Genomic DNA, 121,650 nt, shown 5'->3' on the forward strand with positions numbered 1-121,650 from the left:
GAGCCTTAGTTCACGAGTCAATTGTATTATAGCTTTTTAGGAGCTTAAGTAATGAACTCTCTGAATTTAAGCAGAGTGTATGCTTCTGAGAGAAGAATTCGATCCCTTTTTTCCAGTGCACCACTGTTCATATTTATAGGCAGGTGAGTGCACTAGGCTTGGGCTGGTTTAATCCTGGCCCAATAATGGGATAAACGTTATTTGCTCTCTCATGGAGGCTTCATACAAAGGATTTTAATATATAAAATGCACTAACCAAGGCCCACTAGTCCAGCCCAAGCGTAACCACTCTATAAGACTATCGTCAGAATGCTGCTTCAGTCGGGGTCGTGTGGGCTTTGAGGGAGATTTGGGGGACAGGATCTGTCAGAGTAGTGGCAGTAGGGTCCTGAACCGACGGCGTACATTCCCGATGTAACCTCTTCTGCAGGTTAGCTATGGGGACACAACTCCACATTTCTTGGGGTGATGTTAGTATCGGGGACACCTTATCACGCCCAACCCGGTCACCTGGTCCGGGTTCGTTTACCAACATCCCTTTTCATTTACCAGGGTTCCGGTTCATTTACCATGACCCAGGTTCATCCACCGCCGTCCCGGTATAATCTCGTACTTGGGAAACATTACCTCTTCATTGCCTCCTAGGAGGCCTCGGAGGAAGGGTCCGGGAGTATGCAACCTGCCAACGCGATGGTCCTGTCTTCTATTCTGGGATGCCCTTTGAGCTTTACCGAGATTTGGGTCGCCAGAGTTCGTTCCGTCTTCGTCTATTGGGCCTGATTTGGGCTTTAAGTCCCTGTGGGATGGCCCATAGACTCAAAATGTGGATTCGTACACTTGGGGAGAAACAGGGATAATAATTACCCCCCAGGCCTTCATCTGTGCTTGCGCGGTGGCGGCTTGTTGCCTTCCCAAATCAGTTCTATACATCCTGGTTGATTTCCAAGGCGACGGGTCTGCTGTCGTGGGGAATTGCTTGGCAAAAGCTTGTGTAGTGAGCGCATGTATTAGCGTCCCTGATCGAATCCCAGAAGCCCAGTCCATTTACTAGGATCCGAGTTTGTTTACTAGAGCGCTGATTCATTCACTTCAGGGCCATTTAGAAGCCTCATGTTCTTTCAGCTTCATCATGATGTGCATACGTGCCCTCTTGTAATTGGCGCTTCGATGGCACTCGAATTTGACAGTTCAGAAGACAATCTATTGGTTACCGTGTTGGCAGTCATACGTCAGCATGAATTCCGAAGCGTCCCATCCGCACGAATGACATTTTTAATATCTCTGTGTTAAAGAGGATCATTGGATGGGATGACCCTTGAGATGCTCTTCTCGTGGGCCGTTGGATCAGAGCAGCACAAATCGCACCTTTGGATAAGCGTGACCTGGTACTCGAGTAGGCTAATTAATGTCCCTGCACGATCCAGGACCGTCTGATGGGTGGGATCGTGCCAAACCGTTAGATCAAAAACAACCTTTTGGTTCTTATAAATACCTTTACATTTTCATTTAAAAGCTTTACACTCTCATAACGAAATCACACAGGGGACCTTTTATGTCCGAGATCGCCGACGACATTCACCATCAGCTACTTTGCCTTCGCTGTCATTTATTCCCAACGTGTCTGATCTTCGCACCCTTGCCTAAAAGGATGACCTCGACTTGCCCACTAGATGAACTATTGTGCCACCTTCACTTGTTCAAGACTGTGATTTTTCCGTCATTGTCGCCGGAAATACGCCATTCTTCATGACCAGCCCTTTCCAGTAAGCTTTCCTAACTTTTTGCTTTTGTTTCCTCGTGTTTATCATATCTTTATATTGCTTTTATAACTATAAGGTTGCTAGAGCCTGTGCCTCCATTTAGGGTGGCTCTGGGTGCATTAGAGTAGGAGAACAAAAAGTTGTCTGGGCTGTCTCGGATCCCCTCAGGTTCGGGTTGTCCCTGGACAAGCAGTAATAGGTCGGCTTAGGAAAACTTTAGCAAGAACCCTTCCTATTTGTTCCTGATCAGGGTTTTGCGGATCCTTGGTGATCCCAGATTTGATCCGGAGGGGACTCTTCCAAGCAGTTTGTAGGAAAGCTCCCGTGCCTTAACCAACCTTTATGGGTTTTGGTGTTGACTGCTTGGTTGTTTGCTTTGTTTCCTTTTACTCTCAGATCATCAGCTATGAATTATGGCGTCACCCTCCATCCAGAAGAACATGTTCAAGCAGCCCCTTTCACTCTGTTAGGACATAAGGCTCCCAGTGGCAACAGATGGGAGATGGACGAGGTGAAGAACTTATTCCAGAACTATCGGATGTTGTACGCCCTGGACAAACACTTGGGTGTGGAGTCGACTCCCTGACTATTCTATAACTGCCTAGCCAGAAAAAAAGAAAAAGCCCACACCGTCGCGGGCGAATTTGGGGCCTGGAGCGTGGGCCACATTAGCGCGGGAGCCACTCTCTCGCTTCATGACTACTTCGCACGATTCCTCAAGTTCATGGGGATTATGCCATTCCAGCTCTTGCCTCAAGCTTACCGACTGCTTGCGGGATGGCGCATTTTCTGCGTGGTGAATGAAATCCCGAAGCCAACCCCTGCTGAAGTGTTGTACTTCTATAAGTAGTTTCCCGTTTCCTAGTTTAATTCATTTTTCATTTTTTTATTACCCACTTTCAACTTATCGCCCTGGATGACAGGACCCTATGCCCAGACTCCCCTCACCCAGTCGATCCTTGACCGGAGGAAGTTCTATTCCACCCTAAGCGCAGAGGACCTGGACGTAGGGGGCTAAGTCAACATCGACAACCTTCGAGTGGTCGGGATGCTGGCGACCAACCAGACAATCGTGGCCCCTAGCCTCCGAGGGATACAATGCGAGAAAGATCCAGCCTTGAGGGAGGAACTGACCCTTGAACATATCAAGACTGTGGAAGACGCAGCCCCGACAGACGCGGCAAAAAGGGAGAGGGATAAGGCTCAACAAAAGGAGAGGGCTGCCTCAGAGGAGCTAGAAGCCCTTTTTGATGAGGCTCAACCAAACACGGGGGCTCCCGAATCTAGTGTATCAGGGCGAGGTAATTCACCTTTGCTTTTGAATTATGCTCCCCATTTTGGGGACTTAGTAAGGGATAGACTAGTTTATCGAGGCCCCCTGTTCGGGTCTGATGGAGAACTGAGACCTTCATCCCCCATCATTGTAGACCCGGAGACTCTCATGTACTCGTCCAGGTTCCTTCAATATGGCAACTTCTTGGACGCGGATGACATGGGAGACCGAATTCATTCCTTCGCTTTAGAAGAATTTAATCGAGTCCGAGTTCTAGATAAGGGTTCGTCCCGAAGGACTTTTAGGTTTGTTTTTACTTTTGCTTATCCTAACTCGTATATTTTGCTAACTTTCTTTCTATTTATGCATTTTAGAAGATCTGATATGTCTAACCTGGTAGAAAAAATGAAGCAAGCCCTTGAGGCCTGGGCTGCCAAGGCTAGGGCACCGGCTAAGAAAGCTACCAAAGGCATGCCCAAGCAGAAGGTGTTTGACGCAATCCTTGGGGGTTCGGTTCTGGAGCCAAACCCAGTCGAGGAGGCCCCAATCGCGTTCCCCACTACGACATTCCATGCAAAAACTGTCCCACCTCTCCCCGCCTGTCCTCTGGTAATCAATTTGGAGCAGGAACCTCTAACAAGTCGGGGATCTGAAAAGAGAGCTGCGAACTCGACTACTGGTGAGTCCGCGAAGGGGGCGAAGAGGGCCAAGACCAAAGATTCTTCCTTGGCCGAGAATTCTTTCGGAGAAAGTCAATTTGCCACCCGGGAACATCCGAAAGCACCTGTGCTTCCCATCAATCCGACCCTACCTGAAGAGGGAGAGATGATCTTACGGGAGTAACGGTCCAAGATGGTGTCCCAAACATGGGAAAACGGTCAGGGAAAGAGGGAGGAAGTTTACTGGGCCTTGAAGATTCGTCACAAGGTCGAGTTCTCCAAGCATCCAGAAGCCTTTAGTGTTTCCCAGACGATCGTGGATCAGCTTGTTGCTGAGACTGGGTTTCATCCCAAATTGGGGCAGGACACAGCTCCATTTGTCGCGGACTTGTAGAGCAGGTTGGGGCTACTATGTACAACCTCCAGCTGAAACGATATGCCACCATGGCCAACCAGGACGCTTTATTCATCTCCTAGGCTATCCGTCACTAGGCCACCGCTGTAAGTTATCCATTTACATCTCCTTTTGCTTTTCATATTTTTAGTTCCACAGATTCTTTTTAACTTCAATTTACTCTAGGACGCTTTACTGGCCCATCGAAATGCTGACTTAGTGGCCGAGATGGCGATGAAACTGGAGACGGGCCAACTAGAGCTAGAGGCGGCTGTGAACCAGCAAGAAGCTCCTAAAGAAGCCCTGGCCAAGGAGGTGGCTCAAGCTAAAGTGGACTGTGAAAAGGCTACTCGGGCCCGGTTCCAGATTGAAGAGACTTCATCCCGAAAAGAAGCCGAGTATAAGAAACTGGTGGCTAGTCTAGAGGCGGAGCTTCTTCGTGTTCGGGGCTCTGAGGCATCGTCTAAGGCTCTTCTGGAGGCAGCCGAAGCCCAGTCTCGCCAGGACCGGGAGAAGATCACTGCCCTTGAGACTCAGCTCCAGACATTAGATGATCTGCTTCAGTTTGAGGTGAAGATGCATGGGGAGACCCGTCAAGGGAAAGAGCAAGTGGACGCCTTGCTGGAGGCTACCTTCGACGAGGCCATCTATATGGCCTGGCTCCAGGACAAGAACATGAACCTCATGCTTTACCCCGATCCCATCGCGAAAAGATCCGAGTTTGAGGCCAAGGAGAAAGCTGATGCAGAACCCTTGGACGAGGAAGAGGCAGGCGGGGCCAACCCGGAGGCATCAGGACATGGGGAGGCCTAAGCTCGGGTCTTTCACTTTGTGTTGTTCTTGCTCCTTTTTTATTTCTTTTTGTAACACTTTTATGGACGCTTGTGCTTTTAAGACAATATATATATATAATTTTCCTTCGGCAAAAGCTTTCCCGTTGTATAAAAGAGTCGAGTATCCGGTCCTGGTTCCAACGACCGGGACCATTGTAGGACTAGATTTAATTAAAAAAAATTCTTTTAACGTTATTTAATAATGCTGCTCAGGCTCCACTAGCCTAGGTCACTAGGGAGTTATCAATTGCTACCAAGTTTGTTTGTCCTGATTTTGGTGTTCAAGTTCCAACAGCCAAGGCCATCAGGGACTAGTTGACCATTCAAGTCTGGGATGGGACTTGGCCTTTTGCCTTGCGTCCCATTTGGGTATGAACCTTCCGGACCATTTTTTGTCTATGATGGGACTAGTTTTTGTGCCTTGCATCCCATCCAATTGGTACCCCCCGGACTGCGTCGGTCCGAGTTGGGACTAGGCGTTGGCCTGGCGTCCTTTTGGGTTTGTACTTCAAGGACCCTGTTGGTTCGGGTTGGGACTAGGCGTTAGCCTTGCGTCCTTTTGTTAGGAGTTGGGTTTCCATTGCCATCCGTTTGTACGATCCAAACTAAGAGCATTTAGCTTTCTGTTTTGTTTTTGTTCCCGGACAGGTTCGTATGAATGGATAACCCCCCCCCCCCCCCCCAAAAGTGAGCGAAGACTAGTCTTAGGTCACTTGTTTATGAAGACAGATAAGAACTTTAATTGTTTTACAATATTTCTTTATGATGTTTTGTACACATCATTTTTATTATTCAAGAAACCACCCTGGGGCGTACATTGTTTGCAAGGAAAATTAAAAGCCGAAACATGCTCTCCTGATTGCTGATAGTACTTACGGAGATGTTTCGTGTTCCAGGCTCTTGGGACTTTCGTTCCATCGAGTTTCCTTAAGCGGTACATTCCCGGACATACTTCATGTTGGATGTCATATGGTCCTTCCCAGTTTGGGCCCAGAACCTCCACTCCCGGATCTTGGGTTACAAGGAAGACTCTTCTTAGGACTAGATCGCCAGTTTCAAACCTTCGGCTCTTAACTTTTGAGTTAAAATGCCGAGCGATCTTGCCTTGATACATCTTGAACTGAACCTGGGATTCTTCCTGGATCTCTTCAATATGATCTAAGGACTTCTGGAGTAAGGCGTGCTTCTGAGCGGGATCATACATGTCCCTCCTATGGGATGTGATAGCTATTTCCACCGGGATGACAGCTTCGCATCCGTATACCATGGAGTAAGGAGTGTGTTCGATAGACGTTCGTTCGGTGGTCAAGTACGCCCATAGTACGCGGGGCAACTCCTCCAGCCACTTGCTTTTGCAGGCTTGAAGATTTTTCTTCAGCGTTCCCTTCAAGATCTTGTTGACAGCCTATGTTTTCCCGTTTGATTGAGGTCTGGCGACCGCGGAGAAGCTTTTGATGATGACATGCCTTTCACAAAATTTAGTGAAGTGGATGCTGTCAAATTGTTTCCCGTTGTCAGACACGATCTTGTAGGAGAGCCTGTACCGACACACGATGTTGTCGATGATGACGTCCAGGGCCTTTTCTGAGGTGATGGTGTTCATGGGTTCCGCTTCGACCTACTTGGTGTAGTAGTCGACGGCCACGATAGCATACTTCACACCACCTTTTCCGATTGAGAGCGATCCTACTAGGTTGATGACCCATACTGCGAAGGGCCAGGGACTCATCATTAGAGTTATTTCCGTTGGAGGGGCTCGTGGGATCTTCGCGTACCTTTGGCATTGTTCACACTTGCGGACGTAATCAACACATTCTTTCTTCATGGTTGCCTAGAAATATGCTTGTCGCAGGTTTTTCTTGGACAAGCTGAGTTCGGCTGTATGATCTCCGCAGAAACCTTTGTGCACCTCATGCATGATTGCACTCATTTCGGTCTCGGATATGCATCGGAGGTATGGCATGGATATCCCTCTACGGTAAAGTTTTTCTTCCATCATGATGTATCTGGGGGCCTAGTACCGAAGCTTCCTGGCTGCTGCCCTGTCCGTGGGTAGCTCCCAGGTTGTCAGGTATTGGATGATGGGTCCCATCCAGGACATAGAGTGATCTATAGCGCTGATTACGGGTGTTTGAATACTCGATGCAGGGAGATGGTTGATTGGGACCAGCCCGAAGAGTTCCGTCTCCGCATCTGTGGTGAGTTTTGTCAGCGTGTTCGCAAAAACATTTTGTTCCCTGGGAATCTGGCGGATGGAGTGCTTCTTCAAAGATTGAAGTATCTCTCGCGTTCGTGTCATATAAGCTGCCATCTTTACCCCTTTTGTTTGGTATTCTCCCGAGATTTTTCTGACAACCAATTGGGTGTTGCTATAAATCTCTAGGTTTGCGGCCCCAACTTCCAGGGCTAGGCGCAATCCGGCCAACATGGCCTCGTGCTCGACCTCGTTGTTCGAAGCCTTGAACTGGAATCGCAGGGCGCTTTGTAACTAGTGTCCCTGTGGTGACACTAGGATTATTCCAGCTCCTGCTCCATTTTCATTCGAGGTTTCATCTACGAATACCTTCCATAAGGGTACCGTGGGATCAGCGGGATCGGCCTCTTCAGTGATCCCGAAGCATTCCACGATGAAGTCGGCCAGGGCCTGCCCCTTGATTGATATTGTAGGGACATACGCAATGTCGATCTGACTCAGTTCCATGGCCCACTTCAAGATCCTTCCCAATGATTCGGGCTTTTGCAACACTTGTCATAAGGGGTGGTTGGTCAGTACTCGTATGGCATGGGCGTGGAAATAAGGCCTAAGCTTCCGGGACGCGATTAGTAGGCTAAATGTCAACTTTTCGAGTAGTGGGTATCGTAATTCCGCACCTAATAACCTTTTGCTTACATAATAGACCATGAGCTGGATCTTCCCTTCTTCCCATACTAGCGCAACACCGATGGCGTGTTCGCTCACGGCCAAATAGAGGTACAACGGTTCTCCCTCCACCGATTTTTCTAATATTGGCGATCGGCCCAGATGTTCTTTTAGTCTCTGGAAAGCCTCTTTGCATTCAGCCGACCATTCAAACCTTTGGCTTCCTCGAAGGACGTTGATGAACGGGATGGACTTATCCGTGGCCTGTAAGACAAAATGGCTCAAGGCGGCTATCCGCCCTGTCAGGCTCTAAACATCTTTGTGCTTCCATGGCGAGGGCATGTCAATCAGTGCTTTGATTTTTTTCGGGTTGGCCTCTATTCCCCGGTAGCTTACTATGAACCCCAGGAACTTCCCAGATGCCACGCCAAAGGTGCATTTTTTGGATTTCAACTTCATCCCATACCTTCGAATGATCGCGAAGGCTTTGGCCATGTCATGAGCGTGTCCTCCGGAGGTCTTGGACTTGACCAGCATGCCATCGATGTAGACCTCCATGTTCCTTCCTAGCTGGGCTTGGAACATTCTGTTGACGAGCCGCTGATACGTGGCTCCGACGTTTTTAAGTCTGAAAGGCATGACGATGTAGCAGTACACCCCCTTGTCAGTTTGGAAGCGGTATGTTCCTAGTCAGCTACATGCATAGAGATATGGTTGTAGCCTGAGTAGGCATCCATGAAGCTCAAGATTTCATAGCTGGATGTTGCGTCCACCATCTGGTCAATCTGGGGTAGCGGGAAACAATCTTTAGGGCAAGCTTTGTTGAGATCCATGAAATCGATGCACGTTCTCCATGTCCCATTCGTCTTAGGCACCAGCACCGGATTGGATAGCCACACGGGATATAATGCTTCTTAGATGAAGTTGATCGAGTATAACTTTTCAACTTCCAGTTTGAGAGCTTCTGCTCTTTCCGCCCCCAGGGGTCTCTGTTTCTGCCGGACCGGGGTCGCATCCTTGTCGATATTCAAGGCATGGCAGATGATATTGCGGTCGATCCCGGTCATATCCGAATGAGACTAGGCCAGGAAATCCTGGTTCTCTTTCACCCAGACGACGATGGTGGCTCGGACCTCTGCATTCAGGTTCTTCCCAACTCGGATTACCTTGGTCGGATCGGTGCCGCTGATTCACACATCTTCAATTTCTTCCATGGGCTCCAGTGCGCGATCCTCCCCTATCAGCGGGTCCAGCATTTCTTCTTCTAGGACCTCCGTCTCACCGGGGGAGGAGGCGGGACTGGATCGACGTTTTCCTCCTCAAGAGGTTCTTCGTGGACCATATAAATGGGTTGGGCATATACGTGGTAACACTTCCGAGCGCTCTTCTGGTCTCCCCGAAGTGTTCCTACTCCTCTGTTGTCGCAAGGGAACTTCATGCAGAGGTGGCGGATGGAAGTGATAGCTCCGAAGTCGACCAATATGGGCCGACCGAAGATGATGTTGTACATGGTGGGGCAGTCCACCACTACGAATGTACAAAATTTGAACCAGCCTTGGATATTTTTCCCCAGTGTTATGGGCAACTGGATTTTTCCCATCGAGAGTATCGAATCTCCATTGAACCTGTAGATCTGGGTTGGGCATGAGGCCAGATCTGCCTCAGTCAAGCCAATCGCAGTGAAGGCTGGCTTGAACAAAATGTTGACGGAGCTTCCGTCATCCACCAATACTCGGGACACCATCTTGTTAGCTATTTAGGCATCAATGACCAGAGGATCATGATGCGGGAAATGGACGTTGCGGGCGTCGTCTTCCGTGAAGGTGATGGGGAGGTTAATCAACTTTAGGCGTTGAGCCAGTGCTTTGAAAAAGGCGCATACCTCTTGGTCGTGGTCAAGCTCGCTAAGGTAGCGCTTTTGATCATTCAGAGATGGTCCTCCCAGATGTGGCCCGCCTGAGATGGTGGCTACGTGACCATTTACTCGCAAGGGTACGGTTTCGGAAGGGTAGGGCATTCCAGGTCTGGGTGCCTGCACAGTGGGGGCCCCCTGAGAGACCTGTGCTTCCAGGCCCGTGTGTATCCTCTCTGGGGAGGTGGGTACGCTCTAGGTGCACTCGGGATCATGGATTGTTTGGGGACTGCTCGCAGTCCCAGAACCTTCACGGGCATCTTGACCCACTGGTGGAAATGTCCCAGCTTGATCAAAATCTCGGTTTCGTCCATCAGCTGCCGACACTCTTCGGTCATGTGGCCCACCTCCTTATGGTACGCGCACCTTTTACTGGTATCCCTTGGATTCTTTCCCCCTTTGAACATGGAGGCGGGTTTCCGGTAATGAACCGTCCTCTCTGTGGCTAGGTATATATTTTCCCTGGTATCCACTAAATTGGTGTATTCTGAATATTGAGGCTCGTAGCCCCTCTTGCCCTTCTTAGAGGGCTCATACCAGTTTTGTCCTTTCCCTGATCTCTTTCCCCGGGAGGGGCTCACACTTGCCTCAGTCCCCCCCATCTGGGATGGCTAGGCCCCGTTGGGGAGCAGCACTGTATCCGACTGGTGCCATCCCGTACCCGGGCAAGGGGGTAGATTGGGCTGGGGCATATCCGAAAGATGTAGAACCGTAGACCGTGGGTGCGGCAAAAGTCATTCCAGGCGTACCCGTCGATCCTGGCGCTATCGGGAGCATTAGATACTGCGGGGTCGAATATTGCATCCCGTACCCCAGAAAGGTTTGGGCACTTGGCTGGGGAGCCATCTGCCATCCGAATGGCTAGATTCGGGCCTCCTCCCTCCTTATGATAAAGCCTTGTGCTCTCCTTATGAATTCTTCGAGGGTGGATGCCTTACTGTGCTGCATGTCGTCCCAGAGGGGAGACCCAGCCCGGATCCCGGATTGCAGGGCCACCAGGCTCTTCCCATCGTCCACCTTGGTTTTTGAGGCTTCCTCTGTGAAACGCTGGATCTAGGCCCTCAGAGTCTTCGGGGGAGCTGTTTAGTGTTAGGGAGGGCGCTAATTTGTATATCCATCCTCATGGCGGCCACAAATTGTTTGCGAAGCGCCGACTGCAGTCCGGACCAAGACTAGATGGATCATGGTTTGAGCCCCTTCCACCATTCCTCCGCAGGTCCATCTAAAGTAATTGAAAAGCAGAGGCACTTGCCGTTGTCGTAGACATGGGCTACGGTTATTAACCAATTGTAGCGCGATAGATGGTCTCTGGGGTCGGTGTTCCCAGTATAGGCAGGTAGATTTGACATTTTGAACCCCTTTGAGAGCACCACATCCAAGATGTGTTTGGCGCAGGGTTCATTTTTCTCTTTTTCAGAGTCTGAATCTCCTCCCTCCTGCTTTCGGACCAGGCAATCCGTGACCTTTTTTAAGGTGGCCAATTTTTCCATGAACTGTCTGGCAGTACTATCATCTAGGGGAACCCTCTCGTTCCTCCTGTCATTGAGATTATTTCTCATATCGCCCCCTCAGGGGCAGATCTTTTCCTTGCAGGCCCACTCCTTTCGAGCATTCAGCCCGTCGCGCAGGTCTACCCAGGACGTGTCATCCTCTGAGCTAAGGGCATTTAGCTCATCATCATGCTGGCGTCCTCGATGATCTTTATTCATGAAGGCGCTTGGGCAGAAAAGTCGTTCCCGTCCAGTTTGCCTAGGGGCAGCCCGGGGCCTGGTACCCTGCGGGTGCATCCCTTGCGGATTGATCGGGTGATCCCATCCTGGGACGGAACGCACCTTCTCTCTCCTAGGGAGCTGCCAGGGGTTGGCCCCTTTTTTTTTAACGGGAGGATTTTTCCTCTGGGGGTTTGCTTTTCCCTCGAGGTCGGCCGCTTTGGCCTTCCCTTTCTCTTGAGTCGAGGTTCGCTTTGGCCCCTGTTCGGGATCTTGTCCCGGATGAGGAATCAGCCTCGTATTTTCGGGTACATTACTCCTAGCCTGAGGGGCAGGCAGGCGTGTTCCTAGAGGTGGAACAATTGGAGGACTGGTCTCCAAGCCTTGGGCGACAATGAAAGCTTGCAGGGCTAGAAGGGATTCTTGCATCTGTCGAGTGGCTTCCTTTTGTTCAGTTATCCTAGCCTCTTGGTCTAGGACTTGTTGTCTTAGTTTTGTAACCTCAAGGTCCTCCTGGTCGGGGTCTACTTCTTCTGGGATCGCTGGGTCCTCAGCTTCGAGATCATGGTATTCCCCCTCATTTCCCTCCTCTTCCTTGTAGTAATCTTCCTCATAATCTGCCCCACCTTCATCGTTCTGTGACTCGTCAGGCTGGGGTATCTGATAAGGTGCGTCCTCAGGTTGATTCTGAGGAAGAGGTTGACTGGGCAGTGGCTCTCCATTGCCTTGCTCTTGGTTAGTAGGGTCGAAAGTGGTGTGTCTTGTTTTAACCATTGTTGCAGATGTTCAAGATCAACTTAAGCGTTCTTCATCTCACAATGAAAGCACAAAAATGTTTACCGAGTTTTTCGAAAACTAGAATTAAGAAAGATAAAAGAGCTTAGAAAGTAATAAATAAAGATTATCACACAAGGAATTTTACGTGGTTGGGGCGTTAAAGAGCCTTAGTCCACGAATCAATTGTATTATAGCTTTTCAGGAGTTTAAGTAATGAACTCTCTGAATTTGAGCAGAGTGTATACTTCTGAGAGAATAATCCAATCCCTTTTTTCTAGTGCACCACTGTTCATATTTATAGGCAGGTGAGTGCACTAGGCTTGGGTCGGACTAATCTGAGCCTAATAAGGGGATACACGTTATTTGCTCTCTGATGGAGGCTTAATACAAAGGATTTTAATATATAAAATGCACTAACCAAGGCCCACTGGGCCAGCCCAAGCGTAACCACACTATAAGACTATCGACAGAATGCTGCTTCAGTCTAGGTCGCGTAGGCTTCGAGGGAGATTCGGGGGACAGGATCTGTCAAAGTAGTGGCAGCAGGGTCCTAAACCGACGACATACATTCCCGATGTAACCTCTTCTGCAAGTTAGCTATGGGGACACAACTCCACATTTCTTGGGGCGATGTCAGTATCGAGGACACCTTATCATGCCCAACCCAGTCACCTGGTCCGAGTTCGTTTACGAACATCCCTCTTCATTTACCAGGACCCAAGTTCATCCACTATCGTCCCAGTCTAATCTCGGACTTGGGAAACATGACCTCTTCATTGCATCCTAGAAGGCATCGGAGGAAGGGTCCGGGAGTATGCAACACACAACGTGATGGTCCTGGCTTCTATTTCGGGATGCCCTTTGGGCTTTACCGAGATTTGGGCCACCAGAGTTCGTTCTGTCTTCGTCTACTGGGCCTGATCTGGGCTTTAAGTCCCTGTAGAGCGACCCACAGACTTTGAATATGGATCCGTACAATTGGGGAGAAACAGGGATAACAGTTGATATTTGAATGATTCTTCCTCTAATTCCCACGAAACTAGGGATTTTTCATTTATTTTAAAAAATTAAACAATTAAAATAAATAATATATTGTTATATCACGAATTTTAATCAGATATGTGAGATATTGTTTATCATAAATGTCCTCAAAATATCCCTTAACAAATCCCAAAAAATAGTGATATTATAGTGATTTCATAATTGCTTATAATTACTATTGTTTAATCTATTTAAATAATAATAATATAATAACTCATAAAAATAATTAAAAAAAAAACTCATACCATATTATTATTATTATACTCATAATAATAATATTCATAAAATAAATAATAACTTTAACCCGAGTCATTATTTATTTATTTGGCATTATGCACATGCCGGGATTTTACAATCATTTCCAAGATATTTAAACATAAGAAGCCATGAATTTTATTGCCATTGGAAATCATACATATCAAATATTCCATCAAAATAAAAAAAAAAATGAAGAATATGCACACAGTGGAAAAATTACGAAATTGTCCTTCCGGAAAAACGAATATTACAAATTATCCCCCCCTAGGATACTGTTGTAGCATATTTGATTCTAGTTCCCAGGTTGCTTCCTCAACAACACTGTTCCTCCACATCACTTTCACTAAGGAAATAGTCTTATTCCTTAGTACCTTGTCCTTCCGATCAAGAATCTTCACCAAACGCTCATTGAATGAAAAATCTTTCTGCAAACCCAAAGTCTCGTAGCTTTGCACATGTGACGGATCTAACACATATTTACGAAGTTGTGACACATGAAACACATTGTGCACCTCGGCTAACGATGGCGGTAAGGCTACCCTATAAGCCACATTATCAACTCTGTCCAATATCTCAAAAGGACCGACGTACCTGGGACTCAACTTCCCTTTCTTGCGAAACCTTTTCACTGTTATTCCTTTTCGTGGTGTCACACGAAGAAACACATGATCACCAACCTTAAATTCAACATGTCTTTGCCTCAGGTCTGCATAATATTTCTGACTGCTTTGAGCTGTGACCATTCTAGCCCTGATCTTTTGAATAGCCTCATTTATACGCTGAACAGCATCTGGCCCAAGAAGTTTACTTTCTCCTAACTCATCCCAATGAAGTGGGGACCTGCACTTTCTTCCGTGCAACATTTCATAAGGAACTACCCCAATGGTAGACTGATAACTGTTGTTATATGAGAACTCAATTAGAGGCAGATATCTATTCCATGATCCCTGAAAATCTATGACACATGCTCTCAGCATATCCTTTAGAATATGATTTGTTCTCTCGGCCTGGCCATCTATCTCAGGATGATATGCGGTACTGAAATTTAACCGAGTCCCCATCTCTTTTTGTAAACTTTCCCAAAATGATGATGCAAACCGGGCATCTCGATCATAGACAATGGAGTATGGCGTCCCATGTAACCTTACTATTTCATTTAAATAAAATTCAACAAACTGGTCCATGGGAAAAGTCATGCGTACTGGTAGGAAATGGGCCGACTTGGTATACCTATCCACTATTATCCAGATTGCATCATGTTGTTTTGTGGTATTAGGTAACCCTGTCACAAAGTCCATAGATATCTCCTCCCATTTCCACTCCAGAAGATTCAGTGGTTGTAACAGTCCTGTTGGTCTTTGATGTTCTGCCTTGATTTACTGACAAGTTAAGAATTTCGACACATAATCCATAACATCCCTTTTCATACCAGGCCACCAATAAAATGCCTTTAGGTCATGATACATTTTAGTGGTCCCGGGGTGAAGTGAGTAAGGTGTAGTATGAGCTTCTGTCAAAATCTCCTTTTTAAGTTCATCACTATCAGGCACACAAATACGTCCCTTGAACTTTAATAACCTAGTGTCTGACACAGCGAAGTCTTTGGCAGTTCCATTCTGTATATCTCACTTTACGTCACTAAACCTATTTTCAATAATTTGTCCTTCCCTCATCCTCTCCAGTAAGGTAGACTAAAGTGTAACCTTAGCAAGTTGCCCTGTTATTAGCTCTATACCAGCTCGTTCCATATCTTCTAGAATCTTCCTAGATATTCCTTGCATAGTAGAAACCATTCCCGGACCTCTACGACTAAGGGCGTCTTCTACAACGTTGGCCTTACCGAGGTGATACATTATTTCACAGTCATAATCTTTGACTAACTCCAACCACCTCCTTTGTCTCATGTTCAATTCCCTCTGCGTGAAGAAATACTTGAGACTCTTGTGATTGGTGTAAATTTCACATTTCACCGCATACAGGTAATGACGCCAAATTTTCATTGCAAACACCACTGCAACCAACTCTAAATTATGTGTCAGATACCTTTGTTCATAATCTTTCAATTGCCTTGAAGCATAGGCAATCACTTTACCAGATTGCATCAACACACCACCTAACCCTTGCTTTGATGCATCACAATACACTAAGAACTGCCCTTCTTTAGTCGGCAAGCTAAGTACTGGCGCCGATATGAGTCTATTCTTCAGCTCTTGAAAGCTTTGTTCACACTTGTCTGACCAGACAAACTTTAGATTCTTCCTTGTCAGCTCTGTCAACGGTGTGGCTATTTTTGAGAACCCTTCTACAAACCTCCTGTAATAGCTTGCTAAACCCAGAAAACTTCTAACCTCCAAGGCATTCTTTGGTCTAGGCCATTCTTTCACTATAGCAATCATAGCAGGATCTTCCTTAATTCCCCCATCAGTAACAATGTGACCCAAAAATGCAACCTCAGATAACCAGAACTCACACTTTTTATATTTAGCATACAACTGATGTTCTCTCAATCGCTGCAAATTCAAACACAGATGTTCCTCATGCTCCTCCCTTGTCTTAGAATATACCAGTATATCATCTATGAACACGATGACAAACCGGTCCAGATACTCTTTGAAAACTCGGTTCATTAGGTCCATAAATGCTGCTGGGGAATTTGTGAGTCCAAATGACATCACCATGAACTCATAATGCCCATATCTAGTTCTGAAAGCTGTCTTGGGAATATCCTCATTCCTTATTCTTAGCTGGTGGTACCCTGACCGAAGATCAATTTTAGAAAACACCCTTGTCCCCTGAAGCTGGTCAAATAAAACATCAATTCTTGGCAATGGATATATGTTCTTTACTGTCACCTTATTCAGTTCCCGATAGTCAATACACATCCTCATAGATCCATCCTTCTTCTTGACAAAAAGGACTGGTGCGCCCCAAGGAAAGTAGCTCGGTCTAATAAACCCAGCTTGAGTAATTCTTCCAATGGTGTCTTGAGCTCCTTTAGTTCTGTTGGCGCTATCCTATAAGGTGCTCGAGACATCGGTGTTGCCCCTAGCATAAGGTCTTTCACAAATTCAATCTCCCTATGCGGTGGTAACCCCGGCAATTCTTCAGGAAAGACGTCGAGGTACTTAGCGACTACTCTTGTTTCTTCAGGCTTCCTTTATGCTTCTTTAGTGTCATTGACCATGTTTACTAGGTACCCTAGACACCCGTGTTGCAACAACTTTCTGGCTTTCATCGCTGATATGATAGGAGTTCGAGGTTTCTTGCTTGTTCCCTAGTATTCAAATGTCTTTCCGCTTTCTGGTGTAAATACTACTTTCTTCCGCTTGCAGTCAATAGATGCTCCATATTTTGTCAGAAAATCCATCCCCAGTATTACATTGAAATCACATAAGTCTAATACAATCAGGTCTACAAACAGTTCCCTACCATCTATCCATAATGGTACAACTCTAAACCAATTTTCAGATATTGCAACCTCCCCGGATGGTAGCATAGTCCCAAAACCCACATTGAACAATTCTATAGGTACATTTACATGATTTACAAGGCTACTAGAAATAAATGAATGAGATGCACCTGAATCAAATAAAACTCTACATGTGGTATTGTCCAAAGGAATCTGACCTAATACGACTGAAGGGCTAGCCTCAGCTTCTACCTGAGTGATCGCAAAGACTCTGGCTGGAACATATTTATCATCCTTCTTTGGCTCTTCTTTGTTTCTAGCCTGATTCCATGATGGATAGTTGCGCTTGATATGACCTTATTTTCCACATTTATAGGATGCCTTGGCCCGACATTCCCCAAAGTGGCGCTTAGTGCATTTAGGGCATTCTGGAATGTTTCTACCCCCATTTGAACGGCTTTCATTATTAGGCTTGGGTCGTTTGTCTTGTCCCAACTGTCCCGACTGTTCTTGCTCTCTCTTTTTGTGATCATTCGAAGCGGTTGCCCCACCCTTCTTTGCATCTCTTCTGGCGGCATTCTCTTTCTAGATTCTTTCCTTGCTCCTCTCAGCAGTAAGAGCCATTTCTATAACTTGGGCGTATGTGAATGTGCCCCTCGAAACAATCTCCACATCCCGAGCGATCATCGACTTCAATCCTCTCACAAAACGATCTACCCATACCCTATTAGTAGGTACCAAATATGGTGCAAATTTTTCCAATCGATCAAATTTCTGTGTGTAATCTGTCACCGAGAGATTTCCTTGCACCAATCTCCTGAACTCATCAGTCTTTGTTGCCAGGACCGCAGAGTTATAATATTTTTCGTTGAAAACTTGCTTGAACCCAGCCCAATCCATGGTATTAACATTATGTGCCTGCTGCACCACCTCCCACCAAAGACGGGCATCCATTCTTAGCATATAAGATGCACACAACACTCACTCATTACCCTGGACCCTCATCATATTCAGTATGTTTTCAATGCGGCTAATCCATTCTTCTGCTACAAATGGATCCGTGCTCCCATCAAACTCAGGCAGATGCTACTTGCGGAATCTTTCAAATAATGGCTCTAGTCCATCCACTGCAACAGGAGCTACCATAAAAGTCGATAGCTGCCTGTTATTCTGCACCTGTGGCTCTGCTTGTACTGGCCGCCCAGGCTGGTGCCTTAGCTGATGGATCACCTCCTCTTGCCTATGAATGGTTGCTTCCATTGCAGCAAAACGTTCCTCCCATCCCTGTGGTGCCAGCGGTGGTTCAGCGTTTTCTCCTTCACCTCAACCTCTACCATGGCCTCGGCCTCTACCTCGACCTCGGCCTCGACCTCCATTAAGTCTAATGGATCTTCTAGGATGCATTTTCTAACTCCTGAACCACGCAGACCAGCAAACATAAGGAAGAAATATTTAATGCAATCATGAAATCATATTTACGAAGATGAAGCTTAAGTACAATTATGTGCAAAACATTAAAGCAACTTTCACACAAGTAAGAATTATCACTTAGAATACAGTGAGTCGAGCTCATCCTTGGCAGTGTATTTTACATGTTAAGGCTTACCACAAACTATTTAGGACCGTACATCTCTGATACCAATTGTAACACTCCGATTTCTTGAGACGTCACTTATGAAAGTCCATTTAAATCAATAAATAAAATAACCATTTAAAATATTATTTTATTGAAATAAACAAGGCATGATATCTCACTATTTCTTTAAAATAAAACATTTTCAAGTCTTAAAACTTAATCTAACAAAAAAAAACAAAGTCCAAAAGTGATAAAAGTCCATTAAGTCTTTAAAACATTAAAACGTTGTGAACCCTCCGCTGACATGTAACATCCACGCCTCGAGCCCGCTTCACTCACTGCGTTGCTTTGCCTTTACCTGCACACAGAGTACCCGTGAGCTAACGCCCAGTAAGAAGAGCTATGTAGGACATAACCCCCCTAACCAAATAATACAACATAGCTTAATCAAAACCTTAAGCAATAACAATTCATATACTACAGATACAATGCATGATATACTCACACACATAACAAACAAAGTCTCATACCACACATTATGCTCACATACGATAATCAACCATACATTCATGTTGATCAGACATCAAATGTAATATGCCATGCCTCGTGTTATTCTCACACTTGGCATCCAACTAGGCATTCGCTTACCACAAGTTGTACTCACCAATGATAAGCTCTTAGTGTACCTGCAAGTGTTATGCTCACACAAGCAGCGAAAACCCTAGCATTATTCTCATGCTAACAATACTAAGTGTGTACAGTAATCAATCACAATACATAACGTAAATTAATACAAACCAAGAAATAAGGTTGTATGCTTAAACATACACCATATGTGCAGATGTCCACTCTTCTTACCTCAATTGCAAAAAATATTCCTTTATTCTACCTCGAACCCCTCGCTGAGTGTCCTTGTTGAGAACTAGATCCTAAACACCCAGTAATACAACGGACACACTCAAAACACAATTATGAAACACATCAAGGTTTCACCACAAAATTACAACCTATAATACTAATCATCACATTTCTTATCATCTTTATGCACAAAGAAAAAAAAAATAGATCATAATCAAATAATCAAATAAATGACCAAAATTTACTAAAGCAAATTCTAAGTTTATTTTTACGCCTATAAAGTCAGATTAAACTAATTATTTCCTTATAATTATTTATTTTCAATAATTATCATTTTAATTACACATAATTCCCAAAATAATTGGATACTCAATACAATTACCTAAACCATAACCTAACATGCTTACTAACTATTTATATAGATTATGAAACATGATTAAACAACTTAGAAACTTATACAAATTATTTTAATTATTTATGCATAAATTATCCTTTTTTTTACATGCATAAAATACCAAATAATTAACCAAAAATAACAAAACAACCTAACATAGTTCTAAATCAGTCCCAGACACTAAGATACTATTTTAACTATATAAGAACAGTGCCCAAATAGTCAACAATAATTTTTGCAACACCAAGTTATTTTCTATAATTTATCTACGTAGGTAACCCATTTTAATTCAAATAATTCAAAATAAATAATAAAACAGTAAATAATTGTCCCAAATTTCACATAATAGCTCCTACCCCTTAAATATGCTTACAATAATTATTCTGAGCCATTTATGTTAGTCTAGTATTTTCTATAATTTACTTAAGAGATAACTAAATAAATTCAAGAAAAATACAAAAACGTTTAAATCGTTAATCTAAGCATACAGAACAGTTTGGTATCAATCACAGATCATATAAAAATTATCCCAGAATTTTCTGAACAGTTTATGTATTTTTCATAATTATTTCCTATGAAAATTTATATAATTCATAATAAATCAAGGAATCATCAAAAAAATATCAAACTTCACCAAACACTCTAATTATCTTGTAGAATCAAAAACAAGAAAAAAAAATTAAAAAAAACCTCTAGAAATGTCCAGATCGGGTTCGTCAGAGCTATCGCCAGAGTTATAAATGGAAACACCCAGATCCATTTAAATAATAATAATATAATCACTCATAAAAATAATAATAAAAAACTCATACCATATTATTATTATTGTTGTTATTATTATTATTATACTCATAATAATAATATTCATAAAATAAATAATAACTTTAACCCGAGTCATTATTTATTTATTTGGCATTATGCAGATGCCGGGATTTTACAATCATTTCCAAGATATTTAAACATAAGAAACCATGAATTTTATCATCATTGGAAATCATACGTATCCAATATTCCATCAAAGGAAAAAAATGACAAAGATGCACACAGTGAAAAAATTACGAAATTGTCTTTCCGGGAAAACGGATATTACACGATGCACTAGGGAATTTGTTGAAAATAAACCCTTGGTGTTAGAATATGTTGAGAATGTCAAACAAATTGCAGATATTTTTACAAAATCCCTATATGCGGTCAAGTTTGATTCCCTCAAGAAATCCTTAGGGGTTTGTACTAATTAATTTTTTTTTTTGTCATATCCTTGACATTGTGTTACTCAAAAGTTGTCGTGATCTTGTCCAAATTGAAAATTTCGCAAACATCATATTTTAACATTATTTTACTACCTAGTTAGTTTTTCTAGTTAATATATCATGCTTACTGGTCTCGAAAAATAGATAGGTCTTTCCATTTAATATATTTGTTAATCAATATGTGTATGTGGTGTGTGAGTATATAACATTTTTGATCTTGTCTCAGGCTCCATCTTAAGAATAGAGCTACATGCATTGGTGTGTGAAAGTCATCCATGAGTAAGTTGGAACTATTGATAACTACGAAATAGAGTTATGTTACCACTTTTTTATGCTAATTGTTGCTTAGTCTTTGAGTTTTTAAGTAATTTTGAATTTATTGGATTTATTTTGATTTTATTTATTTTTGTGTGTTTTTATAATTATTTTGTTGTAAAATGTTGTAGTTAATTATTAGAATTATTGTTGTTTAATTTGAGGTAAAAAAATGTTGTATTATTGAACTTAAATGTTAAATATAAATTAAGTTATAATTAATATTTTCAAAGAATTAACTTGATTTATTTTATAGTTGAAAATATTTTTTTATGATTTATTTTATGTTTATTTTGTAGGGAATTTATTGCATTTTTGGGCTTTCAAAAGTGAGGAGAAGAAAGAAAAAAAATGGCAAAACTAAAAAAGAGAAGCCTCCAAGTGGCCTAAGCCTCCAGGCCTGCCTGGCCCAATTCAGCCCCCCCAGCCACCTGGGCCTGCGCCTCCTATGCACACATGGGCCCACCCGCATGATGCATCCATCCAGCAGCCTTAGCCGAAGCCAGCCCTGCCCGTGCTTCCCCAGGCCCACACCACCACTTGGCCTAGCCAAGCTCCCTGGCCTGCATGGGCCCGTCTACCTCAGCCTCTCAACCCAGCTCACCTCCACACCTCCAAGCAGCCAGACCCATATTTGCCAGCCACGCCTGCCCCTTCACCAGCCAGGCCCAAGCCCGATCAGCAGCCCCTAAGCCTGCCACAAAGCTGCCTCAACAATTTTTTTTTAGCCCAACATCCCTTTGTCCCCTTGTCCCCTTAATGTCCAAAAATACCACATTTTTACCCAAACTTTTCTACACATTTTACCCAAAAATCATCATTACACCTAAAATTTACCCCTATTTTCCATATTATTATTAATTTAATTAATTTAATCAATTTAATTAATTTAAATTGATTATTTTAATACTTTCATTTTGGCTATAAATAGGGAATTTTCAAGACCATTTTGGAGTGCTCATTTCAGGAGGAGGTTACACTACAATTTCTACACTTTCAAGACCACTCCATTCTCTTCATCTTTTTCTACTTTTTGGTCATTTTTTCTATGAGTTTTTAGAGGAAAATTTTGGGGGTTCCTCCTCCAAATTTTCCTATTTATGTTTGTAATTTCTATTCTAGTTATGAGTTTCTAATATTTTTAAGATTATTAAGGTGATGATGAAACAATGTAACTAGATAATATTTATGTTGTATGTTGATTTCCCATTTTGTGCAATAAAGTTTATGGATTTTCTTCTTCAAATTTTTTCTTTCATCTTAAATATCTTGTATTTTTTATTGTTAGAACATATTTACACTTTGTTCTTCATTAGTGCAAAATCATAATATTCTTTTATTAAGGTGTGTCATTAAATTGTGCACATCAAATGCTTAGAACAAAAATATTATGTTTTGCCTCATAAATAATATTCATTGATTTATTTGTTATTTCATTAGATTGATTTACATTAAATACTTTGAAAGTATAATTTTAAAAGTGAAGATAAATCCTACAATTCCATGATAATTTGTGCTTAAATAGAATATCTAATTTGAATAAGTGATAGTTGATTAATTTCTACTATTAATGAAACTTAGGAATCAATATACTTGTAAATATTATTGAACTTATATTTTGTGGATTCTAATACTTTAATAATCTTCTTTTACCATCTTGATTTCTACTATTAATTTATTTTTATATATTGTCTTTAATTTCTTTATTATTGTCTTTTGTTTTATTTTCATTATACAAAAATCTCATCAATCTTTGGAGCTAGATTAGAATTTATTAATTTTGATTTAACATAATTTTCTTTTTTATTTTAGACAACTCCTTTGGGTTCGACATCCTTGCTTACACGATCACTATTCTATATGAACGATTCATGCGCTTGCGGGTTATAAATTTTTAAAACATACCTGTTTTGGGTCCATCAACTATGTAACTAAAATTATGTAGAAGATACTCTACCATGTGAAAAGGGCTACCATCGGTGTAGTGTGAAAGCGTCTGAGTTGGGTACATCATGCAACTTGCGAAAAAGGCTAAAATTTTCCACCAAAGGTAAATGTCTCATGCTTTCACATGCACACACAAATGCTTGAGACTGATTTTAGTGGTAAAACAAATATCTTAAAACTCATATACACCATTTAATTCACTTTAAATATTCCATGGGATAGGACTAACTATTTTTCTTCAGACAAATAAAATCATCGTATGTTAAATAGATTTACTAAACATTATAGTAAAATTTTGTTAAAATGTACTAATGTTTGGTTCTTTCTCAATGGACAGGTCATGAACATTTTGGGCACAAAAGGATATTTTGTCATTATTATATTTATATATATAGTCCTTTGTGTTATTATAAAAAATTTTAAAAAATGAAAACAAAAAATTGTTGATCGTTTGTGGGAATAGTGGAAATATTGACAATTTATTTTGTGCATTAAAGATCATATTCTTAGACAAGGAAAAGTTTTCATTTTCCTTTTTTTGTTGTTTTGGTTGTTATCCATTGTTTTTTCTTCCACTTCTTTTTCTTGTTTCTTTGTTTCATTTTTCATCTAACATGTGTGCAAGAAACCATGGTGATGAACTATGACGGAAGTGTGTTTGGCCATTGATGGTGTTCCTTTGGCCTTTTTGATAGACAAAAAAGAGGAGAAAAGTTATTTAGGGGGAGTACAAAAAGTTTCATGTTCTTGTGCTAATTGATTGAGTTTGGAACATGTTTTTTATTATGTGCCCTATTTGTTTGTTATATCTTGTGCAGGGGAAGCTTTGAGTAAAATCTATGCTTCAACTAATGTGTGATTTGCACATACTTTTGAGTGAGGATAAATAAGATTTTTTTCTTTTCTAAAAATATGTTAAAAGGGAAGATTGTAAAACCCTAAATTGGCAATCTTAAATAGACAATATATTTTATAACTCAAAAGTGTTTTTTGACAAGTTTGAAGCAGTTGTCCTGACAGGTTTATGATCTGACGTGACAACTTGTTTTTTCAAAATTTGTTTTCTTAATTCTTAATTCTCTAGAAATCTTCATATCTATTTATGGAAATTTTTTACTTGAAATTTCGTCCATATATGTTGATATTCACTGAGAAAAGAGTATTTTATTTATAAGAAAATTTTTCTTTAAATAAAATATAATTTTCCTCTTTTATAGTTTGAGACTTTTTTTAAATTGATTAAAAAATATTATGTCATAGTTTTTATTGACAAATTTCATCGTAATGGCTGACTGTGAAAAGAAAGATTAAAAAAATGTAGTTTCCTTTTTTGAAAAATGAAACTTTGTATAATAAAGGAAAAAAATTCAACTTTTATTTTTGAATAAAATTTTCAACTTTCTTTTGTTAAATAAATTATATGATTTTCTAATCCTTTACTGCAGATCATGGGCTAAACTAAGAAAGGATTAGAAATTCAATTGATCAAAAAAATTGTTGGAATGAATCTGGACTGTCAATCTGTCCAGATAAGTTATCTGTTGAGTTAGTTTCCCAATCTGTATCAACAGAATCTGATAGACTAGTAGAATTTTCTAAATAAATAATTTGTGTAATTCTCTCTTTGATTTTTCTAGATTTCATGGACTCCTTCGAAAGACCATTTCAGCTATAAATAAAGGACCAAACAGCCACAAATCCTTAGCTCTTTCACTTCTCTTTTTTTAATATCATTTGTATTTTTGAGAGAGTTCTTTTTGTGAGACTAAGAGTGGATACCTTAGTCTAGTATCTATGTAACATCCCAGAATTTGCTAATAAGACTTAGAGCCTTGATTAGGAGGCCAGGATGGCAATATATGTAATTATGTGTTTAATGGTTATATTAATTGTTATTATGTGATATATGTGAGAGACCACATTATTATGTGGGTTTATTTAGGTTACTCGGCACGAGGCAATCCTAGTGAGCAATTAGCGAAAAAGGTCACAACGAGAATAAATACCCGGCTCAGGGTGAGCCTAGGGGTATTTTGGTAAATTAGTACATTACTGGGGATTATTGGGTAGTGGATATTTATTTGGTGTTTATTTAAGATAGCTGAGATTTATTTAAGGAAATGTTGAGAAATGGTGGCAAATGACTATTCTGCCCCTATGGGCATTAGAGGGCAAGTTTTAGACTTAAGGGCATTTAAGTCTTTTGTAGGATTTGTCTATACTTAGCCAAAATAGGAAACTGAAGAAACAAATGAAAACAGAGCAAACATTTCCCCTTTCCCTCTCTTACCCGTATCTCTCTCTACTACCTTGGGATTTTGCCATTTCGAAAGAGGAAAGCTTGGAGTTTGGAAGCTTGGGACTAGGAATTGGTGTAGCAACATCCTAAGGTCGTTCATAACTATAGAGGTAACAATTTAAACATTTGAATCTTTGAGTTTTATGTGTTCTTGGTGTGTTCTTAAGTGTGAGGGTTTGATTAAGGATTTTGGGGATATGTTCGAGTTTTTGGGATAAACTTGGGTAGGTTTTGTTGCCTTTGATGAGTAGAGTGGGTTTCTATGGTTAATTATGGGTTTTGAGTTGGGGGACAGAATTTTGGAGCTTTGGTTCGGGGAAATTCGAAGAGAGAAACCCAGAAAATCGCATTTATGGTATCAGCGCTGTAGCGCTAGGTTGGGAGCACTACAGTGCTAGGCTGCGATTTTGGGGGATGGAGTCTCTAACTCTAGTGCTGCAGCGCCCAACAGGTAGCGTTGTAGCGCTACTCCGCCTTCAAAACTTTATTTTTGGGTATTTTTTAGGGTTTTTGCTCAGGGGCTCGGGGGACGATTTCACCACCTGTTTGGTGGAATTAGAGGTCCCGAGGGCGCGGGATTGGTCCCAGGATTAGGCATTGGATTTTAAAACTCATCGAAGTACCATTTATGGTTTGTGACTAGGTGTTTTCTAGGGCTCAGAACGGGATCGTGCTCGAGGGTTGTTCTTGTGTATGCTTACTTGGACCTGAGGTAAGAAAACTGCACCCAATACATGTTATATGTGATTAGGGCTTGGGCCGACTGTTATATGTTGTTTTAAATAGGGTTTGGGCCCCCAAGATGTGTATGCTAGGCTATTAGTTCACATGTTTACTGATAAATGCTTACGTGTTTCATAATCATTGCATGAACTCTATGGTTAGGGCATGTGGCCCCATTAAATGGATATGTTTAGTGTTGTGGAAAATGGTTATTCAATGGTATTAGATGATTAACGTGCATGTGCTTGGTTTTTGGGATGTGCCTATCCACATCTATTTTCTGTATTGAGGTATGTAATCCTGGGTCAAGGCTTGTCTTATGAGTCAAGGACGGAAATAGCGCGCTACGTGCTGGTCGAAAGGCTTAGGCCTAAACAAGTAACATGCTATTACGTTGGTTGCCTCTAAGGTCAATATTGAACCAATGGGGTTGGGCTAGCTCTTGGCTAGTGAGACATAGCTAAGGGCGAGAGCCCCAAGTGACTCTATGGTCATGTAATTAGGGCATAGGCCCCGGGATTGGCTCTAAGGCAATCTATTTAGGGCAACGACCCTGTAATTGGTCCAATGACCACTTGTTTATATTGAATAATTTTATTTATGGATTAATGTTGTAGAATTTGTAAAAGGGATGTCTGGAAGTTTATATTCTTTGTTTATGCATATGTTGAGTTTTCTTGCTGAGCCTCGGCTCACGGGTGTTTTGTGGTGCAAGTAAGGGCAAGGGAAAGCTTGACCAGCCATGAGTTGGAGAGCTTCGATGGCGGCGTGTACATATGTGGCTGCTTGACCACCACGGCCGGAATTATCTCAGAGGAACTAGGGTTATAGCCTTGTTTTGCTGCTTATACCGGCTGATGTAACTTTTGATGTGTATAATTACCTTTTTAAAAGTTTAGTTATAATATTTTGGGATCCCATGTTTATATAAAACTTTTGAAATAAAAGTCAACGGTTCTTTGACCAAAATTTTTAACCCTAACCTTTGTCACTAACCTTAGTTGCACATTTTAAACCAAATGACCTGATTAGCATGTCTGACACAATTTTAAGTACACAGTGTAACGGTCCTGGATTTGGAGGGCATTACAATCTAGGAGCTGTGTAGCTTCCTTTTGTATTCATCTATTTTGTGTAAAAACATGTTCATCAATTGATAACGAGTTCAACAATCACCGGGAGAAGATTTCGCTAAGACTTTCTTCTGGTGGAAGAAAGCATTCATCAACCTTTGAAGGGAGTTCAAGAGTGTTGGTGTCTTATCAAGAAACTGGATTTTTGAAGGGTGTGCAAAAGCTTGAAGCATAAGTATAGAGAGAGTCTATCTATGTATAAGTAAATTGTTATTTTGTACTTTGTGATACCTTACTTCATCTCTGGGTGTGGCCCCGTGGACTAGGTTTATCGAACCACATAAAAAATCTCTGGTGTTAATTTTTTTTATACTCATTTTTTTTATTTCTGTAATAATATGCTTAGACAACAAGTTTAGTCGTTAGATCAGATTCAGATTCTGTCAAAACTTAATCACCATTCTATAATCTATTAAGTTGTTTAATTTAATCACTTTGTAAACATTAAAATACATAATTTCAGACTCTAAGGAGTACGTACAGAAGTGCGAGAAATGCCAAAGGTTCGCCAAAAGTCTGAGAGCCCTTCAGAATGAATTTAAACTGATGTAGAGCCCATGGTCTTTCACAATTTGGGGGATTTATTTGATAGGCCAACTCCCTAGAGGATGGGGCGGAGTGAAGTATGGAGTAGTTGTTGTGAACTACTTCACCAAATGGTGCAAGGCGGAACCATTAGCGACCATCACTCATCGCTTCCAAAAAAAATGTTGGATTTTGTCATGAAGAATATCAAAAGTCACTACGGGATGTGGTATAATATTGTGTCTGATAACAGGACTCAATTTGATAGCAAACACTTGACAAGCTTTTGTGTTCGCAATGGAATTGTGAAGAGCTTCTTGGCAATGGCACACCCGCAGGCGAATGGACAAGTGGAGGCCGTCAACAAGACCCTCAAAGACACTTTGAAAAAATGCCTAGAAGAAGTGAATGGGAGTGGCCGGACAAAAGCCTAGAGGTACTATGGTCTTACATGACCACGACCAGAACTTCCACTAGACACACACCCTTTGCGCTCGCCTATGGCTATGAGGCAATGCTACTTGTTGAGATAGATGTCACGTTGCACAAAAGACTGAACTATGATCAAGAGCATAAGGCACTAGTTACCGAGTCCCTTGATCTTATTGAAGAAAAACGGGAGCAAGCTAACTTGCAAGTGGTAGCCTACCAGGTGGCTCACTATTTCAATGCTTGGGTAAAGGATAGAAAGTTCTCCATTGACTACCTTGTCCTTTGTCATGTGTTCCTCAATACACTGGACCCATCTGTCGGGGTCTTAGGTCCAATCTAGGAAGAGTCTTACTTGGTAGGAGTCATTTTCCCCAGAACATACAAATTGGCAAGGCTCAACAACGAGGTAGTCCTGAGGCATTGGAATGGAGAGCACCTTAAAAAATATTACCAGTAACAGGGTCTGTTCCTACCTTTTGTAACCAAGGACCAGTTTTTAGGTGGTTACTTCTAATGTAGTTATTTTGAGTTTGGTGTCACTTTTAAGTGACCATTATGTAATGGCATTTAGGTCGTAGTCAATAAGAATCAAAATAGACATCCTCGAGGTAGTCTTGATTTCTCCAATTCCCTGTAAGGTCTAATATCGAATGGCGAAACTCGTTGAGTTAGGCCAACCAATCAAGAGAAAGTGACAATTACAAAGGACCGAAGGGGTTGTGACCAGATCTCAGGTACGGTCGCAGAAACACGAGAGCCTTTGCAAGTGATCAGAAGAACACAACAACTTTCCCTCCGTGCAAGCCATTATAGGAAACCATGAAAAATAAACAATTCGCTCGAGATTCACGAGAGCCATCACAAGCATGGGAGGGATCCTTCGCGGGTCCCCTCGTCAATAAGAGGGCTAGTTGCATTACAAGTGACAAGGCGCCCTCACTATCCTAGTCACTTGGGGGCATAAGGGATATCACGCACATGGATCAAAGCAACGAAAATGAAAATTTCATGTAACATGTGTATGGAATGAAGTAGAGTTCATGTAAAGTTCGTGCAAGGCGCATACAGAATGAAGCGTCCAAGCAGACAATCGCAAAAAAAGAAAAATTCAGAAACTGTTGCAAAACAACATCAAGCGTGGCTACAAAAAGTAAGCAGAGTCATCATCAATATATACATCAAAAAGCAGCCTAGGTAAGGCTAGTGTTCATACAAATAGGAGCATCGCTCAATGTAAGCATATAAGCAAAAGAAAAATTAAGTAAAAATATCATTAAAAGCCTATACGAGGTCGGTGGGATGGTCGTCATCGCTGGGACCCCCCTCGCCTGTGGCACCCTCAACAGAGGCCATCTCACCAATGACACCCTCTCCAGGGCCACCTCGTGAGCATGACCCTTGCTAGAGGCCAACCCCTCAACATTTTCTTGCCCCACGCCATCCTTGCCAACAACGTCCTCATCAACAACCTCAATGGCGGTGTTCTCCGAACCCTCGGAATTGCCATCCTCGACTTTTTTCGTCTCTGTGGCAAGGAAAGTCATGCAGTAAGCCAAGATGTTCGTAGCAGCTAGCTCGCCCATGAAGCTAAATTCAAGGCCACGATTGAACCGCCAAAGGGAAAACAACATAAAGTTGGTATTTTCGCTACCATCCCAATGGGCTGCCTCGACTTCGCGACGGAGCTTACCGCACTCATCCATGCGAATTATGTTAATAGCATTATGCTAGGTCTTCCAAGCAATGGAATTCTAGTAGGCATGATCCACAACTCTAGTGGCATCCTCACAGGCAGAACGAGCCTTCATAAGTTCTTGCTCTGTGGCAACAAGAGTGGAGCGTGCACTCTCAAGATCTGTAAGGGCACTCTCCATCCCCCAGTCGCCACTCAAGATGGGCTTGTCGTCAACGGTCGCTCTGCCACCTATGTCATGATTGGCCAGGGCCCTATGCTCCCCAGCGCTAGCATCCCCAATGTGAATGAAATGGAAGCCTCTTGGAGCGATATGTAGGACATGTAGGGAGTGCCTAGCCAAGTTCAAGGACTTGTTCGCACCCAGAAATTCACAGGCTCGTAGGTTTTCATTAGTAAGGAAGAAGTGTGCAGTCTTTTATTTCTTCTCGACCTTGGTCTGAAGAAATTCCAGGTGCTCCTTGTAGTCAGGCCACGCCGTCAGACCAATAAGGGCACTTGTAAAAAGAAACAAATGCATTAGAGATAGGCAAGGGGAAGCTATAAGCAACAAACACATTAGAATAGGATGTTGAGCTCGATAATGACTAGGTAGACATTGGGAGCCAGTTGGAATGGAACCACCTGGAAATAGTTAGCAGCACTAATCAAATAGTCGTACAATGGAAGAATATCCCCAAGGTTGCAATGCCCAAGGCTCAAGGTCTGCCAGCCCTCTGGAGGAAGATCAGTTTGCTCGTCAAGCCAATGGAGCATGTACTAGATCGTGCTTGACATACTATGACAAGAGATCATTTGACCCAACTAAACTTCAGTCATGTTGGATGGAATGATGTAGAAATTACCCTCCACTGATGAAGGAGGCCTGTCGTGAACTTGCCTAATGAACTTGGTAGAATCCCCACTAGAGGATGATCCTGACTCTACAATGGCTGGACGAACTTCATCCTGTCTCGGTCGAGCCTGGCTCTGAGGAGGCTGTCGAGGGGTCATGAAAATGTGACTAGTGTCTACCTATGAAATTCATTGTCTCAAAAGGATACCTGAAAAAAGAACGTGCAAAGAGTAAGCATCAACAATTCAAAAATAATCGAACAAGACAAGCCCTCTCTCCATTAATGAAAGTGTGATAACCCATAAACACAAATTCACAAATAAAATGCAAAGTACCTTGCCTATCATCTCAAAAGTTGGCGAGGAGGCTCGAGATCCTGATGACTCATCAAAGAAGTGGTGCCCCTAGATGGTGGGCCCTTGGGGCCGGGGGTTATCCGCACACCCCCGCATGGAGAAGTAGTGGGTCAAATGGCCAGGCCTTGAATGGTCAGGCCCCCATAATCTAGCAAGACGAACCCTCTCCCACAATCAAGGGCTCACTTCTTCCATGCATCAAGATATTTGGACCATAGAGTCACCCAATTGGTGAGGCAAGTCACCAGGCACGCACCCATTTCAGGTGATCGTTCCCTGTTGTAGCCCAGTGTGCCCCTCGGCGCCAGGCTCTCTTTTCATCATAAATCACATCCCGTCACTAGCAAGGCACACCCCATCTCCAACCCAGCGCTCTCCTCACCAGCCAGGCGGGTCCCTCGCCAACCAGGTGTACCCCATCACCAAGCAAGCCCCAGGCAGCCCAGTGTGCCCCTCGGTAGCCCAGCACACCCCTCGTAGGCCCGCCCCTTGTCGCTAGTCGCTTCCTACCCAATCGATGAGTACTCCTCGTGGACCCGAGTGGCGTGGGCTCAATGTCATTGCTATATGTCCGGGCGGTGGGGAGGTGTTGTGAAAATTTAATTGATTTAAATATGCAAGTGCACGTAATAACACAAGTAATACAATGATAAGTAAATTGTCTCCACAGGGATTGCAAAATAGAAAAATAGGCAAAACATTTACTGAAAAACTTAAATGTATTAACAATTAAATCAGTTGTTTGTAAGCTAAACTAAGTATTAAAAAGATAAAAATGTTGAAAATAAAACTGAACTAAACAAATTAATTAGAAATAAAAAATTGGATTGTAAAATGGACTTGAATTATTAAATCCCCCTATGTCAATTATATTGAACTGATTGCGGCAGCAATATTTTAGCAAAACTCTTAGGTTAACAAGATTTCAAAAAAAGCTCATAGAACTTCCCCAAATTCTATGATATTAATTCTTTCACCTAATTAAACATATTTCTATGCCAAATCAAATTTAAGAAAACAATTTCAAGGTTCAATTCTCAAAAGTTACACAAGGAAAATAACACATCCCTGTGTTATTCACTAACATAACCTAACTAAGATTATGAACTTGTGTCATCCAAGTTCTTTCCATTATATTTACTCTTTCCAGCATCAAAAATAACTAATCATCTTGTCATTGATGGCCAAACAACAAAAAGAAATCAACATAGAGCATACTTGAATGAATAAGAGAGATTTTACTAAAATAAAGTGCAAGAAATTACTACACTTTGACATATGATTCATCAATAATTCAAGCCACAAAAGAATAGTTCATGGCTAATTTCAATAGCATAAATCCTATTTCAATTCTTCCCATGAGTATCAAAGTAGAGATTAAAATAGAAAATACAAGATAAAATTTAGAAACAATATAAGAGAACAAATAAAATTGATGATGAATGTCCTTCTCTTCTTTCCTCTTTTTCCTTCGTGTATCTCTGGTTTTCTCTCTTGTCCTCTGTATATTTTTCTCAAAAATGGCAGGTCCCCTTTTTCTGCAGCTAGTCCTCCTTCCTTTGTACCTCTAGGTTACTTAATTTAGTAGTCTAAGTACAAAATTGCCTCTTTCCTTTCACACGTGAGCTTCCTTTCCTTTTCTTCTTTGTAAGATTCTTCCAAATTGACAAATACCCCATGTAGTTGCCACCTCAGCCACTAATCCAACTCACTTAATGAATTTCCAAGCAAACTTCCATGTCATGCATAAAATTCCAAATGAAACCTGATCAAAATGCTTTAGCAAAACCTGGTTTGCTACCACAAACCTGATATTTTAGCATCAAAATTTAGATTAGATAACTTCACAATTCTAGTTTCATTCTTCATACAAATATCTATCCATGAAAATATTGTTTTCAACCCATTAGCTCTTAAAAACTACACTAACAAATTAAACTAACTAAAATTATAAAAACACAAAAGTTAGCTACAATAGTTAATAATAAACTAACATCACTCTCAATTTTTCCACATTTATAAGCTCAAAAGCACAAGGAATAACACTTTATTCAAGAGTTATCACACCCCCAAAATTAAGACATTACTCATCCTTGAGTGATGAAACTCAAAAGATAACAAAAGACACACAAATTGAACAGCAAAAGAAAAAGGAAAACCAACAAAGACAAGACACAACAAGAGAGGATAAACTTTGTTTTTCCAATGCTTAAAAAAAAGGAAAAGGCTCTTGAGAATTTTATTTTGAATAAGAGACGCTGAATTTCAAACTTACACAAGCCTTAAACCAAAATCTTCAAGTGTTAATGTTGTTGTCAATATATGAGTCAAGTGTTTCTCCCTTTAGTGCATGCATAGCTTTTCCTAAACATTTTCAATCACCCAAAATCAAACTAGGTCTTGGTCCTAAAGCTTAAATAATGCCTCCATAAGTTACTTAGTGATTCCCTCTTTACTAATGTAGACAAACACCACACCAAAGATCAATAAGACTTTATCAAGCTTCTAATGATAGGCTAGGGTGAAGGTAGGATAAGGGAGATTGATTTTGGCTCAAATCACCCTAAGCACCTCAATCTTTCTAGGACCTAAATCAATGCACACATTAATTTTCCCAAAGAATACCCCACAACCAAATATAACTATTGCCACTAGCCTTTATTACTAACATACAAAAATAAAAACTAAAATAAACTTTTCTTTTATTTTAAGAGTTACACCCCCAAACTTATTTACAAGCATACTTGATTACTTTTTTTTTCTTTTCTAATTTTTTTTTTCAAAACTTTCCTTTGATGCAAAGGGGTGCACTCTTTAATCCTCTTTATGTTTTTCTTTTTCTTATGTATATATATATATATATATTGCTAGTTTTTTCAAATAATGATAGACAAACTAAATAGAAAGAGCTCAAGAAAAATGAGAATACACTCTACCCCAAACTTAAAATACAACATTGTCCCCAATGGTGAAAATAAGAAAAAGAAGAAAAGGAAAATTCTCACCCAAATGCCTTTATTACACTCAACTCCTCTCAACCCCCCAAAATGCAACAACAAATCGATCCTAGAAAGACAAGGTGCGAAGGGGTAAGGTGGAAGGAGGTTATTATAGCGAGCTAGGCTAAAGAGTGGCTAAGAAAGAAAAGTTTTTATTAAGCTCAACTGGGTGACTAGGGATAAAAAATGCATACAGGTAGGCTTAAAAGGCTCAAACGGTCCAAGAATGGCCTAAATCATGTCATAGGTGTGGTGACGTCTAGGATTTCGCCTCAAGGAAAACCACTGAGTAATTCTAGAAACTTAAGCTCTCACAAGAATCTAGCTCTTGCTAGGGTTTCAAAAATGTTTAATCAATCCATGCACACACTAAATAGAAAAACACTATCATCAATTAATTGCTAGCAACATTCACACACAAAGACTTGTAGTTTAAAACTTAAGTAAGAGAGACATTCAGCTTCAACTTAATTTTATTATGTTGTTTAAGATTTTTCAAGATCATCATCGAGTCCCCTAATTAACACTAAGAAAGACAAAGAATTTTTCTCTCAACAAAATGATGAAAAAATATAACTACAACAAACTAGACAACTACATTAACAAAGTTCCTGACTAGCAACAAAACACAAGGAAAATGACTCAAACGTCGGTGCTCACTGCACAAAATCACCAAATAAACACAACTAACTAAATACAACACAGAGCACCCAGAACACAAAACACAAAACACAAAACTTACTATCAACAGTTGAGACCAAAGTATAACACAAAACGAAATCTGCCAGTAAGAAAGAAATGCACCTAAAACAAAGAATACAAAGAAGCAGACATAAAAAAAATCAAAATGGAGAGTAGAGTTCAAAAATGCTCATTCAATGTTGTGTGAATATGCAAGATCTGCTCAAGGGATGCGTGGTTGGGGTCACGCAGATGTCGCGGCTAGGCACTGCTGGAATTGCGCAGTGGGCTCTCAGAGTTTGTTCATTCAGTGTTTGGATGAGGTGCAACAGATGTCTGGGTACTCATGGAGTTATGGGTCTGGAATTTGGAGGCATGGAGTGTTCGATATGGGCTCATGGCGAAGGCACCTGGGGTTCTTAGGGATGGATGAATCGTGGATTTGGTGCTATGAAATCTTACAGGGAAGGCAGAGCTGGGTTTCTGGTTATTTTTGCAAGGGACGGAGATAGTGTAGCCGGGTTTTGGGTTCGCTCGACTAGGTTTCTCGGAGATGGAGTCTGGTGTTGAGGCTGGGTTCGATGATGAAAGGCTCGCGGGGTCGCAGACGAAGCAGGGGCGAAATTGGTGGGGGCAGCTCCAGGGTTTGGGTGGTCGCAGGGGCTCTCTTGCATTTCTATTTGCAGAAGGGAACAGAGAGTGGTGGTGGTGATGGGAGTGGATATGGCGGCTAGGGTGAGGGAAGAGTGACGAGAAGGAGAGAGAGAGATAGAGAAAGAAGAGGGATATCAAACTGGGGCTATTAATTGTCCTCCTTTTTTTTTATTATTTTTAAATCCTTAAAATAACTCATGATTCCACACTCCAATTACACGATAAATCACCAAGCCCTCTTACTTGCTCTTGTCCCCAGTAAAAAATTTTGCTCTAGCAGGCGGACGTCTGTATTTTTCGAAAATTGCAAACATTTTGCTTCCTATTTTGCTTCAGAAAAATTTCCTCAAAATCATCAGACCCCCAAATTACTTCCAAAACACTATTTTCTTGTTTTTTTTAACACCTGAAACACAAAAACACATAAAACCACTCCAAAAAAAAATTTCACAACAAAATGAAATTAAAAGAACAAAAATTCAAATGAAAATAACTAAAAAACTAATATATTTTTTTCTTTTCATTTTTCAATTTTTTGTTTTTTTCTCTTTCTTTTTTTTTTATTTTATTTTGTATATTATTTTTTTTCATTCTTTTTTCAATGTATTTTAATTCTTTCTAATGATCTTTCAAGCAAACCGAGGTATTGTATCGCTCAACCTCGCTTCCCCAAACTTTGTTCGTTTCCTTGTCACCTTAAATGTTCTCCCTAAATGTTCATCATATAATTCCACCACACCATTGGGATACACTTTGTTCACTAAGAACCCACCATCACACCTTGATTTCATTATAGATTTTAAGAAAAACACTCTATGCCCAACTTCAACTATTTTTTACTGAGGCTTTCTACCATGTTTCTTTTTCTTCAGTAGCTTTTGAGGATGGGATGGTTCTTCTTCCTTACTTTTCCATGGCTCACCACCTTTCTCAATTTCTTCAAAAGGGACCTTTTTCCCCACTCCCTTGCTATGTTTTTCATGCATCTTTTCAATCATCTTGGAGTGGGAAGCACTTATGGCTAAACAAGCTTCAACTTCATTAGGCGAGCGTATAGGATTAAAAACCTTGAATGTTACTTTTTCTTCTTGAGCTCGAATGGTTAGCTCTCCTTTTTCAACATCTATCAAAGTCCTCCCGGTAGCAATAAATGGTCTCTTCAAAATGATTGGAATCTCCCTATCTTCCTCATAGTCAAGAATAATAAAATATGTCGGAAAAATGAACCTATCAACTTGTACTAGGGCGTCTTCAATCTTTCCCTCCGGATGCACCATAGAACGGTCAGCAAATTGCAAAGTCAGTGTAGTTGGCCTTGCTTCTCCAATTCCCAACTTCTTGAAAATGGGCATGGTCATCAAATTAATGCTAGCTCCCAAATCACAAAGAGCTTTACCAACTTCTCGTCCCCCAATAGAAATTGAAATTGTGAAACTGCCTAGATCCTTTATGTTTGGAGGAATTTTATTCTTCAAAATAGCACTACAACCCTCAGTCAAAGCCACCATTTCAAATTCACCAAGCCTCCTCTTCTTTGTCAAAATATCCTTCAAGAACTTCACATAGTTGGGCATCTGTTCCAAAGCTTCCACCAGAGGTATGTTGATGTGGAGTTGCTTCAAAACATCTATATATCTCTGGAATTGGCTATCTTCCTGCTGCTTTTGAAATTGTTGAGGAATGGTGGAGGTGGCTTGCTAATTAGCTTGTCTGATGTATTTTGCTGAGGAATTACTGCAGCATTTTCTTCAGGATCAGCTTTTGACAAATTTGAAATTCCAACACTTTCTGCCTTTTCCACACTACTTTGGATTGAAGTGGGCTCATTTTCGCTCTTAGATTTTTCCTTATTCAACTCCAGATTTTTACCAAAACTCAAAGTGATCACCTTGCAATGCTCCTTGCAATCTCTCCTTACATTTTCAGTATCACTATGCAAGGTGTCTTGTTGTCTATTCCTCAACTCATTGGCTAGCTGCCCCATTTGAATCTCTAGGTTCCTTAAAGATTTTGCTTGACTTTGAATCACTGCATCATTCTTCTCCATATACTCTTTCATCAAATTCTCCAAAAGAGATTGTTTCAGAAACTTGTGGATGAGGAGGTTGAGCTCTTGGTTGTTGTTGAGAAAAACCCAGTGGATAAGTAGGCTTGTTTAGAATGGCCGCACCACTTGAATTAGCCCATTGACCTCCCCAAGAAATGTTTGGATGATTCCTCGAACCCATATTGTAAGAGTTGGAATATGGATTTTTGTGATTGTCATTTTGATTCCCCAAGTAACAAACCAAAGCGGGATTAGAAAGACAACTATCAAATGTGTGCCCTCCTCCACAATAAACACAAGAAACATTCGCTACTTGGCCCATAGGATCTGGTTGTAAGTTACTCCCCATACTCATGGTCTTTAAAAGGTTGGTCATAGATGAAACTTGAGTGGTCAAAGCTGTCAAAGCATCTACTTCATGAATACCCGCTACTATCCTTCTCGTTGAGGCTCTAACATTAGACCATTGGTAATTATTGTTGGAAATTTGCTCCAAAATCTCATATGCTTCATTGTAAGACTTAGAAAGAATATCCCCATTTTTCGAAGCATCCAAAACCATGCTTGTGGAGGCATTGAGACCATTATAAAAAATCTCCATTTGAATACAATGTGGAATACCATGGCACTTCCTCAATAACTCTATCAACCTCTCCCAAGCATCACACACCGACTCATCCTGCAACTGTTGAAAATAAATAATCTCATTATGAAACTTAGCATTTTTCGTTGGAGGAAAGTACTTCATCAAAAATTTCTCAGCTAGCTCATGCCACGTAGTCACTGAATTAGAAGGAAGTGTATTAAGCCAAGCTCTAGCTCTATTCCTTAGAGAAAAAGGAAATAATTTCAACCTCAAGGCCTCTTCAGTAACGTCTTGCAACTTAAAGGAACTCCTTACCTCCAAAAATGAACGAAGATGAAGATGAGGATCATCTGTAGGCAACCCACTAAATTGACCCACAGTCTGCAACATTCGGAACATCACGGGCTTCAACTCGAATTGGGGTGCTTGAATGTCAGGCCTAACGGAAGTAGCAAACTCCTTTATGGATCTTTCTCTATCATTTTCTGTAGCAATCGCATTAGCAATATTCTTAGCACCCTCAACTCCTTCAACCTCTTCAACCATATTAAGGCAATTTTGAGCCCGTTGTTCCCTTGGTCTTCTTCTAAATGTACGTTCAATCTCGAGGTCAATAGGAGCTAGTTCAATGTCTTCTTGCTCATTCATACAATAGATAACCTGAGAAAATACAAGAACAAGCAAACAAGGTTAGAACAAATAATGAAAAATAAATTTCAAAGTAATTGATATTACACAAAATTCTAATTTCAATCCCCGACAACGGCACCAAAAACTTGTTGTAAAAATTTAATTGATTTAAATACGCAAGTGCACGTAATCACACAAGTTATACAATGATAAGTAAATCATCTCCACATGGATTGCAAAATAGAAAAATAGGCAAAACAATTACTAAACAACTTAAAGGTATTAAAAAATTAAACTAGTTGTTTGTAAGCAAAAATAAATATTAAAAAGATAAAAATAATGAAAATAAAACTGAACTAAAAAAATTAATTAGAAAGAAAAAATTGGATTGTAAAATGAAATTGAACTATTAAATCCCCTATGTCAATTATACTGAACAGATTGGGGCAGTAATATCTTAGCAAAACTCCCAGGTTAACAAGATTTCAATAAAAGCTCATAGAACTTTCCCAAATTCTATGATATTAATTCATTCACATAATTAAACATATTATTATGCCAAATCAAATTTAAGAACACAATTTCAAGGTTCAATTCCCAAAAGTTACACATGGCAAATAACACATCCCTATGTTATTCACTAACATAACCTAACTAAGATTATGAACTTGTGTCTTCCAAGTTCTTTCCATTATATTTAACATTTCCAGCATCAAATATAACTAATCATCTTGCCATTGATGACCAAACAACAACAAGAAATCAACTTTGGGCATACTTGAATCAACAAGAGAGATTTTACTAAAATAAAGTGCAAGAAATTACTACACTATGACATAGGGTTCATCAATAATTCAAGCCACAAAAGATTAGTTCATGGCTAATTTAAATAGCATAAATCCAATTTCAATTCTACCCATATGTATCAAAGTAGAGATTAAAATAGAAAATACAAGATAAAATTTAGAAACAAGAAAAGATAGCAAATCAAATTGATGATGAATGTCCTTCTCTTCTTTCTCCTCTTCTTTCCTCTTTTTCCTTCTTGTATCTCTGATTTTCTCTCTTGTCCTCTATATATTTTTCTCAAAAATTGCAGGTCCCTTTTTTTTGCGGTTGGTCCTTCTTCCTTTGTACCTCTAGGTTACCCAATTTATTAGTCTAAGTACAAAATTACCCTATTTCCTTTCACATGTGAGCTTCCTTTCCTTTTCTTCTTTGAAAATTGCTTCCAAATTGACTAATGCCGCATTTACTTGCCACCTTAGCCACTAATCCGAATTTCCCTACAGAGGGCATAATTAGATATATGTGTGATTTATTGATTAAATGCGTGACTATGTGGCATGCATGATACATATGATGGTTTGAATATGTTTATATGCATGTGGACCCGTTCTTGTTTATAAGGGCATATCTGTAATTTTTTCCCGTTAAAGGCGTAAATGTGATTATATGTGTTAAATGATTGAGACAACATTATTATGTGGATACATTTGCGGTATACGGAACGAGGCGATACTAGTGAGTAGATTAGTGGAATAGTCATAGCGGGGTTTAATACCCGACTCGAGGTGAGCCTAGGGGTATTTTGGGAAGCTTAACATATATTTGAGACATATCAGGTAATGGGTAAGTATTTGGTAATTAGTTGGACATGATGGGTTAATTGGGAATTTGTAGGATGATTCGAGGAATTAGCGGGAATTGGGGTTAATGACCATTTTTCCCTTAAGGGCAATTAGGAGGCTGGGTTGTACAAATGGGCATTTTGGTCATTCCAATTAATGAGATATAGTTAGGAGGTGATCAGAACTAGGTAGAATATATCTAAACCTCTCAGCACATTCTCCCCCTCTCATTCACGTACTCTCTCTCTTCCTCTCTTGTGTCTTGAAGCTAAGGGAAATTTGACCAGGAAATTAAGCTTGGATTTGAGCTGGGAGAACCTGGGGGATTAAAGCTAGGATCAGTCAAAGAATTTCTGAGGAGATTAGGCCATCAACTAGGGTAAGATTCTAACTTATAATTGCTGAATTTTTTTGGGTTGGTTTTGTTCAAGGGTGCATGGACTGGTTTCTGAATTTGAGATTTTAGGGAGGATTAAATTAATATATAGTCTATATGTGTTGTTTTTTAAATGATAATAAGAATTCTGGACTTGGTATGAGTTTGGATGTATAATTGGGTTGGATTTTGAGGTTGTAGCTAGGAAAATCCTGAGTAAACCCAAGGATTTCTGGGTTCACGGGGGTGCGCTGCGGCCCGCCTACCCTAGAAGACCCTGGGAGGGCTGCTGACTTATAGACGCGCCGCAACCCTAGGGGGAAAGTCACAACCCACCTCCCCCTAGAAGCATGTGGTTGCACCTCTGACTTGAGGCGAGCCACAACCCTTAGGGCCAGGTTGCGATCCACTTAGGCAGCCAAAGCCTAGGTTGGTTTTTAGGCTCGAGGAGATTTAGGGATTTAAACCTAAGCACTCGGGATGAATTCTACTACTCGGTTTAGTAGAATTCGAGGTCCCGGAGGCTAGTATTTGTTTCCAACACATTTAATTGAATTAGAATTTGATAGTTATCCATTGTTGCTTGTGACTAGAATTACCATTAAGGCTTAGGGCTGAGGATCGTGCTAGGGACCGTTCTTTATCCTACATTCGGTATTTGAGGTAAGAAAACTGCACCCAAGTGGTTGTGAATGGGACTGAGATTCCCTGTAATTGAACTTATGTATTCTGTGAATTATATATCTGATATGTGTGATGTGAAAGTATGGCCTAAGGGTGCCAGGGCTGATGGTAAGCTTACTGAATGCAGCTCGACCTAAGCGAGCTAGAATCAACTAAATAACCAGAGGGCTTGGCCTAAGGGCGCCGACACCTAAATATTTGAAAGTATATGTTTAGCATTGCCTAGATTAATACTTGTATTCTCCTTACTAATTGAACTAATTGGATTGAAGTTTGTTATATGCTCTTGTTGCTGTCCATACTTGTTGATTATGGTTTTCTTGCTGAGCCTTGGCTCACAGGTGCTACGTGGTGTAGGTAAAGGCAAAGGAAAGTTGGACCAACTATGAGTTGGAGAGCTTTGGGGGCGGAGTGTACATCGACAACTACTTGACCGCCATGGCCGAGGGAATTAGAGGAACTAGAGCTCTAAACTGTATTTTTCCATTAGACTGGCTTCTGTTGTATTAACTTTTGAGAGTTATTCCGCCATGTAAACCTTATTTTTGGGATCCCATGTATCAAACCTTTATTTTAATGAAAATCAATCATTTTATGATCAAAATATTTTAACCTTAACTTGTTAGATGACTTTACAAACACATTTATATTCAAACAACCTGAATAGCAGGTCTTGCACTATTTTAAACACACAGTGTAACGGTCTTGGTTACCCTAGGCATTACATAAAGCTTGGCTAGTCCCTTAGCCTTTTATAGTAGAAATGGTATGAGCCTACAGTAAATAAGGAATCAACTACCTGTAAATTCGGGGTACCCATGCAACACCAGAGCAAGCCATTTCTTAACAAATTAAGTACATCCCCCCCCCCCCCCCCCCACTTCCAACACCGCGCCTCGCATACAATTTTTCTCAAAGAAAATGACCGAAGTCCGGATACGGGTTAAAAAATGAAGGTGGAGGAGAAGACAACTCTCTTCATGAAGAGCAATCAGTGTCAAGCAAATCTGGGGCAACAACATGCCTGCCGGTGCGAAGAATAATCAGGTCCGAGGATGCGGCGAGTACAGGTTGTTCCTTGAGTGGTTTTCTGATTGTGGGAATGTTCCGGGGTAGTCTCAGTATAGTCGCCAAGCAGAGGTAGCAATGAGAAGGGGAGGCTACCACTACCCCCGAAGTTCGTCAGAGCCTCTGATCACTCCCAAGGCGCCCCGCTTACTTTCCCCATAGAATGGGGAAGGTAAAGCAGAGAAGGTGAAGACGGTCCACGGGAGTTGGTCTTGACGTGATGACAAGAAACCCGCTGAGAGGGCTTCCTAATGGCTACGGCCGATGCAGATAATTTAGCATAGAATTTCAAATTCCACCTCGTCCCGCTCAATGACTTCCCCAACAAAAGGTGTCAAAGCTGGCAAGAACCCAGAGACAGAAAAGTAACAAACTATGGCAAGCGGACTGCTCCTCACCCATGCCTTGCTCATATATACAAATAAGAGGAAAGGAAAAAGGAAACTTCCTATTCTAAATTAATTTCTAAACTTACACCTAAACATATATATGGTACAACAATATATTCTAAACATAAATATATTCTAAAAATACATGATCTCAAAATATATATCATAAATAGGATATCTCAATACCCCCCCCCCCCCCCTTTCAAGTTGGAGCATGAGGATCATAAATGCCCAACTTGGAAAGCAGAAAATGAAATTGGTGTGTCCCCAAAGGCTTGGTAAAAATGTCCGCGAGCTGAACCATTGTAGGAACATAAGCAGGATGAATAGTATCATCCTAGATAGCATCGCGAACAAAGTGACAATCTTCTTCAACATGCTTTGTTCATTCATGAAAGACTGGATTCTATGCAATATGTAAAGTCGACTGACTATCATAATATAGACCAATAGCAGCATGATGTTGAATCCCCAAGCTTAGAAGAAGACCCTTTAACCATTTCAATTCACAAGTAAGAGAAGCCATAGAGCGATATTCAGCCTTTGCCGAAGACCGTGCCACAGTGGGTTGTTTCTTGGTTTTCCAAGAAATCGGGGAAAGACCAAGAAACACAAGCCAACTCGTGAGAGAGCGACAAGTAAGAGGACAAGCTGCCCAATTGAAATCACACCAACATGTCAAAGAGAGAGAGATATCAGCTCGAAGTAAGATCCTTTGTCCAGGAGAGCCCTTCAAATAACAAACAGCACGCAAGGCGGCTTCCCAATGTTCTTGTCTTGGTTCCTGTAGGAACTGTAATAAAACATTGACAGAGGATGCCAAATCTAGAGGAGTGACCATTAAGTAAATCAAGCGACCAACCAAACGCCGATAAGGTTTCGTATTAGACAAAGGTTCTCCTGAAGCATGAGCAATATGATGGTTTTGCTCAATGGGAAAAGATGCGGGCTTGGCACCCAGAAGACCGGTCTCAAAAATGATATCAAGAGAATACTTTCGTTGATAGAGAAAGATACCATTAGGACTACGTGCCACCTCAATCCCGAGGAAATATTTAAGAACCCCAAGATCTTTCATATGATAGGTTTTAAATACTCACAAAGCAGTAGAATCATTCCTAGAAATAATCAAATCATCAACATACACCAAAACATTGATTTGAAGAGCACCCTTTGTGTAATGTCCAAATTACCTAATAAGGCTTAGAGCCTTGATTAGGGGGCCATGATGGTAAATTATGACAATTTGTGTTTATGTGATATATATGTGTATCATTATATGATTATGTGAATTATATTATAATATGACTTGATATGCATGTTTAGGTGTATTAAATATTTATGTGGGCCCGTTTCTGATTTAAAGGCCAATTTTCGTAATTTGGCCCCTTATGGGTATATTTGGCATATATGTGATATATGTGTGAGACCACATCATTGTGTGGATATATTTGGGTTACTCGGCACGAGGCGATCCTAGGGAGCAAGTTAGTGGGAAAGTCACAACGGGACCAATACTTGACTCAGAGTGAGTCAATGGATATTTTGGGTATTTAGTACATTACCGGGATATTGGGTAATGTGAATGAATATTTGAGTATATATTTGGAGTTAGTAAGAATAGGATGGAGTTCTTGGAATTTTGACTCTCTTACCCTCGAGGACGTTTTTAGGGTACCCCGAGTCTTGGCTTTACTTAAGGTTACTTAAGCTCGAAGTAACCTAAAAGAAACAGAAGCACGTTCAAACTCTCTCTCTCTCTCTCTTTCTCTCTCTCTCTTTCTCTCTCTCTCTCTTCTATTCTTCTTTTTGACGCTCGATAGCACTTTCGAAGGAAACACAAGTTTTAGGGCTCAGATTCAAGCAATGTTATAGTCATAACAATTCTAAGAAAGATTAGAAGCTTGATAGCCAGAGGATTTAGCAAGAAAACAACTTAATCAGAGGTAATTTAAGCTTTGAATTTCTGAGTTTTCGTTTCCTTGAGTTTCTTGAGTTTTCATTTGGATTTTATAATTCAATGAGATTTTGATCAATCAAAAATGCAGGTTTTGTTGCCTGGGAGATTCTAGAGATGTTGTGTGATTGACTTGGGAGTTTGGTGCGGATTTGGGGTGAGTTTTGAGAGGATTTGGATCTGAGAAAGCTGAGTTTGCAAGGTCGCGCCGCATCCTTGTTCGTGGGCGCCGTGGCTCTCATGAACTCAGAAGTTAGAGCGGTTTCCTGAAGCGGGGTTGCGCCACGGCGCCTATTGGGCTACACCGTAGTCTGTGTCCAGAGAATTTTGGCTAAACTCTCTATTTGTGGGGGTGCCACGACCCTAATTAGGGGTGTCGCATCGCAAATAGAGGATTTTGTCCATAAAGTGTTTTGAGTGCAGGAACTCAAACCTCAGGGCTTGGGATCGATCCTACTACCTGGTTTAGTAGGATTCGATGTCTCAGAGGCTAGGACTCAGTCTCAAAGCCTTTGTTTGCTTGTTATTGATGAGATTCTATACTGGGTTATAACTAGGTTATCGCTAGGGGCTCCAGATCAAGATTGTGCTCGAGGGTCGTTCATTCGTAACTCGTGCAGGGACCAAAGGTAAGAAAACTACACCCAGTATGTGATACATGTGATTATGGCTTGGCTCGAATTGTTAAACATGAATATGAATAGGGCATGAACGTCTAAGAATGTGCATGGTTATGCTTGTGTTTGTGATTGTTGATTAAGCATGTTGAATGATTTGTATTTGGATATTTGATATAGCTTGTCTACATTATCTTATTGAAAAATGCTTGACTTATGAGTTAAGGATGGCAGTAGCGCGCTGAGCGCTAGTTAAAAATCATTGACTTATAAGTCAAGGGTGGCAATAGCGCGCTGAGCGCTGGTCATTTTGCTTAGACTAACAAGGAGCGCATCATACGCTTTTCTGAACCAATGGTCGTGGAAAGCTCAGCGCCAGGTATGCTAGGCCAGCTCCAAGGCAGGTTATATAAAGGATAGGGAAATGGGCCCTGGGGTGACTTATTAGTCCCATATCCTAAGGTTGGGCCCCAGACTTGACTTATGAGTCAAGAACAGCATTAGCACGCTGAGTGCTAGTCAAAAAGCATTGACTTATAAGTCAAGGAGGGCAATAGCATTGAGCGCTGGTCAAAAAGCGTTGACTTATAAGTCAAGAACGTTAATAATGTTGAGCGCTAGTCGAAAAGCATTGACTTATAAGTCAAGGGCGGTGCACTAGTTGATATGGTTATGCCTAATCATGAGTGTGACATACGTTTGACTGACCTATTGGTCGTAGAAAACTTAGTGTCAGGTACACTAGGCTATCTCTAAGGCTGGTTATATAAAAAATTGGGCAAAGGGCCTCGGGGTGACTCATTAGTGCCATATCCTAGGGTGCTGAGCCCCTGTATGATTCATTGATCATTTATCTTTGGTTATTGGCCCCATATAACACTGTAGCCATTTATATGAACGGTATGCATGCATGAGTAGGGTTATTACAGTTGGGCATGTTTATTATGATTTGGTAACATGTTATTAACTGCGTATGAGCATGTTTAAGTTTTCTTGCTGAGCATTGGCTCACGGGTGCTATATGGTGCAAGTAAGGGGAAAAGAAAGTTACACCATCCTTGAGTTGGAGAGCTTCGATGACAATGTGTACATATGCGGCTGCTCGACCACCACGGCTGGGGTTTCTCAGAGGAACTAGGGTCAAACCCTATTTTGTCGCTTAGGTCGGCTGATTGTAACTTTTCGATTGTAATTAACCTTTTTAAGTAAAGTTTGGGATCCCATGTATGGAAGTAAATGTTTTTTTTTTTGTGAAACGGATATACCTTTTGACCAAAAAATTTAACCCTAAACCATTAATCATGTTTAGTTACACAGTTATGGCCAAATGACTCATTTAGCGAGTCTAGCACTATTTAAAATATACAATGTAATGGTCCCTGAGTTGTATAGCGTTTCAACTTTGTATCAGAGCATGCCAAGGTTAAGGGTTCCTGAAGACAAGTCGGGCATGTACACTCATCACTAAAGACAAGCTCCACTCAGGGTTTGGTAACTATTTATATGGTTATGTGTTTAACTGCTTAAATAGGATATAAATGTTTTACTTGCATGCCTTATTAGGAAGCATGAGATATTCCGATAGGGCCTGGCCCTTGACTATTGATATGATCATGTGCTTGCCTGCTCGGTTGATATATGAGTGCTTTATCTGCATGCTAGAGTTGAGAGCATGATATTTATGTTGGTAAGAGCATGGCTTATTGATTGATGCATGAATTTTATGGGCATGTAATTTAGCACCATAGTGGTATGTGAATGTGGTGTTGTTTGGTTTTCCTGTGAGAAGGCTTTTGGATGTGCTCATTATGCTTAATGGGTCAAGTTATTGACTGCAGAAAAACTCGGAGGTTATGCACCCAAGGCAGTTGATGGAACCCGTGGTGTTTATATTGAGGCTGGAAATTATAGCTAGGGCCAGAGCCCTTCGCCTGCCCCTCAGAATTGGCAGCGGGTATTTACAGATATGCAAGCAAGATTGCAGAGGAAAGAGGAAGATATCAGGTGTTTAAATAGCAGGTTCTGTCAGGGAACACCTTTTCCTTTGTTATGCCAAGAGAGGCACCAGTTTTGGCTCAGCCTAGGGTTGAGAACAGGTGGGAATTACTATATGAGAGATTTCAGGAATATTACCCTCCAGATTTTGAGGGAGGCCTAGATTCATTCAGAGCTGAACAATGGATAGGCATGATCAGTTTCATCCTCGATAGTATGGGGTGGTAGGTCACGATAGGGTGATTTGTGCTACATATGTGTTACGGGAAGATGCACGGACTTGGTGGGAAGTGGTATCCAGGTACAAGATACAGCTGCGATGAATTGGAAGGAATTTAGGCAGTTGTTTAATGAAAGATATTATTGTGATGTAGTTAAGACTGCAAAGAAAAATGAATTTCTGAACCTGGTTCAAGGAAACACAACAGTAACAGGTTATGTTAACAAATTCGATGGGTTGGCCAAGTTTGCTTCTGGTATGGCACTCACGGATGTGGCTCAGAAAGAGCAATTTCTCTAGGGATTGAATTACAGGATAGCTCAGGGCGTTAGAATCGCCCCAGTTCATGAGATCTCTACCTATGCTCAGGTGGTAGGGAGAGCTCTTGTTGTTGAGAGCACATGAAATGAGATATGGAGGGAGAGTGTCGGAGAGCACGAAGCTCAAGCAGTGATACCTCCGTTTATTGGATCAAGTAGGGGCAGAGGCTCTAGTGATCAGAAAAGAAAAGTTATCAATGTATTCATTACCCCTGGACTAGAAAAGGGATTCTGAAGTGCTCAGATGGGCCATCAGGGCAAGGACGAGGATTGGAAACTCTACCCGGAATGTACTCGGTGCAGGAGGCACAATCGAGGAGAATGTCGAGCAAAGGCATGTTTCATATGTAGGATGGTTGGGCATCTCAAGAGGGATTGATCAGTGTTAAGGAAGGATGAACCAAAGGGGGCGGACAGCTTGACTCCATCTCGAGTGTTCGCTCTGACGCAGTTAGAGGCTGAGGCTGAGGCTGGTCCCTCATTAGTGAAAGGTCAACTTCCTAGCTTTGATTCTTATATTGTGTTGATTGGTTCTGGAGCCATGTTTTCTTTATTTTTTTGCATCTAGTAGAAGTACCGAATTAGTATGTGGATTACAAGGTTATGTTGGGATGAGAATTTGGAACCCTACTAGTAACTTTTAAGAGATGGGTTAGGTTATTGTGGGAAAAGATTCATCAATTGAATTAATTGAGTTGGCTATGATTGACTTTGATATGATCTTGGATATGGATAGGTTAGCCAAGTATGGGGCAATGTTAGATTGTAAGAAAAAGATGGTAACCGTTGAGCCTGAGGGTGAGAAACCCTTTGTATTTGTTGGCACAATGCATGGACCCGTATACTTATGATATCTATACTTAGAGCTAGAGACCTATTGTAAGAGGGATGCATAGGATTCTCAGCTAGTGTGGTGGATACCACTCAGGTCATGCTAGTAGGACCAGGACAGATGTACTGACCCAACTATTTCAAAGACCTTGGATCATTAAATCTACTAGACATAGCTACTATTTTGGGAAACATACATAAGAAAGAACATAACTTTATTTAAAACCCAAAATATTGTATCAAATACAAGATAATATAAAAATATAAAATGCGATAGATATGGTATGGGATCCCATTGTTTATAAAACATAAAACATAAACTTTAATTTAATTTAATTGTTCAAAAACTAAGTGCGGAATTACAAAAGAAACATAATTCAAAAGACTAAATAACGTCATCCTCGATCGACACGCAGTCCATTCATCCTTAACACACAAGCCAAGCTACTAAGAATCCTTCCGCCTTCCATAATCATTTTCCTAAATCAAGCTAAAAATAAAGGAGTGAGCCTAATGCCCAGGAAGGAAAATCTACTAACACATAAATCATAATTCATAAGACTAAATCATAAACATATACTATAAAATATATGACTATAAAAACATATACCATATAGGACTACAATATTAATGGCCATTAACTCATTAACATGGCATGTGATAAACCATCTAGGTCCTCTGTCTACTAATCGAGGTAGGTTAGATCACATGGTAGTATATGATAACACATCTAGGTCCTCTACTAGTCAAGGTATGGTAAATCATAACTCTAAACCATGAAAATGATAAATAATCTTGGGGTTTGCTATCTAAGCAACTATAAGCCCCAAGCGACATAAAAACATTGCGGTTTGCTAGCTAAGCAACGATAAGCCCCAAACACTACAAGACATATTCATACATAAATATACATATCATAACGTAAAACATATAATAACATAAACATAAAAGCACATATAATCTATCCTATTTTCCTTACCAAAAGCCGGGATATTTGGGAACAAGAACAGGATTAGAACACTCCTATATACCAACCATAAGTATCTCTAAAGAATAAAGATGGAAATAAAAATAAACCATCAAGAAGAAACTTACAAAGAAGAAAAGAACCTTAAGTTTTAAGAAACTTAAATACCTAATCAAGAATCATAAACAAGAGTTAGGATCTGAATAAAAGAAAACTAAAGAAAACTATAGAATCATAAAGAACTGAACTTAGGGATAAGAATATCTCGAATGATCTTATGAATTGATCCAAGCCTAAATACCTAAATCACACTATATCTCACTTCTCAAGTGTATAGAAAAGCTTAGAATGATAAAGCTTTAACCCAAAACCCAAGTGTTTCTCTCTATAGTAACACTAGCAACTTGGAGGCTCTGAAGACTACTTGAAGAATGAAGAAAATGACTGAGTACTAGGTCCTATTTATAAATTTCAAGGAGTGAAACTAACCCCTTTTAATTTGAATAAATAAATGAATATAAAATGAAAAAGATTTGAATTTTTGTTCAACAGACACCCAAAACTCGGTCAAAATCGTTCAAAGGCAGGTCCAAGTGGTTAAGGATATTTTTAAATTTAAAAATCCTCAAGATTCAAAAATATACTACCAGGGGCGATATATCGCCTACCCTGGGCGATATATCGGCTCCACCATAATCTCGAGCCCCATTCGTACGTTCGTGCGAAGTCGACGTGTTTTCCGTAGGCCATATATCGACCCCTATAGCTGCGATATATCGGCATACGTTGATATATCAAACACGTATTTGCACTTTTTAAGCACATTTTGAATTGGATAAATAGCTTTGACTGAGTCATAATACGATCCTAACAGTTTTTGGAAGGTTCTAGAGCTTCTAGATCTTCCTTTTATTAAAACTATCCATCAAAAATATTTAATTCCTTAATAATCATGATTATGACAAGTGCCATGCTCTTAATGATTCTATCTAAATCTTAGCTTATAATAAATATATTTCTATGACCAGCAATATTAATCAAACCTTATGTTATGATTAATATTATAAACTATAGGTTAAACTTATAAAATCCATAACTGTTACTATGAGTTTCCAACTAATTCCTAACTTGAACCAAAATCCACAGGATCTATCATACTACAAACTACTGCTATCTACTATTACTATCTAGCTAGCTAAGTAAATATTATGGGACACTACAACAGACTAGATTAGTATGTGAGTTTCTGGATGTGTTTCCAGAGGATCTGCCAATGTTACCTTTGCACAAGGAGATAGAGTTGTGATTAACTTGGTACCAGGGATGGAACCAGTGTCTAGGGCATCGTATTGAACAGCTCCAGTAAAGCTGAAGGAACTAAGGGTTCAGTTACAAGATAAGATGGTATTCTCCAAGATAGATCTTCGATCCAGTTATCACCAGCTAGGGATTAGGGAGGAGGATATATCGAAGACTGCTTTTGTACCAGATATGCGTATTATGAGTTTTTAATTATGTCATTGGGATTGACTAATGCCCCGATGGCACTTATGGATTTGATGAACAAAGTGTTCAAAGATTATCTAAATCGGTTTATGATCATCTTTATCGACGATATTTTGGTATACTCTCAGTCAAAGATTGGCCAAGGCCAAGGAATGCCTCGGAGGTCAGGAGTTTCCTTGGATTGGCAGGGTATTACATGTGTTTTGTGGAATAGTTCTCAAGGATTGCTACCTCGTTGACAGTGTTGACACGCAAAATCAGAAGTTTGCATGGTCACATAAGTGTGAGAACAACTTCCAAGAACAGAAGCAATGATTGAGTACAGCTCTAGTTCTGAATCGTTCTATAGATCAGAACGATTTTATGGTTTATTGTGACATCTCGATATAGGATTTGGGTTGTGTTCTTATGCAAACAGGAAAGGTGATTTCCTATGCATCACGTCATTTAAAGGATATGACCAGAGCTGGAATAGATTTATTGGTGGGCCAGTTGGCCAACATTATGCTTCAGTTTATTCTTTTAGAGAGGATCAAAAGGGAAATAGATGAGTGACCCACATATGAGAAAGATTAGAGGGGATGTCCTAGCTGGAATAGCTAATGACTATACAGTGTTAGGCATGGGTTTATTGAGGTATAAAGATCGGATTTGTCTTCCGATGGACATTGGGATTAGACAGGAGATTCTGAAAGAATCTTATACTACCTCTTATTCTCTACATCCAGGCACTATGAAGATGTACCAGGATCTAAAAGCTTTATATTTGTGGCCTGGGATGAAGAGGGACAAAACTGAGTACGTGACAAAGTGCCTAATTTGTTAGCAGGTCAAGGCATAGTATCAGAAACCAGTGAGGCTATAACAACCTTTCAGTATTCCAGAGTGGAAGTAGGAGGACATCACGATGGATTTCATGGTGGGATTTCCCAGGGTAGTGGACCAACATGATCCATTCTAGGTCATTATGGACCGGTATATGAAGTTAGCTCACTTTTTATCAGTGAAGATGAACAATACAGTTGACCAGTATGTAGATCTCGATGTGAGAAAGATAGTACGCCTCCATGTGACTTCAAGGTCTATCCTATCGGATAGGAACCCTGTCTTTACTTCCAAGTTTTGGGGAACTTTATAGAAGGTGATGAGTACATAGCTGAAGTTCAGTACAGCTTACCATCCTCAGACTGATGGTAAATTAGAGAGGATTATTCAGAAACTATAGGACATGCTGAGAGCATGTGTATTAGACTTTGAAGGGTCTTGGAATGAATATTTGCCTCTAATAGAATTTTCCTATAACGATACCTACCAGTTGACTATTGGAGTGGCACCTTATGAGATGTTGTATGGTAGGAAGTTTAGATCATCCATTCACTGAGATGATATGGGTGATATGGGTTAGGCTAACCAGTAGCATCATATGCTTGTCCAACCCAATGGTGATGGAAAACTCGGCGGCAGGTACGCTAGGCTAGCTCTAAGGCAGGTTGTATAGAGGATAGGGAAATGGGCCTTGGGGTGACTTATTAGTCCCATATCCTAAGGCTGGGCCCTGGAGTTGACTTATAAGTCAAGAACGGCATTAGCACGCTGAGTGTTGGTCAAAAAGCATTGACTTATAAGTCAAGGACGGCAATAGCGTTGAGTGCTGGTTGAAAAGCATTGAATTATAAGTCAAGGATGGAAATATCATTGAGCACTGGTCGAAAAGCATTGACTTATAAGTCAAGGACGACAATAACGTTGAACGTCGGTCGAAAATCATTCACTTATAAGTCAAGGGCGGCGATAGCGCGCTGGGCGCTGGTCGATATGGTTATGCCTAATCATGAGCGTGACATATGCTTGACTAGCCTATTGTTTGTGGAAAACTTAGCGCCAGGTACACTAAGCCAACTCCAAGGCTAATTATATAGAGGATTGGGCAAAAGGCCTCGGGGTGACTCATTAGTGCCATATCCTAGGGTGCTGAGCCCCGGTATGATTCATTGATCATTTATCTTTGGTTATTGGCCCCATATAACACTGTAGCCATTTATATGAATGGTATGCATGCATGAGTAGGGTTATTACAGTTGGGCATGTTTATTATGATTTGGTAACATGTTATTAACTGCTTATGAGCATGTTTAAGTTTTCTTGTTGAGCCTTGGCTCACGGGTTCTATATGGTGCAGGTAAGAGGAAAAGAAAATTGGACCATCCTTAAGTTGGAGAGCTTCAGTGATAATGTGTACATATGCGGCTGCTCGACCACCATGGTCAGGGTTTCTCAGAGGAACTAGGGTCAAACCCTATTTTTCCACTTAGGTCGGGTAATTGTAACTTTTCAATTGTAATTAACATTTTAAATGAAGTTTTGGATCCCATGCATGGACATAAACGTTTTTTATATTTTTTTATTTCTTTTGTGAAACGGTTGTACCTTTTTGACCAAAAAATTTAACCCTAAACCATTAATCACATTTAGTTACGTAGTTATGGCCAAATGACTCGTTTAGCAAGTCTAACACTATTTAAAATACACAGTGTAATGATCCCTGAGTAGTAGGATGTTACACTTTATAAAAGTAAAAAGGGAATAATCAGCATAGGATTGGAGAAAACCATACTCTTTTAAAGCAGTAACAAGTTTGGCAAACCAACACCACACTGCCTGTTTCAAGCCATAGGGTGTCCAAGACATTGATGCCAAAGTTCAAACGAAGATGAAGAGCCATCCACCAAAATTGCCTGCACTGTAGATGGTTGCCGGAAGTAGTGAAGTGTATCTCTTCGTTAACCCGTTCCAATCAGCTTCCTCGTATGACGGTCCTGTATAACACACATATAAGACGTAAGTTGAACAAAATAGTACATGTCATCAATGAGTTGTGTAACCGAAATCAAGTTGAAGTGCAATTTAGGAACATAAAGAACATTTTTAAGAGATAATCCTTCCAAGAGCCTCACACTTCCCTCTTTAGTAGCAATTATTTTTTGGCCATCAAGGAGTCCAACAGGACATACTGCAATATCATGAACATCAAACAAATATGATTCATTCCTTGTCACATGATTAGAAGCACCAATATCGATAATCCAACAATTTTTAGAGAATTCACCATGTAGTCAATCGATAGAGGATTGAATATTACCAAACATTTAAGTTATAGTCTGTCATTGTTCTGCACTTAGATTAGGAAGAGAAACTATAGTGCTTGACGTGCTAGCTATGGCATTAGAAGAATTCTTCTACCCATTAACCAAGGTTCCAACCATAGCGTTACCACCATTTACCACCACCGCACGCACAGTGGCTCCTCTGCCACGACTAGCGACGGGTGAGTCTGTATCACAACCACCACTGCCCTTTCCACGAGTAAAAATGGCTCCTGGAGTGCGAGGTCTATCTCTCCACCATTCTGGAAACCCAAGAAGCTAAAAACAAGTCATAATGTCATGTCTGGATCTATGATAGTGTGAACACATTAGTCCAGACTTGTCAATCTTCTATAGTTTCACTCCGCCACGCCTTTCCGAACAAATAGCCAAACCCACAACTTCCAGTGGAGATTCTCGAGCACTAGTAATTCCATGAACACATTCTTCTTGAGTAATTTGTTGATAGGTACGATCAAGAGAAGGTAAAGGTTCTTGAGACAATAAAGTAGTACATAATTAGGCTTAATAATCAGAATTTAAACCCATAAAAAATTGATGAAAACACTCATTATTTCGTCAGTTTTCTTGTGTCTTGCCCAAATTACATTCACATTTTCCACACTTACATGTAATAATGGGTTCATTATTAGCCAATTCATCCCATAAAACCTTAAGCCTCCCAAAATATGTAGAAACAGGCATGATCTTGGATTGCTCACACTTAGCTAAATCAGTTTTTAGCTGTTGAATTGGGGGCCCATTGACGACATAGAAGTGAGCCTGCAGTTCATCCCACAAAAGTTTAGCATCATCATAAAAAGAGATAGTAGATTTAACCTCATGATCAATAGTATTCATTAGCCATGAACACAAGCATCGAGTGAATGGTAAGACAATCCTTTGTTGTGAAAGGTGCTTTAGGTTCCATAATCGTGCCATCGGCGAAACTGCATTTCCGACGAGATAGTAGAGTAAGACGCATAGACCTTGCCCATCCATCATAATTGTTGTGTCGAAGACGAACCAGAGTGATGAGATCTCCAGGTCTGTCTTGTGAGCCAAGAAAAAAAGGAGATTTATGATCATTTCGAGAAGAAGGTCGAGATGGATTCTTAGTCTTATAGGTGTCGTTAGCCATGCCGGTTGTGTATCTCTGGTACCATGAAGTAATTGTGAATCTCATAATGTTTTAAAATTAATTCCTAAACTTACGCCTAAACATATATATGATACAACAATATATTCTAAAAATACATGATCTCACAATATATGTCATATCTCAATAGTAATGTGTATACTATAAATGAATAAACAAAAATGTTTATATATGACTAATATTAATGAAACAATATTTACCGAAATATTTTTCATTTGTGATGTTTTCTCTTCCACACCAATTGCAGAACTATGAATTACATCAACCGCTGGAACATTATCTTTGATCGCAGTAAGTTGGATCATTGTATCCGACAATATTATTTTTTTAAAACAAAGGGATAAATAGTATATTGTAATACCATTAGTCGTATTCTATTAAGGGTGTAAAATGAACATTTATGTTTACAACAATGTATGGTTATAAGTTGTGGAACTAAAAGTCACACAACATAAGGGTAAGAAATAAACTAAATAATTACACAAAATAAATAATCAGTTTGTAATAAATGATTACACAAAACATGTATATTATAAGCATTACACATAAATAAACATCAAGGTTTATATAGACTAAATACTCCTGAAATAACATAAGCTACAACAATATAGTGAAAACTTTGAAACTAATTAAACCAAAAAATAAGTTATCATTACGAAAACCACCATCATGCTGTGGTGGCATCAAATACATAAATAACATAAAATAACTTACAAAACAGTTAAAGTATCCCTTACTTGTCTAGTTATATTGAATTACATCTCAAAATAAATAACAAATTCCAAGTGTTCAGTTATGTAAGAAAAATAAACATAACAGTTGAATGGGGTTTCGGTTTTTGGTGAGAGAAATTGAAAGTTTTTTTTAATGAGAGAGAGGAGTATAGAGTTAATGAGTGAGCCAAAAAACAGGGGTCGAATTCTTTTCATTTATTACCAATGTTTCATTTATTAAAAAAAATATATTAAAATAAAATAAATTATAAGAAAATATCCCCACATTCAATTAAGTTACCATAAATATTAAAATGATCATAAAAATTGAAAGACCTTAATATTTATCAAAACCTGGTATAATATATTTGCATTAGTGTAATTGAAAATCATAGTATTATTATAGTATATCTTAATAATTCGTAACCCCAAATGTAATTTTCCCCTCTAAGAATTGATGTCTATGAAGTGCCAAGAACCTCCTATTTACAGAGTTTAGTGAGCCCATGCATGACCAAAAATTTATGCAAATAATGAAGAGTAGCCGACAAAATTAAATGGAGATATGAAGATAATGGATTTGTGATCCTGGCTGTTTGTGACTTGGACTTGATAAAAACTGGGCCGCAAGAAATTGAACTGCTGAAATGAAGAGGTTCGGTATATGTGTGTGTATGTTGGAGTGGCGGGCATTGAAATATAATAACAAAAAAACAAACTAGAATCTTGGATTGTTAGTTGTAGGCATAAATTTGTTATAGCCATTTCTCAAAATAAATAAAAAAATAAAAAGAAATCTTAGAATGTCACTTTCTTTTTTAAAGATAATAAACACTGATTTTAGAAAAGCATATGCATGTTATAACCTAGCTTTAAGATTATCAGTTGAAACTTTCACATAGATCATACCAAGCAACATCAACGGATTCATAATCAAATAATACCATGGCCTGTTTAAGCCATACACAACTGTTCTACAGACCATCGTGATTGATATGTATACACACATTGGACATATATAAGTGTGCTTATTTATACATCTTCTATTAAACATCATAACTTTAATTTATACTCAATAAGTTCTCTGCGAATTCAATAACTTGCTGCCGATCAAGTTTACTTTTACCTTTGAGAAACTGAGAGTACCAATGAGCTGAATACTTGAAGTATCTTTTCAATTTTGTGTCGTCCATATCTACATAAACTAAACCAGCTGTTGTTGTGGAGCCACCCAACAATTCAAATACGTCCAAGAAGGACCACACGAAATACCCTCTTGTGTTTGATCCATTCCTTGAAAGAAAATGAAGGAAGAACCATATCAACGAGAAACTAACAATACAATAGCTTAAACAACAGTACTATAAATATCCAAACGTATGTGTGCCTAGAAAAGAAATACTAAATAACACTTATCAAAAGATGAGTTTGTGTTGTTAGAAGTTAATTTAGATTTTCATACAGATACCAATATTCACTTAGTTTAGTGCTTAAGATGTGGTTAGAACTCTGTTACATATGAGTAATTAATTCATGATCCTGTACAAATTCAATTCATTTAACTTTCTTACTTTTCTATGTAGTTAACACGTTGGTCACAGGTAACAATTCAACTGAAGTTAGTTGTCTCATTGTGCAGCTAAATGCTGAGTTGGTACCACTAGGCCCGAAATAGTTGATTCTGTTAACAGAATAAGTCAACCATGGAAAATCCCTTGATGTCACACTGAAAAACAGTCAAGCAGATCTTAAGGTATCTCAATCGCCAGGGCACTATGAACTATGGTTTGCATCTCAGGAGATCTAAGCAGAATGTGACAGTTTCTGTGATGCAGATTGAGCATCTAATCTAGATGACAGAAAGTCTACCACGAGTTCTTGCGTGTTTAATCACTAAAAAAAAAGTCATATCGTGTGTAAGTCGGGGTTACCCAGATTCTTCAAATCATGTGTCCTATGGTTGTTTAAGAAGCAAAGACCATATCCAGAAGTAGCAAAGAAGCAGAATATAGGAGTTTGGCTGCCTTAACTACTAGTCACCAAGATTTAGTCCTTACTGACTGAGTTGCAAATCATACAAAACCATGTCCCTATATTATGGTGTGATAATCTTAGCATGTGATGAAGAGTGTTAATCGAGTGCTTCATGCTAGGATTAAGCACATATAGTTAATATTGTACTTTGTTGGTGAAAAGGTAATGAAAAACAGGTGGAGATCAACAATGTAGAGAAGTTTTGGATATTTAGGGAGAAAACTTTGGATGCTTAGGGATGAATAATACTCAGCTCAATTGGAGACTGAGAGTGAATTTCATTATATAGACAAGTTACAAACAAATATGAGCAAATGGGCTCAATACACGTGTATATGAGAAAAGCAAAAAATCCTAACAAAAATGTTCTCTATGACAACTGTGATGGTACTACAGAATATTCAGGAACAATCAATTGGTGATTATACTCTACAGTGCAGGTGCAGGTGAGCTCTCGGTAGTGCTGGTGTTGTTTGGTCTGCTGCACTCTTGAGTCTTGACATCCCCTCTCAAACTTAGGGGTGAAGGTTTTACACCAAGTTTGGATATCATCGATCTGAAAACTGAATGTGATAGTCCTTTTGTTAAGCAATCAGCTAACTGGTCTACTGATGGTATATACCGAATTTCTTAAGACTTTATCTCGCACGAAATGTGCATCAATTTCGATGTATTTGGTTCGAGCATAATACACGGGATTAGAGGCTAGTGCTCCAGCACTAATATTGCCACACCAGGTGATGGACGTTGCAGCCAGAGGAAACTTCAGCTCCTTGAGTAATGATTCTATCTAAGTTATTTCTGCAGCTACATGAGCCAAAGCTCTGTATTCAGATTCAGTACTGGATCTTGACACCACGAGCTATTTCTTTGATGACCACAACACGAGTGAATCGCCAAAATAGACACAATAGCCAGCAATTGATTTGCAGTCATCGGGACAACATGCCCAATTCGCATCTGAGTAGCCTGTAAGAGACAACCTATCACTTGGAATAATATGCAAGCCATAGTTCATAGACCCCTTTAAATATCTCAGGACCTGTTTGGCTCCATTCCAATGTGTTGTTGGAGGTGCTTGAAGAAATTGACTGAGCTTGTTGACTGTGTAAGCAATGTCAAGTCGTGTATAGCAAATATATTGCAAGGCTCTCAGTACGCTTCTATAAACAATTGGATTCACCATCTTCTCACCATCATTAATAGATATAGGTTTCCCTGAAACCATTGGAGTTGGGCAAGGTTTCACATTCTTCATATCATACTTGTGCAGCAACTCTTCAATATACTTGGACTGTGTCAAGTAAATGCCCATCTCATCTCCAAACACTTCTATTAGCTATATATATTAGTTGTTCATATTAACTGTAAATTAGTTATAAATTAGGACTAATTAATTTCCTATTCTCTCATAGTTTCCTAAAATAGCTTCCCTAGTTTGTATATAAATATATGTTTATTTCTCATTGAAATACAAGTGAATACAATTCTCTTCACCTCTTATTACATGGTATCAGAGCCAGGTTCCGATCCTGGGACCTGTGGGTTATGGGCTCACCACGCTTCCACTTCAAGTTATTGTATTTTTGTTGGAGGGAATTTGATCTCTTGGAAGAGTAAGAAGCAAAATGTTGTGTCACGATCAAGCACAGAATCAGAATATAGGGCTATGGCATAGTCTATGTGTAAGGTAATGTGGATCTATCAGCTATTGACTGAAGAAGGACTTAAGACTTCAATACCAGCAAAATTATGGTGTGATAACCAAGTTGCTCTTCATATTGCATCTAATCCTGTGTTCCATGAGCGGACTAAGCACATCGAAATTGATTGTCATTTTATTCGTGTGAAAATTCAGCAAGGCTTGATCTCCACAGGATATGTGAAGACCAGCGAACAACTAGGGGATATCTTTACAAAAGCATTAAATGGGGTGCGGGTTGATTATTTTTGTAACAAGCAAGGCATGATTAACATATATGCTCCAGCTTGAGGGGGAGTGTTAGCTATATATATTAGTTGTTCATATTAACTGTAAATTAGCTATAAATTAAGACTAATTAGTTTCCTATGTTAGAATTAATATGAAAGTAGACATATGAACAATTCTATATACATGTAGGCGGAATTAATATATGAATGAACATATGCAAAAAAGAATCGAATATTGTATACCTCCAGCCATTGCTATTGATAACCTCGATCTAGCTTTAGATCTACAAAAGAAAAGAACAGAAATTAGAACGAGTACACGGGCTTCCAAGCTCTCACTAACTCTTTTAGATGGAGTTACTGAAAGTCAGAATGAGTAGCGAGCTTGGGGACCGGTACTCTATATTTATAGAGTGAGACCTACCATCAAAGTCTCTGCCACAGATTGAGATATTTCCTCAATCAGTTGAGATATGAAAAATCGGGTAACAACAAATCAGGTAACAAACAATGTTGACCATTAATTAGAATATTTTGTCAATAAATTAAATATTGACTTTAATATATTAAATCAATTAGTTGATTTTATATACCAAATAAATAATATTCTAACATTCTCCCACTTGGTCAGCATTTAAATTAATGTATTACTTAAGCCCGACGATCATCCCTGTTAGATAATAAACACATGAATCATGGCGATAGGTCCTCTTTTTATGACGAGTATTATCTTCCATGTATTACAATATATTTATTACATAACAATGTAATTTATGTGGCTATGTACTTAAACGAATAAACCTTATGTTTATTCAGGTCCTATGAAAGTAAAATTTTCTCAAATAAAATTAAGATGCGCATAAATATGAGAAAATATCAAAAATGAGAGTTTCATTGATAATAACTTCAGTTTGTACAATAAATTTACATAAGGGAACCAAGTCCCATGTTCACTACATGATCCTTGAATTTATGAGGTGGCAAGCCTTTCGTCATAGGATCAGCAATCATCAATTCAGTGCTAATGTGTTGAATGACCACTTTATTTTCTTTAACACGTTCTCTCACGGCTAAGTACTTGATGTCGATGTGCTTGCTTCGACTACCACTCTTGTTGTTCTTAGCCATGAATACAGCAGCTGAATTGTCGCAAAACATTCTCAATGGCCTAGATATAGAATCTACAACTCTAAGGCCTGAAATGAAACTCTTTAGCCATACACTATGCGATGTAGCCTCAAAACACGAAACGAACTCGGCTTCCATAGTAGAAGTAGCAGTCAAGGTCTGTTTGTTACTCCTCCATGATATAGCTCCACCGGCAAACATAAACACGTAACCAGAAGTTGATTTACGTGAATCAGTACAACCAGCAAAGTCTGAATCTGAGTAGCCAACTACTTCTAGGTTGTCGGTTCGTCTGAACATGAGTTTGTAATCCTTAGTACCCTGAAGATACCTCATAACTTTCTTTGCAGCTTTCCAGTGGTCTAATCCCGGGTTACTCTGAAATCTTCCTAGCATTCCGACAGCAAAGGCAATGTCGGGTCGTGTGCACACCTGAGCATACATCAAGCTTCCAACAGCAGAAGCATATGGGATGTTCTTCATTTCTTCCTTTTCAAAATCATTCTTTGGACACTGGCTCAAATTTAATTTATCACCCTTAACGATAGGAGCAACACTTGGTGAACAATCTTTCATCCGAAATCTCTCTAAAACTTTGTTAATGTAGGTTTCTTGAGATAGACCTAAGATACATTTGAATCTATCTCAATGGATCTTAATGCCAATGACATAAGACGCATCACCCATATCCTTCATCTCAAAGTTCTTTGAGAGAAATTGCTTCACCTCATGTAGCATGCCCTTATCATTGGTTGCAAGAAGAATATCATCCACATATAAAACAAGAAAACAAATCTTACTCCCACTGATCTTCTGGTATATACATTGATCCATGACATTCTCTTCAAATCCAAAAGAAGAGATGACATCATGGAATTTTAAATACCATTGGCGGGACGCTTGTTTTAAACCATAGATGGACTTCTTAAGCTTGCACACCAAATGCTCACCATCACTAGAGGAGAATCCTTCTGGTTGTTTCATGTATACCTTTTCCTCTAGGTCACCATTTAGGAAGGCAGTTTTCACATCCATCTGCTGTAGCTCTAAATCGAAATGAGCAACTAATGCCAGGATAACTCTGAGGGAATCTTTCTTAGATACCGGAGAAAAGGTCTCCGTGTAGTCAGTTCCTTCTTTTTGAGTGAATCCCTTAGCAACGAGTCTCGCTTTGTGTCTCTCAATGTTGCCTAATGAGTCTTTCTTTGTTTTGAAGACCCATTTACACCCAATAGCCCTCGCCCCATTAGGCAACTCAACAAGATCCCAGACTCCGTTGCTTTTCATAGAATTCATTTCTTCATTCATGGCATTGTACCACAGTTCCGATTCTTTGCTATTCATAGCTTGTGAAAACGTTTCTGGATCATTTTCGGCTCCAATATTGTAGTCAGATTCTTGTAAATACACAATGTAGTCACTAGGTATCGCCGATTTTATTGTCCTAGTGGATCTTCTTAAGGCTACACCAGCAGGCTCTTGAGGAGCGGGTGGTTCAGCTTGTTGTTCAACAATTATAGGCAACTCTTGAACAACTTGATCCATTTGAACTTCATCATTGACTTGTGGATCTTCAACAATTGGCTGTGGTGGTTCAACATCCATTTGGACTGCAGGGGTGTTATCGACCACAATCAATCTTGCTCTTGAGGTGGAGGGTTCTAAAGGATCTTTCTCAGAACCTAAGTCCTTGGATTGATCACTCCCACTAATCAAGGCATTTTCAAGAAATTTTGCATTCCTTGATTCCACAATCCTAGTGCTATGAGATGGACAATAAAACTTGTAACCTTTAGACCTTTCAGCCTAACCAATAAAGTATCCACTTATGGTCCTTGGGTCCAGTTTCTTTTCTTGTGGATTGTATACCCTAACTTCAGATGGGCATCCCCAAATGCGTACATGTTGCAAACTCGGTTTCCAACCTTTCCATAATTCAAAAGGAGTTTTGGAGACTGCCTTGGTTGGAACTCGATTTAATATGTACACGGATGTCTTTAGAGTTTCAGTCCACAAGGATTTAGGAAGTTTAGGGTTGCTGCTAAGCATACTTCGCACCATGTCCATCAATGTTCGGTTTCTCCTTTCTGCAACACCATTTTGCTCGGGTGTACCGGGCATGGTATATTGGGCAACAATCCCATTTTCTTGAAGAAACTTTGCAAAAGGACCAGGTGCTTGTCCATCTTCAGTGTATCTACCATAATATTCTCCACCTCTATCTGATCTCACTATCTTAATTTGCTTGTTGCATTGTTTCTCTACTTCAGCTTTAAATATCTTAAAGACATCTAACGCTTCGCTTTTGTTATGAAGTAAATAGATATACATGTAGCGTGAGTAATCATCTATGAAAGAGATGAAGTATTTCTGACCATATGAGTCCATGTCTGGACTACATATATCAGTATGTATGATTTCTAATAGGTCAGAACTCCTATGGACACCACTTTTCTTAGACTTGGAGGTATGCTTTCCCTTAATGCAATCCACACAAGTATCAAAATCAGTAAAATCTAAGGTATTGAGTACCCCATCATTTACTAACCTTCTAATTCTATCAATAGAGATATGTCCCAATCTCCGGTGCCATAATGTAGAGGAATTCTCATTCATAACACATCTTTTATTGCCAGCGTGAACGTGCACAGTATTATAAGCGGTATTGTTTTGTAAATTAAGGCAGTAAAGACCATCAGACAAATTACCATTTCCAACACATTCAGATTTATTATATAAATTAAAAGATTTGTCTGAAAATGTAAAGGAAAAACCAAAAGGTACAAGTCTTGAAACGGAAATCAAGTTTCTAGAGAAACTTGGTACATAAAATGTCTTTTCTAACTTTAAAACAAAACCGCTACTTAAAACTAAATGGCACGTTCCTATAGCCTCCACATGTGAGCCCATCTTGTTTCCAGATAAGATGCTTTGCTCACTTCCCACTGGCTTCCTTAGGTTTTGTAAACCCTGCAAGGAATTTGAAATGTGAATTGTCGATCCAGAATCAATCCACCATGTGTTAATATTAACATTAGCCATATTAGATTCATAACATACGAATGAAATTGGATTACCTTTGTCGTCCATCCATTTCTTGAACTTGGCGCATTCCTTTTTCGCATGTCCTTTCTTTTTGCAGAAGAAACATTTGATGGAATCCTTCTTTATATCGCCTTAGGGAGGCACTTTATTTTCCCCCTTGTCCTTCTTGGATGGTTTGCGTTTCTTGCCTTGGGTGGCCATGTGAGCACTTTCACCTTGTTCCTGCAAGAGCCTTGCTTCTTCTTGAGCACACATGGTTATCAGTTCATTGATAGTCCATTTGTCCTTATGTGTGTTGTAGGAAATTTTGAAAGGCCCATATTGAGGTGGAAGATGGTTAAGGATGTAGTGGACCAGGAAGGTTTCAGGAATGACTACATCGAGTTTCTTCAGTTGAGCAGAAATGTCCCTCATCTTTGAAATATGTTCTCTAACTCCTTTGACACCGGTGAGTTTTGTGGATGAGAACTGGTGGATGAGGTTGTTGTAAAGTGGTTTGTCCGAAGTGTCGAACTGCTCATCGATCAGTTTGATCAAGTCTTTGACTTTCTCAGGTTGCTCCACCGATCCACGCATTCCCAGAGGGATCTTGGACATGATGAACATGATGCTGAGGCGATTGGACCGCTCCCATTTCTCATATAGTGCGATCTGAGCAGCAGTGCTAGTCGCAGTGATTGCAGCAGGTTCGTCCTTCCTTATTGCGTAGTCCATGTCGGCGCAGCCTAAATGAAGAAGAACTCGTTCCTTCCAGATTTTGAAATTATCACCCCTAAGCTCAGGAATTTCGGTAAGGATTTCAGCAAAACTAGAGGATGATGAAGAAGCTGCATGAATAGGATTACAAACTTAGATTTAGAAGATTGAGGCTTAATGAAGTCATGTTTTACCAATGTATAACATGCTGAATAATGAAATTTTATTATACAAAAATTGCCTGTGGGCTAAATTTTTAATTTAATAAAATTGGATGTAAAGGATGATAGATTATTCAAACGAATTATTTGGGATAAAGTAAAGTTTGATACTTCTATCTTTATTAAACTTTATGATAAAACTATTAAATTAATTATCATAACTCCTGTGGGTAAATTAAGAAAATTAATTTAATATATTATCCTAATTAATTATATAAATATAATAAAATCCCTGTGGGGTAAAATTGTTATATTTATATAATCAATCACAATTTTGTCCATTATGTGATCCTTTCAAATTAATATATAATTTTATATAATTAAAGATGTTGTGGCTACTCCCTAATTATGTAAAATTATATGGTTCACTAGACATTATGTTTTAGGCTCTAGGAAGACCTAAGAACAATTTCGTTATAACATAATAGGCAATCACAGAGAGTAGTGCTCCTAGTGTGGTCGTCCGAAGATCATTAAAAACCGTTCTAGATTGAGCATTTGTCTCAGTTTCATGCGTTCTTATGTCAACCACAAAATTGTTTATGAATTATTCATAATTTTATTCACCCTAAATGTTTTATGAATATTTTATGAATAAATTATGGAGATTAATGTGCTAAATATTATTCAACCTATCTTAATGTTTTGAATATAATCTAAATATATCTAGCACAATAATGGAATATATACATAATGTATTTAAAATTATAAAGGCATACATATAAAATTAAAGATAATTATACTAAAAATAAATTTTGCATGAATAAGAACAAAATAATCATACAAATTAGTATAATTAATTATATGTACGAAAATACAATAATTCCATATATATATATATATACTTAATGGCAGAGAAATTCATGCTAAATAAAACAATAAAATCATTTATTAATCCGGTGAATTAATAAAACAATTGCACAAACTTAATTGTAAAAATTAATTACATTCTTAAAATAGCACAATTATTTAATATTTCATGAATAAAAGAAATATACCATACACCAAAATCAAGTAATTGCACATTTTAATTAATTTCCAAATATATAATTTACCAAAATTATATGTTTTAATTAAATTGGCAAAATAAAATTTATTGTCCAAATAAGCATTAAAATGAATAAAATAACAAAATTCCAAAATAAATCAAAAAATTAATTTTCTTCATTTTCTTCATTTTAAAAAAAAAAAAAAAAAAAAAAAAAAAAAAAAATCTGCCATGGGGAAAACGACATGTCGTTTTCCCCTTAGAATCGTCAAATAACCCGTCAAACGACGGGTCGTTTGTGGTGCTGTAGGTGGGAAACGACATGTCGTTTTCCCCTTTAGTGTGCCGGAAGGCTTGTCAAAACGACAAGTCGTTTTCTTCATAAAATCAAGAAACGACATGTCGTTCATGTCGTCTTCTTCAGCCACCCGGGTCTTTTTGACCCGTTTTTCTGAAAGCGGGTCACGCGACCCGATCTCCAAACCCGACTATAAAACCCCATTTTGACGTCGATTTTCAAGATTTTAAAGCCCAGAATTCATGTAAATACATAGATATGAAGATTCATAGCCTTATTTTTCATAAACAACAACTTAAAATCAAGCATTAATATCAAAGAAAAAGTTTGACTATAACCGGGTTCTTAAGGTTTCAAAAGTTGTTTTGAGTTTCAAAACATGTTTTTGATACATCAAAACATTAAAAAAAAAAAAAAAAATCTTAAGATGTCCTAATACTCAAATAGATCGAAAATACATATTTGAATTAAAAATAAATAAATAAATAAAAAATTTCAACTTAAGGCCATGAACGTGTATGTATATGGTCATTGTTTTGTTTTTAAACTAGTTTCTCAAATAACAAATTATTAGAAACACTTACCAAAGATTTCTAATGCAACTAAATTGAGAAACAAATTTGAATTAACAATTCCAATTTTCAACAATATATGAAACTATATACACGAATATATAATATATGTGAATAGATGAAGACATAGGCACATCTATAAATCATGAAAAAAAATATATGTGTATATATGCATACAAAAATAACAAGGCAGAGATTAACCTAGCGACTGATACCAAATGTTAGAATTAATATGAAAGTAGACATATGAACAATTCTATATACATGTAGGCGGAATTAATATATGAATGAACATATGCAAAAAAGAATCGAATATTGTATACCTCCAGCCATTGCTATTGATAACCTCGATCTAGCTTTAGATCTACAAAAGAAAAGAACAGAAATTAGAACGAGTACACGGGCTTCCAAGCTCTCACTAACTCTTTTAGATGGAGTTACTGAAAGTCAGAATGAGTAGCGAGCTTGGGGACCGGTACTCTATATTTATAGAGTGAGACCTACCATCAAAGTCTCTGCCACAGATTGAGATATTTCCTCAATCAGTTGAGATATGAAAAATCGGGTAACAACAAATCAGGTAACAAACAATGTTGACCATTAATTAGAATATTTTGTCAATAAATTAAATATTGACTTTAATATATTAAATCAATTAGTTGATTTTATATACCAAATAAATAATATTCTAACATCCTATTCTCTCATAGTTCCCTAGAATAGCTTCCCTAGTTTGCATATAAATATATGTTTATTTCTCATTGAAATACAAGTGAATACAATTCTCTTCACCTCTTATTACAACTTCAATCCCGAGAAAGTAATGAAGAGGGCCAAGATCCTTAAGTGAGAAAGTCTTGTTTAGGGCTGAAACAAAACCATTTAACTGGCTGGTATTGTTCTCAGTCACTATGATGTCGTCAACGTATATGAGAACAAGAAAGACCATGCTGCCTTTGCGAAGATAGAAGAGGGAATTATCGGCTTTTGAGTTGATGAAGTTCATACTCAACAAAGTGTCTCTCAAGCGTTCAAACCAATCCCTTGGTGCTTGCTTTAGTCCATACAAGGACTCGTGAAGTTTACAAACATGATGAGGCTTGCTCTTCTCTTCAAAACCTTGAGGTTGTACCATGTACACATCTTCCTCAAGGTAACCATTAAGGAACGCATTGTTGATGTCAAGCTATCGGATTGGCCAATTTCAAGACACAGCAATAGTAAGAACAACTTTGACAATGTAGGCTTTGACAACAGGACTGAAAGTCTCACCAAAATATATGTCTGCCCGCTGATGGAACCCCTTTGCAACAAGACGCGCTTTGAAGTGTTGAAAAGAGCCATTCGAGTTTTTCTTCACTTTAAACACCCATTTATTGCCCATAAGGTTATACTGAGAAGAATAGGGAACAAGTGACCATGTTCCATTAGCTTGGAGAGCTTGTAGTTCCTCTTGCATTGCATTCTTCCAGCCCTCAATTTTAAGAGCATCTTCAACTGAGGAGGGTGCTGGAACAACTCTATGTGAGGGAGCGAGTGGAGGGGACGAAGAGCTGCTGGAAACAGCAGTGGTAGCTGAGTCTGTAGAAGAATGAGAGGGACTAGAAACAAGGTTATGATCAAGAGTCTCAACATGTGAAAGGGAGTGTTCTGATTGACTTACCTCATCATTGTGATGTGAAGAACAAACCGGTGAGGCGAGTGCTGCTGCAAGAGACCCGTGAGGTGAAGGATGACCTGGAGTAGGAGATGAGGAGTGCGGCAGAGTAGTGTTTTGGATTGAAGGAAATTGGAACCGAGCTGTAGGAGTGTGAGTGACTTCTTGGGCAGGTTTGAAAGTGTTGAGAAAACCTGCTTTAAAGGGAAAATCACTTTCATTGAAAGTGACATTGCGAGATATGAACACACGGCCAGTAGAGCTGAGGCATTTATAGCCTTTGAAGAAGTCGCTGTAGCCGAGGTTAACACATTTGAGTGTACGAAAGATGAACTTGTGTTCTTGGTAGGGTCGCAAACACGGAAAACATGCAGTACCAAAGACACGCAAGAGTGAGTAAGTTGGTTTTTGGTGAAAAAGGACCTGAAATGGAGACTTGTGCTTAAGCACGGGAGTTGGTAAACGATTGATTAGATAGACTGGAGTTTGAAAAGTATCTACCCAATATTTTAGTGGCATACCAGCTTGTGCTAAGAGAGTGAGTCCCATCTCCACAATGTGACGATGTTTTCGCTCGGCTCGCCCATTTTGAGCAAATGTGTGAGGAAAAGAGTGTTGGAGAAGTATTCCGTGCTCTTTGACAAAGTATGCCGCACACTATTCTTGAAATTTAAAGACTCGTCAGTCACGGACTGATTTACATTTTCTTTGGAATTAGACAACAACGAAGCAACAGTAAAAGGACTCAAAGAAGCAGTAGATGTTGAAGAAGCACGGGTAGAGGCCATCCTTAAGAGTCCCTTGAAGTAGCACCCTCCTTGTGGTTTTGTCCTTCACAAAACAATATTTAGAGTCAAATTCAATCAAAACATTATTATCAGCTGTAAGTTTTGACACACTAATCAATTTTTTTTGTAATTTTAGGGACATGGAGTAAGTCTTTTAGGATAAGAGAAGCATCAGATTTTGTGTGTAATTGACTTGTACCAATATGGGAAAAAGATATAGTGTTACCATCTCCCACAGTTAGCCTCCACTTACAACAATAAAGAGCTTGCTGACTCAAGTTGTTCACATCAGAAGTGAGATGGTTAGAGGCTCCACTATCCGCATACCAGGCATCGGAATCGACAACTTCTGGTGAGGCAGTATAGACAGAAGGTTTCTGAGTTTGATTTGGATCGGTTCCCACATATGCTTCATCATATCGATTGTAACAATAAGCAGCTGAGTGCCCATATCTCTTACACACATGACAAGTGGAATGAGAGTTGTTGTTACCTCTTCCTCCACGGCCTCTAGAACGATTAGAACTTCCTCTGTCAGAATTGTAACCTCCACGGGTGTGGGCCTGAGAATGACTACGACCGTCGTGTTAGTTTCTTTGTGTGGAGGTTGAGAGGTTGTCTTGTTGGAAAAATTAGCTGAGGGAGGATTGAGATCCTTGGACCCCTTGCTGGTTGTTGACAAAACACTTGGTCGTTCAAGGCGACTATCAAACCTGAGCAGAGTGTCCTGAAGCTCTTGCCAGGAAATATTTTTGTGTGCTTCAATCTGAACCACAATGGATAGATACTCTGCATCTAACCCATTCAAAACAATAGTTACTAACTTAGTTAAGGTAAGGACTACCTGCAATTGCAAGGATATCGGCCCAAGTCCGCATCTGGCGAAGATAGTCAGGCATACTCACAGTACCCTTCCTGGTGGTCTGCAACTTGGTTCGGGTCTCGTCCATTTTTTCTTTGGAGTGTGCTCCATACAGAACCTCCAGAGAACGCAAAAGGTCAACCGTGGTTTGGCACCCCATTACTTCAGTGGCTATGGTCTCCCTCATCGAACCATAGAGTCATCCCATGAGTAGTTGATTGTTTATGATCCATTGCTCATACTCAGGGTTTCGCACCATTTCAGAGGTTGCAACTAGCTCGGAGCTCCCAGAACTTGCACCTGCAACAAGAAACTCAGATTGTGGTGTTTTACTACCATTCAGAAAACCGTCTAAACGGTGACCACGAATAATGGTCGACACCATGGTTCGCCATAGTGAAAAATTCGTTTCGGTCCAGCTTCATCACAAAAGGTTAACTCAGGGTGCTTCCAAAGGGGTTGGTGGGAATGGGATGGATAAGAGTGACGGTAGGGGGGTCTGTATTTCACTAGTGGGAGTGACGGTTGGTGTTGTGTTTGAGCGGCTAGCCAGAGGAGTAGAATCATTGTTACTACCGGTGGACATGACGACAGTGGTCGAGAGCTGGCTCTGATACCAAGAGAAGTTTTGGATATTTAGGGAGAAAACTTTGGATGCTTAGGGATGAATAATACTCGGCTCAATTGGAGACTGAGACTGAATTTCATTATATAGACAAGTTACAAAAAAATGTGAGCAAATGGACTCAATACACGTGTATATGAGAAAAGCAAAAAATCCTAATAGAAATGTTCTCTATGACAACTGTGATGGTACTACAAAATATTCAGGAACAATCAATTGGTGATTATACTCTACAGTGCAGGTGTAGGTGAGCTCTCAGTAGTGTTGGTGTTGTTTGGTCTGCTGCACTCTTGAGTCTTGACAAATGTTCCTTCTTTTGATCAAACTTCTGATATTCTGACCAATGCAGTAACAACTTTCAGTTTCTATTTTTAAGAAACAAACTCATTATACACTTCTATATTGAGGGAAGATGTCAAGAGATGAGCTTGTTTTTGCTATTAGAAGTTAGTTTAGATTCTCTTACACATTTCACCATACAATGTTAAGATGAAATTAGAATTATGTTACATAGATTATAGTATTTAAGTCTTGGTCTTATACAGATTCTATTCATTCAATACAATTAAGAGCTTCCTTCATTCTTCTTGGTTTTCTCTTTTTCTCATCACCAATTATTGTCTTGTAGTTTGAGCAACAAAAAATGTCCCATTTGAATCAAGGGGATAAATCAGGTAATGGTTTCCAGTTGTTAGGCAATTATAACACAATACATACGTCATGCAAAACACATAATTAGAATCATTAAAAATTTACCTCAAGGCATTGAGCACTCCTCCTATGTACGCTTGTATATATTCCACTCTAGAATTGTCTTCTAATGATGAAGTCCGCTGTGTTTGCAGACCTAATAAACATGTATGCAAAGCAAAGTTTGTATAAGAAGGATAAAAAATGAAAACCAAAACTAAACATGCAAAAATTGAGAGAGAGAAAGACCATTCTCATAAACAAATACAGGTGGATTTCCATAAGATTGCTTCAAGTACTCTAAAACTCCTTCTAAACCCCAAGGACGAATAGGAAGCTGAGATCATGTAATTAGACTAGTTCAGTTAGGAATATAGACTGATGTAGTGCTGGTATGAGGGAATGCAAACTCTTACCCCGTCGCTTAAATCATAATCCCCTGCAGTCACAACCTGGAGTGAGCTATAATTAGGACATAGTTTCAATTCAGTCTTCTGCAAGTTAATAAATATGAAGGACTTGGCCAATTGTGAACCTTTTGTATATTTATATTTAGCAACATGGGATTAATCACTGTAGATAATAAATGATACACTTCAACTACATGTGGGAACTTTTAAAATGAAGAGCACAAATTGGGGGAGCTTCAGTACAAACTCTTAAGGCCAAAGTAATAATGGTTAGTGTGTAATGTGTTTCGGTTGTTAAAACTTACTTATCACCTTCACTGCTTTGTCCATAGTAAAGTCTCTTACTTCGGTCATCAGGTTAGTAGGATCGTCCTTGATCATGAAAGTGCAGTAATGTATTACTCCTATGAAATCAAACGCACCCTTTACCATTTCGGACTCGAGTTTCGTAAATGTTCGAATTCTAGAGGCTGCATTTTTCTTCATACTCTTGGGGTAGTCCCCAAACACCAAGGGATCAAGAACCCTGCAAATATAAGCTAAAGAGATTAAACTAAATTATTCACTTTACACAAAACCGAGGCCTAAGTTATTTTTATTCTATTTAGTTTACTTGAGTTCTAATGACTAGAACTTAAAACAAAGTATGGAAGAAAAATATCATTACAAGTACAAAAAAGTACTACATTACCAGCCAAAAAGGAAATCGTTGGCTCGTTGAGTAGCAATAATATCTTCTTTTGTGTCCGTGTATGGAACACTAAAATAAGTATAGATGGTGAGACCTACAAACCCATGTTGCTTGGTCTGCATAACAGCCAGTATTTGGTTCGAATTTTAAATGCTTTGTCATGTATGCTCTTACATATAATAAGATTTGACAAAATTTTAAGCCCATTGTCATACAGGAATTTTGACTCAGCATTTATACACAATCTATATGTTTACATAAATATCATGTTATAACTGAAAAGGACCAAGTTTCACCTGATAGTTTTCCCTGTATAATCTTACAACTGATGCATGAGCTAACAAGATATGATGAACAACCAAGTAGGACTCGGTTGAGGAATTTCCCCTTGTGCAGTTGGTGATACCAAACGGTGGAGAACATCGTTGAGGGGGTGCAATTCCAGCATCATAACTTCCATCTCCAAATATATTGGGCTCATTCACTGTAGTCCAATACTGAACCCTGTCTCCAAACTCTTTAAAGCACACATCTGCATACTGAATGAAGTCCTTTCTGCAACAATTCACATTCATAGCTAAGAATTTTACACCAATTACATACATTAACCATAAATTTAGTCCAAATTAGAAGAGTTCAAAACTTTTAGAGCCATACACCATCTTTCGACTAACCCATCCGCCGTACTCATCTTCAAGTGCCTGTGGATGATCATAGTTGACTAATGTAACATGTGGTTGGATTCCTGTTTAGTCAAGACACATATCTAATGTCAATAAAAATTCTGACTAATTAATTCCATATGACTCTTATCACTATCATAAAATTATCATAATTATGCTCTAACCATGTTTAAGTAGTCCATTGATGAGATTGTTATAGTATTCTAAGCCCTTTGGATTCACAGGTCCTCTCCCATCTGAAAATTAACAAAAATAGAGATTTTGGCTAATATTGTTTATTGTTACTGATAATCTGAACAAACAAAGCCTGCAACTTTGGGTTGTAACATATACTTGGGATGAGTCTTGACCACGATATAGAAAATCTATAGGCATCAAGGCCCATGTTTGCCATCAGTTGTACATCTTCCTGAGAATGATACAATATAATATATCTTTATATATATATATATATATAAAAATATATTTTAAATAAATAGCACAAATCTAAAGCCTAATAAGTTGAGGCTCTCAGAAAGAAATACCTGGTACTTGTGATACCCGTCAGATGCTACGTCACCATTGTCCCCTTGTGGATACACTGAAACGTTATCACAAGTAAAAATTACACCTCTTTATCATAACCAGTCATTATATCAATCACACGTGTTTTTACAATATGTGAGTAATATTGATACTATAATATCTAGCTGAATTAGTACACTACGATCATGTTTGAAAAGTATAACTGAATTAGGTAGGAATAAATCATTTTTATTTTGTTATTTCGTTATAAAGTTAGACAAAATATATTATAAAAAAGAGAATCTCACATTGAATATGTGAGATATTATTACACTTATATAATTATGGGTTTGAACACCCACTGTTAATTGGTTTTTAGTAAAAATCTTAAACATAATTGAATAACTTTTGAAAAACTTGAGATCTATCATATATTTATATTTTCTCATAATTTATCATTAACTCATTTATTATTATTATTATTAATACAACATGGCCTACTAGAAACTATAAACAAATAAATCGGTGCTTTCGACTTCAAATAGAGTAAGCTCTGTAAAACCCCTGTAAATAATTTCTCATAAATTGGTGCTTATCACTAAGCTACAACAAAATAAAAATAGAAGAAGAAGAAGAAGAGGAGAAATATGACCATTGTGAGCGAAGGTGTCCCAAATGCTAGGTGTTCTACCATCTTCATTTGCAGCTCCCTCCACCTTTATGATATCCAAAAACCACAACCACAACCTCATTATCCTTTTTTTTAATATAATAATTATATAAATGAGTAAAAGGGTAGAGAGCTTAGAGCAGTGACCTGGTAAGCAGAGGTGCCAGCTCCAAACACGAAGTTTGCAGGAAAGTCATTTCTGGTGTATGTAGCAGTACCATGGCAAACTACTACTCCTCCTCCTCCTACTAATGCTATTGTTAGACTTAGCGCAAATATTTGCAATGAAGAAAACCCCAACATTTGGCCCCAGAGAGAGTGCTTCTAAATTATTATTATTATAATTATTATCTAACTCTTATTTATTTTTTAAGCAAAGATGCTTGTAATATCTGAGCCTTAAGATATTGTGATACGTCTCTTTCAAAAAAACAAGATATTGTGATACGTGCGTTTTTCGAGTATAATCTCCTACCTTAACTATATTAAAAGAGCTAGCTGGAAGAAAAAGGAAAATATCTCTACTACTCCCTCCGTACCCACATATAAAGTAGGGGTAGTAATTTGGGTGACGACACGATGACACGACACGATATGATTAAGGTAAACATGAACACGACACATTTAATAATCGTGTCGTGTTCGTGTTTACCTTAATCGAGTCGTGTGATAATCGTGTTGACCCTTTAATAATTGTGTCGTGTCAGACACAATAACACGAATAATTTGCATAGGTTTTATGATTTTTTTTCATATAGTTATGATTAATCGTGTCATAATCGTGTTATCGTGTTCGTGTCGTGTTGACCCGTTTAATAATCGTGTCGTGTTCGTGTTTGAGTTTTTGACACGTTTAATAATCGTGTCGTGTTCGTGTTTACCTTAATCGTATTGACACGAATCTGACACGCTTACACGAATTGTCAGCCCTATAAAGTCAATAAAATTGCAACAATTTTTTTTTTTGACTTAATAGCAACAACTTGACAATGGCTGCAGACTTTCCCATCCTCCAAACCCCAAAGCCTACCTTCCTTATCTACTTCTCCATCCCATCTCGTACACACACACCTTATCACCTTTTATTCTTTTTTTTTTTTTTTTTATTTATGATATTGAGATAATAAGTCAACATATTAGTAAGAGCACTCAACTCACAACATATGAGGTATTTTTTCCTTATTTTACCATACCAAAACTAAACTTTTTCAATAGAGTGTTGCTATTTGGCAACTTAAGGTGTCCAACACTACATGAGGTGACACTCATGATTGGTTAGCGATACCTCATAATACTTATTAAATTAAAATAAGTGGGACCCGATATTGGATTGCACCAATAGCAATATGTCACCTCCTTGTCGTGTTGAGCACCATTTGTGCCTTTTAGCAATTCTATTTTAAATAACCTATGTAAACTTAGAAAATGCTCTCCGTATTGAATCGTGAGAAGGTGGTGATGACCCATATAAGTATGGTATTGTGTCCAGGGTTTCTTTAATCCCTTATTCTAGGTTCCCTGACTTGTTTGGTGGCTGGACGATTATTTTTACTTAGCTCTCTCTTATGGCGATTTGGCCTCGAATCAGGTTAGAACTCCCAGATGTCATAAAGTTTCAGAACGGCATGATTGGCGAAATGGTTAGCGAGGTGGATAACATGGTCTTTGATGACTTCAGTAGAGAGTTGGAAAGGGATGATGAAATCTCAGCTAAAATAGTGCAAAAAACTCTGGTTGGTCGGTTTTTTGAGAAATGTCCTAGGTGAGGCTGCTAAGAAATGTCCTAGGCAGGGTATGGAATCCGACATCTAGTTGGAGGATGAAGGAGGTTACTGAAGGTATTTACTTGTTTCGATTCTCAGCTATTTCTGATGTTAACTTCATCCTAAATAATTGTCCTTGGTCTCCTCTTAATGGCTTCCTCCTCCTGAAACCCCTCCTTGAGAATGGAAGATGGCAGAAGGTGGATTTGAACTCTACCCCTATATGGGTCCGGGCTCTGGGCATTCCTACTTGGAATTGTACAGATGCAAATGTTGAAAAGATGGCCGCTAAAGTTGGGGAGGTGTTGGTTGTGGAGCCAACCCGTACCTGTGGCATGATCGTCCATGAATATGGGCGTTTCAGGGTGGTGGTTCGCTTGGACATACCATGTTGGGTTTTATGCCCTTATAAAACCATGTCAGATATGTAACACGATTTTATATTGTCTATAAAAGTAGTAGAAATCATTTAGTTTGACAACAGTGTTTCTTGCTTTTTTTATTACATGATTATTGAAATAATACAAACATTTATAAAATCTTGAACATATGGATAGTTACAATTATAGTGACTAGGTCACAGTGGATTATAGTTATAATTATATATTCAAAAGAACGAGTCATAAGATTAGATCAGTGCATTGGATTTTCACTGATTAGGAAATCTATGATATGATCTACTTACACATTCGGGTGTGATGTCTTGTCCAAGGCATTGACCAAGTAGATAAGATCGGATGTATTTGGTTACATCAGACTAGGACAGATATTGATTATTGATTGATAAATAAGTATTGTTATTATCGAATCTAATCAATGTTACAAAGTTGACCATAGGTTAAGTCGATCTTAATTCTGAGTGATAATATTCTGGTAGTTATATTAGTTAAATTTTTTTACTTGTTTGTCACCAGCTTACCCTACGGTCTAGCCCATACTTACATCTTGGAGATTTAGTAATGTAATTGAGTGAGAGTATTATTCATAGATACTAAATCTATAACTTCTGTATGAGAAATGAAAAGATGATTTCCTTAATTACTTTGTTCAAAATGTTAAATGATTGAGATCTGCTAAATGATTGAGATCTCATTTCTGTGAATAAGTTCACATAAATATCATTTTTAAGGAACTTAGTGGAAGTTAAGGATAAAATATTGATGAGGGGTAAAATGGTAATTTTCACCCAGCTCGTTAGTAACTCATTGATAGAGGATTGACTGACAGTAATGGTTATAATAATTGATAATGTAATGTCCCAATTTCCCTATGTGGCTTAATGCCTGGACTAGGGGGTCAGGAGGGCCCTAATTGATTTATTATGCAATTATGTTATTAAATGCATGATTATATGATGATATGATGATAATTGCATGCATGTGGGCCCACTTCTTATTAGAAGGGCATTTTCGTAATTTTGTTCTATTAAGAGCATATATGTATATTTATGTGCATGTTGGTGATTTATGGATGAAACCACATTATTATGTGGATATGTTCGAGCTATTCGGCATGAGACGATCTTAGGTAGCAAGATTAGCGGTTTGGTTATAACTGGATTAATTGTCGAATTCGGGGTAAGTCTGGGGGTAATTTGATGCTTAGTACATTACCGGGAATGAATGGGTAGTGGGATATGATTTAATTAGTATTTGAGAATATTGGGAGTAACGGGAATTGGAGGACGTTAATTATAATTAACGGGATAGACAGGAAATGACTGTGTTTGCCCTTGTGTGGTTGTAAAGGTTTTAATTGGGCTTAAGGGCATTTTGGTCTTTTGACCATGGGATATGTTTCAAGCTACGAAGGTTGTAGATGCTTAAGACAAAATCAGAGTAACTTTCTCCTTCTCTCTCTCTCTCTCTCTCTCTCTCTCTCTCTCTCTCTCTCTTTCTCACGGGCTTGGAATTTTGAAGCTTAGCTTAAGGATTCAACTTGGGAAATCAAGGCTTAAGGGTTTAGGTTTGTGATTAGCAGCTGGAGGGGATTCAATTTTGTGTTTAAGGTAAGGTTTTTAGCTGAAGTTTAAGGTTCTTACTCCATTTTAAGGTTATGTTTAAGCTTTGAATTTTGATTTTAGAATTGGGTATTTGGTGTGGTTCTAAGTGTTTCAAAGCTTGGGTTTTGTTGTTCAACTGGTGGATATGTTGTGTTGATGCTTGGTGATGATTTTGGGATGATTTGGTGAAGGTTTTGGCTGGTTTTGAGTTGAGAGAAAGGCAGGGGAGTTAGGTTCGCAGGGTCAAGTCGCAACTGAGTTCATGCAAGTCGCGACTTGAACCCATTCCAGAGCCTCCTCTGGGCTCTGTCTAGCAGGCGCGTCGCGACTCACTAGGTCAAGTCGCGACCCGCCCCTAGTTTTCCAAACAGAGGGGTTTCTATCTTAGGGACACGGCGCGACCCGCCCCTTCCTTTTGTGCCAGGAGGGGTTTTCAAGGGTTTTAAGCGCGGGTTTTCATTTCCTAAGGCTTGAGATCGAATCTACTAACCGTGTTAGTACGATTCGAGGTTCCGGGAGCGGGGTTTAGACCATGAACCTTTTATTATTTATTTTTATTGATGGGATTTCATATTTGGTTATGACTAGGTGACCACTAAGGGACTTAAGGACTGATTGTTCTCAAGGATCGTTCTTTTATTATTTCACGCTCGAACAATAGGTAAGAAAATTGCACCCAGTATGTGACACGCATGGTTATTGATGAAGCATGATAAGTGCTCTATTTATGGACATTGATTGCATTGTAAATGCATAGCAGTTTTGCTTACTTGTGAATGGTACTGACTTATTAGTCAAGGAGTGGCATTGGTGTTTAGTATTGATCGTGAAGTTGTGACTTATCAGTCAAGATTACTGTTATTATTTGTGCACTAGTCGTATGGTATTGGCTTAAGAGTCAAGAGCAACATTAATGTATTTAACACATGCAGAAATGATTAGATCTAATCAACATGAGCATGAAATGCTTAACCAACCTAAAGGTCGAAGAAAACTAAAGTGCTTGTCTAGTCTAAAGGCTAGTTATATAGAGTCAGAGCCAAAAGACTCAGGTGACTGTAACGTCACATGGCTTAGGGTGCAAAGCCCCAGAGATTGACTTGTTAGTCATCTATTTCAGGGAATGGCTTAATAGTCATCTAATTAGAGACTGACTTATTAGTCGGCTACCCAGAGAGACTTATTAGTTATCTACCCCAGAATGACTTATTAGTCATCATCTTATTAAGGCTGCAAGCCCCAGAACGATTTATTGATATTGTATACATGCAGTATTAAGTTTTCTTGCTAAGCCCTGGCTCATGGGTGCTATGTGGTGCAGGTAAAGGGAAAGAAAAGCTCACCCAGCCTTGAATGGAGAGCTTAGGTGGCAATGTGTACATATGCGGCCGCTTGACCACCACGGCCAAGATGTTTCTCAGAGGAACTAGGGGTTAAACCTATTTTTGCCGTTTAGGTCGGCGGGTTGTAATTTTTATACTGTAATGACCATTTTGAATTGTAAATAACTTTGTAAACACTTTTATGGGCCCATGTATAGTTTAATGTTTCAAATAAAATATATCCAATCCTTTTGACAGATATTTTTCACCCTGCCCTATTAATGACACATAGATGCATGTTTATAACCAAATGATTCGTTTAGCGAGTTAAGCACTATTCAAAGTCCACAATAATGGTCCTGGAGTAACCGGGGCATTACAAATAATGTATTTATGGTTTGAAAATACGTTCTATGAATTCAAGAGTTCAATTTTGAGTCTATAGTGGAGTCACGAGGAATTAATAAGGTATTGAAATTATTCGTAAATAAATTCACAGTAACTTATTGGAGCTTGATTTCATGGATCTATGGTCCCCACATCACCTTTGAGTAATTCATCTAGAATGTCTTAATTAATTGATTTAATTATCAATTAGGATTTTTAAAGTTGACTAGGTCAATTTTGGAAAATTTTGAGAGATATGAAATTTAGAGAATAAAAGAGAATCTTTGGATAAATTGGTGTCAATATAAATAAATAATATTAAATCAAGTTTCAAATTATAGTTAGTTAATTTGAATAATGATTTAATTAAAAAAATAATAAATAAAAGGTTTTGAATGTAGTAATTTACATATTATCAAAAAAATTTGCAAATGACAGCAAAAATACGAAAGTAATAATTCAGAGGCGTGAGGTTTCTCTCTGGTTTCTCCATGGTGAGATGCAAGAAGATTAACCAGAAGCCTGCTATTAGTTCTATGGTGAATGAATCCCCTTCGGTCAAAGAAGAATGCGATGAGACGATGACTGGTTTAGAAGAAGAACCGCCAGCTGTGGTGGAGGAGGTATTCAAGGATACCTTGGTGGATTTCCTTGAGTTTGGGGGAAATGTCCCAGTGGATACAGATGAGGGAATGTCTGGGGTGAAGAAGACTGGTGTGAAATGGAGTGATCAAGTTGATAATGAGAATGATTTTCAAAGTCAGGCCAAAGATAAATGGTCTCAGGTTCGGGCATTGTTACCAAATCAAGGAGGAGCTCGGGTGAAATTTGAGGAACCTTTAATTCGAGATGGTCAACGGATGCTCAGGTTGATTTGGAGGAAATAGAAGTTGAAACTTCCTTCTAGAACTCAGCAGTGGTGTGTATGGTCCTTGGAGCTAATCCTCCCTTTGCTGTATTTGAGGGTTTTATTAAGAGAATTTGGGGTAAACTAGGTATTGAAAGGATTGCTTGATTGAATGCTGGTTATACTCTTATAGAATTCAGGGATGAAGCTACACGAGATTTGGTGTTGGAAGGTGGAGTTGTCCATTTCGATAGGAAACCAGTTATCTTGAGACCATGGTCTACTGATCTAGATGCTATGAGGTTAGTGAAATCTGTTCCTGTTTGGGTTAGATTGCCTGGACTTGGGCTGCAATACTGGGGTACTAAGTGTTTGAGTGCCCTAGTGAGTACCATTGGTAATCCTATACTAGTAGATAAAGTTACAAAAGATCGATCCATGATGCAATTTGCTAGGGTGTTAGTGGAGGTTGAAATAACAGAGGAGGTTCCTAAATCTATTCAATTTTTAAATGAAAGAGGACTTTTGATGGAACAATTGCTGGAATTTGAATGGTTGCCGACTCAGTGTAAAAGGTGCAGAGTGTTTGGTCATACTGAGGCTTTGTGTAATAGGAAACATGGTGAGGTTTGGAGGAAAAAAGATAGAAATACTAAAGAAGGGCCTAAACAAAAGTCCACTGATCTGAAATCTTTCCCTGTTACTACAGGTTCAGCTAGTGAATTAATCTCAAAAGATAACAAGAAAGCATATGCTAAGGAAAGGTGTGAGACCCATTCTATATCAGTTCTTACTGGTACAGATAATGAAATAGTCTCAAAAGATTCCCAGAAAACTGATGATACGGCGAGGTATGATTCAAGAGAGAGGCTTAATTCAGATTGGCTCACTCCTAAACGAGTGGGGGATGTCAAGAGTTTGGCTTCTACTTCTCAGAATAAGTTGAAGAATTATTATAGTGCTTTGCAAGATAGGATAATGGAGGTTACGAATTTGGGGCTATCTACAACAAATATGTTCAAGGGTGAATCACAACATTCTTAGCTGGAATGTCTGAGGCATTAATAAAAGGGAGAAGCAGAGATCCCTACGTACTTTTTGTTATTTGAACAAAATTGGTATAGGAGCTCTTTTAGAAACCAAGTTGCGTGGTAATAAAATAGAGGAGATGATGACTAGTCACTTTGTTGGCTGGAATTTTTATACTGGGTCAGGTAATGAAGGAAGAATTCTTCTGGTCTGGCAGGCCAATATTGTATCTGTTGAAGTGTTACAAGATAGTGATCAGTTTATTCATGCTTATGTTAAAGAGTTGGGTTCGAATAAAGAGTTTTGTTTGTCTTTTGTTTATGGGAGGAATACCATTGAGGAGCGGTTACAACTATGGCAAGATTTATCTGGGCTGTCTTTTCCAATCAATCCTTGGCTTGTGGCTGGAGACTTTAATGCTATTTTTTATTTTAATGATCGGCTTGGTGGTCGTGATATTGCTGCTATGGAAATGGTGGATGCTCAAAGATGGAGATCTATAGGGTTGGTTGATGAACTTCGTACTAGTGGTTCCCATTACACTTGGACAAATAAGCAAGCTGCTGAGGCTAGAATCTATTCCAAATTGGATCGTATATTTAAAAATGAAGCCTGGTTGGACTTATTTCCTCAATCTGAAGCCTATGTTAATTGGGACATGATTTCTGACCATTGTTTTTGCATCATTAAAACCATAACAGCTTTGAACTTAGGCATTAAACCATTCCGTTTTTTCAATTATATGTGGGCTGACCATGAAGGATTCAGAGAGACTGTGTTGCAGAACTGGATTAAGCCGATAAAAGCTCATGGTTTAGAGAGAATACTGAGGAAATTGGTGAGACTCAAACATGTCCTTCGCAAGTTTAACAGAAGGGCAATTGGTGATGTTGTGCACAAGTATACTGTAGCCAAGGAGAACTACCAATCTGCCCAATGTCAGCTCCAAAAGGATCCTCATTCAGCTGATCTTCAAAGAGAGGACAGGTCTGCATTTGAGACTTTCTCTAGTCAATCTAGATTCTATGATAGCTACCTTAGACAAAAAAGCAAAATTAACTGGCTTCGGTTTGGTGATGATAACACGGCCTATTTTCATGCGTGTTTAAAACAGAGGAGGGCTACAAATCGTATCACCTCTTTTATTAATGATGTTGGTCAAATAAATGAGAAGTTTGAGGATGTAGTGGCTCATTTTTTGAATCATTTTCGTAGTATTATGGGCAGCCATAGTACAGCTTCTGCTCCTATTCAGAGAGATTGTTTTAGTCATGGAGGCATTTTGTCTTTGGATCAGCAGCTGAGGTTGATGAAACCATTCACCAAGAAGGATGAGGAAGCTGCTATGTTCAGTATTAATCTGATTAAAAGCTCGGGTCCTAATGGATATGGGTCGGGTTTTTTCAAAGTAATGTGGAAATATTTGGGAGAAGAAATATCTGATGCCATCTTGGGATTTTTTGATCATGGATTGCTGCCAGATGAGCTTAACAATGCAACACTCTCTCTGATTCCGAAGGTTGAAACTCCTACTAAGGCTGTGGAGTATAGACCCATAGCTTGTTGTAATACACTCTACAAATGTATTTAAAAAATGCTATGTGGTAGATTGACTAAGGTTCTTCCTCTTTTAATTAATCAAAATCAAGGAGCATTCGTTAAGGATAGATTGTTGGCTCATAACATTCTCATCTTTCATGATATTATAAACGGGTACAAGAGGAAAAACATCTCTCCTAGATGTGTGATGAAAATTGACCTTAGCAAAGCTTATGACACTATAGATTGGCAATTTTTAGAGGATATTCTTAATGCTTACTGTTTTCCCAGCTGGTTTATTCGATGGGTGATGATATGTTTGAAGGGTACATCTTACTCTATTCTGATGAATGATAGGCTTCAAGGGAGCTTTATTGGTAAAAATGGTCTAAGACAAGGGGACCCTATATCTCCCTTGCTGTTTGTTCTAGTCATGGAATACTTCACTCGACTTCTCATTCAAGCTTCTTATAGAAAGGATTTCAGATTTCATCCTAATTGTAAAAAACTGAAATTAGTTAGCTTTTGTTTTGCTGATGATTTGGTGCTTTTTTGTAAGGGAGCTTCTAATTTGGTTCAGATTATCAAAGAGTGTTTCACATCTTTTAGTTTGGCATCTGGTTTAACAGCTAATTTGGCTAAATCTCAGGTATATTTTGGGGGTTTGGCTGAGGAAGATTCAAAGCAGATTCTGACTAGGCTCCAATTTGTAGAAGGGTCATTTCCTCTAAAGTATCTTGGAATTCCTCTTCGGCCTACTAAATGGAAGGCTAGAGACAGTGCTGTTATCATCAAAAAGATTCACCTGAAGCTTCACACTTGGTCAAGTCGTCATCTTTCATTTGTTGGGCATGCACAACTTATTAATTATGTATTATTGGGCATAAGATCATTCTGGATGAGTATATTCCTCCTTCCCAAGAGTGTCATTTATGAGATAGAACATTTATGCAGAAGGTTTCTTTGGGGTACTAATGACAGTAATAGGAACAGAAGCAAAATGCATCTCACTGCTTGGGATCAAGTCTACTTGCCTAAGAGTTTGGGTGGTATTGGGTTTAAGGAAGGGTCCAAATGGAATAAAGTGTTACTAGCTAAGTTTATTTGGGCTATTTCCTCTAAACAAGACATCCTTTGGGTGAAATGGGTGGATGCCATTTTTCACAAAGGGCAGAATTTTTGGGAGTATAAGATCAAAACTGATGTGAGCTGGTACTAGAGAAAACTTGTCAATTTGAAATCTGTCATCACTTGTGGCAATCTGGAGGAGAGTCCATTAATCTGAGAAAGCTCTATGTTCAGATGCTAAATAAGGAGAGAGTCCATTTTGCCAATGTAGTTTGGTGCAATATGGTTGTTCCTAAGCATAGGTTTATTTTATGGCAAGCTACTCTTGGGCACTTACTCACCTGAGATAAGCTAGTTCACTGCCATTTGAGTATTGCTTCTTTACTGTGCTCGATTTGTGAGCTGCAGCAGGAATCTCATTCACATCTATTTGTTTATTGTCATTTTTCTCAGCAAGTTAGATCAAAGGTGGTTTCTTGGCTAGGAACTGATATATGGCCGGTTAAGTATGAAGATTGGTCCTCTTGGATGTTTGGGAGACCTAAAGGTCTGAAGCAAAAAATAGCAGCAGCTGCATTGCCTGCTTCAGTTTATATGATATGGTGGAATCGTAACACTTGTCTTTTCAGATTTTACTCTATGACAGCTGATAGTATAGATCATTTGATCAAGTTTTATTTGAAAGCTAGAATTTTTAGACTTCCTAGGACAAAATTTGGGAAAAATAATTTAGCTTTTGTTGAGAAGTTTGACCAATTGTAATTTTTCTAGTTGTGGATGCTCTGTTAGAGCTTGAGCTGTAGTTGTTTTGTTAAGTTTCAATATATTCTCTTTTCATACAAAAAAAAAAGGTTTTGAATGTATGCCCAATTGAGATTTAAATTCAAAACAAAGAGATTGGGCCCAAGTCCATTTGTGGGAGCCCAAGGCTTTTGTTTTTGTTTATTATTTTTAATTAATTTAAATAAAGTCTATTAAGTTGCCCATATAAGGAATATGATACATAGGGTTTTCATAAGGAAGTCTCAATTGATTCATTGGGTAAGTGAAAACCTAGACTGTCTAATCATTTCTTGGCCGCTCATTGTTTTCTTCGTCTCTTCTAGATCTCTATCTCATGTGTTGAGAACCATCCCACACTAGTTCTAGGTTGATCAAAGGCTTGGTGAGGAAGATTGTGTTGCTGATCTAGTTCAATCTCTTGATAATACTCTGCTACAAAAAGGAATCAAGAGTTAGAGAGATTGAAGGAATGAGTTGTTCTAGTTTCGTTGTGTAATATAAGTTTCTTTACTTTACTCTGTTTTGTATCAATTTCATAGGAGCATGTTCTAGGAATTTACATGTTTGTTTGATAATATGTAAATTACATAAAAATAAATAAAGATCTTGTTATATGTATTTCCAACAACCGGCCTTAGAGTCATAGGTTGCTAGTTTATTTTCATGAATGAACATGTGTGAAATTGATTGATATGTTAGGGCGTTAATTGGATGGTACATGTTATTGGTGCATGTTTATGTTTTTTTTTATGTAAATTTAGCAAAAATTTGGTTATTTTTTTTGCTTGTTTTGGGATTGAAAAACTGCACATATATTTTTAAATTTTTTTTTTGGATTGATTGGGCAGTGTGCGTGCTGGACACGCATGAAAGAGTCGTCGAATTGTTAAGGCTCATTTAGCTAAGTTGAACTTAATTGTATTAGGTTATTATTTTTAGTTGGACCTAATAATTGATTAGAAACAAATTAATTCTATTTTTTGGATTAATTTTCAATGGTAATTTTAAAATTGATAAGAAAATTATAAACTATGGTTTATTTATTATTTTAATAATTTGGCAAACCTAAGTTGATATTTTTCAAAAAGAAAAAAAGAAAAAAATATTTAATAATGAGTTTTAAAAATTTGAATTCGATCTCCATTGTTGATTTAATAAGGTTAGAGTTCAGTAGGGTCTTATGACGCTTTGATTTTGTCTCCATATGGAAGGTGTTCACTGGACTTGTTAGCATGGTTAAATTTGTTAGGATAGATGGTTATAGATGAACCTTTTATAGACTCATCCCTACAGTGACTATAGGAATTAAATCTATAATAATCAAAACCGTGGGTCAAACTCATAAAGTAAGAAATGTTTGTGACTTTCGCCTACCGAGACACATGAGTTTTCGTTACTTTGATCGGATGGATAGGTAGTTAAAGTCTACGATGTTTTATTAATTGAGATATTTCTCTATTTGACTAAGTGAATATTTGTGACTCTCGTCTACCAAGACACATGGGTTCATGGCTAGTTAAAGTACCTAAAAAATAGAAGATAAATGTTTTAGTATTTTGCTTGTCTCATAATATTTTGTATGTTATGCTATTTCTAAAAAAATTAATGAATAAATTGTAAAGAATTGTTCCTAGTGCGCAGCGGAAATTGCAGTAATGGTAGCATTGTTTATGTAATGCCCTAGTTACTCCAAGACCGTTACTGTGAACTTTGAACTGTGCTTAACTTGCTAATCGAGTCATTTGGTTATAAACGTACATTTAGGTGTTATTAACATGCTAAGGTGAAAAAAACTCGATCAAAAAGGAAATCATATATTTTATTTAAAACATAAAACTGTACATGGGCCCATAAAAGCGTTTACAAGTTATTTACAATCCAAAATGGTCATTACAGTGTAAAAATTACAACTCGCCAACCTAAGCGGCAAAAATAGGGTTAACCCCTAGTTCCTCTAAGAAACTCCTTGGCCGTGGTGGTCAAGCGACCGCATATGTACACATCGCCACCTAAGCTCTCCAGTCAAGGCTGGGTGAGGTTTTCTTTCCCTTTACCTGCACCACATAACACCCGTGAACCAAGGCTCAGCAAGAAAACTCATTACTACATGTATATAATATCAAGTGATGATTATGATAATCATACAGAGCTTATAGCCCTAAACAGATGAGTGACTGATGTGTAAGTCACTAATGTGGGTTCCGCACCCTTAGCAAATGAGTGACCATGGAGTAACTAGCTCAAACCAGATGAATGACTAATAAGTGAGTCACTAGTGTAAACCAAATGAGTGACCATGGAGTCACTATCTTAAACCAAATGAGTGACCATGGAGTCACTAGCTTAAACCAGACGAGTGACTAATAAGTGAGTCACTAATGTAAACCAAATCAGTGACCATGAAGTCACTAATGTAAACCAAATGAGTGACCATGGAGTCACTAGCTTAAACCAGATGAGTGATTAATAAGTGAGTCACTAATGTGGGTTCCGCACCCTTAGCCATGTGACGATGCAGTCACCTGGGCCTTCTGGCCCTGGCTCTAGTAACTAGCCATTAGACTAGACAAGCGCTTTTGTTTTTCATCGAACATGGGGTCGGTCAGGCATTAATGCTCATGAAGAGTCATTCAATACTTATGTCGATTAGATCTAATCTTTATCGGCTTGCATTAAACACGTTAAAACCGTTCTTGACTCTTAAGCCAATAACATACGACCAATGCTTAGTACTACTGCCGAACTTGACTAGTAAGTCACAGTTTCACAGTCAATACCGACACCATTGCCGATTCTGACTAATAAGTCAGTGCCATTCACAAGTTAGCAAGATTTTCTAAGCATTTGATATGCAATCAATGTACACATTTAAACACTCAACATGCCTCATGAATAACCATGCATGTCACATATGGGGTGCAGTTTTCTTACCTCTGGTTCGAGCGAGAATTAGTAAAAGAACGACCCTTGAGAACGATCAGCCTTTTAGTTCCTTGGCGATCACCTAGTCATAACCAATTATGGGATTCCATCAATAAAATGAATAATAAAAGGTTCCTAGACTAAGACCTAGCCTCCGTGACGTCGAATCCTACTAAACCGGGTAGTAGGAATGATCCCGAGGCCTAAGGTTTGAATTCCCAAGACAAAAACTCAATTCTGGCCAAAATGCCACTAAGGGTCGCGGCCAGCCTTCCCCCATGCCATGGCCATCCTCCCCAAATAGAGGCGCCCGCACTCCAGCCACCAACACGTGCCGCGGCCCTACTCCACCATGCTGCGGCCCAATGGCCCTTTAGCACCACCCTTCATCTTCAATAAGCTTGGGTCGCGGCGCTCTAGAACAGAGCCACGGCCACACTTGAAACTCAGTCAAAATCCCCTATTTTTCACCTTCGAACTCATTTTAAAAACCTATTAAAACACTTCCAATACCACAAAGCAAAACTCCCAATTATTACCACAACTTATCCACCATATATCCAACAAAACCTAAGCCTTAAACCATTCAAAACTTCATCGAATTCCCATTTCTATGATCAAAACTCCAATCTTAAAACTAGGACAAAAACAGAGTAAGGAACCATAAAATTGAACTAAAACCTTACCTTGAACTTGAATTGAATCATCTTCAATGGCTGAACACTAGCCTAAGACCTCAAGCTTCAATCTCCAAGTTTGAATCCCCAAACTTGCTTCAAAATTTCAAAGGACAAGGAAGAGAAAAGATGAATGGGAGGGAAGAAACCAATGCTCTGTTTTACAAGTACCACATCCTTCAAACTTAATATATAACCTAGGTCAAATTACCAAAATACCCCCTATGCCTAACTCACCTCTTAACAGCCCCCAAGGGCAAAGTTGTCCTTTCCCGCCTATCTCGTTAATCATAATTAACACCCTCCAATTCCCGTTATTCTCAAATACTAATTAAATCATATCACATTACCCTTTAATTCACGGTAATGATCTATCAAATTACCCCGAGACTCACCCCGTGCCCCGAAATCGATCCTGTTATGACCAAATCGATAACTTGTATTAAAGGATCGTCTCATGCCTAAAAGCTTGAAAAAATCCACATTATAATGTGGCCTTATTCATAGTTCACCAAAATGCATGAAAATATACAAATATGCCCTCAATGGGCCAAATTACCAAAATGTTCTTATGATGAAATGTGGACCTACATGCATGCATTTATCATCATATAATAATATAATTCACATAAACATGCATATAATAATTTAATGGCATAATAAATCAATTATGACCCTCCCGGCCTACTAATCTGACCATTAAATCTCATTAGGGATTTTGGGGCATTACAACTATCCCCTCCTTACAAAAATTTCGTCCTCAAAATTTACCTGAACAGCATGGGATACTGATTCTGCATGTCTGACTCCAGCTCCCAGGTCGCTTCGTCAATCTTGTTGTTCCTCCACAATACCTTAACCAAAGGTATCGTCTTATTCCTAAGGATCTTGTCCTTTCTATCAAGTATCTGGACTGGCTGTTCCTCATAGGAGAGATCTGCCTCAAGCTCCAGATCTTCATAACTCAAAACATGAGTCACATCAGATACATACCTCTGAAGAGCTGAAACGTAAAACACGTTATGCACGGCTGACAATGCCAGTGGTAAGGCCAACCTGTAAGCCACCTAACCAATCCTCTCCAGGATCTCAATTGGACCTACAAATCTGGGGCTCAGCTTGCCCTTCTTCCAAAATCTTCTCATCCCTTTTCCATGGCGAGACTCTAAGGAAAACATAGTCTCCCACTTGGAACTCCACGTTCTTGCGCTTGGGATCTACATAAATTTTCTGTCTGCTTTAAGAAGTGAGCATCCGATCTCTAATCTTCTTAATGGCCTCACTGGTCCTCTGAACTGCCTCAGGACCCAAGTATCTCCTTTCTCCTGTCTCATCCCAATGAATGGGAGATCTGCATTTCCTACCATACATCATCTCATATGGTGCCACCCCAATGGTAGACTGATAACTATTGTTGTAGGAAAACTCTATCAAAGCTAGATACTTACTCTAGGATCCACCAAAGTTCAGCACACATGCCCACAACATGTATTCTAATATCTGGATCGTCCTCTTAGATTGTCCATCTGTCTGAGGATGATAAGCAGTACTGAACTTCAACTGTGTTTCCACGGCCTTCTGTAAACTCCCCCAGAATTTGGAAGTAAAAGTGGGGTCCCAATCTGACACGATCGACCTCAGTGCTCCATGGAGGTGCACGATCTCTCTCACATAGAGATCTGCGTCTTGGTCAACTGTATATGTAGTTCTCACTGGTAAGAAGTGAGCTCACTTGGTATAACAATCCAAAATAACCCAAATTGAATCATGCTGACCAACAGTCCTGGGTAACCCCACCACGAAATCCATCGTGATGTCCTCCCATTTCCACTCTGGGATATCCAAAAGCTGCAATAGCCTTGCCGGCCTCTGATGCTCAGCCTTGACCTATTGACATGTCAAGCACTTAGCCACATATTCCACTACATCCCTCTTCATCCCAGGCCACCAATACAACGATCTTACACCCTGATACATCTTCATGCTACCTAGATGCAAAGAGTAGGGAGTAGTATGAGATTCATCCATAATCTCTTGTCTCAAAGCAGTGTCTAACGGAACGCATATCTGCCCCTTGTATCTCAGCAAGCCCAAATCAAACACTGTATAATCTCTGGATGCTCCAACCAAAACATCCTCTCTAATCTTGATCAGTTGTGGATCACCCAACTGACCTTCCTTGATTCTTTCCAACAGTGTAGACCGTAGCGTAATATTGGCCAACTGGCCCACCAGCAGCTCTATACCAGCTCTGGTCATATCATCTGCTAACTCTCTGGCTATCGGCCTCGCACTATAAATCTGTCCCGGACCCTTCTGGCTTACAACCTCAACTACCACGTTGGGCTTTCCTGGATGATACAAAATCTCACAGTCATAATCCTTTACTAACTCCAGCCAATGCCTTTGTCACATATTCAAGTCTTTTTGCTTGAAGAAGTACTTTAGGCTCTTGTGGTCAGTGTAGATCTCACACTTTTCCCCCATAAAGATAATTCCTCCATACCTTTAAAGCAAAGATCACAGTCACCAACTCTAAATCATGAGTAGGGTACCTCTATTCATACTCCTTCAGCTGACGTGAGGCATAAGAAATCACATTTCCTGACTGCATCAGAACACAGCCCAAACCTTAATGTGAAGCATCGCAGTAAATCACAAATTTCTCTTGATCTGTTGGAAGGCTCAGAACCAGCGATGTAATCAATCTCTGCTTCAGTTACTGAAAGTTGTTCTCACACCTGTTTGACCACACAAACTTCTGATTCTTGTGTGTCAGCTCAGTCAATGAAGTAGCAATCTTAGAGAACCCTTCCATGAAACGTCTGTAATAACCTGCCAAACCAAGGAAACTTCTAACCTCAGAAGCATTCTTTGGCCTTGGACAATCTCTGACCGCCTCAATCTTGGCTGGATCTACCTCAATCCCCTCCTTACTGACAATGTGCCCAAGAAAAGATACCTGAGATAACCAGAACTCACACTTCTTGAACTTTGCAAACAGTCTGTGTTCCCTCAGTCTCTGTAGAACCAATCTCATATGTTGCTCATGCTTAGACTCTGACTGAGAATAAACCAGGATATCATCGATGAAGATGATCTTAAACTAGTCCAGATAATATTTGAACACTCTATTCATCAGATCCATGAAAGTAGTTGGGAATTAGTCAATCCAAAAGACATGACTAAGAACTCATAATTCCCATATCTAGTGTGAAAAGCAGTCTTTGGTATGTCTCCCTCTTTGACCATCAACTGATGATAACCAGAACGAAGGTCTATCTTTGAGAATACCCTTTTACCTTGAAACTGATCAAACAAATCATCTATCCTTGGCAGAGGATACTTATTCTTAATTGTTAACTTATTCAGTTCTCTGTAATCAATGCACATCTTCAGAGAACCATCATTTTTCTTTACAAATAGAATTGGCGCACCCCAAGGTGAGAAACTGGGTCTAATAAAACCCAAATCTAATAGTTCTTGCAACTGTACTTTCAATTCTTTCAACTCAGCTGGGGCCATTATGTAAGGTGCTCTAGACACTGGCTCCATCCCTAGTGCCAAAACTATCACAAACTCAATCTCTATGTGTGGTGGAAACCCTGGTAAATCTTCTGGAAACACATCCAGGAATTCACAGGCTAGTCTGGTCTCTTCTGGTCTCACTGGCATGACTTGAGTGGTGTCAACCACACTGGCTAAGAATCAAATGCAACCTCCTTGCAATAGATCTCTAGCCATCAGAACATAAATCATAGGTATATGGGGTCCATGCATAGTACCAACAAACACAAAAGGATCTTCACCTTCAGGATCAAAGGTGACCATCTTCCTTCTGCAATCTATGGTTGCCCCATACTTCACTAACCAATCCATACCCACAATCATGTCAAAGTCAGTCATAACTAACTCTATCAAATCCACTGACAACTCTCTCCCCTCCCCTGTCACTGGCAAAGATCTGACCCATCTCCTAGATACCACTAACTCCTCAGTGGGTAATAAGGTTCAAAACCCCACAGCATAATAATCATAGGGTCTACACAGTCTATCAATAATTCTACTAGCAACAAAAGAATGTGTACCAGAATCAATCAAAACAATATAAGGGGTTCCAACACTAAGAAGCTAACCTGTAACTACTGATGGTGAAGCCTCAACCTCTGCTTGTGTCAATGCGAATACTCGAGCTGGGGCCGAGCTGTCCACCTTTCTGGGTTCTTCCTTTCTTGCTTTAGGGCAATCTTTCTTGAGATGACCCACTGCTCCACATAAAAAGCAGGCCTTTGCCCTACATTCTCCCAAATGGCACCTCTTGCACCTAGGGCACTCAGGATAAGTCTTCCAGGCCTCACTGCCACATTGACGACCCATTATAATACCACGGGGTCGCCTATTAGGATCTGGAGCTAGGAAGGTATTAGGAACCTTCCTCTTCTGATCACTGGGGCCTCCACCCCTACCAGAACCCACAAATGGAGGACCTGTCCTCCTAAACTCTCTTCTGGCTGCATTGTCTCACCAGATCTTGTTCTCTGCACTCTCAGCTGTGAGTGCCTTCTCAACCACCTGTGCATAGGTAGTAAACCCCGCCACAGTGGTGATATGAACATCCCGGGCTAATCTAGGTTGTAGCCCCTGCAGAAACCTCACCCTTCTGGTCCCATCAGTGGGAACTAGCTCCATGGAAAACTTTGCCAATCTATCAAACTTCAGGGCATACTCAATCACTGATAAACTCCCCTGAAGTAATCTGATAAACTCCTCAGCTTTTGCAGCCCTGATGGCATCATTGTAATACTTCTAATTAAATAGAGTCTGAAACTCTTCCCAACTCAGGGCATTGATGTTTCTAGTCTGGGATATAACTTCCCATTGAATTCGGGCGTCCTCCCGAAACATGTACGTGGCACATGCCACCCTCTCATTACCAGACACCCTCATAAAGTCAAGGATTGTTGTAATCATGCTCATCCACTGCTCAGCCTTAGTAGGATCTACACTGCCCTCGAATACTGGAGGTTGTTGTTTCCTGAACCTTTCATAAAGAGGCTCCCATTTGTTTCCAACCTCAGGTAGTTGCTCAACTGCTGGCACCGATACAGGTGGTGCCTCTGGTACATTGGTTCCTGCAGGAACCTGCTATTGTCTCAGGAGGCAGATTTCTTCTTCCTACCTCAATACTCTGGCCTGCAGGTCATTAAACAACTACTACAAGTTATCAGGAGCTGGCTGTGGAATCTGACTCTGGTCATTCTCTTGACCCTGTCTGTTATTTTGGCCTTGATCTTCCTGGCCAGTAGATGAATGTGTCTATCTTGGAATCATTCTTATCAACTTAAACCTGGCCACAATAGTCAAGGCGGCCAGTTAGGCAGTAATAACTAATCCTCTTGCCGCCTCATGGTCCAAGATCAACAGATAATCACCCATATTCCACAGTTATAAAAATATACAAATGGATACATGATCATAACATTTAGCATATAACACGTATCAATTGATTATTCACAATGAACAATACTAATGAGCATGTTCTAGCAATATCAGTACTAATAAGCACGTTCTTGATGATGATGCAGTAATCAAGGCCCAACTTTATTAATGTATTTCATGCAGACAGATAAAGCATTTATACTTTATTTAAGCAGTTAAATATATAACTACATAAATAGTTACCAAACCATGAGTCGAGCTTGACTTCAGTGATGAGTGTACATGCCCAGCTAGTCTACAAGAACCCTAAAACTTGGCATGCTTTGATACCAAGTTGTAACGCCCTGATTACTCCAAGACCGTTACTGTGAAATTTGAACCGTGCTTAACTCGCTAATCGAGTCATTTGGTTATAACACATGCATCTAGGTGTTATTAACATGCTAAGGTGAAAAAAACTCGATAAAAAAGGAAAGGATGTATTTTATTTAAAACATAAAACTGTACATGGGCCCATAAAAGTGTTTACAAGTTATTTACAATCCAAAATGGTCATTACAGTGTAAAAATTACAACCCACCAACCTAAGTGGCCGTGGTGGTCAAGCGGCCGCATATGTACACATCGCCACCTAAGCTCTCCACTCAAGGCTGGGTGAGCTTTTCTTTCCCTTTACATGCACCACATAGCACCCGTGAGCAAAGGCTCAGCAAGAAAATTCATTACTGCATGTATATAATATCAAGTGATGATTATGATAATCATACAGAGCTTATAACCCTAAAGAGATGAGTGACTGATGTGTAAGTCACTAATGTGGGTTCCGTACCCTTAGCAAATGAGTGACCATGGAGTCACTAGCTTAAACCAAATGAGTGACTAATACGTAAGTCAATAGTGTGAACCAAATGAGTGACCATAGAGTCACTAGCTTAAACCAAATGACTGACCATGGAGTCACTAGATTAAACCATATGAGTGACTAATAAGTGAGTCACTAATGTAAACCAAATGAGTGACCATGGAGTCACTAATGTAAACCAAATGAGTGACCATGGAGTCACTAGCATAAACCAGATGAGTGACTAATAAGTGAGTCACTAATGTGGGTTCCACACCCTTAGCCATGTGACGATGCAGTCACCTAGGCCTTCTAGCCCTGGCTCTAGTAACTAGCCATTAGACTAGACAAGTGCTTTTGTTTTTCATCGAACATGGAGTCGGTCAGGCATTAATGCTCATGATGAGTCATTCAATGCTTATGTCGATTAGATCTAATCTTTATCGGCTTGCGTTAAACACGCTAAAACTGTTCTTGACTCTTAAGCCAATAACATACGACCAATGCTTAGTACTACTGCCAAACTTGACTAGTAAGTCACAGCTTCACAGTCAATACCGACACCATTGCCGATTCTGACTAATAAGTCAGTGCCATTCACAAGTCAGCAAGATTTTCTAAGCATTTGATATGCAATCAATGTCCACATTTAAACACTCAACATGCCTCATGAATAACCATGCATGTCACATATGGGGACAGTTTTCTTACCTCTGGTTTAAGCGAGAATTAGTAAAAGAACGACCCTTGAGAACGATCAGCCTTTTAGTTCCTTGGCAGTCACCTAGTCATAACCAATTATGGGATTCCATCAATAAAATGAATAATAAAAGGTTCCCCGACTAAGACCTAGCCTCCGTGACATCGAGTCCTACTAAATCAGGTAGTAGGAACGATCCCGAGGCCTAAGGTTTGAATTCCCAAGACAAAAACTCAATTCTGGCCAAAATGCCACTAAGGGCCGCGGCCAGCCTTCCCCCATGCCGCGGCTCGCCTCCCCAAATAGAGGCGCCCACACTCCAACCACCAACGCGCGCTGCAGCCCTACTCCACCATGGCGCGGCCCAATGGCCCTTCAGCACCATCCTTCATCTTCAATAAGCTTGGGTCGCAGCGTTCTAGAACAAAGACGCGGCCCCACCTGAAACTCAGCCAAAATCCTTTGTTTTTCCCCTTCGAACTCATTTCAAAAACCTATTAAAACACTTCTAATACCACAAAGCAAAACTTCCAATTATTACCACAACTTATCCACCATATATCAATCAAGACCTAATCCTTAAAACATTCAAAACTTCATTGAATTCCAATTTCTATGATCAAAACTTCAATCTTAAAGCTAGCAAAAAAATGAAGCAAGGAACCACAAAATTGAACTAAAACCTTTCCTTAAACTTGAATTGAATCCTCTTCAATGGCTGAACACTTGCCTAAGACCTCAAGCTTCAATCTCCAAGTTTGAATCCCCATACTTGCTTCAAAATTTCAAAGGACAAGGAAGAGAAAAGATGAACGGGATGGAAGAAACCAATGCTCTATTTTATAAGTTCCACAACCTTCAAACTTAATATATAACCTAGGTCAAATTACCAAAATACCCCTCATGCCTAACTCACCGCTTAACAGCCCCCAAGGGCAAAGCCGTCCTTTCCCACCTATCTCGTTAATCATAATTAACACCCTCCAATTCCCATTATTCTCAAATAGTAATTGAATCATATCCATTACCCTTTGATTCCCAGTAATGATCTAATCATAAAATTACCCCGAGACTCACCCCGAGCCCCGAAATTAATCCCGTTATGACCAAACCGATAACTTGTATTAAAGGATCGTCTCATGCTGAAAAGCTCGAACAAATTCACATTATAATGTGGCCTTATTCATAGTTCACCAACATCCATGAAAATATACAAATATGCCCTCAACGGGCCAAATTACCAAAATGTCCTTATGATGAAATGTGGACCTACATGCATGTATTTATCATCATATAATAATATAATTCACATAAACATGCATATAATAATTTAATGGCATGATAAATCAATTATGGCCCTCTCGGCCTGCTAATCTGACCATTAAACCTCATTAGGGATTTTTGGGCATTATAGTTTACAACAAAAAAATTTCATATAAACAACTTTATATGAGGATCCTTCAATATGCAATATGTTAATCAACAAAATATGTATACGTAAAATTGATACGAAATGATTTACCTCCTGTAGCCTATCAAGAGTTCTTGAATCTTTTCATATATAATTCGATCTTCTTATCCTCGCTAGAGTACTCACACCAAGATCTTCAAAGACGTTCTCTACACCTCGAGAAATGGGTGGGCACATAGAGAACAAGAATCAAATTTGTGAATCAAAAGTATTCTTGTTGTACCCTGATTTCAGCATTAGTCCTTCACTCAGCTCGGATACAGCGGGCAAATAAAATATACGGAAAAATAACCAAGGTATCCATTTATTATCCACGTAGGCAGCTCGGTTTGCACAGTGGTCATATAGATTAGGGATACGGAGGTTGTGAAGCGCGAGCTCATGATGTTCAAACAACTGTCGAAGTATGAGCTCGAAGAGATATCTAGCTCGTGGTAACTCAAATATATTGCGTACCCGCAGATCCCAAAAGACTCGGGGTCCCATAATACGGTTATTTATGACCAGGCTGTCATATTTAATGTCCCAGGTATTATGAGAACATTTACTTTATGATCAAATCATATCCCATTATAAATGGGAAGTATATGTGTTTAAATGTAATAAATATATAAATCCGTGATTGACTCACGCGGTTACCCAAACCTGTCCATAGAATTTCTCTATAAATATTGGGGATATTGGACAGGGCAAGGGACCATTATTCTGTATTACTAAAACTTTGCCAAAATAGAGAGAGAAACACAATAATATAGACTCGTGGACTAGGTGGATTTTAACCATTGAACCACGTAAAAGATTTGTGTTCTTGTGAATTCATTTCATCTTTCGTTAGGGTTTATTACTAAGCACTAATCAACCTTATTATTTCTTAATACACTGTTGGCGAAAAACCGCGTCAACAGTTTGGTGCTTTCATTGAGAGGGAAATTAGTGTTTTCATCAAAATCCCAGTCAAATCTCATTATGGTGCTCACTCGCTCCATGCATGACAATGAGATAGAACAACCTAGTAGGTAGGAGGCCCATCATATCGCTGTTTCAAACGAGCATGGCCCTGAAGTCTAGCAATGACCGGGGAAGCAACCAACGGGTCACGGCGATACTGGGAGTTCAGCGTCATTGCCACTGAATCCAAACCTAGACTACTTAACTGCAGTTGAGTTGGAAAATATGCAGTTAAGAAGCCATCTTGCTAAGGCAAACAAGAAAATTGAGGAGGTATTGGCTCGGTTACCCCCTCTTGCAACCGACGTTAAGGTCAGAAAGAGGCAAAGTGGGTCTCATAAGTCCCACAGGAATAACCGATCCAAGCCAAGTCGGTCAGTCAGAACTTCCACCCCAAGTTCTGTGCCTACAGTACGAGATCCCCAAAATGCTCAACCTAATGGCCCTCATAGGGGTCATTAGCATGTTAGTCGAACAGTTAGAACCACAACCCCAAGTTCAATGCCTCTTTCATAAGCGCCTAGGAATACCCATGGAAACCCACGAGGAGGGGCTGGGATAGGCTCACAGAGATAGAATGTTCCAGCAAACCCTCATGCGTCATGATCGGATCGTCAAGCACAGAGAGCTAGAAATAATGGGGCAGAATAGAGGTGGGCTAATTTAGTTCGCCCTGATGGGCAAGGATTGCCTCGCCAGTAAGGCATCCCCCGTCACCTATTAGACATCCAACACCATCTCGCCCTACGCGGGACATTCCTGCTTATGGAGACAGTAGGAGAAATCCTCCTCCGTCTGCCCATACCTATGTCCCATGGACACGTGTTGAGAATCCGGATCCTCGGCCTCAACCGCGAGCTGTAAGCTTCGCAAATGGAAGTTATTGGACTGAAATTTGTCGAAGTGGTAGGTCCGAGGGCGATCTGAGAAATCATCTGAGTTCGACATAAAGCCCTCGATACGATTCACAGCCTGATCTGCGTGATCGCCTGAATTCGCAGATAAGAAATTCAGTTAGAGATGAGGGTGTTAGTTATACTCGTCAAGAGGGAGGTACTTCCATAGTACGTGATAATGGGAATGCCCCACCAAACCAAGCTTGAGCATGGAGGGAAAACAACCCATCAAACGCATACGATAGGATGGGAGCTGTTGAACAACCCCTAGAAAACCTAGGGACCAGAGACCAAACCCTCGAGATGCTAGCTATGATGGAGGAGCAAATGAAGAAGCTTCTATCTGGAAAAGATAAAGAGGATTGTGACTCTGAGGATGAGCTCGAGCCTTTCGCTCCAAATATTGCGGCGGCCACATATTTGATGGGTTTCAGAATGCCACACTTGTCAAAGTTTGACATAGATGGGGATCCATCTAATCACCTTGGGATGTTTAACACCATGATGATGGCCAACAACGTCGAGCTTGATCTAAGGTGCATTTTATTCCCCTCAACTCTGATTGGGCCAGCCAGGCAGTGGTTTGAACAAGTACAAGAGGCACTCTATAAGCTCGTGGAAGAAGTTTTCTTCCGATTTCAAGAAAGCATTCCGAGCTTCCCAGATAGCTCGGGTTAAGGCTAATTTATTAGCCAATATAAAACAGCAACCTGACGAAACATTGAAGGCATATCTAAGTAGGTTTGCCAATGTCTCTGCATGAGCTAGAGATGCTGATGATAGCTCCAAACTCATGGCAATGAGGATGGGAATCCTTGTTGGAGGCGGCCTGTGGCAGGAATTACAGAGAAAAGGAGTTAACAGTGTGGACAAGTTCTTGGCATGAGCTCAAAGATGGATTAACCTAGAAGAGGTGCGAGCTTCTATTGCAGGAACTAGCCAAATCCCTGTCCATCCCGTTGGAGCAATAACGGATGTTGTAGCTACGACTCAAATCGTTACCCAGAATAACCAAGGGGGAAATAATAAGAGGAAGGGAAATGGTGAGAGCAACTAGAGCGGAACAAAGAAAAATAAGTCCGGGGAGAAATTCAAACTTGTTTATGCAAATTATACTGATCTCACGGATACTAGAGAGCGCATCTTCCTAGCCAATTCTACTCGCCTTCCATGGAAGAAGCCAGAACCATTGAAAAACCAAAGCGCGAAGAGAGATCCTTCGAAGTTCTGCCGATTTCACAATGATATCGGTCATAACACTGATGACTGTAGACAACTGAAGGATGAGATTGAGACTCTCATAAAGGCGGGACCTTTGGCCCAATACGCCAGAAATTGAGTGGTCCCTAATCAACCCATTGGACAAAACCCTCCGTCTGCTCTCGAAGCTCCAGTGAATCAAGTCAGAGCTCAAGCGAATCAGGATGACCCTCCTCCGTTAATAGGGGATATATAGCCACCATTTCGGGAGGACCACATCTGGCAGGCATGAGCAGAGGTGCCTAGTAGAGGTACATTAATGAATTGAAATCCCATAACGATGTGGAGTTCGTCCCGGAACAGCGGTTATCAAAACAACAACGATTGGAAAAACAACCAATTATTTTTACATAAGAGGATACTAGCCACGTCCAGTTCCCACATAACGATCCTTTGGTCATAACCGTTCAGCTCGCCAACCAGAGAGTACAAAGGACACTAGTAGATAACCGGAGTATTGTGAATTTACTTTTTAGGTCCATCTTGGAAAAAATGGGGTTGTCTGTAACCAAGCTGAAGGTGACCTCAATTATTCTACATGGGTTTTCTAGTGAAGGGTCAGCTACCATTGAAACGATTGAATTAGTGGTAATATTGGGAGAAGGTTCACGAACTGTCTCCAAGCTGCTTGAATTCGTGGTAATTGATTGTCCAGCTGCATACAATGCGATTTTGGGCCGTCCTGCGTTGATGGCGTTTAAAGCCATAACTTATATCTGCCATCTAGCAATCAAGTTCCCCTCAGCTGCGGGAATATGCACCGTTAGAGGTGATCAGCTCGCTGCTAAGGAATGCTATAGCAATTTTATGAAGGGAAAATCAAAACCCAGGCAGTAAGCTATGGCCATAAGTGACGGAGGTGAGGAGTTCTAGGAAGTGGAAGTTACTTGTGGGACGGAAGAACCTCAAAAAGCAAAGGATAGAGACGGCGTCCCACGTGATGACATTGACCCACGCATGGGCGAGGACAGGTTAGAGCTCTAGGCCATTGAGGAGCTCAAGGAAGTAAGTGTAGACCCCAAAGAAGCTTCAAGAGTTGTTAATATTGGGGAAAATCTTGATGATGAAAGGAAGAAGAAGCTGATCAATTTCTTACAAGAGAATCTGGACATCTTCGCCTGGTCACATGAAGACATGGTGGGAATTAGCCTGAGTGTAATCATGCACACTCTAAACATGGACAAGAACATGCCTGCAAAATCCCAAAAATAGAGGCGTTTGGGAACAGTTCAAGCTGAAGCACTAGAGGAAGAAGTTGCTCGACTGCTAAAGTGCTGGTTTATTCACGAAGCAAAATACCCGATCTGGGTTGCCAATCCCGTGCTAGTCCCAAAGCCAAATGGGAAATGGAGGACCTACATCGATTTATCCGACCTGAACAAAGCTTGTCCCAAGGATTGCTTTTCACTGCCAAGGATTGATCAGTTGGTAGATCCCACAACAGGTCACAAGCTCATGTCCTTCATGGATGCATATTCTAGATATAACTAGATTGCGATAAATCCTATGGACCAAGAGCATACTAGCTTCACGACCCCAACTAACGTATATTGTTATAAAGTCACGCCCTTTGGGCTGAAGAATGTCGGAGGTACATATCAGCGATTAGTTAACAAAATGTTTGTTGATCAGATTGGGAGAAATATGGAAGTGTATGTCGATGATATGCTTGTCAAATCCAAGACTATCGATAACCATTTATCCGATCTGAAAGAATGTTTTGAAATCTTAAGGAGGTATGACATGAGGTTGAATCCCCAGAAGTGTACTTTTGGAGTAGCATCGGGAAAATTTCTGGGATTCATAGTCAACACGAGGGGGATGAGGTGAATCTTGATAAAACCAGATCATTGTTAGAAATTCCCTCACCTAGGTCGCGTAAAGAAGTTCAAAGTCTGATTGGAAAGGTGGTGGCTTTAAATCGTTTTATTTCAAAATCCACTGACAAGTGCTTCCCATTCTACAACTTGCTTAGAGAAAACAAGAAATTTGAATGGACTGAGGAATGCGAGCTCCTAGTTTTGTCTAAGTGTAGTGTCCCAAATGTGCTAATAAGGGCTAGGGCCTTGATTAGCGTGCCTGTAGGGTAATAAGTGATTTATTATGTTAATATGTGAATTTGATGAGTATATGATTAGAAATGCATGTTTAGGTGAATTAAATATGCATGTGGGCCCCGTTTGGTTGTTAGGGGCATGTTTGTAATTTTAGCTCGTTGAGGGCACACATGTAATATTTGTGGATATTGTGATATTTACCACGTGCAGGTGGTGATATGCTGTGTTGCACGATCCGAGACAGTCCTAGGGAGCGGTTTAGCTAGAAAGTCACAACGGGGCCAAATGCCCGACTCGGGGCGAATCGAGGGATATTTCGAGCATTAGACATTTTATGGGTTATCGGGTTATGAAAATAAATATTTGGAGATATATTTGACGTTAGAACGTTTAGGAGGGAATATCGAGGAAAATTATCATTTTTCCCTTGGGGACGTTTTTGGTACCCCGAGTCTTGGAGGTAACTTAAGAGACTTAAGTTAAGTAAGACAAAACTAAGGAAATGTTCAGAAACTAGGAAACCGACCCAAACACTTCTCTCTCTCTCTCTCATTTTCTCTAAGGGGAAACATTGAAGATTAAGCTAGGAATTGGAGCTCTAAACTTGGGGATTACCTCAGTTTCAACTTGTGGATTCAAGCAGAGGCCAAGGTAAGCTTTAAACTATGATTCTAACCATTAAATTATGTAAGTTATTGGCTGGGTTTTAGTTTTATTAAGTCTTTGAGGTTGAAGATTGAGTTTGGGATTTGATGAAGTTTTAAGCTAGCTTCTTGTTAGGTTTTTTTGCTGAGACTACATTAGAGCTACTGTGGTGATTAATTTGGGTTGTTGGATTGATTTTGGGGTAAACTGGCTTGATTTTGGTTGAGAAAATGGTGGATTTTTTTGGGTTTGAAGGGTTGGGCCGTGGCATTGTTCTTGCTGAGTCGCGACCCTCTATAACAATTGAGAGGCCAGGAAGAAAGGCGGGCCACGACACACCATAGATTGGGCCACGACGTGCATAGGGTGAATTTTGGGGTTGGGTTTCTGGTTGAGGCGGGCCGCGACTCAAGGCCTTGGGGCCGCGGTGCTTAGTGGGCTTTTGGACCCCAAGGAGATTTTAGGCTCGGGAATCCAAAAGTTAAGGCTCGGGATGGATTTTATCACTCGGATTGATAGAATTCAAGGTCTCGGAGACTAGAATTGTAACCCAAAGTTATTTAATGGATTATATTTTGATGGAATGATGTTGTTGATGCATTGTGACTAGGTTTTTAGCGAGGCTCAGACTAGGGGACTGTGGTCAGAATATCGGTGCTCGGAAAGCTCGGGACACAGGTAAGAAAGCTGTTGTAGCCATAGAGCGGAGCATGGCCCTATATTTTGTGTTGCAGGGCACGACCCTATGTGATTATGATGCAAGGCGTAGCTCTATTATGTATGCTTGTATTTTTTGAAGTGTTTATTAAGTTTATGCTATGTGTTGCATATCTATAAATGTACAGCAAAGGGCCAGGAACGGCGAAGGCCGAGAACGGCAGGGCCAGGTACGGCAAAGGGCCGGGAACGGCGTCAAGCACGTGGAGTGTAAGGCCGAGTACGGCAAGGGACCGGGAGCAGCGTTAACCACACAGAGTGCAAGTTCCCAGGGTGAGACCCTATTGGATACTTAGGATATCCTCACGGTGTAGACCGCGAACCGAGGGCCTGGTAAAGCGCCTGGTACGTCATGGTCGTATGTGTTTAGCCTGTTGGCGGTTTTATTATATGTTAATTAGTAGCTATGCATATGTTGATTGCTTGTGTGGAGTTTTCTTGCTAGGCTTCGGCTCACGGGTGAGGGAAGGTCGATCAACCATGAGTACGGAGAGCGTGAAGCGGCGTGTACATGTTCGACCTGCCTGGTCGCCATGGCCAGGGGTATTTTTGGGAGATTTTTGTATTAAACCTAATTTTGTCGTTTAGTCGAATTTAATCATATTTTGAGTTGTAAATATTTCTAAACAATATTTTGGGATCCCGAATGTATAACGTTTTATAATTTCAATGAATTGTTACATTTTCAATTTATATGGCTTATATTACAGTTTAGCTACACTTTTTATCCTAAGACCTCGATTAGCGAGTTAATTGCACGTTTATAACTCACTTAGTAACGGCTCTAAGGAAGTAGGGCATTACACTAAGACTATGTCTGGAGAACCTCTATTCCTTTATTTGGCCATGACAGAAAATGCAGTCAGTGCCGTGTTAGTTCGAGAAGAAGACCGTGTTCAAAAACTGGTGTATTATATAAGCAAGAGACTTCTCAGAGTTGAATCACGGTATCCACTGATAGAAAAGATGGCATTCTATCTGATATTGGCTTCCAGGAAGCTCCGGCCATATTTCCAGTCCCATTCAATCAATGTCATGACCGACCAACCTTTAAGGTAGGTGTTGCAAAAACTTGAAACGTCGGGAAGTCTTTTAAAATGGGCAATTAAACTCAGTTAGTTTGAGATATTGTACGTGCCATGGACCTTAATCAAAAGTCAGGCCCTTGCTGATTTTGTGGCTGAATGCACCAGATTTCAAGAGGATCTTTTGAAGGAACTAGTGGAGGAGTTGTGGAAAATATTCGTAGATGGATCATTGAACGAGAATGGATCGGGAGCTGGGATCATATTAATCTCCCCAGAAGGGCATCAATTCCATACAGCTCTAAGATTTAGATTCAATGCATCTAACAACAAAGCCGAATATAAGGCCTTGCTAGCTGGACTGAGATTGGTGAAAGAGCTCAAAGCAAAGGCAGTCCAATCCTATAGCGATTCTCAGCTCATGGTTAATCAGGTGTTGGGAGAGTATCAAGATCGAGGTACCAATATGGTGACTTACCTAGCTAAGGTGAAGGGGGAGCTATCCGAATTTGAGTACAGTACTGTTGCACAGATACCTCGCGACTAGAATTCTAATGTTGACGCTTTGGCAAGGCTTGCCACCACAAAAGAAGCTGAGACCTTGAATGTAGTGCCAGTAGAGTACTTGGAGAGTCCGAGCGTGACAAAAAAAATGGTAGAGGCTGAGATGATCAATACAAGACTGACCTGGATGACCCCCATAATGGAATACCTCACAACAAGAAGGCTACCTGAGAATAGAAAGGATGCAATAAAAAGACTGTATCAAGCTCCGAGGTATGTGATAATGGATGGGACATTGTACCGACGGGGTCCTTCATTGCCTATCCTATGATGTGATTTTCCTGAGGAATCTAAAACCATTTTGCAAGAGGTGCATGAAGGCTTTTGTGGAGATCATACTGGGGGGAAAACCTTAGCACTGAAAATACTGAGGCAGGGCTATTTCTGGCCCACTTTTACAAAAGACTCCATCTCGTATGTTCAGAAATGCGACAAATGCCAGCGCTTCTCCATAATTTCCCGAGCTGTTCTAGTCGAGCTAACGATGATCTCATCCCCGTGACCATTTGCGGTATGTGGAATAATCCTAATAGGGTCCCTACCTATGGGCAAGGGAGGAGTTCGTTATGCGGTGGTAGCAATCGACTATTTCACGAAGTGGGTAGAAGCCGAGCCTTTGGCAACCATTACTTCATAGATAGTCTTGGACTTTGTGGTGAAGATTATTGTATGTCGATTTGGGCTTCCTAAAAAGATCGTGTCAGATAATGGGACATAGTTCGACAATGATCTTTTCACTGACTTCTGTGAAAAATACGACGTTATTAAGAGTTTCTCCTCAGTAGTGTGTATCCACAAGCCAATGGACAGGTTGAGGCTGTGAATAAAACCCTAAAGGCAAGCCTTAAGAAGAGGTTAGACGAGGCCAAAGGATTATGGCCCGAACAGCTCCCGCATGTACTTTGGGCATACCGAACTTCTCACAGGACCTCCACGGGACATACTCCTTTCTCATTAACTTTTGGAAGCGAGGTCGTCCTTCCAGTTGAAGCCATGGTAACCACTCACAGGCAAAGGAAATTCAGCCAGGAATGGAATGATGAATTTCTTAACACATCTCTCGACCTGATTGATTGGAAACGAGAGGAATCACGATTACAACTTGCCCATTATCAACAAAAAACCACTCCTTACTTTAATTCTAAAGTCAAGAGGCATAGTTTTACATTGGGCAACCTGGTTCTCCAAAGGGTCTTTCTGGCGAATAAGGATCCCAAGGATGGTGTCTTAGGCCCGAAATGGGAGGGACCATATTAGATTGTGGAGGTTCTACGTGAAGGAACCTTCAAGATAGCTCGGCTAAATGGGGAGATAGTCCCACAGACCTAGAACACCATGCATTTAAAAAAGTATTATCAGTAGCACCATCATCCATGTAAGGCTTAGTTATAAAAGTCTTTTGATTAAATAATAGATGGATTATTAAATAATTTTTCTTGTTAGGGTTGTATTAGCTCGTGTATTAATGTTTGTAAAAGCTACCAAGAAAGTTTCTACATTCTGGTTCCTTGGGGGGCATATAACCCGAGGTGGGTCAGATTAAGATTGTTAGATAAGTTTAAATTATTTAAAACTCTGGATACAACCAGGTCCGAAACTTAGAACCTTGGAAAATTGAGTATTCAACGGCTTTTTAAAAGCTCGAGATGGAAATAAACCTAGCACAAACTAACTTTAAATTACTCAAAACCTTGGATACAACCAGGTCCAAAACTTAGAAGCTTGGAAAAATGATTAATCGATGGCTTTTTAAGAGCTCGAGATGTCAATAAACCTAGCACGAACTTAGTTTTAATTATTTAAAACCCTGGATACAACCAGGTCCGAAACTTGGAAAGTTGGGAAAATTGTTTAAAATCAAGGGCTTTTTAAAGCTCGAGTTATCAATAACCTAACACGAACTAAGTTTAACTTATTTAAAATCCCGGGTATGACCGGGTTCAAGGCCTGATTCTTAACAGGTATGATATAAATAAACACACAAAAATTGGATATAACCGAGCTCAAAAAGTCTATCCCGATCTAAAAATCGATTTCTAAAATCTCGAATGTACAAGTCCAAGGAGTCATAAATATGAGAGAGAAGGAATGATAAATAGATAAAAAGTTCGATATATATATCAGATAAAATTATCCCGAGGAGAAAAAACCTTGAATTGAGCCAGAAGGCAATTGTTTAACAATAAAAAAAATAATAAATACTATTGAGCAATTACAAGCAAATAAAAAAAAAAGGTGTCACAGATCCCCAACAAGTTGCTCCGAGGATGTAACCTCCTCGTCATCCCCCTTGGCTGTTGCAGAAGCGTCCCTAGTCTTGGATGGTTCTTGCAAAAGCCGAGCCTTGAATTTTTCAAGGAGCAGATCCCACAGCCCAGCATCCATTAAAGAGAAGTTCCCATCCTGGTTAAAGGCCCAGCAATGGTACAACATCTCCTCCATGGATGATGAGGACACCACTTTTTTTTCTTTGGCAGTGGTCTCGGCCTCAAGCAGCTTCACTTTGACCTCGCCCACCTCGGTCTGGAGTTGGGCCAATTGAGCCCGGAGGGCAGTCAAGGCAACCTTTGTAGCCTGCTCTCTTTCTTGGGACGGGGTGAGGGCAGCCTTGGCATCATGTGCGATCTTCTGAGCGGCTTGCTCGGCTTCTTGAGTGACTATTAGAGCTGTGTTGGCGGTGTTTAGCTCGACCATGAGCTTATCATTTCTAGCCCTAACATGCGCTATACTGCGATATTGAGCTAGGGAAGACTGCAACATAAAAAAAGAGCAAGTCAGAGATACCCTTGGTTTTTTTTTTTTTTTAAAAAGAACAAGATTTTCACCAAGGGAAGACAACTTACAGTGAGGCTCATTCCCATAGCAGACTCCATGATGTTCTCTAGGCTGCGCTCCTCGATGGTCCTTATATCCCTCGAGCTGGCTTATAGGCGTGCCCCACCATATGGCTCGCCGTCTCATAAATGATACCCCAAAAGGTTTCGGGGATTTTTTCCAGGTTGTGGGGATCTACCGGTATCCGGACGGTAGGAGCTGGGATGGTGGGGGCTGGAGGATCACTTTGTATCACTTGGTCTTGGGGAGGCACAAACTAGGGTAGAGGAGGAGGAAGAACCCTCATATTGGTAGTAGAAGGCACCAACGCTATTGAGCTTGTGCCTTTCCCCTTAGCATGGGACTTTGAAGTGTTCCCTGCTGCCGAAGGGGTCTTCTTCGTAAACCTGGGCCTCTTCACAACGGGGCCCAAGGTGGCCTTCTTGGCCTGGAAGGTAGTTCAGAGGTCAGGAGCTCTAGGTTATTCCATCTCCTCGCCTGAAAATAACAAAAGGGGATTTTCACGATTAAAGTTGTCAAAAACACAAAGAAAATAAATAAAGATCCTACCCTTCGGGCTGGGGGAGGAGTCCATTATCATGACCTTCGGCCTTGGGACTACTGCAGGAGAGGGAGAGTCTACAACTAGTATTTCTGGGATCCTAGGAGGTTTAGGCTCAGGTTCTTCCTCAAGGCTAGACTCATCTACGTACTGCCTAAATCCAGGGGTAAAGGAGCCTTGGAGCAGTGAAGGCTAGGTCCTGCGGTTGGTTCCATACTGCTCGAAAATGGTAGACCTAAAGTTTAAAGTGTGTCAACAACAACTGTGCCCTTAGGGTAGCTATTATCATGACGCACCACTAGGTGGTCTACACATTGGAGTAGGGTTATATTACGGTCTGGGTTATGAGGATGACGATGGAAGAGCTGATTTGGGTAGAACTGAACTAGCCTAAAATCGGCAATAGCCCTATCTAGTTCCCTATAGGGGTATGGGTTACCTTGGCCGGAGGGGCCGGCTGCTTCCCCTGACGCAGCTCCTTCTAAATCAGGTTCCTGAACAGCCTCGGGAACCCGCCTTTTTCGCAGAAGAGGCTCCTTGTCCTCTTCCTTCTCCTCGCCTTCGGTGGCCGGCAAGGCCTCCTCTTGAGAGGACGGGAGCTCCTGAATCATCGAATGGGTAGCCCGGGTCCTTAAGGCCAACATTTGACCTTTGCCAATCAATTTACACGCCAGTTTTGTGACGTCATTCACGACCTGGCGGTAGTCTTTCTCACTGGGTGGAAGCCTCGATAGTTTTTCATATTTACCCCCAAAGGTTACAGACTTCCCTGTTCTCGCGAATATGGCTACACAAGAGACAAATTTAGTTTATACATGTATAAAGGAAATATCTTGAAAGGCATACAATTTCATGAGCTAAAGTAATGAAGTAAGGAACTTACGAGGATGGTTGAAGTATCTATGTTCGCAATTCTGAAACCCATTCGACATAAAGAACAGGTCTTTATAGTCGTTGGGATGGCTGGGAAGCTCGACGACGAGAGCAGAGTTGGGAAATCTTGTGAGATAGTAGAACTCGTCACCTCGCCCTCTCTGTTACGGGCTGGCTTTAAGGCAGAAGAAGTATAATATATCTGCCGGAGTGGGGACCTCCCACTCATGTTTCAAAAGCAAGTATTTCAACCTCGCCAAAAGCCTAAAAGAATTTGGGGGAAGCTAAAATTGTGCCAACTTCACGTAGTTCAGGAAGTCAGCACAATATTGGTCTAGGGGAAGGAAGGTCCCCGCCTTCAAGTGTTCATCGCTCTAAGCCGCGAAGTCATCTTGGAGAGGGGAGCAGCTCCGTTCCCCTACGAATGTAGGTCGGGCCAGGAGAGTTCCAGTCCCGACCTCAAAGTTGTGGCTAAGCATGATTTTGTTTACCCTCCCCTGGGTCGTAATCTTGGATACGATTTTTTCAGCCTCGAAGTAGGTGTTGGGGTCAACCACTACCTCCTTCTCCACCACTGGACTGAAGTGTGGAATGGGGGATTCAGGGGTAGTTTGTTTCCCCTTGTTCTTTTGCTAACCGGACGAGCTGGGTGCCTTCTTCTTGAGTGCGTTTTTCTTGGGAGCCATCTGATTGCCTAACGGACAGAACGACCTAATTAGTAGGCGACCTAAGAGGATTTATAGACTGATGCAGAAATACGACGGGGGGAAGGTTTACTTTCATTATACGAGTTGAGGTTAGCCTCAGCCCCATCGCGTGATGCCACGTGATACCCTAAGTTATGCGCCTCGGTTTCCTAACAGTCCCCTGATATTTAGGGATTTGTGTATCAGACTGCCAGACCACTACTGTCCTTAGGAAGCAGTTTAGTGCAAAATCGCCCAAGAAGCGTGACCCTTAAGCAATCTGGTTTGAACCCTAAAGACTTTCCATCTCCTTTATCCTAAATGGGTATTCTTTAAATTGGTTCACCATCGAAATTACCCAGACTTACCCAAAAATTTCCCAATTTTATGAATGTGTTATTTCTAGAGCTATTTTAGGACCTACCCATCGAACCTAAGTCGAAGCCTATTCGCTAACAATGTTTAGAAATAGCCAAACAGTGACTACAATGAATATTACGGATAAGCATAGTGAAGAACAAAAGGCTAGTAAAAAAAAAACTCCAAGCCAAGATATCAAAGGTACTTACAGTATGTTCTTCGACGGTAAGACGTAAGATTTTGTAGAGGAAAGTTTGTGGAAAACTCCTGAGTAACGGGGTACTGTGAATGAGTTTTGGGAATTTCTAGGAAAGGAGGAAGTTTCGAGAGTGCAGAAGAGGAGAAATTTTGAATTAAAGGTGGTGCAGTCTAAAATTTTCCCATCCAACTGGGTTAGTATAAGATACAAGGGCCATGGTTAAATAAACAAAACGGCGGCAAAAATTTGACAAGACAATTATTGCAGTCCTTGAAACCTGAACAGATGCCAAGTGTGGTATACCACATGTCCAGAACTCGAGTAGTGGGCATGCATGGTTTAATGCAATAGAAGTCTAAAAGTCCCTACTGTGTAGGTCAGAAAGTGACTACATGAAACACGAGTAGGGACTTGGGGGGGCAAATGTTGTACCCTGATTTCAGCATTAGTCCTTCACTCAGCTCGAGTACAGCGGGCAAATAAATATATAGAAAAATAACCAAGGTGTCCATTTATTATCCACGTAGGCAGCTCGGTTTGCACAGTGGTCATATAGATTAGAGATACGGGGGTTGTGAAGCGTGAGCTCATTATGTTCAAACAGCTGTCGAAGTATGAGCTCGGAGAGATATCCAGCTTATGGTAACTCAAATATATTGCGTACTCGTGGATCCCCAAAGACTTGAGTCTCATAATACAGTCATTTATGACCAGGCTGTCATATTTAATGTCCCTGATATTAGGAGAACAATTAATTGATGATCAAATCATATCCCATTATAAATGGGAAGTATATGTGTTTAAATGTAATAAATATGTAAATTCATGATTCACTCACGCGGTTAACCAAACCTGTCCATAGAATTTCTCTATAAACACTGGGAATATTGGACAGGGAAAGGAACCATTATTCTGTAATACTAAAACTCTGCCAAAATAGAGAAAGAAACAATAATAATATAGACTCGTGGACTAGGGGGATTTTAACCACTGAACCACGTAAACGATTTGTGTTCTTGTGAATTCATCTCATCTTTCATTACGGTTTATTACTAAGCACTAATCAACCTTATTATTTCTTAATACACTGTTGGCGAAAAACTGCGTCAACAATTCTCAACGCATGAGACTCTTGATTATAGGCTAGAGAGAAAGAGAGGTTTTTCTTTTGGGAGAAAATGATGATCACTTTTATTGATACTTGAAAAACTACTCATTTTCATATTTTCTATCATATAGAATATATAGGTATTATTATCATAATAATAATAATAAAATAATAGTGATCATTTTAATAATAATTGAAGACAAAGTCTTACATTCCATTTTAAAACCCTTTTCAAAATGTTTTATAAATTAATTAAATAAAAGAAAAAATCAATAACCGATCACCATCAGTAGTGGTACACGCATAAAGCAGTCCATGAAACCCTGTGCGTGTAACACTACCTAAAATAAGGGGATTTGATTTTTTCGTACATATTTATTTTAATTAATTAATAATTAGAAATTCAAATAAGATATCATCTTTTTAAGAAAAAGATAACAACTTAAATTTCAAAATTCAAAATTTGAATTTTCATTATCATCTTATTATTAAGTAAATAAATATAATAATCAAAAACAATTTTGACTATCCATATTTATCTTCTCTCACTTAAATAAAATAATTGATTAAAATCAATTTCTTTTATTTCTATACAAATTTGAAAATAACATTAATGCAATAATAAATAGTGCAACTTCAATATCACATAATTGTATAATTATCCCGAAGAATAAATATTCTATCAAATAGCTCATTCACAGTTTGACCCTTGTATCAACTCTTACCTTGAATAGTGTTGATAAATCCACCCCGGGGACCTATGGACCAATAATTCCAAGCTCCAATAAATAATAGATTATTTACCAAAACTCTTTGATTCGATAATCATATTTATTAATCTCATGATTACTCCACTATAAATATGAGGCTGCACTCTTGAGAATTAAAGACATATATTTACTGAGTACTTTATTGTAACCATAAAATGTCCATTGATATAATAATTACATACAAATTAATCTTCTATTGATGATTCATAATTAAGTGGGAATAAAATTACGGTTTACCCTTTTAATTATATTTTGTTTCCTAGTGTACCATTGACTTTAATAGTGAAGTTTAATTCATAATCTGATTATGAATTTGACGTCAATAACCTTTTCAGTTCCAAAAGCCAACCCAATAGGGAACCATCATTCAATCTATAAGAAGGTATGGATTTCATATTTGTTAAGCTATGTACCCAGCCATATACATCATCGAGTCCCCAAAACAATAGTTCTTTGTCTGATCATTTTGACAAATCGTAACGCATGAATCAAAGGATCAAATGATATATATAGGATTTTATAGTAACTTCAGGATTAAGATCGGTTTGTATATGATCATCAGTTGATGTGTTTTATAATACTATGAAACAGTATTTAAACAAGTATTATCAAATCACATCTGGTCCAGTTCTACATACTCTTAGTATGCAAAGTACCTCCACTAAAGTTTCCTACTACACTAGTAACCCGGATCTAGGTAACATGTATTCATAATACTAGTGGACCATACTAGCAGTAATTAATCTAAAGATTCTACAACTTTATTTTACTGCGAACTATTTAAGTCCATTATCTCAATCTCGATCCTCTCATACCATTATGAGATTGAGAACACATAGATTAAATTGGGAATTTTCTTATATTTACTTAATATTATTAACAATAATATTGTACATAAGCTACATATACACAATAATTCAATTCATTTATTCATTTCATTAACACCATTGTCAACTACAATTGTTTTAAAGGCACTATTCCCAACAATCTCCAACTTGCCCTAAAAGAAAATGACGCATTTCCCTCAACCCCATGCTTCTTACATGACCCTGAAAAGATTTAATAGATAAAATCTTTGTGAACGGATCTGCAAGATTATCTTCAGAGGCAATCTTCAAGACAGCAACATCTCCATGGTTGACTATCTCTCGGATCAAGTGATATTTCCTCTCAATGTGCTTTCCCCTCTTGTGACTTCTACATTTCTTTGAATTAGCTACTGCCCCACTGTTATCACAGTACATAACAAGTGGCTTATCCATGCTTGGAACAACTTCCAGATCAATACAAAACTTCCTGAGCCACACAACCTCTTTAACTGCTTCATAAGCTGCTATGTGTTCGGCTTCCATGGTGGAGTCTACAATACTGGAATGTTTAATACTTCTCCAAACTACAACACCCCCTCCAAGTGTGAAAATTGATCCAGATGTCGACTTTCGACTATCTTTGTCTGATTGAAAATCAGAATCAGTATATCCAGTGGGGTTAGGTCTCCTTCTGAATACACAAGCATGTAATCTCTAGTATGTCTGAGATACTTGAGAATATTATTTACTATTGTCCAATGACTCAATCCAAGATTGGATTGATAATGGCTGACTATCCATACTGCATAACAAATGTCAGGTCTAGTGCACAACATTGCATACATTAGACTGCCTACCACAGAGGCATAGGGATATTGTCTCATGTCCTCCTCTTCCTGAGGTGTTTGTGGACATTATTCTTTAGAAAATTTAACTCCTGACCGGGTAGGCATAGTGCATTTCTTGGACTTTTGAATGCCAAAGCGTTCTAGCACTTTATCAATATAAGTTGCTTGAGACAGTGCATAAATTTTTTTCTTTCGATCTCTATAGATCTGAATTCCTAGTACATATTTGGTTTCTCCCAAATCCTTCATTTGGAATTGCTCAGCTAACCATTTCTTTACTTTTGATAATGTTTCTATGTCATTCCCAATGAGTAGAATATCATCAACGTAAAGAACAAGGAATACCACAATCTTCTCTTTGATTTGTTTGTAAACACAAGGTTCATCAATGTTTTGTTCAAAACCAAACGTTTTGATTGTTTCATCAAACCTAAGATTCCAAGATCTCGAAGCTTGTTTCAGTCCATAAATAGACTTAAGAAGCTTGCAAAATTTTTGCTCCTGACCTTTAATTTTGAATCCTTCTAGTTGAGACATGTAAATTGTTTCGTCAAGATAGCCATTCAGAAAAGTTGTTTTAAAATCCATTTGCCAAATCTCATAATCCATGCAAGCAGCTATGGATAAGAGTATGCGGATAGATTTAAGCATGGATACAAGTGCAAAATTTTCTTCATAATCAACTCCTTCTTTATGTGTGTAGCCTTTTGCTACTATCTTTGCTTTGAAAGTCTCTACTTTCCCATATTCTCCTCTCTTATTCTTGAATATCCATTTGCAACCAATAGGTTTAACATTTTCAGGTGGATCTTCAAGAGTCCAGACAGAATTGGAATACATCGATTCCATTTGAAGGTCCATGGCATTTAGCCATTTTTCTTTGTCAGAATCCTCCATTGCATCTCTATATGTCAATGGATCATCTTTGTTTGTGTTAGACACAAGCATCTAAACTTCATGTTCATAGCGAACTGGTTGTTTACCAATCCTCCCTCTATGACGAAGCTCTCCATTGTTCTAACTAGAACTAGCGATATCCTCTGGCCGTTTTTCATTTTCCACTGCTGGTGATTGGTCTTGTTTATTTGAGACCATTTCCTTAAGTACAACTTTACTTTGAGGTTTGTGGTTATTTATATAGTCATGCTCCAAAAAAGTAGCATTTGTAGATACATATGTTTTGTTATCTTTGAGACTATAAAATACACCAACTTTTGTTTCTTTGGAATATCCTACAAACATGCACACCTTAGTGCGTAATACCATATTTTGTGGAATGATTGATTTTAGTTAAATAAATAAAAGAAAAATGCAATATTCATGAAAAGGGAATACGACTATTCACACATGGCACAGTCCAGGGACTGTGCCATGCATGTAGCAGTATATAGATAATGTATCTGTGTTGTTTTTATTTTATTTATTAATTTAATTAATAATTTGAAAATATATATTTTCAAATTTGGTAAGTTAGATATTTATCTAAATCAATTCCTATCATCATTATGGTATTATTATTATTATTATTATTATTATTATTATTATTATTATTAGGAATAATAAGGTAATAGAATAATCTCTCTATATATGATATAGAATAATAAGAAGCAAAACACAAGTTAGAATAGTTCTCAGATTTTTTGTCAGACAAAAAGTCTTTCTTCTTCTTCTTTATTCTAGTCATTCTCATACCATACTCCAAGTTCTCATGTGTTGAGAAATACTTGTGATTCGTAAATTGCAAATTCATGTTATCTATGTGCCCACGCACATCTTGAGGTGTAGAGAACACTCCAGAAGATCGTGGTTTGAGTACTCAAAGCATTGGATAGGAAGATCGATAAATATACGAAAAGACTCAAGGACACTTGATAGGCTTCAAGAGGTAATTGCTTTTGTTCTTGAATATTTATATATATTATATGTGATATATAAATATATTTTATATTTATATATATTGCATGATTAATAATATTGTATGTTAATGTTTCTGTCTGGATGATTTTTTGTTCATACAAACTGTTTATATGAATGATGAAAATTTCTATTGTTGTACACAATGGGCCCACCATGCCTATTCCCCTGCGTGCTCTGAATGTTTTTTTAACATCCTCAACCTTAGTGGAACTTTTATTTAGAGACTTAAAAGTTTTAAACTCAATTAGCAATTGGGTCATGTTGTATTCCAACTTGTTCATAACATAGTTGGCAGTGAATGCCGCAAAAGCTGGTGTGAGAGATTCAAGTATCACACTTACTTGAGTTCTCTCATCAATGGTTGCACCATGAATTTCTGCATCGTGTAATATGTTGATCATGTTAGGACATGTTCTCTGATTGAAAGATGTTTATTCATATTCATTAAGCTTTTAGTAGCATCATGTTTGCACTTATCAGACTGCTAGCCAAACATGCCTTGTAGAGATTCCTAAATCTCATAAGCTATTTCAATAGTTTCAAAATTCTTCCTGAGCACATCGCTCATTCTAGCAAGCATATAACATTTGGCCTTATTGTTAGGTAAGATCCAACTGTCATATTTTTCTCTAGCAGTTTTGGCAGTAGTGGGAGCAGGAACCTCAGGACATTTCTCATTTAGGACAAACATGTGGTTTTCACATATAAAAACAATGTTCATGTTCGATTTCCATTTCATGTAGTTATCACCAGTCGATTTCTCATTAGCAAGTAAAGCAGTTACAGGGTTTGGATTAGACATATTGCTGAAAAACAAATAAGTAAAATATAATGAATTAATGCATATAATAAATATTAGTTTATTTAGGAATAGTAAACATGATGCATGAATGCAACACATAAAAAAAATATTACTAATCAACGATAGATTAATTTGAAAATTAATGGACCAGCCTTGGGGTAGGTCACACTAATTACAAATTAACCTTGAGACAATATCTCAACTCCGTAAGTGAAAAATTAAAAACTTCTTTTTCTCTTTTGACTTATGAATTATCGTTAGTTTGGTCAAGATGTATTATTCGTGCTTGAAAGCCTAGATACATCTTCAGAGTGTAACCCATTATTTTTCGATTAATGACTTAACTCAAGAGTGTGCCTCAAGGTCAGTCAAACTTGAAATACATCACTGATCTTATTCTCGTAGGAGAAGTCAACCTTGAGATAAAATAAACGTATTCAGAAGCCTTTCCTTAGGGAGGCTGCAAACGGAGGTGACACGAGGCCCTTCCTATGCCTCTCGGTGTTCAACCAATAATGGAGACCATGGGACTTATTGTCATAATTCCCTCTCCCACTCCCTATTTTAAAAGAACGTGTTTTTTCTCAAAATCATTATTTTTCAATTTAGTTGTAAAACTTATTAAATTAATTTTACCAAATGATATTCTAATAAATACTAATCCAATTATGCAAAATAAATAATCGTTTCCTAGATTAATTTTATTTTTCTTTTAAAAAGAATACCCTTTTAATTTAATAAAACATTTTTATTAAATAAGAAAATAAACAACTTTTAAATTCTATTTACCATCTTAACTAATTAAGACTAAATTAATTATATGAGTTATCAAATAAAAACATATAATTAATCTGAAGTATGTTTCTACAAAAAAAAATAAAAAAATTTGAGATGCATGCTTAATATGTACTGGGTGGGTAATATGTATGGCATGTTATAATGCATGATAAAATATTAAACAATTTATTCATGTTCAAGCAGATAAATAAATAAATGCGAGTTGGGTGCTTTGGGTATTTTTAGAAAATTACAACACTTGCAAAAAAATACACAAAAAAGTAATTAAACTAATGAAGGCCTAATGAAGAGCAACTCCTTTGATCTTGGACCTTCTCTTTTAGTCTTTGGGCCATTACCATTTTAATTATCCATTATGAATTAAATAACCTTTTGATTATTTTAAACAATTTTTAAAATAATAAAACTTTGGGTTTTAATATCCAACAAGTTATTGAGGCCCAATTAGAATTTGGAGTCACCACCATTAATTCAAAAAATTATAATTAAAATACTTTAATTATATTGGGTTCAAAATGGCCCAAAATGATAATTACACATTCATAAGGGTTTGCATGACACAAACCTAATGGGTGTGTCATGGTGAACGGTGGCAAGGGAACTCGACGGTGGAGGAGGGCATGATCGGCCATTGGTGGCAGGCTCACATGCCTTGGGGTGAGTGTGGCAAGAGGAGGCCAAGAGGTGGTCGAACCACCTTGCACGCAAGGGGTGGACAGAGCACAAAGGGCGAACGACCTTGGGACTTGTGCACAGCCACGATCGGTGAAGGAGGACCCAGTAGTGGTGAAGTCTCCTCGGGGTGCAGACCATTGATTACAATATTTTTATAATTTAAAATACAATAAAATAAATTACAAAAAGAAAAATCTTATGCCCCATAATGACTTACAATTTTTGTATATCTAGAAAATTTAAGAGCTTTTCCTAACCCAAAAGCACCATGAAAACCAACTCTTAAGAACATCAACAATTCATACATAAACATCCATCCATTCATATATTACACATAATATAAAAAATGCATATGATACCCACACAGTAATTAACATACACAAGGATTAAAGATGGCTCTGGTACCAATTGTAAGGAATTGTTTCTAGTGTGCAGCGAAAATTGCAGTAATGGTAGCATTGTTTACAACAAAAAATTTTCATATAAACAACTTTATATGAGGATTCTTTAATATGCACTATGTTAATCAACAAAAATATGTATACATACAATTGATACGAAATGATTTACCTCTTGTAGCCTATCAAGAGTCCTTGAATCTTTTCGTATATAATTCGATATCCCTATCCTCACTAGAGTACTCAAACCAAGATCTTCCAATATGTTCTCTACACCTCAAGATGTGGGTGGGCACATAGAGAACAAGATTTAAATGTGTGAATCAAAAGTATTCTCAACACATGATACTCTTGATTATAGGCTAGATAGAAAGAGAGGATTTTCTTTTGTGAGAAAATGGTGATCACTTTTACTGATACTTAAAAACCTACTCCTTTTCCTATTTTCTATCATATGGAATATATATGTATTATTATCATAATAATAATAATAAAATAATAGTGATCATTTTAATAATAATAAGAATAAAGGATAATTGAAGAGAAAGTCTTACATTCCATTTTAAAACTCTTTTCAAAATGCTTTATTAATTAATTAAATAAAAAAAACTAATAATTGATCACCATCAGTAGTGGTACACACATAGGGCAATCCAGGAAACCTTATGCGTGTAACACTTCCTAGAATAAGGGGATTTGATTTTTTCGTACATATTTATTTTAATTAATTAATAATTAGAAATTCAAATAAGATATCATCTTTTTAAGAAAAAGATAACAACTTAAATTTCAAAATTCAAAATTTGAATTTTCATTATCATCTTATTATTAATTAAATAAATATAATAATCAAAATCAATTTTGACTATCTATATTTATCTTCCCTAACTTAAATAAAATAATTGATTAAAATTAATTTCTTTTATTTCTAAATAATTTTGAAAATTGCATTAATGCAATAATAAATTGTGCAACTTCAATTATCACATAATTGTATATTTATCCCGAAGAATAAATATTCTCTCATATAGCCCATTCAGAGTTTTACTCTTGTGTCTACTCTTACCTTGAATAGTGTTGATAAAGCCACCCCGGGGACCTATGGACCAATAATTCCAAGCTCCAATAAATAATAGATTATTAACCAAAACTCTTTGATTCAATAATCATATTTATTAATCTCATGATTACTCCACTACAAATATGAGATTGCACTCTTGAGAATTAAAGACATATATTTACTGAATACTTTATTGTAACCATAAAGTGTCCATTGATATAATAATTACATACAGATTAATCTTCTATTGATGATTCATAATTAAGTGGGAATAAAATTATTGTTTACCCTTTTAATTATATCTTGTTTCCTAGTGTACCATTGACTTTACTAGTGAAGGTTAATTCATAATCTGATTATGAATTTGACGTCAATAACCTTTTCAGTTCCAAAAGCCAACCCAATAGGGAACCATCAGTCAATCTATAAGAGGGTATGGATTCCATATCTGTTAAGCTATGTCCCCAGACATATACATCATTGAGTCCCCAAAACAATAGTTCTTAGCCTGATCATTCTGACAAACTGTAACGCATGATCAAATGATCAAATGACATATATAGGAGTTCATAGTAACTTCAGGATTAAGATCAGTTTGCATATGATCATCAGTTGATGTGTTTTATAATACTACCAAATGATATTTAAACAAGCATTATCAAATCACATTTGGTCCACTTCTACAGACTCTCAGTATGCAAAGTACCTCCACTAAAGTGTCCTACTATGCTAGTAACCCAGATCTAGGTCATATGTATTCATAATACTAGTGGATCATACTGGCGGTAATTATTCTAAAGATTCCACAACTTTATTTTAGTGCGAACTATTTAAGTCCATTATCTCAATCTCGATCATCTCATATCAATATGAGATTGAGGCAACATAGATGAACTTGGGAATTTTATGATATTTACTTAATATTATTAAAAGAATAAAGTACATAAGCTACATATACACAATAATTCAATTCATTTAAACCATTGTTAACTACAATTGCTTTAAGGGAACTATTCCCTTCATAAATGTTTGTCAAGTGATGCGTTGATTTCTACTTAGTTGATAATTGTCGTTCTAGGCTTCCCACCCCATACTCTCTCTAATCTCTAAAAGGTTACTCTATGGTGAGAACCTCACACAATGTTTGTCCAACATCAACATGGTGTTGATTATGGACAACA

At 39.2% G+C, this 121,650-nt stretch overlaps 2 protein-coding genes across 30 annotated transcripts; one reads left to right on the forward strand and one right to left on the reverse strand.

Annotated features, from left to right (window-relative positions):
* Positions 1–18,641: 18,641 nt before the first annotated feature.
* On the reverse strand, positions 18,642–75,313 carry LOC133795133 (hydroxyisourate hydrolase-like). 29 transcript variants are annotated; one of them, XM_062232618.1, is made up of 15 exons: positions 75,036–75,301; positions 74,871–74,934; positions 74,239–74,294; positions 74,048–74,123; positions 73,879–73,950; positions 73,689–73,776; positions 73,328–73,586; positions 73,032–73,147; positions 72,646–72,866; positions 72,347–72,369; positions 72,180–72,267; positions 71,997–72,087; positions 67,632–67,672; positions 60,604–60,644; positions 32,440–33,029 (listed from the first exon to the last, which is right to left on the reverse strand). In XM_062232618.1, the coding sequence occupies exons 1-14, from the start codon at positions 75,189–75,191 to the stop codon at positions 60,616–60,618; spliced, it is 1,380 nt and encodes a 459-aa protein (XP_062088602.1). In that variant the 5' UTR covers positions 75,192–75,301; the 3' UTR covers positions 32,440–33,029; positions 60,604–60,615. The 29 variants fall into 29 exon arrangements, 15 of the variants coding, with proteins under 15 accessions (XP_062088612.1, XP_062088597.1, XP_062088602.1 ...); XR_009875350.1 differs by lacking the exon at positions 67,632–67,672 and adding an exon at positions 71,470–71,576 and having other exon boundaries at positions 32,938–33,029; positions 75,036–75,300; XM_062232624.1 differs by lacking the exon at positions 32,440–33,029 and adding an exon at positions 57,550–57,687.
* Positions 75,314–80,853: 5,540 nt separating this feature from the next.
* LOC133817356 (uncharacterized) lies at positions 80,854–85,607 on the forward strand. Its single transcript, XM_062249857.1, has 5 exons — positions 80,854–81,230; positions 81,410–82,233; positions 82,334–83,783; positions 84,069–84,981; positions 85,299–85,607. Exons 1-5 carry the CDS (start codon positions 80,854–80,856, stop codon positions 85,605–85,607), a joined length of 3,873 nt encoding a protein of 1,290 aa, XP_062105841.1.
* The last annotated feature ends 36,043 nt before the right edge of the window (positions 85,608–121,650 follow it).

The sequence above is a fragment of the Humulus lupulus genome, chromosome 1 (assembly GCF_963169125.1).
Source record: "Humulus lupulus chromosome 1, drHumLupu1.1, whole genome shotgun sequence".
NCBI lineage: Eukaryota > Viridiplantae > Streptophyta > Magnoliopsida > Rosales > Cannabaceae > Humulus > Humulus lupulus.

What these genes read in the sequence shown, in the direction of transcription:
- LOC133795133 (XM_062232584.1), bottom strand. Translation starts at nt 75,191, where the DNA reads ATGTTGGGGTTTTCTTCATTGCAAATATTTGCGCTAAGTCTAACAATA. An exon ending in CAATGGACTACTTAAACATG is followed by an intron (nt 73,777 to 73,878) that starts GTTAGAGCATAA and finishes TTGACTAAACAG; the next exon opens with GAATCCAACCACATGTTACA. An exon ending in GGAGTGCTCAATGCCTTGAG is followed by an intron (nt 67,673 to 71,996) that starts GTAAATTTTTAA and finishes TTTCTTTTGTAG; the next exon opens with ATCTAAAGCTAGATCGAGGT.
- LOC133817356 (XM_062249857.1), top strand. Translation starts at nt 80,854, where the DNA reads ATGGTGAGATGCAAGAAGATTAACCAGAAGCCTGCTATTAGTTCTATG. An exon ending in GATGGTCAACGGATGCTCAG is followed by an intron (nt 81,231 to 81,409) that starts GTTGATTTGGAG and finishes TATAGAATTCAG; the next exon opens with GGATGAAGCTACACGAGATT. An exon ending in TACAACAAATATGTTCAAGG is followed by an intron (nt 82,234 to 82,333) that starts GTGAATCACAAC and finishes AAATTGGTATAG; the next exon opens with GAGCTCTTTTAGAAACCAAG.